The sequence below is a fragment of the Rhinoraja longicauda genome, chromosome 7 (genome assembly GCF_053455715.1).
Source record: "Rhinoraja longicauda isolate Sanriku21f chromosome 7, sRhiLon1.1, whole genome shotgun sequence".
NCBI classification, from domain to species: domain Eukaryota; kingdom Metazoa; phylum Chordata; class Chondrichthyes; order Rajiformes; family Arhynchobatidae; genus Rhinoraja; species Rhinoraja longicauda.
In genome coordinates this window covers 57,022,043-57,166,221 of record NC_135959.1, presented here as the reverse complement: position 1 = coordinate 57,166,221, position 144,179 = coordinate 57,022,043, and the positions used below count along the sequence as shown (strand labels likewise).

The 144,179-nt window shown below is 41.6% G+C and overlaps 3 protein-coding genes across 5 annotated transcripts; 1 reads left to right on the top strand and 2 right to left on the bottom strand.

Annotated features, from left to right (window-relative positions):
- The first annotated feature begins 51,873 nt into the window (after positions 1 to 51,873).
- LOC144595570 (coiled-coil domain-containing protein 90B, mitochondrial-like) lies at positions 51,874 to 77,594 on the top strand. The gene is made up of 9 exons (XM_078403129.1): positions 51,874 to 52,140; positions 55,454 to 55,570; positions 59,644 to 59,747; positions 61,011 to 61,112; positions 64,333 to 64,374; positions 64,470 to 64,541; positions 67,236 to 67,289; positions 70,143 to 70,257; positions 76,506 to 77,594. Exons 1-9 carry the CDS (start codon positions 52,029 to 52,031, stop codon positions 76,562 to 76,564), a joined length of 777 nt encoding a protein of 258 aa, XP_078259255.1. The 5' UTR covers positions 51,874 to 52,028; the 3' UTR covers positions 76,565 to 77,594.
- Positions 77,595 to 79,899: 2,305 nt separating this feature from the next.
- Positions 79,900 to 108,528, bottom strand: LOC144595569 (ankyrin repeat domain-containing protein 42-like). 2 transcript variants are annotated; one of them, XM_078403127.1, is made up of 12 exons: positions 108,473 to 108,528; positions 104,232 to 104,392; positions 102,752 to 102,859; positions 102,009 to 102,128; positions 100,711 to 100,846; positions 96,587 to 96,787; positions 96,201 to 96,326; positions 93,074 to 93,179; positions 87,634 to 87,803; positions 84,743 to 84,869; positions 83,267 to 83,408; positions 79,900 to 81,114 (listed from the first exon to the last, which is right to left on the bottom strand). In XM_078403127.1, exons 1-12 carry the CDS (start codon positions 108,498 to 108,500, stop codon positions 80,989 to 80,991), a joined length of 1,551 nt encoding a protein of 516 aa, XP_078259253.1. In that variant the 5' UTR covers positions 108,501 to 108,528; the 3' UTR covers positions 79,900 to 80,988. The 2 variants fall into 2 exon arrangements, with proteins under 2 accessions (XP_078259253.1, XP_078259254.1); XM_078403128.1 differs by lacking the exons at positions 79,900 to 81,114; positions 83,267 to 83,408; positions 84,743 to 84,869; positions 93,074 to 93,179 and having other exon boundaries at positions 87,654 to 87,803.
- A 6,771-nt stretch (positions 108,529 to 115,299) lies between these two features.
- On the bottom strand, positions 115,300 to 143,719 carry pcf11 (PCF11 cleavage and polyadenylation factor subunit). 2 transcript variants are annotated; one of them, XM_078402647.1, is made up of 17 exons: positions 143,357 to 143,719; positions 138,210 to 138,335; positions 136,269 to 136,457; positions 135,841 to 136,038; positions 131,448 to 132,592; positions 128,185 to 128,365; positions 126,149 to 126,332; positions 125,513 to 125,758; positions 123,721 to 125,393; positions 122,943 to 123,045; positions 122,095 to 122,208; positions 121,885 to 121,987; positions 119,384 to 119,567; positions 118,942 to 119,097; positions 117,690 to 117,782; positions 117,197 to 117,232; positions 115,300 to 116,220 (listed from the first exon to the last, which is right to left on the bottom strand). In XM_078402647.1, exons 1-17 carry the CDS (start codon positions 143,522 to 143,524, stop codon positions 116,011 to 116,013), a joined length of 5,109 nt encoding a protein of 1,702 aa, XP_078258773.1. In that variant the 5' UTR covers positions 143,525 to 143,719; the 3' UTR covers positions 115,300 to 116,010. The 2 variants fall into 2 exon arrangements, with proteins under 2 accessions (XP_078258773.1, XP_078258772.1); XM_078402646.1 differs by having other exon boundaries at positions 125,513 to 126,332.
- Positions 143,720 to 144,179: the final 460 nt, after the last annotated feature.

Here is a 144,179-nt window from a genome sequence, read left to right as displayed (position 1 = left end):
AAATTACTTGATACTTACCTGAGTCTTTTGCAGCCATTCTTCTCCTTTGTTGTCCTGGTTCCAGGTCTAATGAGGTGCACTTCTCAGGAGATAGTTTCACCAGAGTTGGAGACAGTCAGGAGTTTGATGGCAATTAAGTGGAGAAATGTCAGTAGCTATGAATGGAACTGCTGACATTTTCCAGTAAGTTTCAGCTCATTGACACAGCCATCTGTTACACATCATTCTTGATCAGGAGAGGGGCATAAAAAGTGCTCACCCAAAATTAAGATTACAGCCTCTTTGTTATACATTTCTCATTAAGATAAACTGAAATATTTTCAGGTAAAAATATGGCTTCTCTTGTTATCTCAGTGATTGTCTAATTGTTAAATATGTCTCCTTTGCAAAACCAAGCTTGCAGCAATTACATGGGATTTCAGTGGTCCATTGCATGACCAGTCATTGAATGAATAGAATTTGCTGTGCTCGACTCAGCTGATGCTTACTGGCAGTGCATTAATATTCTTACCTATAAATTCCTCTAATGCAGCTGCTAATTTAGCTGCAATTGCATTTTATATTGTCCTTTTCTAAACTATGCAGCATCATTTCACATAAATAATACACATTTTAATCTCAGAGACACCAAATTTCATGCCATTTTGTTAGCAAATTTCTTTTTAAGACGGAAGACGGAACGAGAGAATATTGGAGAAAAACATGCATGCTAATACTTCAATATAAATTGTTGGTTGCTTGGTAACTATTGCTATGCAAACAGGCTGCTAACTCAATATTTAAGCATCCCATTATCTAACAGACCTATTCATTTCCAGAAATCCAGTAACCATAAATGTCTGTGGCATAAAAGCAAAAACAAGCCTACCACAATAATAATGATTGGTATAATTCATTTTGGATGCACATATGTTGAATTGTTCCTTTTAGATTTAAATTAAATGGCAATTAATTAAATATCAAACTAGCTAATGTGCTGATGCTTCACTGTGCATCATGGAATATGTGATTTATTTTTTCACAAGCAATTCACCACACATCACATTAATAGTCCCAGGGCTAAGCAAATAGTGGTCAAGAAAGTGACGGAAAATCAGAAAGTCAATCACCTCAGGCATCACTTCTGCTTATTTCCTGAGCAACTGAAATGCAGAGAACAGCATCAACCAACATACATTGCTTTTTTTGACCTCACAAAAGCCTCTACTGTGGAGCACCCTTGACCTTAGAAAATCAAACTTGACCTTGGAAACTCTTCTCCATCTCAAATTTGTCACATATCTGCTTCCCAAACTATGAAAGTTCCCAGTGGAAACCTAAATGACCTTCATTCTATAGCCAAGGTCACCCATGCTAGTATTCTGATGATGCCTGTGACAGTACTCGTTCAGAGGCCATGTTCCAAGGTCTCACCAACTTGTTTGGTAAAGGACAAGAGAAAAAAGGCCTTACACTTAAAATGTACAAGTCAAAGATTCTGTACCAACCTACTGCCCTGTATACCATCATCTCCAACATTAAAGGTTCACAAGATCCTGGAAAAGTCTGATTGTTTCCCACATCTCAGCAGCCTTCTCATGAAGACAGACATCAATAATGAATTGCACCATGTCTTTCAGCATACCAATCCAGCTGTTGTCCCTCTGAGGAAAGGTGTGAAGAAGCCCAAGGCCCATCCTAAAGTACATTGTCTACCAGTCAGCAGTGACTCCTGCCCTCTATACCCATCTCTGGACAAATCCCACTTAAACATAGCACTGGAGAGAAACTAGCAATGTTGTCTCTGCAAAATCCTCCATATTTACTGGCTGGATAAGCAAACCAACAGAAGACATCAATGATCCTTAGGTTAAAAAAAAAGACACAAAGTGCTCAGTGGGACAGGCAGCATCTCCAAAGAACATGGATAAGTATGTTTCGGGTTGGGACCCTTCTTTGGGCCTAAGGAACTGCCTAAGAGAAAAAAAGAAATGGCAGAGCTCCCAACGCAATCATAATTTTAAATTAATCTGACTGGGATGAGTTCAGGTTGGACATCCCTTATAAACTCATCAGATTTTACTCTCCATAGGGCTGAGGAAGACAAAGCAATAGGCAGGATTAAAGGCCTGTCCTCTCTAGTCAGTATATCATGGCACTATGGGGTCAAACTCCATACTGAGAGCAGGTGGGATGTTCTGTAAATAACGCGCCTGAAAATAAAAAAGCATGTGTGCAGAACATTAAAGTTACATCTAGGATCATTTAAGTATTTAGTGTTTCCATGTACAGTAATTATGAACGCAAGCCTACCTCACAGAATTCATATCTCACCAATGGTTGTGTTTTGCTGAAAGTAACTGTCATTTTAGTTTCGTTTAGTTTAGTTTAGAGAAACAGCGCACAAACATGCCCTTTGGTCCACCGAGTCTGCACCAACCAACGATCCCCGTGACCTGCACTATCCTACACACACTAGGGATAGTTTTTTAATTTTTTTAAAACTAAAGCCAAATTAACCTACAAACCTGCACATCTTTAGTGTGTGGAAGGAAACTAGAACACCCGGGGAAAACCCACATTATTATGGGAAGAATGCACAAACTCCAAAGGAACAGCACCCGTAGTCAGGATAGTACCCAGGTCTCTGACGCTGTAAGGCAGCAACTCTACCACTGTGCCACCGTGCTGCCCTTCTCTGCGTTCAGACTTGTGCAATTTAGTGGTTGTAAAATGAGCTTGATGTTTCTTTCGTGCTAGTGCCATCTGCCAATTAGGGGAAAATAGCAGTTACCATTGTTTGTTTTGTATATAAAATTATAAATCATTGAATGTGTGACCTTGGAAGAGCGTTGGTGAATATGATCTGGTGTCACAGGAGAAAGAGCCCTATGGAATAGCCAACCTTGTGGTAAAGAAATGGGAAAAGCTGAGCCAAAATACTTCAGGATTTATTTAGGACCACTTTTTGCTCATTATATTCTGCTGGGATAAATTATGAATGAAAAATGAAATATATCTTTGACTGAAATTGAACGTTTCTATGCAACCAAAATACAGCAAATGCTGGAAAATTAACTGGAGACTGAAAATGCTGGTGAAATTAATACATAATAATACCCTGAAGAGAAACGATGTTCATGTTTCAGGTTGATGGAATTTCAATACCAGTGAGAAAAGCTATATTCATTATAAGTTATGAGATGAAAGGAGAATAGGGAAAGGAGGAATAAATAGATGGGTGGGAAAGAGTGAAAAGCAGATGATTTCAAATGACAAAAGGAATTGTCTTAACGGGCAAAAGGAGATGGTGATGGAACAAGAAATGAATAAAAAAATAAGTTACTGGTGATTTATCTTGGAATATCAGAATCATTATCTGAAACTGTTGAACAATGTTCAGTGTAAGGAGGAACTGCAGATGCTGGTTTAAACCGAAGATAAACACAAAAAGCTTCAAGGGTCTCGACCCGAAACGTCACCCATTCCTTCTCTCCAGAGAAGCTGTCTGTCCCACTGAGTTACTCCAGCTTTTTGTGTCTATCTTCGAACTCAATGTTAAGTTCAGTAGGTTGAAGTGGAAAGATATATTTTTTGCTTGGGTTTACTCTCAGCTTCACCAGTGCATTGGCTGTGTCGTGTTAGCTCTAATCTAATAGAATATTTCAGAATTAATTGAATGTCACGCCATCACTTCAACGGTTCAATGCTGCCATTTATCTCCCAGCAGTTCCTGAGGTTAACACACATTGTGTCAGCTGATAATGGGATTTGTATTATACAGTTCCTGATCATATTCAAGATACATTTCAAAGCTCTTTACATTCAATGAATCAGTTGTTAAAGTTTTGTTACATACACTGCATACATTTTTAGTCTCCTTAAGAAGGGAAAAGCTGGAAATTAAATCCATTAGCATCCAGTCCTATCTGTGTACCTGTCCAAATCTGTGTACCTGTCCAAATGTTTTCCTATCTGTGTACCTGTCCAAATGTTTTTAAATGCTGTTATAGTATCTGCCTCAACTGCCTCCTCTTGTAGCTAGTTCCATATATTCACCACTCTCTGAGTAGAAATGTTGCCCCTCAGGTTCGTAATAAATCTGGTCCCTCTCACCTTTAACATATGTCCTCTTGTTTTTGATTCTCTTACCCTGGGGAAAAGACTCTGTGCATTCACCCTGCCAATTCACCTCATTATTTGTGTACAAGGAGATTAAAGAAAGATTGCTTTAGCGATCATGCATAGGAAGGAACTGCATATGTAGGTTTAAACTGCAGATAGACACAAAAAGCTGGAATAACTCAGCCAGTCAGGCAGATTCTGGAGACAAGGAATAGGTGAAGTTTCGGGTCTGAAGAAGGGTCTCGACCTGAAATGTCACCTATTCCTTTTCTCCAGCGATGCTGCCTGGCCCGCTGAGTTACTCCTGCATTTTGTGTCTATCTTTGCTCTAGAAATCACTTCCAGGTAAAATTGTGATTGGTGTAACTGAAGAATTTTGCTGCATAACACAAAAAACTACCAACATATCGTGCAGAGACCACTAATGGGACATCAACTGAAGAATCTCCACTCTGGCAACAAGAGCAGTGAAATAATGCAGCTCATGGAACTGCAAACTCACAGCTCCAGCTTCGATCCCGACCTCATAATGTCTGAGTGAATTTGCAGTCTCTGTGAATATGTGAGTTTCTCTGGGTTGATTTGGTTCCCCTCAAATGCCAACCATGCTGCCCTTAGAATACAGGTGAGGGGTCGAGTGTGGGAGATGAGTAGAAGACTAGATGTGAATATAAGGAGAATAACATGGATAGGAAAGGTTTGGAATGAAATGGGCTAAATGTGAGCAAATGGGACGAGTTTAGATGGGTCGTCTTGGTTGGCAAGAACGAGTTGACTGAAGGGCCTGTTTCCGTGCTGAATGACTATGACTTTATTACATAGGTTATCAGAGGCCGGATGGGCCCGAGAGAGTGTTTCTATGCTGGATGACTGTGGCTATGACTAAAAAAAGCCCAGTCAACCCCTTGAGTCCATGCTGGTTCTCAAAGCTGGTTCTGTATCATATTTCTCTTCCTCTGCTTCCGGTTACACTGAGGGCAATCTGCATTGGCCTATTAAACCATAAAACTATGCTTCTGGGATGTGGGTGGGAAACCAGACCACAATGGAAAAACAACACAGTCACAGGAAGGACATGCAAACGCCGTGAGGCAGCACCCAAGGTCAGAATCCAGCACAGGTCACAAACTGTGCTGTCTTAAAATTTACTTACAACAAATTTTCATACAACTAAAAGAGACCACTCAGCCCATTGGCTCCCTGCAGGCTCTTAGCAAAGCACCCACCAGTCCTATTTCCCTTCCCCTTACATCCCTGTTGCCTTACAACTTATCCCTGCCTGTCAGCTCCCCTCTTTGCATCTTTTGTCACGCGTTTACAGTGGCCAATGAACCTAGCAATACACCTTTGGGATATGGGAAAAAAATCATAGGACCTAAAGGTAACCCACACAGTCAGAGGGGGAACATGGAAACTCCATACGGATTGCTCCCAAGGTCGGCTTTGCATCAGAGCACCGGAGCTGTGAGGCAGCACCACTAACTGCTTCACCAATCAGCCATGACCAGAAGGCAGCACTATGTGAGGAGAGTGAATGTGTTCTCTCAGAGGGTTGTGAATTGATGGGATGCCAAGTCACTAGTTATTATCCCACTTGAGACAGACAGAGTTTTGGATACAAAGAAAATAAAAACAATTAGCATCAGATATTAAAATGGAGTTAAACCTAATGATCATGCATGATCTTACTGAGAGGGATAACAGGTTCAAGGCCTTTATGACCTTCTCCTGTGCCTATTAAGAGTCATAAAGTTGTATAGAATGGAAGCAGGCCATTCGACCCAACTTGCACACCCTGATCAAAATGTTTACTTTGTTTGCGATTAACCTATATCCCTCTAAATCTTTCCTATCAATGTATATTGTAATTATACCTGCCTCAACAGCTTCCTCTGGCAGCTTATTCCATTTACTTATAATTATACTTCCATATAATTTCTTATGATTTTATGTTGAACATGACATGAGAGATCCAGGTAATACCAAATATTCATCTGGAATCCTCATAAAACAGATTATTATTGACTTGACACTTATGGGATATAAAACCATCATAATCATTATGTGCATACACTTAAATACATGATGATGTTCTTGAGTTTATTGTAGATTAGCTTGTCTATGATAACATTGGCAGGTCACCACCATAAAGTTTCCTTGATGAAAAGACCAATCATCACAGATTGTGGTAATGTTCAGTTCTGCTGCTGCTGCTGATGGCTCACATTGCCTCATGAACATCATGTGTGAACTGCCTGATCTATTTCCAATCCATCCCTTTAACATGATTATGGTGCTACGCAGCAAGCAAGGTGGCCATAGTGTGAGCCATCAGCAGCAGCAGAACTGAACATTACCACAACCTGTCAGCTTACCATTACAATGAAGCCAAGGAGTTCAATTCTAGCTCAGAGAAGAATGAGGAAGCGTATTCTGAAAGCAGCACCAGGGCTGACTAAAGGTGTGGTGACACAGCGACACACAACGTTATGTGGAGGTTAAGCTGCAAAGCAGCATACAACAGACAGAGCAACCCAAATGGCACAGTGTAACAAACAAGGAACTGCAGAGGTTGATTTACACAAGAGGACACAAAGTAACCCAGCGTGTCAAGCAGCATCTCTGGTGAACATGTCAGTCTGAAGAAGGGTCCCAATCAGAAACGTCACCTATCCATGTTCTCCAGGTGCTGCCTGACTTGCTGAGTTACTCCAGCACTTTGTGTTCAAGTGGCATAGTTCATGGATAAGACAATATAAGAAGCAACCAGCTATACTTGTGTACATAATTAGGAGTTTATTAAGTACATTTCATACTTGATGGTCAGGGATGATTGATAACTAGTGCACAGTTCTTGGACTCTTGAGTCACTCAGACACAGGCAACACTGTCTTCAGTTCACACTCTCCTTTCTTCCAATTAGTCTTGGAATTCACGTGAATCTTCCTTCCACATGCCTAGCTTTTATTTCTCAATCCTAAGACAAAGGCCACTCAGGAAATGTCCACACAGGATCAGTCCACAATTTAATTGCTTCAGTGGTCAAAATGTTAAATCCATTCAATTCCCCAAGTAGCCTTTTGGTTTTCTTCAAATCAGCCCTTACAGTAATTCAGCCATTGTTTGCCATTGTCTCTTTCACACACACACACATCACCTCATAGCTTGTCCTGTAAATCCAAATTGGCTCCAATCAATTCAAACAGCTCTTACAGTAATGTTCTGGGAAAACTTAATTTTTCTCTCAAATACGTATAACTCACACCACTATGGGTCAAAAAAGATTGAAAAGCTTGTTCCATCATATATTTCTCCAATCTTTCTTAACAATAAACAGCACTTGCTGACTAAATTAAAAGTTACTACATAGAAATTTTACCATCATAGTTTTCTAATGTCTCCTCCCTATGACAAAATAATAAAGATTGTTATCGGGTCTAACAGAAGCAACAACTTGTATATTCTCCCATATTAGTTAGATACCTCTATAACTCACAGTTTACAGTTATTCTCAAATGATATCAAGAAGAGATTTCTCAACACCCGAGAGTAGAAGATGCAGGGATTCACTGCTGCAGGGTTGTTGAATTTACCACTTAAAAGAATAAGGGTTTACGGCATGTGTAGAAAGGAACTGCAAATGTGGGTTTATACCGAAGATAGACACAAAGTGCTGGAGTAACTCAGCAGGTTAGGCTGCATCTCTGGAGATAAAAGATGGGTGACATTTCCAATTGGGACCCTTCTTCAGGGTTGCAGGGTTTAGGCACAAGGAAACACCTGCCTGATCCCTCCATCCTATGTCATCTTGATTTGGAAATATATCATGGTTCCTTCATCATTACTGAGTCTAAATCCTGCAACTCTCCACCAACGTAAACCTTAACTTCTTACACCACTGACACATCTTAGCTACAATCTATCCCATCAACAATATGATTGGCAGACACTCACCTAGACTACTCTGACGACATTTTCCAAACCATTGGTAACATCATTCCTGAATGTTCCCCTCCTATTCATGCACCATCTGATTTTAGTTTTAGTTTAGTTTAGATGTACCACGCAGAAGCAGGCCCTTTGGCCCACGGAGTCCACACCAATCAGCGATCTCCGTACACTAGCACTATCCTACGTACGCCCGGGACAATTTTACATTTATACCAAGCCAATTACATTTATACTATTATACATTTATACCAAGCCTGCAAACCTGTATGTCTTTGGAATGTGGGAGGAAAACAAAGCACCCGGAGAAAACCCACGCAGGTTACGGGGAGATCGTACAAATTCTGTACAGAACCCGTAGTCAGGATTGAACCTGGATTTCTGGTGCTGTAAAGCAGCAACACTACCGCTGCGCCACCGTGCCGTCCGTGATGTGGAACAATATCTTCCATCCATTATCATCACTGGGTTAATATTCTGCAATTCCTCAACTATCAGCTTTATGGACCACAATGCATCAGAGAGATGGCAGCCATGAAAGAAAGTGATTTACTATCTCGTTGTCAAGGGTAACTAGGCATGTGCAATAAATGCCTTCCTTTAAAATAAGTAAAAAATAATCTCTTTCATTAACACCAATGTTCTTCTTTTAACTGCTTTTCCCCAGTTTCACCAAGTGAATGGTAATTCTATTTAAACCCGTATAATAATTGTTCGCATGAAGCAAATTGGGATAAATGGAATTGACAGACTGATATTGTTTCAGACTGTTTCAGCCAAGTGACCAGATTTTTCCACATCCCAAGTCAGCACGTCCTGTCAACTAGATAATGAAAACATTTGTGAAAGGTACTTTTACTTTCTTTTTCTAACAGCCAGGATATTAATCACTTTGCCACATGGGCAGGTTTAAAACAAGACTGTCAAATATCAGAGGGCAAGACAATTGTTTTAACAGATCAAGTGGTGAGTGCCTGGAATGCATTGCCACAGGTGGTGGAGGAAGCAGTTACAATAATGGCATTTAGAGCTTTTAGATTGGCACATGAATATGTAGGGCATGGAGGGATATTGATCATATGCATGCAAGAGGGATTAGTTTATTTTGGCATGTTCGGTGTAGACATTATGGGCCAAAGGGCCTGTCCCTGTGCTGTAATGTTCGATGTTCTACGTAAAATAATCACAATCAAATCAGAAGTCTTGTTTCTCTTCTCCAAATGGGCAAACAAAGAACACATTAATTTGGCAAATCCAACATTGTCCCTGTAAATTTATAATCCAGGTTAACCCATTGGCAAGAATAGCTGCTCCAGCAGCTTTTAAGTATCATAAACATGAACAGACTCAATCCTTTCCTAACAGGACAACATTTTCCTGGTTCATTAATCTCACCTCTTGAATCAAGTGTTGCTAAATAAGGAAATGGAATTCTGCTGTCAAAGGGTGAATTTTTCCCAAGGCCAGACTGTAGCTTGTGAGGTGACAGGATAAAGGAAGCTTAGCTGGATTAGCACTGCTTGAGCTGGGAGTCTGAAAATGCCACTAAAATGACTGACACGTAAGAGTTTCATTTCCCAGCAATGTCATGGCTCAAATTAATAACCACAGATTATTTTAGCAAAAAGGTCAAAATGCTTTAACCCAACACAGGTCTTAATTTGTGTAACTGATACCTTTGCATAGATGCTCCAATAAAAACTATTTATGTATCGGCAGGTCAGGGTGTCAAAGGTCAGATTCAGACCATCAATCAGTTTACTGCAACCTGGAAGCATCTCATCAATCTTTGTATCTTTATTTAATTTGTTGGCGTGACATACTTGGCCGTAACTGACAGGTGACCTTTATGAAGAATTGAAATCGTCCATGGCCCTTATTCATCAAATAACTATTATTGGTGAGGGATGACAATCAAGGTTTTCACTCTTCGCCTGGTCTATTTTTTGATACTGACCTATGCTTTATAATCTTTAACATGATAATGAGTCCTTATGCCTTTATCATAGAACAATGGTCAGTAATATCATTCATAGAGTAATATCATTGATCAGCGATAGAGGCACAACATTAGCCACCTCCAGTCTTCCGGCACCTCACCCTGAACGTTCAGTTCTTGTCCTATGCCTAATTGTATGTGGCTCAGGTAATAATCCAGAAATTATTCATGTATTTAGGGTTATGCTTTTTAATTTGGATTCTGTATATTCATTCATTCAGCAAAATCTCCACGAGAGATGCCAAAGACCGGTCATGTCCATTTTAGTGTCATCTGCAAACTTATTAATCATGTCCTGTACCTTCTCACCTAAATCATTGATGTAGATTACAAACAGCAATGAGTCCAGCACTAATCCCTGAGGCACATCAGCCGTTCAGGAAAGGCTACAAGGCCGTTTCTCTCCCTCCTTTTGGGAAATCTGACCACGCTGCCATTTTCCTGCTGCCGGAGTACAAACAACGGATAGTACGGGAAGCGACAGTGACGAGGGACGTAAAGCAGTGGGCTGACCATTCAGAGGCCATGCTGCAGGATGCACTGAGCGAAGTCGACTGGAACATGTTCCAAGAAAGTTCCAGAGACGTAAATGAGTTTGCGGAAGCGGTTACAGACTTCATTGCCACAATAGCCGATACCATCATCCCCACGGTAAGGGTCAGTATCTTCCCTAACCAAAAACCCTGGGTGGACAGGTCTATTCGCGTGGCCTTGAATGCTCGCACCGCTGCTTACAACTCCGGCCTGGCATCCAGCACATGGTCGACTACAAGGGAGAGTCCTACCGACTGCGAAGGGCAGTGAAGGATGCAAAAAAGAGGTACCGGGACAAGATGGAGTCACAGATGGAGCAGCAGGACACCAGGCGCCTTTGGCAGGGGCTACGGACTATAACTAGCTACAGGTCCAGCACCCCCTCAACCGGAAGTGCCGGCTCCTCCTTAGCTGATGACCTGAACTCTTTTTACGCACGGTTTGAGACGGGTAACACCACCAGCTCGCCGTCTAAAAACAGCACCGAAGGGGCGCTGGCTAGCGAGGCTGGAGGGGGATCCACCGCCGGGGATGTGCACACATTCTCGGTGTCCGAGCATGAGGTGAGGTGGGCTCTGACGCGTGTGAACACGAGGAAAGCTGGAGGCCCAGATGGTATATCTGGGCGAGTACTAAAGTCTTGTGCTACTCAGCTTGCTCCAGTGCTCACCACAATATTCAACCTCTCCTTGGCAAAGCCCGTGGTCCCTGCATGCTTCAAAAGATCCATCATTGTACCGGTGCCAAAGAATGCCTCTCCAGCGTGTTTAAATGACTACCGACCGGTGGCCCTCACCTCGGTTGTCATGAAATGCTTTGAGAGGCTAGTCAAGAAGCACATCTGCGCCCTCCTTCCTCGCAACATGGACCCACTACAGTTCGCATACCGTCCGAACAGGTCCACGGATGATGCGGTCTCCCAGGTTCTACACACCACTCTCTCTCATCTGGACAGCCAGGGGGGCTATGTGAGGATGCTGTTCATTGACTTTAGTTCAGCATTCAACACAATAGTCCCCAGCAGACTGGTTGAGAAGCTGCTGGAACTGGGGCTTAGCACCCCTCTGTGTGCCTGGGTCCTGGACTTTCTCACTGCCAGGCCCCAAGTGGTCAGGATGGGGGAACACACATCTAGCTCCCTCACCCTGAACATAGGATCCCCCCAGGGCTGTGTCCTTAGCCCCCTACTGTACTCCCTGTACACACATGACTGTAGGGCCAGGTTCAGCTCAAACTCCATCATCAAGTTTGCTGATGACACTGTGGTGGTGGGCCGGATCTCCAACAACGATGAGAAGGCCTACCGGGAGGAGGTGGCTGATCTGGCACTCTGGTGTCAGGACAATAGCCTCCTCTTGAATGTCACTAAAACAAAGGAGCTGATTGTGGACTTCAGAAGGGCTAAACATCTAAGGACGTACACGCCACTGGAGATAAATGGGTCTATTGTGGATAGGGTGAGCAGTTTCAAATACTTGGGAGTCCGCATCGCAGAGGATCTGACGTGGGCAACGCACATTGCCGCACTGGTGGGTAAGGCTAAGCAGCGCCTTTACCACCTTAGACAACTGAGGAAATTCAGAGTGTCGCTGAGGATCCTTCATTGCTTCTACTCTGGGGCTGTAGAGAGCATCCTGTCCGGCAACATTACAGTCTGGTTTGGGAACAGCTCTGCCCAGGACAGGATGGCCCTGCAGAGAGTAGTGCGTTCAGCAGAACGCACCATGGGAACTACACTCGTTCCCCTGCAGGACCTATACATCAGGAGGTGCAGATCCAGAGCAAGCAAGATCATGAGGGACCCCTGCCACCCCAGTAACGGACTGTTCCAGATGCTACGATCAGGCAAACGCCTCCGCTGTCACGCTGTGAAAACGGAGAGGATGAGACGGAGCTTCTTCCCACAGGCCATCAGGACTGTCAACTTTGATAACCCCAGAGACTAAATTTTTGTCGACACTTTTTGTGCTATGTTTAGTAACTTATTAACTTTATTTATATGCTGTAACTGTAATTCTTTTTGTGCACAACCCGCAGGCATTGCCACTTTCATTTCACTGCACATCGAGTATGTGTATGTGACAAATAAATTTGACTTGACTTGACTTGACTTGACTCAGTCTGAAAAATGAATTTCCACCATCACTCTGCTTCCTTTCATCAAGCCAATTCTGTATCCAGCTAGCTTGCTCCTGCTTGGATCTCATGCAATCTAGCCTTCCAGAGCAGGCTACCATATAGAATCTTATCAAAGGCCTACCCATATAATTTTGTTTACAGCCCTGCCCTCATCAATTTTCTTGGTTGCTTTTTCAAAAAACTCAGTCAAACTCGTGAGGCACGATTTCCCATGCACTAAATCATGCTGACTATCCTGGATAATTCCCTGTCCTTCCAAATGTATGGATATCCTCTCCTGTTCTGATGATTCATATATCTCAGTTAGGACTCCTACAATTTCTTCTCCAGCTTCCTATAGAGTTCTTGGACATATCTGATCAGGCCCAGGAGATTTATCTACTTTTACGTGTCTTAAGGCATGCAGTACATCCTCTATTACATTCAACCCTCACATCATCTCCATTAACTTTCCCAAGTTCCCTAGTCTTGTGTAGGTTTTTGAGGGACCCTATTCTCTCTATGGTTACCCTTGTTCCCTTAATACAGGTAAAATCTCTTTGAATACACTTTAATCTTATCTGCCAGAGCTATCTGATGCCTTTTCTTTGCCCCCCCGATTTGAATTATGCTCCACAATCCCTTGTATTCCTCTAGGGATATACTTAATCTCAGTTGCATATATCTGACCATGCTCCTTCTTTTTCTGGACCATAGCCTCATTTACTCTGGCCATCCAAGAATATTTATTTTGTTAAATCTAATTTCAAATTAAGCTTTCATCTTTTCATATTAACTTTTGATGTATTTTATTACATTCATTGTTATACTGAACGATTGACAATTTGATTTCATAAATGATGTTGCCTTTGCCTTAATTAAGGAAGGATACTAATGCACTAGAAGCAGTTCAGAGATTTTCCTACAACATTGAACAGGAACAATCTAACTAATCCCACCATGGTCATATCCCTCCACTCCCGTTTATTCATTTATCTGTCTAAATGTCTCCTGAATGTTTATAGACAAAGATTTGTGCTGGAGAGATGTATATTTCATGGTAGGTATTTATCCTTTGACATTTCTAATGTTTTGTTGTGATAATGATACTTAATGCATTTCTTCCCAATAAAACCACTGTGGTCTAGACATGCATCGGAGTGTATAGACCCATATCCCTGTGTCAATTCACTGCATAAATGCATTATTTGCTTAAAAACACGAGCAAATCATCCTCCAAATTTCAGCAAAATATCCATTTCTGAATGAAACTTAAGATCAAGAAAATATTTTAATTTTGTATTTGAATACAATGGATTTTGCTCTGAAATCACCACTGAATTCAACAAGTGAGATCTAGGTTATTGTTCTGCACATTTTCAACTTTCAATGGTGCTTTGTTGTCATGTGTGCACTGTACAGTGAATTTCTTTTTGAATAGATCACACATGTGCAAGGTGCCATATTTTTGCACCAATGCCAAAAAGTCTAAAGTCTGTTCCATGCGTTCGATGTACTGGAGAGGTTCCTGATCCAGATAAACCCCAGGGCCTTCCTCTGTCATCATCAACCGGCTTGGCCCACGAATCAACATCCTTATCCTTGCCCAAACGCCTTTGTGTTGTGGAGGCGCCTCCTTCAGCCGACTTTGAAGACGCTGGAGGCAATTGCCCGGTCCTAACGCCCCACTCCTTGCGTCCGTTGTTGCTAGCAGCTCCCTCCTCCTCAGCTCACCAATCTTCGGGACCAAGCTTGGCGGCTTCTGGGTTTCCCTCCTGTGGGCCGCTGCCCACCGGGTCTTTTCCCGCAGCAGCGAGCCACGGGCTGCCGGGTCTTTCTTCGTCCAGCTCTGCTGCCGCGCGGCGGAAACTGAGAGCCTTTGTATTGCCTTTTGTGATTTCCAACTTGCACATTGACATGCACAAGGTGCAATTCATGAGAGGGAAAGGCATAGAGGTGCTGGTGAGTGTGATTTCCTGTTTCACTGTTGCATTCACCATTGAGTCCAGCGGAGATTCTGTGTGGTGCTGTAAGCACTTCACACCTGCCCCCCAACTCTATAGAAGCCTTCAAAGGCCAGTGGAGTGGTCCGTAGGCACAGTCACCTGAGATCTGGTCGCCACTCAAGGTCCGCTCCACCTCACATAATGGCTGCAAAACGGAGGCCTCCAGTTCAATTAACTGTGGAGTTGCTGAAAGTCAGCATGGCATGGGGACTGCATAAGAAGCAAACATAAGGGAGCGTTCAGTCAAGTGCAATGCAGCTTGTTATATTACGTTGACTTGAATTGAGAAAGAAATTTCAGAAATTGGAAGTCGGATTTGAAACATTTAGTACACCATTTTCTTTTGTATTTATTAATACACATACGAAGATGCAGGCAAGATGATCATTAAAATGCTTATCCCTAGCTGTTCTTCAGATAATTATTAATGGTATCTGTATGATTTATACCTATTAGTGGAATTTGCATTCAGCAGGTCTGTATCCCCTGGTAACCTTCTTATATCTTTTGAATAGAGAGCAGGCATGGGAAAAGAACATTTTTTCCATTGAATGCATGTGGCAAATGGGCAGAAATAGATGCTGGGTATCTGCTAGAAACAAATACAAAATATTTATAGACAATAGCACTGCAAACGTCAAGGTACAAGTTAACAATATTAACTAACCGACCAAGCAACCAACCAGCTTTTAACAGATGAAGATTTATTTCTCTCAACCATACTAACCATTCTGTCACATCATACAAAGTTTGCTGTTTACTCCCTACTGTAAAAATGTCATTGATTCCCCCTATGAATCTCGGCATAGGTCAAACTTCTAAAGATTGACATTCAAATACAAACCAATTTGGTTAATATAATAGAAGAACACAGAAGTATTTTGATCTCAGTGATATTTCTGTGAAGGACAGCTTGCCCTTTGCCAGACTGGGTTATTTTGATAAGTCTGCAATCAATGTAAATATGTCTTCAGGCAGTAGCCATGTGAGGGCAAATATTCCAGCAGTGACATTGTTTACCCAGGAGGATATGGCTACTATCAGGGAAAAAAAAAAATTCATACAAAATGCCCTGGATCACAGATGCACAAACCTTTCACACTGGATGGGCTCGCTGCTGCAGCCATTCCCAGAAGTGGAGCAATGTACCACAAGGCCTCAGGTGGTGTTACCCGAAGCTCTGCCCCGGATCACCCTGATGGCCTTTCAACAGCTTGTGCTGTCAGGCATTGTCAAATGTCTGCAGTGACCAGAGTTATTTAACATCAATTGAAACAGGTTGAGATCATTCAAACCTAATAAATCACAATTGTATTTAAAATCAGCCAGGGCGGGTGGGGCCTCGGCAGCGGTGAAGCCTCGCGGCGGCGATGGTGAAGCCTAGCGGGTCGATCTGCAGTCAGCGTTCAATGAGAGCGTGGGGGAACCGCCGTGGGAGGGGGAGAGGAGAAGAACAATGGACAATGGGGACGGAGGGGGGAAACAATGGACACTGAGGTGTGAGGGGGTGAGGGGGAAGTACAATGGACAATGGGGACGGAGGGGGGTAAACAATGGACACTGAGGTGTGAGGGGGTGAGGGGGAAGTACAATGGACAATGGGGGCCCGGCGTGGGAAAACAGCTGTGGGGGAGAGGGGAGAGAATAAAGGAGGAGCCTTGGGTATGCAAGCCAAGAATTTCACTGAGTTTTGTCACATGTGACAATTAAGTATTCCATTCCATCCTTCACCTGATATAAATGAATTAAAAACATTAACATTCATTTAAAATATAAGCTACCCTGCACTTAACTTGTCACTCCAAGTCAGAAACCCCATACAAAAATATCCGCCCTTCAGTTCATTTCTGTGTGACTGCTTTCACCCAAGATTCAGTGATCAGTACAATGGCAAAACGGGAGGTCAGATGTACCAGCACCTGATCTCACCATGTTCCCAGCTTCTGCACTGCACTGCACTGCTCTGGGGTCGGATGTCAGGAACGTTCTCAACTGCAAAGAGGATCTTGTCAGCAATTTCCTTCTGAACCACTAGTGATTCTCTCCAAAAGCGACTCATGAATTTCAGACCAATATTTTTTTGCATTCAGTTTTATGAAGTTTGCACCTTATGTAAATTCACATAAAACCCTGAATAAATTCCCACACTAGCGGGCTGGATTTCCCTGTGATATCCAGGCCCTTCAGCTTATTCTCTTTGATGTCCCAGTGAATAAAGGATATGTCTAATTGTGGAATAAAGGATGAGTGTCATTTTTCTAATTTAAATCGTTTTTGAAGATCTCCACTCTGAAAATCCATGATTCAAGTAAATACAAAAGTTGAACGCTTACATGTTCAGGATTCCCAGATCAAGCTTCCACTGCCTGAATCTCTCTGGTGCTATTTTGGAGATCTATTATGCACTATATGGATGAGCAATCACCATGAGCTCAACCCTGTCCAGCAGGTGGAGGAGGGGCAACACAGGAGGACTGTGAATGGGAGAAGGAAGTCAGCAAGAAGAAATGAACACAAAGACACCAGAAACTATTGATGTTGGAACCTGGAACAGGATAAGCCCAACTGCTGGAGGAACTCAGCAGCTTAACCAGCATCTTGTAGACTTTAGACAATAGAGATACAGAGCAGAAACAGGTCCTTCGGCCCACAGTCCGAGTCACCCTGTACACTAGCACTATTCTACACACTAGGGACAATTTACAATTTTTACAGAAGCCAATTAAAAACCCACTACAAACCTGCAGGTCTTTGGATTGTGGGAGGAAACCGGAGCACCCAGAGACAGGCAAAATGTACAAACCCATATAGACAGCACCTGTAGTCAGGATCAAACCCGTGTCTATGGCGCTGTAAGGCCGCAATTCTAACCGCTGCGCTATTGAGCCGCCCAAAGTCCTGCATCAGGACTAAGTTCCTTCAGTGGAAAGAAATATCAAGATCCCTTCTCTGACCAGACAATCATTGGAAAGCTTGGCAGATTTTTCTTTCAATGTAAACAATCCCGAATCCCTGTTCCTCACCATTTCCTTTCTTGACTAACTCTCTGCAGCTGTAAAACAAAAACCTGCTTCACCAATGAAAATCAATCATGAAAAAAGAATAGATTCATTCGTCAGCTCATCACCCGAGAACCTGCCTAAACTCATAAAGGATGCTCCCTTTGTGACGGCAGCCTGACTTGGGCAAGGTCAATGGCCTTCGGTGGTGGAACTGCAGATGGGCCCGGAGACTGACCTTCAGTAGCACCTTCCGCCTGAGTGCCAGATGATTGTTTCAGCTGGTTTACAGGCAAGAGAAAGGGTTCTGGCAGGCGGCTACTGATTAAATTAGAAAATCTGATTTCCTGAGAAAAATAGATTTCTGTTTCACAGAGCTGCAAGGCTCAGCAAGCCTGCTAATGTTGGAATCAGCTTGGTGGAATGTCATGCTACCCTCTAAACCTTTTTTTAACTGTTAAAATGTATTCGTAATGCAGTTATTTAATCCATTAAAATCTTAATGTTGAACATTTACTTGAAATGGCAATGCAATGGCAGCTGAGACATTGACCATTAAGCGCTGCAGTGAGGTCTGCTTCGAATGAAGCTGATTGCACTTACTCACTGAATAGATGTGTATCCCTTTATCCCTTGATTATCACTGCTTTCCCAGCCAACAATGGGTCATTACGGGCTCAACCCTTCCTTGGTCATCTGTTGCCAGCCCTGGTTTATTCTGGCCTTTTCCTACCTCCAGTTTCCCCCCTTCTATTTTCAGTCTGAAAAAGGGTTCCAATCTGAAATGTCACTTATCCTTTTTCTCCAGAGATGCTGCCTGTCCCGCTGAGTTACTCCAACATTTTGTGTCCATCTTTGGTTTAAACCAGCATCTGCAGTTCTTTCCTACACTGATAGCACTTCTATACCAGAAAGAAATTGGGCTACAAAGCATTGCATATGGTGGGTGCTGGAACTCCCATGCTTTCATATATACGTCTTGGCAGGGCAGTACAGGCACCATTTATTTAATTGAGCTTGGTCATCAGCCTTCTTCTATAAGATGATCCATCAAAGTCCTCTGTACTGGAGCTTGTGTCGATTTTTTTCTTCAACCTGCCCTGGCCAGATTTTAATGCCCAGTGTCTCAGGGTACAGATGCTGCCTCTGAACTAATCTCCAAGGTAAGCAAAGTGTCAGAATGTGAGCTTTGACCGTGATCATAGGTGATCATCTAGACTTGCTCGCAGTTCAGCCATTGCAGCTCAGTTTAAGTATGCAGGAAGGATCTGCAAATGCTGGTTTACACCAAAGATAGAGACAAAATAGAGACCGGAATAACTCAGTGGTTAGGCAGCATCTCTGACAAAAAGGAATAGGTGACGTTTCGGGTCAAAACCCTTCTTCAGATTTGTCTGAAGGGTTGACCCGAAATGTCACCTATGGCTTTTCTCCAGAGATGCAGCCTGACCCACTGAGTTACTCCAACATTTGTGTCTATGTTTGGATACTTGAGTGTCTGAAACAATAAGGGCCTAAAGATGTGGTTGTGCAGAGGAGAGGGAAGGACACTGAGATGTACTCAAAACTTAAAAGGGATAGAGGGAGGAAAGAAAGTAGGTTGTGAGACAGAGGATTGGGTGCATGCATGCTGCATTCTTTAATGTCCTGAAGTCCAAGTATCTCTAAAGCAACGCAGAAGTGTGTATGTTACTGGAGTGCTCATTGTTGAAATAATCACTGCAGCTCAATATCTCTATTGCAAATATTATGATTCATTTCAAATTCTGAAAATGTATGAGATGGAAGGATTGACTAAAAATGGAGGCATGGCATGAAACAGAAAAATACTCAGCAGGACATGTTGCTTCTGTGGAAAAAAGATGCAGTGTTAAAGTTTCACCTCAAAAACCCTTCATCGGAATTCTTTCCACAAATGATTCTAGTTCCGTTTAGTTTTTCTACTAATTACTGTTTTAATTTCCAGCATCTGGAGTTTTTATTTTAATTTCCCTATATCTGTCCTAAACAGAATGTGAATGGGACACTGTTAAAATGTATTCGTAATGCAGTTATTTAATCCATTAAAATCTTAATGTTGAACATTTACTTGAAAAATGTGCAAAATAAAATAAATGTATTTAAAGTAAAATGGAAACAAAAAGTGTTCCTTAATGACTATCCATGCTCGTTCAGCAAACTGTGCTGTAATTGGTGAAAGAAATCATGCAGAGACAGCATCAACCACGACTAAAGCAGAACTGAGAGGAAACAAGTCATCCCCAACTCCCAAGAAACTATCTTAGAATTCAATATCTGAAAAAGGTCACTCATAAAGGAGAGATTTCATTCAATCACTGATGCAGCTGGTTGTTAGAGCAGACACATCCGCTGAAAGATCCCCTAATAGGCCAGTAATGAAACATGACTGACCATTAACTTCCGTAAATTAAGTACACTCACACCTGCGACTTCTCCTGCCGCAGTGAAAAGACAAGTATCAAGGTCAGGAGTCATAAGGGATAGGAATAGAATTAGGCCATTCAGCCCATCAAGTCTACTCCGCCATTCAATCATGGCTGACCTATCTCACCCTCCTAACCACATTCTTCTGCCTTCTCCCCATAATCCCTGACACCTGACCAGTTCCAAATATTTCTCTATGCGTGATGTTGTCTGCAGTATTTCTGTCCGTCAAGAAGACCAGCATTTTTTTTGCCTTGATTTCTGACACTCAGATTTTTATGAGGACTTTCTTGCTCCAGTGCTTTCTGCAGACTCAGCTTTTTTTTATGAACAAGTGGTTGTATCCATGACTGATTTGATTGGTTGCTGGTAATAAATGCTTCAATCAAATTGGAGCTATTGACCCAAAGGAGCCTGATTCAAATCATTTCAATATACAGTACAAATTAATTCCAGATTGATACCAAAAAACAGAATGCTGGAGAAACGTAGCAGATCAAGCAGCATCTGTGGAGGGAGTGGACAGACAACTTTATGGGTTGGGACCCTTCTTCAGACTTATAGAGTAGGGAGTAAAAGCTTGGAAAGAGAGGTTGGGGGGCGGTTGGGGACAAATATGGTGGGGTACATGGCAGATGAATGGAGATAGTGACAAAGCTTGAGGTGAAAAGGAGACAAAAGAAAGGAAGAATGAAACATAAAGCCAGCAAAAGGAATATGTTTGGTTGGTGAACTTGCCCACCATGTCCCTTCTACACTAGTCCCACCTACCTGCATTTGGCCCATATCCCTCCAAAACGATCCTATCCATGTACCTGCCTATTTGTTTCTTAAACATTGCAATAATCCCAGCCTCAACTACCTATTCTGGCAGCTTGTTCCATACACCTACCACCCTTTGTGTGAAAAAGTTACCCCTCAGATTCCTATGAAATCTTGCTTCCTTCACCTTAAACCTATGTCCTCTGGTGCTTGATTCTCCTATTCTGGGCAAGTGTCTCTGTGCACCCACCCGATCTATTACTCTCACGATTTTATACTGCTTATCCTCCTGCATTCCAAGGAATAGAGTCCCAGCCTTTGACCTCTCCCTATAGCTCAGACCCTTGTGTCCTGGCACCATCCCCATAAATATTCTCTGTACCCTTTGTAACTTGATAACATCTTTTCTGTAAAATGGTGACCAGACTGAACACAATACTGTAAATGCAGCCTCACCAATGTATTATACAACTGCAACATGACCTTCCAACTTCTATACTCAACAGACACAAAAAGCTGGAGTAGCTCAGCTTCTCTGGAGAAAATGAATAGGTAACGTTTCGGATCGAGACCCTTCTTCAGTCTATATTCAATCTCTGACTGACGAAGGCCAATGTGACTTTTTGACTAACTTGTGATGCCATCTTCAAGGAATTATGTACCTGCACTCCTAGATCCTTCTGTTCTCCAACACTCCCCTGGCAACTACCATTCACCGTGTAGGTACTGCCCATGTTAGACTCTTCAAAATGCAACACCTCACATTTCTCTGTATTAAATTCCATCAACTATTCCTCAGCCCACCCGGCCAACTGATCACGATCCTGCTGCAATTTATCTTCATTCATCTTCACTATCTACAAAACCAACCTATTTTGTATCATCCCCAAATTTGCTAATCTTGCCATGTACATTCTCAACCAAATCATTGATATAGATGACAAACAGTAATGGGCCCTGCACTGACCCTGAGGTACACCCCTAGTCGCAGGCCTCCAGTCCGAGAAGCAACCTTACACCATCACCCTCTCTTTCCTTCCATGAAGCCAATTTTCCTATCCATTCAACTATCTCTCCTTGGATCCCATGCGATCTAACTTTCTACAGCAGCCTACCATGCGGAACCTTGTCAAATGCTTTATAAAGTCCATATATACAACATCTACAGCTCTGTCCTCATCAACATTTTTGGTCGCATCTACAAAAAACTCAATCAGATTTGTGAGACACAACCTCCCATGTACAAAAAGATACTAACTCGCCCTAATCAGCCTTTGACTATGCATGTATGTCCCACCCTTCAGAATACTTTCTAGTAACGTTGCAACTACAAATGTTAAGGTCATGGGTTAAGCTCATGGGTCGCTATGGGAAAATGATGGGCAGTTAAAATGGTTAGCAACCGAGAGATCCAGCAGGCCTTGGCGGACTGAGCACATGTTCAGTGAAACGATCACCTTTGGATTGGAGCTATAGGAACAGGTACTACATCTCCTGCGGTTACAGGAGATAGTACCTGGGCAGAGTCATGTTGGGTGGGAAAGGATGAGTGAACCAAAGAGTTGCAAAGAGTGGTCTCTATGGAAAGTGAAAAGGGATAGGAAGATATGACTGACGTGGGATCACGTTGGGGGTGGTGGAGATGTCAGAGAATGATGGTTAGATGCAGAGGCTGGTGGGGTAAAGGTGAGGATCAGGGGAACTCTCTCCTTGTTCTGTCTGAGGGGAGGAGGAGTGAGAGCAGAACTGCGGGAGGCGCAGGTGAGGGCACAATGCACAGCAGTAGGGGGGAAGCCATGTCACTGGTACAACCCAGATGTCCTGGAGTGGAAAGCCTCACCTTAGGAGCAGATGCGGCAGAGACAGAGAAATTGAGAGTAAGGGAAGGCATCCTTGAAAGAGGCAGGGTGGATGTAGTCAAAGCAGCTGTGGGAGTCAGTCGGCTTATTGCAAACATATTTCAATAGTCTGAACGTAATGGAGACAAAAAGAGTGAGAAAAGGGAGAGAGGTGTTAGAGATAGTCTGTGAATTTGAGGGTGGGGTGGAAGTTAGTAGTAAAGTTCATGAAAATAACGGAGGCAGCGATATATGCAGAAATGAAGACCCAACAAACTACAGGTGATGAAATCTTGAGCAAAACACAGAGTAAGAATGAGTCAGGCTGCATCTGGAGTAACTCAGCTGGAGTAACTCAATGAGTCAGGCTGCATCTGTGGAGGAAGTGGGCAGGCAATGTTTCAGGTCAGAAACCTTCTTCAGGTAGGGGTGAAGAGGGACAAGCAAGTTCTCTCCCCTTCCCTCCATTCATGTAGAACCCTCAGTCACAGGTGAAGAGAAGGGATACATTGCAACATTTAAGTAAAAGTAAATTATTGGCAAGTCAACTTTCACCACAATTCATGTTATCCCTTTGCCAGTTAATAGCATTGAAATGGGAAAGACTACAATCATTGCCCGAAGCAGGCAGACTTTATTTCCATCAAATGAACCCATCAACAAGTACTTCAGACAAGCATTTCTTAATTTGAGATCTTGTTATTCAGCTTGGATTTCTTTTTAATGAGCCTAGCCAACTGCCGTTTGCACACCCTGTGGCAGTGATATGCTCTGCCTGGAATTAGATTGCCAGAGTTACATCGCACTCTCCCAGCACAATGTCATTTCTTCATGCACAGACACCCATACGTCAAACTTATTAGCCTATCACACTAGTGAAAGAGTTCACATGAAATACTGCCACCTATCTTCTCTTCGTTAACGATTTGAATCAGGCAGCAGTGACAAATATCTATTCTGATCTCACTGAAAAAATCAAAAGTTGCAGTGAAAGGGATGGGAGATTGTGGTGAAGTGAACTAGCAGCATGGTAAAAGGTAATGCATATTTTATACTCAGGTTATGTACACAGCAGATGTATTCAAAATAATGTTGACAGATACTCACACAGCACCAAACAAAAGGAATTACAGGTCGCTGCTGAATCAGGAATAAAATACAAAAATGATTGAAACTGCTTGTTTATCATCTACTTTCGGTTCAGATTTTTCTATCTGGTTTCCAAACCCCCTCCCCCTTTCTACCCCACAACCGCCTTCCTCCCTCCCCTTTGTCCCACCTGCGCTTCCACCTATTCCCCCCACCTCTTACTCCCTCTGCTTTCACAATTCATTCCTGTCTCTCACCTTCTGCTTTTATCTCTGGCATTTGTTCCAATAATCTGCCTATCAAACCCCCCTCACCCCCTCATCTATATCCACCTATTAGCCACCATGGTTTGGCTTGCCTCTCCCTTCTTCCAGCTTTCTTGTTGGTGGAGATACAGCGTGGAAACTGGCCCTTCAGACACACCAGATCCGTGCCGACCAGCGATCGCCCCGCACACGAGCACAATCCTACACACTAGGGACGATTTACAAATTATAGAAGCCAATTAATCTACAACCCTGACCATCTTTGGAGTGTGGGAGGGAACTAGTCCACCGGAGAAAACTCATGCAGTCACAGGGGGACAACAAACTCTGTACAGGCAGCACGCTTAGTTAGGATCAACCCGCATCTCTGGTGCTGTAAGGCAGCAACTCTACTGCGGCGCCACATGCCACCATGATTCATAGTCAGGTATTTCCTGTGTAGTTACACTCACAGGTGCTTTTTTGAGAAGTCATTTAAACACCAGTCCCCATCTTCTGTCATCTAGGCTTGTGTCAATAGTTTTCTCAACAGTGCTCCCTGTGAATGCAAGACAAGAGTGGAACTACCAATTACAGATGAGCTCTATCAAGAGCTGCTCTTTAATCACAGCTTTTTGTATTTGTGAGTTAAAATAAATCATTGCCACATGGATATATAACAGTTATTTTGTTTGAAAATAAACTTATTAACAAGAGACCAAATCAATTGACACAAAACCCATCATCAAGTGAGTTGGATGAGGCATCATTTTAATCTGATGTAGTACATATTACTCGGCAAAACAAATTTCTAGGTATTTGAAGTTTGGCTCAAAAGAAACTTGATTCTAACATTTCAAGGCTGTAATACATCTCAATTATGAATACTGACAGGTACTTGAGCACCATACTCTTGGCTTCTAATGTGATTGATTCATCACAGTATAGCTGACGGAATATTACATGCGAAGATAAAGAGAAATATTGTTGCATTAAGCTTTTATTGATTTGATTTACTTCTTGCCACATTTTGTTGAAAGAAAGCATTTTAGAAAATACATTGCTGCATCTACCAGGAATGTCATAAAGCACTTCAGATGCAGTTAAAATGAAGTTGCTAAAGCAAAATAAAACAAAGTTTGACTCTTCATCTTGGAATATTATGACTAAAGCAGTGAGCAGTTTACTAGGCAATGCTTATGTCCTCTACCCAGACAACCCAGATTACCCAGACAAATAATCATACACAGAACAAATAATCATCATCCTAATTTGTAAAGACAACCCTAAATTTTAAAAAAAATCAGAGTAAGAAGAGTAAATCACAGAAAATTTTCAGAAAACCATTTTTAACATTTAATTAAATATTGTAACGAAGAGCTGCATTTACAAATGTACTTTTAATTAGTAAAGCCTCCCAAGGTGCTTCATAAAAAATGAAAGATCACATCGAATTTCTAAGAGATATAGATGGTTTCATTTATCATTGATATCATCCCTTCCATGATTAGCATAATTTGTGGTTTCAAAAACAATGGTCATATAAAATGAACCCAAGTTTTAAAAAATGATTTTGGATCCTGGGATGGTCCTTCGAGACCATCTGCAGCTCCCTCTCCTGCCAACCAGCGACCTTCTACTAGCCTGACTCAAGTGGAACATTGAACAGGGCAGCACGGGAACAGGCCCTTCGACCCACAACATCCGTGCCGAACATGATACCAAGTTAAACTGATCTCTTCTGCCCGCACATGATCCATTAGCCTCCATTCCCTGCATATCCACATGCCTATCCAAAAGCCTCTGAAATGGCACTGTCGTATCTGCCCCCACCACCATCCTTAGCAGTGTGTTCCTGGCACCTAGTGCCCTCTGTGTATAAAACACACCTCAAACATCTCCTTTAAACATTGCCCTTCTCACCTTGATGCTATGCACTCTGATCTTTGCCATTTCCACTCTGGGACAAAGGTTCCTGTTGTTTACCCTATCTGTGGCTCCCATAATTTTATATAGGTATAGAATAGAACTGTGTTTGAGAGATCTGGGGAAGATAAAAGAAAACAGGTATAAATGAAATGCACACTGCTGAGTAGTTGATAATACTTTATTTTTGTAATGGTTGGATATATAAACACCTGGTTAGTACAGGTGTCAGAGGTTATGGGGAGAAGGCAGGAGAATGGGGTTAGGGGGGAGAGATAGATCATCTATGATTGAATAGCGTAGACGATGGGCCGAATGGCCTAATTCTACTCATATTCCTTATGACCTTATGACCTTATGAGCTTGGTGCTGGGTTATATTTTGTTGTGGTAGTCAAGCAAGATAATGCAATGAACAGCTACAGAGGGGAGGTAAAATGAGAATTACAGTCTAGTGCAAAATAAGGATTGTGTCAATAAAAACCCAGTCCAGTTGACTGCTGACTGACTGCCTGACCAGAGATAGGCTCATTACATTTCATCCGTTCTTCGTGCTTCTTTTCTTTGCTCCACAGCTACTCGCTAGGACTGAACTTATGGGATTGCTAGGTCACGCACCATACAGCAGATTAAATTTGGAGGCCCAGTATTGCAAGGCTCTTCCAGATCCAGAGAGAAGCAGAGTTGTTTGAGGAAGCCAGTGTTCTTGTGTGCATGATTCACATTGGAATTAAGAACCAGACAGATAGCTACTGTTACCTTTTGGAGTCAGCATTCAGTCATAAAATAGGATTGAGCATGCTACCTGAATACTTGGTGGTAACGGAGTGTCTCAACCCGAAACGTCACCCATTCCTTCTCTCCAGAGATGCTGCCTGTCCCGCTGAGTAACTCCAGCATTTTGTGACTGTCTTCATGAGTTTGTTCCAGCCAGGGGCCAACTATGCATTCAAGGAATGGAACCCCTTACTTTTGCAAAACACCTATACATTTAAAAATGGACCCTTAAGAGAGATGTGATTGTGGACTGTTGTGAAGGCTGCATGCTTAGAGAAGCATATGGTCCCTGTCAAGGGAGAAGGAAATTGTTTGTGCCCTCCTGGAATACATGGCATCTGAGATCTCTCAACAGCAGCTGTGAAGTATCCTTTGCTCCATAGAAACTAGAGGCCAGCAACACCTTATCAGCCGCATAGAATGCAATTCTGCTCTGCTCAATAGTTGCAGTAGCATGAAATCCCACGTATGTCCAAACTTCATTCATGAAGCAGAACGTCCAAATACATTGCTCTCCACTGAGATGCTGAAAGGGAAAGTGTCCTCAAAAGACTATTAATGGATACAGATTCCTAATGAAGCCCCTTTTCTCCTCCTCCTCCTCCCCCCTCACCCAGCAGATTATCCTGCTCTACATTCCGTCTCCATTTTCTCCCATTTACACTGTACTCCTTGGAAAATGGTTACATCCATGTAACTATCCAAAAGCCTCTTAAACACTGCTATCATATCAGCCTCCACCATCACTCCTGGCAGTGCATTCCAGGCACCCACTGCCCTCTGACCTGCATGTCTCCTTTAAACTTTGTCCCTTAAAACTATTCCCTCTTGTCTTTGACAATTCAACAGTGCGGGAAAGAATATAGCTGTCTACCCTATCTATGCCTATAGATATATATATATCTATCAGGCCCCCCTCAACCTCTCGTGTTCCAGAGAAAACGATCCACGCCCGCCCACCCTCTCCTTATAGCTAAATCTCTCCAATCCAAGCAGTTTATTTCATGCTGTTGTCTTGCACTGATGTCATAGTCTGCTGACTGCATACATTCAGAGTAAGTGAGTATCATGTGCAGTTCAACGCTTATGAAATTCGGACTACAAATGTATTTGCAGTCAATGGCTCCCTGCATTGTTATGGGGAGAAGGCAGGAGAATGGGTTTAGGAGGGAGAGATAGATCACCCATGATTGAATGGCGTAGACTTGATGGGCCGAATGGCCTAATTCTGCTCCTATCACTTATGACCTTATGACCTTATGAAAGCTGCATTCCTGGTGAACCCCAGGTTCCCTGCAAAGGGAGAAATAGACTGACTGACATAATGGAACAAAATCTTGTGCCCGTACCATCTAAAAAATGCACACACATTCAGAGATTTTGCAGTCATCCATTTCCTAAACACCAAGGTATCATTTGGTTCAGAACTATATTCTCTGAATTAAAAATATTTCCCTGTGAATTATATTGAAAACAAAATATGGAAATTGAGAAAATCTTTCAAAAATGTTCTCTGGGAAAGCAATCAATCAAGTGTAAGAAAATAACTGCAGATGCTGGTACAAATCGAAGGTATTTATTCACACAATGCTGGAGTAACTCAGCAGGTCAGGCAGCATCTCAGGAGAGAAGGAATGGGTGACGTTTCGGGTCGAGACCCTTCTTCAGTCTGAAGAAGGGTCTCAACCCGAAACATCACCCATTCCTTCTCTCCTGAGATGCTGCCTGACCTGCTGAGTTACTCCAGCATTGTGTGAATAAATCCATTAATCTATCTATCAGTTCTTGCCCGGTTACAATGATCTTCAAGGCCACCTGACCATGAGCCTTGGTTCCACTGATGGCTGGATATTTTATCACTTTAAGACAGACAAGCTGATTTCAACTTTTACCTGTTGGGAGGAGATACAAATAAATTTAACTTTCATCAACTATCTCACAATGATAATAATGTCGGAAAGATCTGTGAACCCAGAGTATGTACCATTCTACAGGACCTAAAGAGTTAATGCAGTGAAAGGAAAGAGAATGCAATAAAGTAAAATAAAATAAGGAAAGTCCAATTATATTATGATTTTAATTTTGCTATGAAGGTGCAATATTGTCACTATTTGCCATTTATTTGCTATTTGCAGAACATTGAACAAACACTGATGAAGATAGTTACAATTTTCCTGTGAATATCAGTGAACGCTTGTTTCTGTAAGTCCTAACTGGAACCCTTAAAGAGTTAAAGATTCATTGAATTATTGTCAGATCTTAAATAAAGATGTCAGTCTAATTTAAAATGGTTCTCACTGGAAGTGCAGCAGCATGACATTTCTGTTCCTGCTATTCCCACACTCTGAGCATAAGGAGGTTTTCAAAGTGAGGTTGGTTGACACATTTAGTGTGGATTTTTGGAACTAATTGTGTGTCCTATTGAGAACACCCTCTGCACGGGGAAGGAGTCATGCCAGGAAATCCAGTTCTGCTGCACTATTTAATTGGCTGCAGAAGTTTAGCAGACCTGAAATTGTCAGGTTGTATAAGAAAATAACTGCAGATGCTGGTACAAATCGAAGGTATTTATTCACAAAATGCTGGAGTAACTCAGCAGGTCAGGCAGCATCTCAGGAGAGAAGGAATGGGTGAGGTTTCGGGTCGAGACCCTTGTCTCAACCCGAAACCTCACCCATTCCTTCTCTCCTGAGATGCTGCCTGACCTGCTGAGTTACTCCAGCATTTTGTGAATAAATACCTTGAAATTGTCAGGAGTAGTTTGCACTCTTGGAAATGTTTCTAAAGGCATTCCAACAGGAAGTAGAGCATCCAGGTTCTTTAATACCTCTGTGGGGGCCTTGATGTAATTAGCAAATGGTACAGCTACTTGTAGACTTTAGGCTTTAGAGATATAGCAAGGAAACAAGTCCTTCAGCCCACCGAGTCGGCCCTGACCAGCGATCACACTACTCACTAGGGACAATTCACATTTTTTTACTGAAGCCCGTCAACCTACAAACCCTATAGGTCTTTGGAGTGTGGGAGGAAGCATCTGGAGAAAACCCACATGGTCACAGGGAGAGCGTACAAACTCCATACAGACGGCACCCATCACCAGGATCAAACCCAGGTCTCTGGCTCTGCAAAGCAGCACTGAAAATGCAGCCAGATATTCCCAGGTTTTGAATTCAAATCCTGAAAAGCATTTAAGTTCAGTCATTTAAAACCAATTCATTCTATTATTTGTGTGAGAAGGAACCGCAGATGCTGGTTTAAACCGAAGATAGACACAAAAAGCTGGAGTAACTCAGCGGGAAAGGCAGCATCTCTGGAGAGAAGGAATGGGTGATGTTTCGGGCCTGAAGAAGGGTCTCGACCTGAAACGTCACTTCCTTCTCTCCAGAGATGCTGCCTGTCCTGCTGAGTTACTCCAGCTTTTTGTGTCTATCTTCATTCTATTATTTATTCTGAATGGGCTAAAATCTTCCAATATTCCTCGTGTTAATTGCATTACCTTTAAATTGTAAACAATATGATATTGTTGGAAATGTGGATGGGAATTAGTGCAAGATCTCAGAAGAAAGCAGCAAAATAACATGAACATTAATATATACTTTGCCAACTTAAATTACAGGATTAATGTTGATTTGGCGTGCAAATCAACTTGATGATGAAAATCTTTTGACACATCTCACTAATTTATCGTAACAGTTGCACGATATGCATTCTAACAAACCGTACAATCCAAGCATGTACCTCAGTAACAGAACTGCTATTGGTTGTTGATCTGAAGCATTCCATGAGTTCTTCAAAATGCTCGGATTCCTCTAATTCAGGTTTAGGTCCACTATCATTTAGCAAAGACATAGCCTAAGGCTAAAATATTTATACACTTTAAAGCTACAGTTCTGCACCACATTGCTGTTTTGATTTCTCACTTCCTTTTATTTCAATCATGGAGCCACTAGGGGTAGGTAGACAATACCGCTACTTACTGAGCTGGGGAGTCCTGAAGGACAGAGCTGCCAGACAGATAATGAGTGGTTCAACCTGACAAATAAACCATAGAATCAAGGAAATACAGATGCTGGTTTTTCACAACAGGACACAATGTGCTGGAGTAATGCAGCGGGTCAGGCAGCATCTCTGAACAACATTGATTGTGGTCTGAAGAAGGGTACCGACATGAAACATCACTTATCCACATTCACTAAAGATGTTGCCTGACCCGCTGAGTTACTCCAGCACTTTGTGCCTTTTTCTGACAAATAAACCTGTCAGTCCATGATGGGATTTTCAGAAATGATCACTGCATAACCCTATTGGAGATAGCATGCTGACCTCACATTGAGGGTGCTGTATCTTTCAAACATGTTCTATGGCACTACAATTGCACCAAGACTCAAAATTCAATGAGACACATGGTCTAAGATTTAATTTTCCAACTACAAATTATACTCCCCCTATCCCCTCTTTCCTTCATATGCTCCCAATTCCCACTCCGGTGCACTCCCCTTTCTCCCACTACTTCCTAGATGGGACTAGTGTAGCTGGGATATGTTGGCCGGTGTGGGCAAGTTGGGCCAAAGGGCCTGTTTCCACACTGTATCACTCTATGACTATATGACTATGGCAGGGCCTAGCATGCAAGCTCTAAAGACAAGACTGTAACAATAGTTCTGAAAAAGGGTTCCCGCCCGAAACATCACCCATCCCTTTATTCCAGAGATGCTGCCTGATTCACTGATCCATCTCAGCTTTCTCCCACCTTTACAGAAGCCAGTTTTCAGCCAATTCAACACACTCCACATAGAATCAAGGAACGGATGAGAACACTAGATTCAAGTAAGGGTAAGGAACCATGCAACATCACAGCTGCTGTATCAACACAGGAGCGCACTATGCCTTAAGCCAAGGAGTTCATGTGCAGCTACGACAATGGCATCCATCCAACAATGTGGAAGATTGCCCATTTAAATCCTGTTCACAAAAAGGAGGACAAATCCAATCCAGCTATTTACTGCCTATCAGTTTACTCCTATTCATCAGTAAAGTGATGGACGGTAGCATCAATAGTGCTTATTAAGCAGCACTTACTCATCAATAATCCACTCATCAATTCCGAGGTCGACTTGGCTTCAAATCTCATCACAGTTGTGGTCTGAGCTGGAGCCAAATGGCTGAATGCCACAAGTGAGGTGAAAATGATTGCCCTTGATACATCGGCAGGTTTTGGCCAGGTGTGGCATCAAGGAACCCTGGTAAAACTGAACAATGGGCGTCAAAGTGAAATAGTCCGATAGTTGTAGAAAAAAGGAACTGCAGATGCTGGCTTACACAAAAGGACACAAAGTGCTGGAGTAACTCAGCGGGTCAAGCAGCATCAAGCCTCACCTATCCATGCTCTCCAGAGATGCTGCTTGACCTGCAGAGTTACTCCATCATTTTGTGTCCTACTCCCATAGCTGTTACCTTGCACAAAGGAAGATGGTGGTGGTTGTTGGAGGACAATCCTTCCAGTCCCAGATATCACTGCAAGAGTTCCTCAGGGCCAACCATCTTTAGCTGCATCATTAATGACCTGAATGATAAATGGAGATGTTTATTGATGGTTGCACAATGTTGAATTCTATTCACAACTTCTCAACAAATGACCAATCCATTTATGCATGCATCAGCACAGAATAAAATCAGGGTCTGGACTAACAACTGCCAAGTTTAATGCCGCAGATGTGTTGTGCAATGACTACCTACACCAGAAGATTATCTAACCACCTGCCCATAGCCACCTGGTATTACCATCACTGATTCCCCCACCATCAATATAATGGGATCATTATTAACCATAAACTCAACTGCACCAACCACATTAGTTACAAGCGCAGGGCAGAAGCTGGGTAGCCTGTTGCAAGTAATTTGCAGCCCCCATATCCCATACCCTTCCTATGATATACAATGCAAAAATCTGGAATATGGAATATTTTCCACTTATCTGGATGAGAGCAATGCCAGTCTAAATCTAGAACCGCAACACCATCCAGGACAACACAGCCCGTATGATTGGCACCCATCTATCCACCTGAACATTAATTCTCCAGTGGCTACATCAGTGGCCACAGAGTGTACCCATCCACAAACTTACTGTGGTTACTCCACCTAATCCATTTTGAAAGCACATCCTAAACTCATGACTTCCACCATTAAAAAGGACAAGGGCATCAGGTACATGGCAACATGATTATGATACTTTGTTGCCACTTGTACCTATGTGCAGTGAGATTCTTTGATTTTGTATACAAGGTACACAAAAGAGTCGCCACAAAGGTGCCGACAAAGTTACAAAAAGTACAGATCCCTTCTTCATACCCCCCATGCTGGGTCTCCCTTTGTCTTCCCTTTGTCCCCCTAGGAGTGCAGGTACATAATTCCTTGAAAGCGGCATCACAGGTAGATAGGGTGATCAAAAAGGCTTTTGGCACATTGGTCTTCATCAGTCAGAGTATTATAGAAGTTAGGAAGTCATGTTGTAGTTATATAAGATGTTCGTGAGACCACATTTAGAGCATTGGGTTCAGTTCTGGGCACCATGTCATAGGAAAGATGTTGTCAATATGGAAAACGTGCAGAGAGGACTTATGAAGACTTGGGTGCCTGAGCTATAGGGAGAGGTTGAGCAGCCTAGGATGTTATTTCTTGGAGTGCAGGAGAATGAGGGTGATCTTATAGAGGTGTATAAAATCATAAGGAATAGATCAGGTAAACACCTAATGATGGATTTCTTGCCCGTAGTAGGGGAATTGAGAACCAGAGGATATAGGTTGAAGGTGAGGGAGGAAAGATTTAGTAGGAACCTGAGGGGTTACATTTTTGCACAAAGGGTGGTGGGTGTATGGAACAAGCTGCTGTAGGAGGTAGTTGAGGCAGGTGCAATCAGAACGTTTAAGAAACATTTAGACAGGATTGGACAGGTTTAAAGGAATATGGGCCAAACACAGGCAGGTGGGACTAGTGTAGATGGGGTTGGTTGGTGTGGGCAAGTTAGGCCGAAGGGCCTATTTCCACCTGTATGACTCTAAGACTATGACTCATTGTGTTTACTACCCTTTACGCAGCATTGTTTTATCATCTTCATCCTTTATCTATTCCATCCAATCTATATTTTTAACTTGAAATTTATTCTGAATTATCCACACATATCCATTACCCTATTATCAAAACAGAAACTCTCAAAGGCATTTTCTATGGGTTTTTCTTTTTTATTTTCACCTGAAAGAGCAAATAGCATTGCATCTGCTGGAAAATATGGCTATTTAGTCAGTGTAGCACTTACAGTCATAATGTCATACAGCAAGGAAACAGGCCCATCAGCCCAATTTACCCATGCCGACCAACATGTCCCATCTACATGCATTTCCTCAATACTACTCCGACTGCCCGCGTAGATTTTATTCTTAGATCTCCAGAGTGGAATGCAACCATTTGACTCAAAATGGTGAGGATATGATCAGGGCCGTCTTAACGCATGGGCCTGATGGGCACTTGCCCGGGGCCCCACGAGCATAGGGGCCCCATGCTGATCTGTGTATGTTAAGTGACTTGCAATAAATAAATACTACTTTAAAAATGTAGGTTCAATAAGTGCTTTTTTCGCAACATTCTCGGTCCCTAAGTGTTTTTTTTGCAACATTTTCCATCCCTAAGTGCTTCTCACAGCTATCTGTTTCGCAACAATTAGCTCCCTAAGTCCATCGCTAAGTGCTTTTCGGTAAGTGCTTTTCGCCGGCACGACAGGGGGGGCTGGTAGGGAAAGGGGGGTGGGGGAGAGTAACGGTGGGGGCGACGGGGAAGGTGGGAGGAGGAGAGAGTGGGGGTGAGTAGTTGTCGTAGGGGCCCCAGTACACTGCTTTGCCCGGGGCCCATAATGCTGTAAAGACGGCCCTGGATATGATCACCTAATAAACATTTATGCTGCTTGCACAGATACATGGGCCCTGTGAGAAGCCTGTGGGAATTATTGTTAAATGACTCCTAATTATGCATCCATGTAATTGCAATTGACTAATCTTGAAAATGTCCTCAGAGGCAGCCTGTAAAAGGAAAGGACAAATATATGACTTTTTATTGCTCTGTTCATTACCTCGGGCTGCCCAAATGTCTTTATAGCCAATGAAGTACTTTTGGAGGATTGTCATATTTGCATTGAAGTTTAACTCAATGTGGTGAGAACCAGCTGGCAGTATAATCATTCCTTGGTACTTTTCTCCAACATTTAATATTGTCTTCTACGAAGCAGTCATGGGGCTTTGTGGCATAATTCATGACCTACACATCCCACCGGCAAAACTCGGTATTGTCTTGAAAATCAGGGCAAAGCCAAAATGGTACCATTGCTATCATTTTCAAATTCAGTAATAATATTTCTATGCTGACAGTGCAATTGTCGCTTCTACACAAACAAACCACAGGAACATTGGCTGCGTTCCAGGTTGTAAAACTATTAACTAACATTTTGGAATTGCTGCGGTACTTTCAAGGAAGATGTACCTCGTGCAGACATTAGACCCCAACTGAGGGAGAAATAATGAATTGCCTTAAAAGAGGAGAGCATTTGTGAGGCATTCTGTAATAGTTGAGTTTAGTTTATTGTCACATGTACCAAGGTACAGTTAAAAACTTTTGTTGCATGCTAACCAGTCAGCGGAAAGACAATACATGATTACAATCAAGCCATCCACAGTGTACAGATACATGATAAAGAGAATAACATGAATAACATTTAGTGCAAGATAATGTCCAGTAGAGTCTGATGTAAGATGGTCCAAGGGTCTCCAATGAGGTGGATTGTAGCTCAGGACTGTGCTACATGTGGTAGGATGGTTCAGCTCAACATTGTGCAATATCCCACCTCACCATTGAAGAACAATTATTGGCAACCCAAAAAAACTGCTTCTGCTAGTTTTCAAGATTTGTTCATGTTCATTAGTTATAGGATCAGAAGTAGGCCATTTGGCTCATCAAGTCTACTCCGCCGTTAAATCATGGCTGATCGATCTTTCTCTCTCAACATAATTCTCCTGCCTTCTCCCTATAACCCCTGACACCCAATTTGTCATTCTTTCTCCTTCTAATGTAGAAGATCCGAAGGGCAGTACATTGGCAGAGTCACTCGAGCAGCTGGCTGATATCTCCAGCAACCCGCGTTCAATCCTCCAATGCTGTCTGCATGGAGTTTGCATGTTCTCCCTGTGACCACATGGGTTTCATCAAGTGTTCTGCTTTCCTCCTGAAAGGTGTGTGGATTAGTTGGTTACCTGGCCACTGTAAATTGCCCCAGATACATAGCTAAGGGATAGAATCTGCGAGAGGTTGATACAAATATGGGAGCCATAGGTTACAGGGGAAAAACAGTGGGAAAAAACAGGAAAAAATACAGATTACTCCATGTGTCTGCATTGACCTAATAGGTTGAAAGGTCCTTCTTACATGTCATAAGCATATATATAAATCTCATAGATTTATATCCCCAGGCATTTAACTTGCCTTTCATGTGACTTTTGAAGGTATTGGGTTGTTCTCCTCCACAATCACGCTTTACCATCAGTGCACTGACAAGAGACAAGAGACAAAAGAGAGACAAGCAATAAGTGTTTAATTGGCATATGTATCTCAATGGTAGAATTATTCCATGCAGTAGCATTACAGGCCTGTAAATGCAGCAGACACAGATAATATACATAATACAATATTTAGTTTAGTTTAGAATTGAGTGATTCAGCATGGAAACCATCTGAAGAAGGGTCTCAACGCGATTCCTTCTCTCCAGAGATGCTGCCTGGGTCCCACTAAGTTACTCCAGCATTTTGTGTCTCGCTATGGAAACAGGCCCTTTGGCCCACCGAGTCCGCACCAGCCAATGATCACCCATACACTAGTTCTATGTTATCCCAGTTCCGCATCCTCCAAACTAGGGGCAATTTGCAGAAGACAATTAACCAACAAACTTGCTCATCTTTGTAATGTGGGAGGGAACTGGAGCACCCAGAGCAAACCCATGCGGTCACTGAGAGAACATACTAACTCCATACAAACAGCACCCATCATCAGGATAGAACCCAGGTCTCTGCTGCAGTAAGGAAGCAATGCAAATACTGTGCTGCCTTTATAATGTATAATATAATATTAGATCATCTATAATATTATAAAGAATAGACAATGATCACTTTCACTTTCTATTCCCTTCTACAAAGGAACCCCAGTCACTATTCGTTTCCACCTTGTGCCACCAAGTACTTCCTAGTTTCTTTTCTGGGCTACCGCAAGGAATTTGGTGGGAAACTCAGAAAATTGCAGTAGTGTAATGATCTTAACATCTTTCTGTGGATAAATTCAGCTTTCCAGTGACCCAAACTCTTGTGTGATGGTCGTCAGTCAATGTTGAGTTATAGTCAGACAACATGGAAGCAGGCCTTTCAGCCCACCAAACCTGTACCAAGCATCAAGCACTCATTTACACTAAAAGCATAAAAACATCAGTGGGTCAGGCAGCATCTCTGGAGGACATGGATAGGTAACATTTCAGATCGGGAACCTTCTTCAGACCTGAAACATCTATGTCCTCCAGAGATGCTGCCAGAAATTCTGCCAGCACTTTGTGTCTTTAGTTCAAGATTCCAGCATCGACACTTCCTTGTGTCTACGCTCATTTAGACTAACCCTACACAAGCCCCATTTTATTCTCCCCATATTCCCATCAACTCCCCTGAGATTTTTCCACTCATCATTCACACTCAGGGCAACTTGCAGTGAACCTGTTTTATTAGGCAGCCATTGTATTATTCTTCTTGAAGCTACACCCCCTTCAACTGGCTGGCCTTCTCTGCCATGTCCTTGCTCCCACTCCCAGGATTTTGTTCTCAAGCAACAGCAGACTTAATCCTTGTGGCAAAAGTTTCTCAGAGAGCTGATACTGCACACTGAATGATCCTCATTCATTCTCAACTCAGTAGTTGCAATATTAAATGGAGGGCTATAGTTCCAACATCACCAGAGCACTGCAGACAGGCTAGAGAGTCCCTGTCAATTTGTGCAGGTGTTCATCCATTTTAATCATTTTGTGATATGAGGCTGCATTGAGCAGACTTGGTGCCATTTTAGTAGCTATCAGAGCACTTTGTATCAATAGAATCTGAAGGCCGTCACCATGGCAACCTGCCTTACAGTATATTCAGATTTCAGAGAGCTTCAAAGAAACAGAAGCACTTTGACGTGCAAACATTGTTATCCATGCTGGTCTGAAATGCTTGAAAACAATGTAGTTGTTTCGGTTGTTGGTCAAATTTAGCCCACATGTACGAGGAGTTAAAAATGAGTATTATGGATATGGAATCTTGACAATTGAAAACTGGTTGCATTAAAGTGTATTCAAATTTCTTCCACTTAATTGATGTGCAGTCTTATTATTCTCCTTTGAATGAATTCATGTTTCTGCAATTTTAAAACTCGGCTTCACTCTGTGTTGCAAGAAGTGGCTGAATACAAAGGTTACAGCAAAGACTGTAATCCCCCCCCCCCCCCCCCCCACACACAAAACACCTTGGATTCATACTCATGGAGTCACACAATGCAGAAACAGAAACAACCCCCTCGGTCCACTAAAATTCATACCGCCCAACAAACGTCCATTTATCCTAACCATTTCTCATCCTATTCTCGTTAACTCTCCCCAGATTCAACCACTCAACTACACACTGGGGGCATTTTACAGAGGCCAATTTACCTAGCATTCTGCAAAAAGGGATATGGAGGAAACCCATACAGTTACAGGGAAATATGCTGTCTTCACACAGAGAGTCTTCGAGGTCAGGATCATACACAAGGCAGCAGTTTTACTCGCCAGCCTGCAGTGTTCATGCTCGTGGTTTGTAATCTCCATGCCAAGTGTCTGAAGAAGGGTCTCGGCACGGAACATCACCTATCCATGTTCTCTAGAGATGCTGCTTGACCTGCTGAGTTACTCCAGCACTTTATGTCCAAGCTGTTCCAGTGCAGCTACATCAATGGTAGAGAACTGTCTTGTTCATGAAAACAGGGAAAATCCAGCATGGACAATTATTACCTCATTCATTTGTCCCAATTATCAATGGGGCAATGATCATAGTTCAGCATGGATTCGGTGGGCCAAAAAGCCTGTTTCCATGCTATGGACTATGCTATGATTATCAGTGCTATCAAATCTATCCTAGTCACCAGCGACCTGCTCAACAAAGGTACCTTCAGTTTTAGCCAGGCACTCCAGACACCAAGAGCCAAGCAACAAGACGAAGTTTAACTGCATCCTTTCATCAATAAATCACCCCATTCTCACAGTCCTGGGGTTCACGGTTAACCAGAAGCTGGAATGGCTACCAGAAAAGTAGGAAGGTGCTTTGAAGTCAACAATTCACCTCAAGCTTACATTATTTAATGTGTAAATATTGGGCACCATTGGGTAGGTTGCCACTTTGCTACTTAGATATTGTCACCCCCAGTGCAAATTAATGGTATTAAAAATGCACAATGTGGAACTAAACTTTGAACAGTTTTTTATAATGGCAGTGTATGTACATTGCTAAATATACCCTCAAGAAGGAAGATGAGAGTTTCCCACTTTAACTTTACTGTGAAGAAGTGGAATCTATTTCTCAAAATGATTAGTTCACTGCACCTGAGAAAGTATCAGCAACAAAACCAGAATTTGTAACACACAAAAGAAGTATGTTGAAGATTTCCATTAATTGCTAATAACGTACCATTTTGACCACATCTATCTGAAAACAGTTGAAAATGTTCAAGAGTGCTCATGCTGGTGATGTTTGAATGAGTTCATGAACCATGAGAGCTTGCTGTGTAAATGCTCGACAATCAGGTAGTTCACCAAGATTTTGGCAGAAGCCTAACAAGGTGAAACATGTTACAGTAACCCATCTTGCCCGTATACGTCCAGTAATATCAGAAGGCAACTGAAGCAGAAATCTCTTTTCATTCTTGTTCTTGAATAAACTGGTATTTTTGATGACCTTTTAAAATTTCAGCAAATTATTTAACACAAAGTGTCCATTGAACTTGCTATCTGAAACTAAAGTAAAGAGAAAGGATGATGGCAGGGAGAAAGACAGTAAAGGGTTGAGAGAAATATCTGAAAGCAATGCTTTGACAGAATGACCTTCAATGCAAGTGGAAATGCTAACACACTGGGTGTCGACAGCAGAGACAGCATACAGTTGCTTCATCTTAAAGTTAAACCTAATCTTAGAATCAATGTGGCTAAAAAGCAGGAAAGAAATATAATAAAATAAAAGTACTGATAGTGTGTTTTTGCAGAAATTCATTTAACTTTATTTTCATTACCACCTGTTCAACTTCAGTCTGACACATGAATATGTTAAGTAGACATTTCTAATTTTCAAATTCAGTTTTCATAGATTTGTGCAATCAAAAAACAGATAAACAGGTCCATCAGCCCACTGAGTCCACACCAAACATCAATCATGTTTGCAAAGTTCTCATTTTGCTACTTACAAATCATTTTCACTGCTGCCATATCATGTCATAAATGATTGTTTTATGGGTTATTTCTGAAAAATCATCAGCCGTTAACTCATAATGAATTGAACAATAAAAAGCGTGTTAAATCAAGCCGCTGACTTATCCCAGCAGTGCATGAACTCCAGATATTTAATAGAAAGCCTGGGATTTCCCATGGGATCCTAACCACCTACAGATTAGCATGATTCCTTTAATGAAAGGTACACTGATGTCCTATTTCCAGAAATGCAAATTGTTGAAAAATCAGGTCAGTTTATGCTGCTAGTGCTGATTTTATTGAAATGTGGGAGGATATGCACATTTGACTGAACTTTTGTGGGTGTTCAATTTTGTTCACTATTAGAGAGAACAATCAGCAGCAGTTAGCTACAGTTTAAAAACAAGAAAATTGCCACCAGCATATAACATGGAAATGAGAGCACAAATTATTCCTTTTCAGAACTGAATGTCTTTTTGAAGTTGAATGTTCCTTACCAGTTTATATATATATATATATATATATATATATATATATATATATATATATATATATTAACACCATTGTGCAGATGAACAGCTTTTTGAGTTTCTGCTGCTTTGTTCTTGCACTGGACTGAGTCCGTTAGAATGCAATCATGCAAATTTTAACCATCACTTTTAGTTGGTGCATATCAAGTCAAAAGATCATTAAAACATGTCAAGTGCGTTATGAGTTTTATACCCTATAAATGTACAAAAATGCACCAATAATTGCTTATGGGAATACATTGATTTACAAACTATTTACAAACTGAATATTTGTCAGATAATTAATAGGACTGCAATAGAAATATTGAGAGTTTATTAGGTTGCTGCTTTAATCATTAAGTCCAGGTTAATCACTGTTTCAGACTTCTTGGTTTTGTGAATAACATCGGCTCTTTTCCTGCGCAATTGTTTTGACAATTGGCAGTTCCATCAAACTGCTTTTTCTTAACTGCCAGGTCTAACATAAAAAGTAATCTTCCAAGTATGCAAAGCAACCATGTATTTCTCATTAACTGAAGGCTAATCTTTTCATCCGTGATGTCTCCAAATTCAAGACGCAGCCAGCTTCTCAAAGTTGGAATACAAGTTACCTGAACAATACTGTTCATTCACTTCAATCACTTGTAAAGCTAAACTGCTTGCCAAGAACAGTAATAGTCACTCAGAGTTCAGTTTGGGATAGGATGCAATAACATATCTATATGTCGGTGACCATGAATTAGCAGACTGCAATTTTAGTCAGCAGGTTATAACAATCTTCAAATGTTCTTATCTGAGCTTAAGAACATATTTTTCTACATCTGAAGATTCCTGTCATTGAATAAGATGACTGAATTGAATAAGCATGCGTGCTAATTATATTGTAGTGCCAGTAAATTTTTTAAAAAGAAAGCGAGATTCAGCCAAAGCTCACTGATTTTTTTAATATGGAGAATGGACAAGAACTGTTGTTAAACTGCAGATTCCACATGAGGTCAGCCAGCACCCCACTTAGGTGATAATGTGGTATTGCAGATGTTTACTGGATTGAAAGAGCCAGGCGTATAAGCCAAAACACTATTTGAGAATGAATCTATAGTTAATTAAAATTAATGGCGTTACACAGCACGCAGGAATCTATGTGGTCCATGTTGACTAAACTAGTCCTTAAAGCTGCCAATTATCTGAGTTCCCTTTATCTCCCCATAAAACCCTTATACTTTTCCGATACGTATATACAGTTATTATTGGATTTTCTTGAACAATCCTTTCAGTAAAGCATTTCAGATTCCATCAAATTGTAGTATGACATTTTCTCCTTATTTGACTGAAAATGAGGAAGACTTTCCATTTCCGTCACTATTACCTGAAAAGGCAAAGGGAGCCTTGGATTATTGTCATTTGGGGACAGCTTGGAGCAGCAGTAGAGTTGCTGCCTTACAGCGCCAGAGTCCCCGGTTCGATCCTGACTAAGGGTGCTGTCTGTATGGAATTTGTACATTCTCCCCATTTCCATAATCTCCCCGCATTAACGATGTCCCACATTGCTAATGCAGAGAGCATACATTCTGCAAATACCACACATGTTTTCTATATAAAAATCCTAACTCACCTTAGTGAGTTGCTCAAAGTACCTATCTAAACTGAAAAGTTTTATGATTTAAAAATTCAACTGATGAAGTATTTGGTTCTAAATTTATGCTGTGTGTGTGTGTGTGTGTGTGTGTGTGTGTGTGTGTGTGTGTGTGTGTGTGTGTGTGTGTGTGTGTGTGTGTGTGTGTGTGTGTGTGTGTGTGTGTGTGTGTGTGCCCGTATGCCTGTGTGAGCACATGTGCGTGTGTGCCCACATATGTATGTGTGTGTGCGTTTGAGTGTGTACATGTGTGTGTGCACATGTATGTATGTGCATGTGTATGTGTTGGGTGAATCATGCCAACTAACACATTGCAGAGGACATTACCACAATTGGAGCCCCTGCCTGCAGAAAGACTGCAGCTTCGGCAAGCCATGGCATTGATCCATCTGCCATACATACAAAGGTAAAGTGGTACACCTCTTCCTACAAGCCCCTATATAGTTAAAAGAATGCAAAAAACAATCACAGGGAAAGAAAGACACAAAGTGCTGGAGCATCTCAGCTGGTCAGGCAACATCGCTGGAGAACATGGATAGGTGACCTTTTGGGTTGGGTTAGATTGACAGTCTGAAGAAGGGGCCCATCCTGAAATGCCACCTATCATCATCTATCCATGTTCCTGGAATGCCACCTATCATCATCTATCCATGTTCCTGGAATGCCACCTATCATCATCTATCCATGTTCCTGGAATGCCACCTATCATCATCTATCCATGTTCCTGGAATGCCACCTATCATCATCTATCCATGTTCCTGGAATGCCACCTATCATCATCTATCCATGTTCCTGGAACATGGGCTTGTTTTCCTTGGGGCAAAGCAGGCTAAGCTGTGATCTGATAGATGTATATAAGATTAGGGGAGGCGTAATTGCCTAAATAATAGGGTCTGAACAAGTGTCCCGACCAGAAATGTTACCCATTTTTTTCCTCCTGAGATGCTGCCTGACCCGCTTGAGTTACTCCAGCACTTTGTGCCTATCTTTAGATAACAGAATTTTGTTCCCATAGCAGAAGCATCAAAACCAAGACGGCATTGGTTTTAAGGTGAAAGGTCTAATTTACTACAGTTGAGAGGCATTTAGACACACTTACATAGGGAAGCATAGAGGATACTGTCCTTATGCAGGCAAATGGGATTAGTGTCGATGGGCAAATTGATCAGCATGGCCACAATGGGCCAAAAGGTTCATTCGGTTTTGTACGATTCTATTAATCTTTCACTCTTTGAAAAGATCTGCATCCAAAATAAGTCTCAGCACCAACTGAAAGCTGTCCGCGGTAAATCTGGAAAAAGCCTGCAGTGACAATGATCACCTACGCTGGCCTGTATTTAAATGTAGTTTGACCAGGGGCATCCTGATTAATGGAAGGATCTGGAGTCTTACCAACAATGCAGCAATGTGCCCAGCATAAAATGCCCAAAAACAAACATCCTCATCCAAATGGCTGAAAGATTAAGTTTTTCTTTGTACTAATTCCTCTTGCGGCAGATGTGAATTTGGACCAGATGATCTAAAGCTTGGTCAGTCCAATACTACCAGGACCAAAGAACTGACATCACTACCCAGCGACGTCAATGGGAGACATGACTCACCATGCTTTACAATGAGCAAGATAATCAAAGTTCCCAGTAACTTGACTATAATAAAACAGCATTTAAGCATAGGCATGCTCACCATTTCAAGAGTGCCATCATTGCTTTTTAAAAGGTTCATCAATTATTTTATTGGTTGCTGTATTTTAGTTACTGAAGTCTCCAAGGACTATTGTGATTGATGCCAAAGACCTTTGTCTCTGCTTCAAGGTTTCTGCAGTGTTCCTTTGATCCAAGGCTTTGGTACATGAATCACTGCAGCACAGCAACCTGGTCCAACAGATCTCCAATCTGGTCCTTGGATAGGAGAGCTTAAGATTTTTCTGCTGAAATAAGAAGGTCATACGGTCATAAGTGATAGGAGTGGAATTAGGCCATTCGGCCCATCGAGTCTATTCTGCCATTCAATCATGGCTGATCTATCTCTCCCTCCTAAGGTTTACAATGAAGTCTGCCACCTGCTTCAGCCACAACTGGAATGTCAAATCAGAGCAAGCATCCCTTTGTCAGAGGCTACCAAAGGTTACCAAAACCACAGAAACAACAAACTGCAGATGCTCGATCAAACAAAAGGACACAAAGTGCTGGAGGAACTCAGCGTGTCAAGCAGCGTCTCTGGAGAACAAGGATAGTTCACATTTCGGGTTGGGACTCTTCCTAAGAAAGTGAGAGGAATCAAAAGAGAAGTTGTTGAGGGTGAGGACATGTTCCGCCAGGTGGAGGACAGTGTTAGTTGATTGATTGGAAATTGATTGAGTCTCTGTTTGAGGAAGAACCTGAGGACCTTGAGACCTTCCTGATGGGGGATGGAGGTGTAAAGGGACTGGGTGTCCATGATGATGATGAGACAACGGGGGCCTCGAAATTGAAAGTTGTTGAAGAGCTGGAGCATGTGGGGTGTCTCAGATGTAGGTGGGAAGTGACCCAAAACGTCACCTATCCAGAGATGCTGCCTGTCCCGAGGAGTTATTCCAGCACTTTGTGTCCTTCACCAGAAATAAATGTTTTCTAGCTCAGAATCCTTTCAGGGAGGTCATTTGGAAACAGTGAGCAGTTCATGTTGGCACCAGTTGCAATGTGATAGTCAGCACAGCCCCGGCCTCTGTGATGATGGACTGCAGTGCACAAGTACACGATGTGCTAGAGAACAGATGCGACCAGACGGAGCCACCCACAGCTATTGCACAGCCTCACTCATTGGAATAAGGCCACTTATCTTCATTAAAGAACTTGGGTGCATAACTTGTTTGCTTATTTTTATGTATTTTGCTATGTATTTATGTTCCCAATTAAGTAATAGCGAATTAGTGTGCTGTAAATAATTGTGTTCTGTTAATTTATGTTTTTAATTATATAAATGATTGAAATCCATCTCAACTGCTTTTGAACTACATTGATTATGAGAGGCACTTAAATGTAGTGAAGCAGATCTTTCACAGCACACAATGTCAATGCTGACATTGTTTCTTGGGATAGGCCGAAAGGCCTGGTTGCCACGTAACCCTCTACTCTCACCGATTACTCATGGATCAAAGACTTCAAGGTCCTGAGGGGCCTCGTGGCTTCAAAGGATAGGTGAAACCACCAGGCTGGCATGAGGGTTATCACCAACAGGTCAAATCAATAACAGCTAGGGCGGCATGGTGGCCCAGCGGTAGAGTTGCTGCCTGACTACGAATGCTGTCGATATGGAGTTGGTACCTTCTCCCCGTTACCTGTGTGGGTTTTCCCCGGGTGCTCCGGTTTCCTCCCACATTCCAAAGACGTACAGGTTTGTGGGTTAATTGGCTTTGGTAAAAATTGTAAATTGTCCCTAGTGTGTGTAGGATAGTGTTAGCGTGTGGGGATCGCTGGTCGACGCAGACTCGGTGGGCCGAAGGGCCTGTTTCTGCGCTGTATCTCTAAACCAAACTAAAGTCAGGTACCATGAGAAACTTTACGAGCTTCGTCTCTCGTCAAAGTGGAGGGCAAGGCTTTCCACAGTGCCTCAGGACTCCCAGAGGAGTTTTGCAGATGGGGCGACCACGTCATTACAATTATTGGGGCCCTGATGCCTCGCAGGGCTTTGCTGCCTGGCACCAGGTCTATCTCAGCCAGCCAGACAAGCCTGCCTTGGGTGGAATTGGGAACATGGTTAGCAAAAGCAGGAAGCTGACTCCCCTCAGCAGAAGGAAGGGTCTCGGCCCAAGGCGTCGCCCATTCCTTCTCTCCAGTGGTGTTGCCTGTCCCGCTGAGTTGCTCCAGCATTTTGTGTCTATCTCCTCAGCAGAATCCAGGCTGCTGACTACTCCCCATTTAAAATACAACAGGCTGGCTTTTAATTTTGCAGTTAATCTTTAATTGCTGAAAGACATTAATGAAATTCTGTGAATAATGAAATCCTATGAATACACCAGTATATGCTGAGTGCATACATCAATTATGTGAATTAATTCACATATACTGCTCTATTATGTGAATCCATTCACATATAGAGCAGGCAGTGCAATGTTATAATATTCTAGTATCTCACTTCTCTTTGACAGGAGTCATCCGGTGTGTAATCACTGGCAGATTACCCCAGGTTATAACACTAATTGCTCTCATACCCTCCAGAATACCCTCTCAGAGATCTTTTGCTAATTTTGGGTCATGATTAGAATAGATGTAATTAAGTGCTCTCAGACAACTGGCTGACAGCTGGATGATAGCCATTTCAAGCTCTTCTGTATGTAATTTGTTTATAATATCATCATTGTTTGAATTAATATTCTCGTGCATGCTTGGTACCTGGAAATATTCATAAAGGTCATTAATTCTCTGGAAGATTTCCAAATAAACAGTTCTGTATCATCCTCAATGTTAAATTTATTTCCAATTTTTCATGGGAGAATGTTCACTACAAACGCCATCCCCTGTACAAATGCAGTCTATGTATCTGCAACTATTTTTCTAAGTTACTTTCTGCTAACCTCTCTCATTATTATTTTAATAATTCTCAAATAATTAATATTCATCGATGCTTCTCAAACCAGTGAAATTATCTATCACCCTTTATAGGTTTAAATTCCTGTAATAAATTATCTCCCATTGAAACTAGTTCCAATAACACATTTTTCATTACTTGTTTCTCAGCACGGATACTCTGTCGGTGAATCAAATTCTTTGCTCTCTGTGATTTTAATGTTCTTTTTATGAGTCACTCAAAACTGCACACATGATCAATTAGAAACATAGATCTATACAGCAATCCTCATGCATCCCACATATTTAACTTTATTTCTGCTTAGCTCAGGATACTTCAAATCATCTAATATGTCCTGTCGTTATTTGTCTCTTTCAATTGTCTGCAGATGTCTTCACCGTATAGTGACAAGAAATAAAAACCCAAGTCACCACTGCTTTATTTTCTGTTCCTTAACACCATTTCTATTTTAATGCACCCCCAGGATTGCCTTATATTATGACATAGTGACAGAATATTTTTGCTGATAGCGCTCTTTGCCCCTTTCTTTCTTTACTGAAACAGTTCACAAATGTTCATTTCACAATCTTATGCAAACCTAAATGAGTTATCACTCCTCCATTATAACTACTGCCACATGATATTGCTCCATAGCTCTATTAAACTTTAGACTTTAGAGATGCAGCGTGGAAACAGGCCCTTCAGTCCACCGAGTCCTCGCCAATCAGCGATCACCCCGTACAGTAGCACTATCCTACACACACTAGGGACAATTTACAATTTACAGAAGCCAATTAACCTACAAACCTTTACATCATTGGAGTGTAGGAGGAAACCGTAGCACCCGGAGAAAACACACGCGGTCACAGGGAACATGTACAAACTCTGTATAAGACAGCACCCGTAGTCAGGATCTAACCCGGGTCTTTGGCACTGTAAAGCAGACACTCTACCCCTGCACCACTGTGCCACCCATACATGGTTCAAACTCTCTAATTTTATATTCATTAGTTCCTGCATTTGCACACACATTGTTTTACGTACAGTTTTGAAATAAAATCCTTATTCTTGATTCAGGTTTATTCATTTTTGTTCTCGAACATTTGCCCACTTCTACAATGTTAGTTTAATCTTACACTACCAAGTTGCATCTTTCTTTTTGCTTTCATTCTTTTCCTCACAAGTTTTTCCAGCTAAACCATCTGCTATAATTTGAAGAGCATTCGGATCAGCTGCTTGCCCAGTCAAACCAGAATTTTTCCATATTTTGTCATGAGAGTCTAATTTTCCCTCAGTGTTTTGGGATATGTTGGCCAGTAGCCATTTCTTCAATGTAAATGTTCCTTTCTGCAGATGTCAGTGGGGCAAGGGTATGATCCCCATCCTGGTCACTCACCCTGAACACTGAGGAGGAATTTCTTTAGTCAGAGGGTGATGAATCTGTGGGATTCATTGCCACAGAAGGCTGTGGAGGCCAAGTCAATGGATGTTTTTAAGGCAGAGATAGATATATTCTTGATCAGTATTGTTGTCAAGGGTTATAGGAAGAAGGCAGGAGAATGGGGTTAGGAGGGAGAGATAGATCAGCTATGATTGAATGGCGGAGTAGACTTGATGGGCTAAATGGCCTAATTCTGCTCCTATCACTTATGCCATTATGACCTTATGATTATATCATCTGGTGAGTTGATAGTAGATCCTCCTCTGGAATCAGCACGCTAAGAGTCGCCATCCGTCGGCACCATCTTGGGTGCCATCTTTGGTAATTGCCATCTTGGGTAATTGTCCACATGACCTTTTGGGCTGATGGGTCTGCTCTTAAGCTGTACTTTTCTATGTTCTATTTTCTCTTATTTTACAAATATTCTCTCAGCACCCAGTAGATCAAATCCACCCTCCGTCATCACTCTTTATTTACATAGGTGTAGAGAGACTGAAAAAGAGATGCACGGAAAATCAGCCTAAATTCACTATGATAATTTGCTCATCTGGCCCTTTCGCACAGTTGATCCCAGTCATCATTAAACAAGTGTTCTCCGTCAGAGCATTCAACACCGGGATAGCATGGTTGAAACTGCCCCTTTCTAACAAGGTTCAATAATATTGTTGGCAAATAAAACTTGCGCACAACAAGCCCAACAATGAATAAATATATGTAGGAAAAAACGGCAGGAAAGAAGGGTCTCGATCCGAAACATCACCCATTCCTTCTCTCCAGAGATGCTGCCTGTCCCGCTTACTCCAGCATTTTGTGTCTAGCAAGGAATAAATATATGTGTGGGAAGGAACTGCAGATGCTGGTTTGAACCGAAAATAGTCACAAAAGGCTGGGATAATTCAGCGGTTCAGGCAGCATCTCTGGATAAAAGTAATAGGTGTCAAGATTGGGTCTGAAGACGTCACCTATTTCTTTTCTCCAGAGATGCTGCCTGACCTGCTGAGCTACTCCAGCTTTTTGTGTCTATCTAAGGAATAACTGAAAGGAGGCATGAACTGCTTGTGATAGTTTTCAAGAGTTGAGTCAAGAGTGTTTATTTTCATACGTTCTGAAACGGAACAATGAGAAATTCTTCCTCACAGCAACACAAGAGATATGGCAACATTGTACTCCGTCAACACCATAAAAACACCAAAAAGGTTCAGTGTATATATTATTGTATAGTATATATATTGTAACAACTATTGTTGTTTGTTAGTTTTATATGTACATAAAAAACAATAGGAGTGCAATAATAATAATTAATAATAATATTAATAATAATATTAATAATATTAATAATAATAATAATAATAATAATAATAATAATAATAATAATAATAATAATAATAATAATAATAATAATAATAATAATAATAATAATAATAATAATAATAATAATAATAATAATGTCTATTATAGTTCAGAGCTTATTTGAGGTTGTAGTGTTTAATAGCCTGATGGCTGTAGGGAAGAAGCTGTTCCTGAACCTGGACGTTACAGTTTTCAGGCTCCTGTACCTTCTTCCCGATGGCAGGGATGAAATGAGTGCGTGGCCAGGATGGTGTGGGTCTCTGATGATGCTGGCTGCCTTTTTGAGGCAGCGACTCTGGTAAATCCCTTCGATGGTGGGGATGTCAGAGCCGGTGATGGACTGGGCAGTGTTCACAACTTTTTGCAGTCTTTTCCGCTCCTGGGCTTTCGAGTTGCCAAACCAGGCCGTGATGTGACCCGTCAATATGCTCTCTACAGTACACCTGTAGAAGTTCAAGAAAATCCTCTCTGACATACCAAATCTCTGTAATATTCTCAGGAAGTAGAGGTATTGATGTGCTTTATTTATAATTGCATCAGTGTGCTGGGTCCAGGAGAGATCTTCGGAAATATGCACGCCCAGGAATTTGAGGTTTTTGACTCTCTCCACCATATAAACAGGATTGTGGGTCCTCATCCTTCCTCGTCCAAAATCCACAATCAGTTCATTGGTTTTACTGATATTAAGAGACAGGTTGTTGTGATCAATTGGTTGATCTCACTTCTATATTCTGACTCATCACCATCTGTAATTCGTCCAAAAACAGTGGTGTTGTCGGCGAACTTGAAGATGCAGTTCGCACTGTGTCCTACTGAATATATATATATATATATATATGTATAACTAACAAACAATAATAGTTCAAAGACGAAAACAATGCCTCCAAGTCTATGTAGTTCAGAGCTTATGTGGAGGTTGTAGTGTTTAGTAGTCCGATGGTTGTTGGGTAGAAGCTGTTCCTGAAACTGGACGTTAGTTTTCATACTCATACTTTCTTCCCAATGACAGGGGTGAAATGAGAATGTGGCTAGGGTGGTGTGGGTCTCTGACGATGCTGGCTACCTTTTTGAGGCAGCGAATCTTGTAGACCCCTTCGATAGTGGGATCCATCAGTGCCTATGATGGAGTGTTCACCACTTTTTGCAATCTTCTTCATTGCTGGGTGTTCGAGTAGCTGAACCAGGCCATGATGCAACCAGTCAATATGCTCTCTACTAAACACCTGTAGAAGTTCAAGAGAGTATTCATTAACATCGAGCAGGAACAGGGTACTGATTGAGAATGATCAGCCATGATCACATTGAATAGTGGTGCTGGCTCGAAGGGCCGAATGGCCTACTCCTGCACGTATTGTCTATTGTCTATTGTAACATACTGAATCTCCACAATCTTTTGAGGAAGTTGAGGTGTTGATGGGTTTTCTTTCTGATTGCATCAATAAAGAAAATAACCTAAAGCAATGCCTGTGATGAACATAACACCAAAATAAAGTAATCTCATCTGCCTGCAATGACCCATATGAAATAACATCCCTATATAACTAAAAAAGAGTTGAGGTGAGGAACCAAAAGGATTTAAGACACGGAGGAAGGCCTGGATAGAGTGGATGTGGAGAGGATGTTTCCATTAGTGGGAGTGTCTAGGACCAGAGGTCATAGCCTCAGAATTAAAGGACGTTCCTTTAGGAAGGAGATGAGGAGGGATTTCTTTAGTCAGAGGGTGGTGAATCTGTGGAGTTCATTACAACTGAAGGCTGCAGAGGCCAAGTCAATTGATATTATTAAGGCAGAGATAGATAGATTCTTTATTAGTACGGGTGTCAGAGGTTATGGGGAGAAGACAGGAGAATGGGGTTAGGAGGGAGAGATAGATCAACCATGATTGAATAGTGGAGTAGACTGGATGGACCGAATGGCCTAGTTCTGCTCCTACCACTTATGAACTTACAAGAAATGCACTATTCTTGTGCACAGTTCTTCTACTCAGGCTGGGCTGCAGTTAAAACTCCAGTCCACCGGGCGATGCTAGTCTGAGTCCTGGGATTTCCTAAATGAGCTCGCAAGGTGGAAATGACATCAGGGTGACTTGGTGGAAGTTTTGCTAAATCAAGATTTCATCGTTTACTCTGATTGCAAAGTACCAGCCTCAGTCGACTGGCTCTCGTCGTCGTTGCTCACCGAAAACAAACAGTAAAGATTGAGCTTGGAGAGAGAGAACATGAAGCGAATACAACGTTGTAAAACGTTGTTACAAACTTACAACTTCCGAGCTCTGAATGTGCTTCATGCATTGCCATTGCCTGAGAATCCAAGGTCGCAGTTAAAACGCGGTGAGTGTAAATGAAGACAATGTTGAGTGATTGAGGGCAACCTAATGGGTGTTTCCCTCCCACTTTCAAGTGTGTTGGAAATTTACAATCTACAATACAAAAGCTGGCGCCGGCAAATGGAACCGCCTGAAACTGAATGAATGTGGGACATTTGCTCAGCGAATAATAAATACGCACAACAGCAGAAAAAAAACCCAAGGAGGAGACAAGTGCTTAAATATTTTCTTTGTCCACGACCCTCTTGTTCAGCAACTGCAGCAAGATGCTGATGGATAGAGACCAGCTCCTGCGTTTCCACATGTCAGTAGGACTCTTGCACTCTGGAAAACCAGGGCCAGGGTTTCAGCTGAACTATCTCTCGACTGCCAGAGCTCCTGGGTCTTTCTGCAACAGATCAAGGAAGCAAAAGTCTGGTTAGGCAGCATCTGTAGAGGGAAGTGGATGGACCAGGTTTTCCTTCAGGATCTGCTTCAGACTGTTCCTCCCTATGTTGGTAGAAAGGAACTGCTGGTGCTGGTTTACACCGAAGATAGTCACAAAGTGCTGGAGTAACACAGCTGGTCATGCAGCATCTCTGGAGAAAAGGGATGGGTGACCTTTTGGGTCGGGACCCTTCTTCAAACTCTAAAGACTCAGAGTCTGAAGAAGGGTCCCAACTCAAAACGTCACCCATCCCTTTTCTCCGGAGATGCTGCCTGACCCACGGAGTTATTACGGCACTTTGTGTTTATCACCTCTATATATTGGGATTGTTATTGACTGAGCGGAGAGCGATGCGTTCGGAGGGGTGAGATTGGAGTGGGTAAGCGGAGTGGAGGTCGAGGCGGTCAATGTCACGGTGGCAATTGGTGATGAAAAGGTCATGAGAGGTTAGAAGGTCGGCCAGGCATGTTCAGGAGGGGTGTTGGAGAATGGGGTCGTTACTGGGAGGAGTGAGGATTCCTTGCCAGAGATATAGGCTCATGGAGATGGAGGCACCAGAAGAAGAGCTCATCATCAAGGCGAACTCGGAACTCGTTGAGGTGGGGGCGCAGGAGTACAAAGGTGAAGCCCTCTGCCGAAGGCAGGCCTTTCGACTTTGGAGAGAGTGAGGTCAGTGGATATGGTGAAAGTACGACATATTGGGGCTGGGGTCGGATACAGTGTCTGAAGAGGGCAGATGGAGAGAGGTACCATGGATACATAGACACATAGACAATGGGTGCAGGAGTAGGCCATTCGGCCCTTCGAGCCAGCACCACCATTCAATGTGATCATCTACAATCAGTACCCCGTTCCTGCCTTCCCCCCATATCCTTTGATTCCGCTAGCCCTAAGAGCTCCATCTAACTCTCTTTTTAATACATCCAGTGAATCGACCTCCACTGCCTTCTGAGGCAGAGAATTTCACAGATTCACAACTCTGTGTGAAAAAAAATGTCCTCATCTCAGTTCTAAATTGCCTACCCCTTATTGTTAAACTGTGGCCCCTGGTTCTGGACTCCCCCAACATTGGGAACATGTTTCTTGCATCTAGCCTGTCCAATTTCTTAGGTGGGAGAGGGCTATGTTGGGGTAGTGTAGGTATGGGGGGTAAAGGAAGTAGCATAGTTGGCATTCGAGGAAGGGCAGTGGGACCTAGCGGTGTTGGTGTTAATGGATTTGGCCAGGGGAGCAGTAGGACTCAGCAGAGTCAACGGTTCAGACTTGTGGGTGGGTGGGGGAGCCTTAGGATTCGGTGAAGTCATGACCCTGACCTGCGGACGACTGGGGCAATAGTAAAGACCAGCACAGTCAGTCTGAAAAAGGGTCCCAACCCAAAACATCATCTGTCCATTCCCTCCACGGATGCTGCCTGACCCGCAAAGCTCCTCCAGCACTGTTTTGCTCAAGATTGCAGCATCTGCAGTTTTTTACGTCTCCTCTTTCCACAGGTGCTGCCCACCTTTTGAGTCCTTCCAGCATTTCCAACTTTTATTTTGTATTTCCAGCATCTGCAGTGTTTTGATTTTCACTCCTACATCCAGTGCACCAGTGACCAAAACCACTGCAACTCTTCCACTCCTCCAGATCTAACCATTCTCGGTATTACATTACCAGTATTATTTCCAAATGCAATCACAAACAAATGGAAAGAACTCTTCTCCTCACACACCCCATATTGCACAGTGTGCTATATTGCCTCTTATCATGGTTCTCTTCGAAAAGTCCAATCATGCATTAGTAATTATGTTAGAATGTGATAAACCTGTGCAGTGATTACAAAAAGAAATTCCTGATAAATGTACGTTAACTCGCAATGAAGTCAGAAAAGGGTTACTCAATTAACACATCTGGGTCTCCAAATAAGTTAATTCCTGGAAAACCACTTGAAGTAAATGGAATTTCTATTTTTTCCCCCCATTTTGAATAAATAAATATTTTACAAGGTGAATAACGCTTTGTGGGCCAGGATGGCTTAATTCAAGGCTTTGATCTAAGACCAGATCTTTTGTTAATTCACTGGGGAAAAGTATACAATGGCTGAAGATGTAGAATATGGACCTATGGGAGCACTAACTGAACAGGCCCTTTGACCCACCGTTTCTATGCCACCCATCATGTAACCATTGATACTAATTATTTTTACCAACACTAGGTCTATAGGCTGATAAATATACTGTCAGTAGCAAATTCTCTAATGTCATTCAGCTCTTTATGATATCTTTGGTAGGTCCATCATTTTGAAAGCACGTAACAGTAAAGGAGTAGGTTCCCATTATTAACTTGGAGTCAATGTGTGGTGAGAAGAGTCAATGTGGCTCCATCTATTTATATAACTGTTATAATGTTTCTTTACTTTAGAATTAGAGATTCAGCGTGGAAACAGGGCCTTCGGCCCACAGAGTCCACACCGACCAGCGATTTTCCCCCTTACACCAGCACTACCCTACACACTCGGAACAACATACAACTTAAGGAAGCCAATTAACCTACAAACTTGTACATCTTTGGAATATGGGAGGAAACCAGAGCACCCAGAGAAAACCCACGTGGTCACAGGGAGAATGTACAAACTCTGTACAGACAGCACCCGTAGTCAAGATTGAAACCAGGCCTCTGGCACTGTAAGGCAGCAACTCTACCGCTACGCCACTGTGCTGCCCCTTAGCCGAGTGAATTGTTATATGATATTGGGAGTACCTTATGCAATGAATGTCTTGTGTAGACTTTTTACTTGAGCAACAAAAAGGAAAATTCTGGTTTATGGATTGGATATATCCTATCTTATGTCTTGTCTGGGACATTTGACAAATGCTGTCAGCAGAAGCTGATTGATTTTGTCTGTTTGCAGATTTTTTCGCTGCTACTTCATCATATGCTTATGGCACAAGGGTTGAATTATTGTCCCAAGAACAGAGGAGGATGTGTTTTGATACCCACGCTTTAGTCCTGGAGCTGCAGAATAACGGTGAGAAGAAACCCTTGTCATTTTCAATTTTTTGAGTTTCATTTTAACTTGCAATGATTTTTTTGTTAAAGATTCAATCATTTAACTTTATTCAGTGGGATTGACGATTGTATTTTAATATGCTTGGATTTTTTTAACAATTGTTCTGCCTTCCAGTTTAAAATTTGGTGATTTATTTTACTTCCTGTGCAAACACCTTGAAGGAAAAACAGCACCAATACTCTCACGTATATATTCCCCTCAATCATTTCTAATGTTCTAATCCCTCTGAAACGATTCCATTCAACTTTATTCCCATAAAAAGTGAAGCTACTCAGTTGAAAACCCTTGCTTCTCCCTGACTAAAATTATTTTTCCATATGTAACTGGAAAATTCCAAAACGTGTACAGTTCTGGTCATCGCACTTAAGGATGCGGTAGCAATAGAGAAGGACCAGGTGAGATTCACCAGGATGTTGCTTGGAATGGAGGGCTGTGGTGAGGTGGTGTGATTGGATAAGCTTGATTTACTCTCAGTGGAGTGTAAAAGGCTGAGGTAAAAAATTATGAGAGGCATAAATGGGAAAAATGCTCAGAATCATCTTCCTGGGACAAAAAGAGGGGGAACATTTAAATGAGATAGAGCAATACAGTGCGGAAACAGGCCCTTCAACCCAACGTGCCCACACTGACCAACATGTTCCATTAACACTAATCCAACCTGCCTGCGTTTGGCCCATAGATCTGAGCGTAAGTTTTCCACACAGAGGATGGCGAATATCTGGAATGAGGTGCCAGAGGGAAATAGTGGAGGCAGGTACAATCACAATGTTTAAAAGGCATTTGGCTATGTACTTGGATAGGAATGGTCCAGAGGGATAGCCTTTGCACAGATATACAGGTTCAATTCAGTTTCTTCTACCAATAAATGGTGTATTTGGGGATCTCTCCAATGACCTGACTGAGAATCTGGAGGCTTCTGCTTCCATGGTGCCCAATTCTACAGCGATCTGCAAAACGTCAGATACTGGTGTGCGAGTTACAAATCATGCACTGCTGACACATTTTTGTTCAATAAAAACTTTGCAAAGTTTCATTTTCTTTCCATTTATTAACCCCCCACCAAGAGGAACGATAGGAGTACAGACATCTAGTTTTTAGATCTTGCAAGTTTGGTGAGCTGTGATTGACCCAATCATTCTGCCGAACCAGCTCTACCTTGTGAAGTGATTTGACCCCTCCTTGGCACCTGTCACCTACAGATACATCATTAGGTGAGACTTTGTCAACTCTGCTGGATGATTCTATTTTTTTTTTAAAGACTTTTTAAAAAATGCTCCATTTGAAAGAGAGTGAAGGAGTTGGCAATGGTCCTGGTTTATTATTGTCACGTGTACTGAGGCACAGTGAAATGCTTTTAATTGCATGCTATCCAGTCAAATCATACTATACACGAGTACACTCAAGCCATACACAAGTACAACAGGTAGTGCAAAGAAAAAAAACTACCCAGAGTGCAGAATATAGTATCATTGCATTAGATTGTAACAGTTACAAAGTAAAAGTGCAAAGTCAGCAATGGGGTAGGATGGAAGATTGGAACTACACCCGACCTTATGAGAGAACTGTTCAGTAATCTGATAGCAGAGGGGAAGAAGCTGGTCCTGAATCTAGTGGATGTGCTTTCAGGCTTTTGTGTCTTTTGCCCAACGGGAGAGGGAAGAAGAGGGAATGACCGGTGGAATTGGTCTTTAATTGTGTTAGCTGCTTTCCAATGTAGCATGAAGTGTAGATGGAGTTGATGGGAGGGGGTGGTCTGATTTGCATGATGGACTGGGCTACACCCAGAACTCTGCACATTTTTGTGTTCCTGTTGTCAGATGAGTGGCCAAACCAAGTTGTGATGCATCCTGATAGGATGCTTTCTACGGTGCATCTGTACAAGTTTGTAGGTGTCGTTGGAGATAAGCAAAAGTTCCTTATTCTTCTGAGAGAGGCATTAGTGTCATTTCTTGGTGGTAGGTTCAATGTGGTTGGTACAGGATAAATTGTTGGTGATATTTACAACTAGGAACTTGAAGTTGTACTGCACTCATCCACCTGGACAAAGGAAATACATATGTGAGAATGCTCTTTATTGACTACAGCTCGGCATTCAAAACTATTATTCCCTTAAAACTCGTCCCCAAGCTCCTTGATCTTAGACTGGAGACCTCCATTGGCGGATGGATATTCGATTTCCTGACGGGCAGGCCCCAGGTGGTGAGAATTGGCAGCCACACCTCTTCCTCACTGATCCTCAACACAGGCACACCACATGGCTGTGTGCTCAGTCCTCTCTTGTACACCCTGTTCACGCACGACTGTACTGCTAAGCACAGCTCAAACAGCATCCTAAAGTTTGCTGACGACACGACCATCTTGGGCCTCATCACAGACAACAATGAGACGGCCTACAGAGAGGAGGTAAAGGCACTAAACAGCTGGTGCCAGGAAAATAACCTCTCTCTCAATGTCAGCAAAACTAAAGAGATGATGGTGGACTACAGGAGACAGCGGGGGAGTGGACACCTCCCCATCCACATCGGTGATGCTGAGGTTGAAAGGGTCAGCAGCGTTAAGTTCCTCAGTGTGCACATCACTGAGGACCTTTCCTGGACACTGCACACGGACACAATAACCAAGAGTCTTTGTCCTGAGAAGACTGAGGAAGTTTGGCATGAACGCCAGTATCCTCACAAACTTCTACAGATGCACCATTGAGAGCCTGCTGACGGGCTGCATTACAGTCTGGTACGGGAACTGTTCTGCCCACAGCCACAAATCACTACAGAGAGTGGTGAAGACGGCACAGCACATCACTGGCAACTGTCTCCCGGCCATTCAGGACATTTTCTACCGACGTTGCCTGCGGAAGGCACGCAGCATCATCAAGGACCACAGCCACCCAGCACGTAGGCTGTTCTTGTTACCGTCAGGCAGACGATACAGGAGTATGGCTGCGTGTACCACCAGACTTAAGAACAGTTTTTACCATCAGGCCATCAGGCTTCTGAACTCATACACACATTTCAAATCATATATGTTGATTATTTTTAATATTGTCTTTTTACCTATTTTTAATATTGTCTTTTTACCTTACTAATGTCATTTTTTAAATCTTATTTATCCTTGGAATATTACTGCTGAGGTGACCCGTTGTCTTGTCAAATACATTTCATTGTACCGTTGACCCTGTGCCAACCTACATATGACAAATAAAATTTATTATTATTATTATTGGGGTGTATCAGGTGGTGAATCTGTGGAATTCCTTGCTGCAGATGGCTATGGAGGCTAAGTCATTGGGTATTTTTATAGCAGAGATTGATAGGTTCTTGATTAATAAGGGTGTCAAAGGTTATAAGGAGAAGGCAGGAGAATGGAGTTGAGAGGGGATACTAGATCAGCCATAATCAAATGGCAGAGCAGACCCATATTCTCCTGCCTTCGCCCCATAAGCCATGACACCCTTCAGTAATCTGACAATCTCTATCTTAAAAATATCCATTAACTGGCTCTATCATTGGTCCTGGTCCCTCATTCAATACATAAAAGCAGATTATGAGTCATTATTGCATTGCAGTTATGTTAGTTCGGCTGTGGCATTTCCCGCGTGACCCCACAATGGGTTTTACAATGGCTGTAACATGCCTTGGAATATTCTTTCTATATTAAAGATGCTGTATAAGTGCCAATCACTAGTTTTATATAACTGTTCATTTTACAGCTTTCTTTTGGATGAGAATTTGTGTTTGGGGGCCAGAGAGAGAGGAACTAGCCAGATTATTTCTAACATTCAACAGGTCAGGCAACATCATTGAAAGTGACACTGCGTTAATGTTTCAGGTTGGAGACCCTTCGCCAGGCTAGGACGAGGAGAAAATGTGTTCATTCAGTTTCTCTTTCCGGAGATACTCCCTGACCTGCTGAGAGCTTCCTGCATTTTCTGTTTCTTTTTCAGAATTCCAGCATCTGCAATTTTTTTTTTGATTGTGTGTTGGAATTAATCTAACTGGATTTTTAAAACAAAAATTCTCTTTTTAATTGATCAGGTTTTCCAAAAGAGCAAGCAGAGGCTATTGTAACATTAATGGCAAATTTAACTAGTGCAAATATGGAATCCGCACACAAGGAATTGGTAACAAAAGCACAACAGGTAAGTGCAGCTCTTGTGAGATGATGTTCTCAAAACTAACTTATAAAGATATACTGTTGTAATGTTCAAATGGATTCTAAACAATTTAAAAATTACTCAATGCAATACGTGGAAACATTCTGAACAAAGTGTTCCTTAGTGTCCAAGGAAGGTAGTTAACTGAATTTGCAGAAAAAGTAATACAAAACAAATCAAATAAATGTCCTTTTCCCTGTATACCATTGACAGTAAAGAGACCAATTCCATGACAAGAGCCTTAAGAGCTCAGGGAATTTGATACTATATCACAGTCTGAAATTATCTTTACAAAATGTGTTTTACATTCTGGACCTTTTACAGCTCTTTGTCTAATCTTTTCCTTCATTCACCATCTACCGAGTCTAATTTAGATTTATTTTTTTAAGTGTCTTTTGTTTTTTTGTTGATGTTCTGGGTTCCCTGTCCCCTGATTTTGAAGATTTTTGATTTATTCTGCTGTTTTACCTTACTGGAGTTTTGCTTTACACCTGGTTAATGATCCTGGGTGTAGTAGATTTACTGCATGATTCAGCACTTCCATCCCAGCCTCATTTCAAGTACACAGCTATTTTTAATACACAATAGTAGTTCAATGTTGAGGAAACTCTTTATCATTCTCCTTAAAAGCATAAAGAAATGTAAGCATAATTACTTTGGCATCTGAGTTTTTGCTATGTCATCTAAAAATTTGGACCACTTTTTACACCGAAACCAGTCTTTTCATGGAGAATAGTTTTTTTTTCATATAGTTGGTACAGTTGTAAATATTAAATGCAAAGTTAAATCATGATGTGGATTTTTTATATTCTAAGGACCTAACTCTGTTAAAGCTCAGCACAATCAGGTGAATTGGCCCCTTGGGTGAGTGTTAGAATCTGCAAAGGGTTGTTGAAATTAATGTAAAATTAGTGTAAATGGATGGTTGGTAGAGTCGGTGTGGAAAAGGTGGGAGTGTGAGAGTCCTTTGCTCCCTTTAAACACATTGGGTTCACTGAAATGTTCCTGCGAATTAATGGGGGCAAGATTGGGGCATCGGCGAGTGGAAATTGCCAACATTATTTGGTGAGTCAAATGCCGGGCCATGGGGATCTCCCGATGGTTGGATACATCAAATGTTGATGGAGAAGTGAGATTCTTTAACATTGCTGGGGTCGACAGATATTGACAACAGAATGTAAAACTTACCAGCACTTCCGTTTCTGTCTGCAGGAATGAATGTATGTTTGGAATATTTCTTTCTTTCAGGAAATAACGCTGCAGCAAATCATGGCTCATTTAGACTCGATAAGAAAGGATATGGTTATTTTGGAAAAAAGTGAATTTTCAAGCCTGAGGATGGAAAATGAGGTACAACTTCAAACAACGCTGTAACACTCGTTTAGTTTAGTATATTGTCACGTGTACAGTGAAAAGCTTTTGTTGCATGCTATCCAGTCAGCAGAAAGACAATACATGATTACAATTGAGCCATTTACAGTGTATAGATACATGATAAGGGAATAACGTTTAGTGCAAGGTAAAGGCAGCAAAGTCCGATCAAGGATAGTCTGGGGGTCACCAAAGGTAGATAGTAGTTCAGCACGCTCTCTGGTTGGGGGAGGATGATTCAGTTGTCTGATAACAGCTGGGAAGAAATTGTCCCTGAATTTGGTGGTCATTTTCACACTTCTATACCTTTTGCTTGATGGGAGAGGGGAGAAAAGGGAGTGGCCAAGGTGCGACTCGTCCTTGGTTATGCTGCTGGCCTTGCTGAGGCAGCGTGAGGTATAAATGGCGTCATTAGAAGGGAGGTTGGTTTGTGAGATGGTCTGGGCTGGTCCACAATTTGCTGCAATTTCTTGCGGTCTTGGATGGAACTGTTCCCAAACCAAGCTGTGATGCATCCAGTATTGAATGAATTAAATCCAGAATTTGGAAAGGCTTTGCATCACACTCCACCAGCCACTGTCACCATTAGCTCTTTATAGATAATCACTACCCCCATATTCAATTGGTGGTCGGGTTTAAAAAAAGAACATCACAGCGACAGGACAAAAGGTTGGAAGAAAATTGAAAAAACGAGATCATGCTGGTCTTCACTCTACCTGGCCATAAAAACTCTGTTAAGTGCTCAGAGCCTGCACTTGCCAATGGAGTTGGCCCCTTTCAGTGTTTCAAGGGATGTTTGGATGTGATTCTCCTTTGTGCTTGCACAATTTTTAAGCGGAGAAAGTTAGTTAATTGTCCCGTAGGTTCTCTGCACTTGGTTTGGCTCTTATCTGTAAGAGGACAGTTCTGTGTTTGTATGTAGGAGTATTTTGGAACCATTGGGGTAGTAATTCACCTTAGGACATTATTCTCAGCCACCTACCTGGTAGAAGCTATAGCTTAGTGGTGATGGCTGCCCAAACCCCTCCTCGTTTTGCCACTTATTTTACATAAAGCTGATGAGTTGAAGCTTCACTCCAGTCACTTTGCAGAGTTGAGAAAGCACTGCATTGTTACAGCTAGAGCTAGATAGGATGCTTTCATTTCAATGTAAAAGATCTAATGACATTACGAGAAAGAGGGTGCGGATTCTTCCCAATTACCTGAACAATATTTATTCTCGATATTCACTGCTAAAACTGATTATCTGGTTGTTTTCATATTGCTGTCTGTCGATCATTAAGGTGACAAATTGTGTTTCTATTTTGCAACAACGACCATATTTCAGATGTAATTCATTAGCTGTGAAGCACTTTGAAGATCCTGCAGTCACAAAAAGCTGTCCGCCAATGCAATTTTATTCTTAATTGAAACCAGACCTGCACCACAGCAAGTGCCAATTACTGCGCAAAAAAATGCTAAAGAAGAATCTTGATATACTTGCCTAAACCTTCCAAACATTTCTAATATGGTTAGCTGGAGTTTCATAAATACTGCTTGTTTCTTCCATTGGTTAAAGACTTGACATTTGCTTGTCACTAGGGGCTTTTAAATCAACGGCAGCAGGAAACATTCTAACAATATAGTTCACAGAGCAGTGTTAACCAGACCTTAGTGCCGGCACACTGGGACCAGAGCCATTTCTAAATTGCTGGTGCACCTCCATTTTGTTGACCTTCATTTAAAAAGCAAATATAATTGATTGTCTTTTTTGCTTACTTTTCTTAATATCAATGTTGTTTTTAATTAACAATGGGTTTCGTTTGCTACTATTTTCCCCCCAATTGCTTCCAAAGGTCCGTGATCGTTGCACAAGCTTGAGCTGACAGAGAGCCATTGGGATGGCCGTTTGGTGGGGCTTTTAGATTCCACCGTCTGCAACCTCATGGCTGTTTTGGCCCAGTTAGGCTGTTATCAGGAAGGATACGTGTGAGGATAATAGTGGTGACGCTCGGCAGTGCCTTGAGAGCTGTTTGGCAGCAACTCTTCAGCTTGACCATGGCATTAACACAAGCAACGACTGCAGTGCAAGCGTTGGGATCTACACAGTCTGACACAAAGTCTTTGCAATTTACCAGATTATGACTTGAGACACAAGCATCTATAGATGCTGGAACTTGGAGCAAAACACAAAGTGCTGGAAGAACACAGCGGGTCAGGCAGCGTGTGGGGGGGGGGGGGGGGGGGAGGGGGGATGGACAGGTGATATTTTGGGTTGGGTCCCTTCATGGTTTGTGTAGCATTATGTCAGCAAGATTATGGCTTGATTGTATTCATGTACAGTATTTGATTTAATTGGGTAGCTCACAAACAAAAGCTTTAATGGTACCTCAGTACACGTGACAATTATAAACCAATACCAATGCAAACTTCTTTCGGTAACTCCAATTAGTACCCCATGTTGCTGTTAGGCCAAGCTCAAGACAATGATGAGGATTCCCATTGCAATGTTGAACAAGTAAATGAATCATATACTCAAGAGTCAAGAATATTTTTACTGGGTTAAGCCAGCATTTTAATGGCAAAACATTGCTGATTGATTTCTGCGGTGAATATGCCACTTTGCTCTTGAATTCTGGACTCGAGTACAAACCTTCGGCAATTCTTCATCACTTTACGTTGTGAATTCTACTCACAGATTCTCCATTATGAGATCCAGTACAGATCCTCGAGCCCATCCATTTGAATCGAGCTTTTCTAATGGACTGGAAGAGGTGTTTCTTTTAATTAAAGGTCCTTGTTATAATGTTTTACATCATGTTTTAAGTGTGTTTTTTCAGATTCTTGTTACTCCAGAAACGTTTAATATTTTGAATGTAGGACAATCAGAAGGATTGAAAGAACATAGTAACTGCAGATTGAAAGCTTCAAAGAGGGCATGGATATCTCAGTAGTTTCACATGGGAGGTCTTGTCCAGCCCACTCACGTGACCTGATTACATTGTATGAAACTCGGGCATTGTGCTGGACTTTATCAAATTTCACCAGACTGCATTCATCCAACCCTAGCTTTGTGCTGGAACTGCCCAAGTGTTTAATGATTGACAATCCCACTCAACAAAATAAATGCCATTATTTAAATAAAATATGTATTTTGATTACCCTCACAAAGTGTTACAGTGCTGAAATATTGGAACTCTTTTTTTTCTCACCCCTTTAGAAAATAAAAATTGAATTGGAACATGTGAAACAACAGCTTACAGTAAGTTACTATCTGACTTAATTGAATTATTGCACATGTAAACCATGTGTTCCTGATTTCCTTTGCTAGTGTTCATTTCAATGTTGGTTTTGTAGGATGAAGTTACGAAAATCAGAAATGATACAAAACTGGACATGAACTTGGAGAAAAGCAGAATCATGGACTCGGTAATATAGCGTTAATAGCAGCTGTTTTATGTTTATTCACTCTCATTGCTTTTTTAAAAAAATGTTCCTTTTAATTTAACTGATCAATTTCCCATGTTGTCTGTCTGCAAAGTGGTGGACTGAACTTCAGAAGAGTTGAGAGGTGGGGCAATAACTGGACAAAAGGAAACGGGTCTAATCCTACACAAGACTACCCATGGAATCCAGCATCTGAGCACAGTTGGGGAAAGTCATAAGTTTGGAACTTCATGCTTGCGTTCAGTTGCAGAGGAAATATTCAGCAGCCTCAATGAGTAGCCATCTTTTTAACAGCAATGTTGGGTCAAAACAAATGTTCAATATTGAGGGAAGGATCAGATGAACAATCTTTCATCAGAACAAGGTAAACGTAGAAATGAAGCATGTTTCAAGTAGTTGAAGGATGAAGAGAACAGTGAAAATGTGTGTGTAGGATGGGGACAAAAAGACTGGATTATGCAAGTCGTGCTGGCTGAAATGGTGGTGAAAGTTTGTTAATCACAGCCAATCCCTCAAGGAGATGTAAGGGCATGCAAGGAAACAGCAATATCAAAACAGGAGAAGGCCATTCAGCCCTCTGATCCTGGGTTACTATTGAATATCTCATCGCAGATTTCCTGTTTCTATACCATATTCCTCATTCTCTCAGAAATTATATTTTTGTGTCCCGAAATCTATCTATCTCCTTAAATATAACCCCACTGTTTGTAGAAAATACAAAGGTAACAATTCAGCCCATTGCATCCAAACAGGGCCATCCCATCAGACCCACTCATCTTTCTATCTCCCGGCATTTTGTTTTAGAGATACAGAGGGGAAACGGGTCCCACGGCCCACCAAGTCCATGCCGGCCAGCAATCACCCCATACACGAGCATTATCCTACACACACCAGGGACAATTTACAGAAGCCAATTAACCTACAAACCTGGATGGCTTTGGAGTGTGGGAGGAAACCGGAAGAGAAATGTGTCAGATGAGGTAGTTTGGAAAAGAGCAGGATAGTAGCAGTTTGCAGTTTAATTAATTTAACCTCTAATTAATTTATTGCTGAGTGTTAGACCACGACACAGGGAGAATGTACAAACTCTGTACAGACAGCGCCTGTAGTCAGGATCGAACCCGGGTCTCTGGCGCTGTAAGGCAGCAACTCTACCACTGTGCAACTGTGCCAATCTGTACTCTCTCACATGCCCATTAACTCCATTTGATTATTTTGCCACTTAACTACACTACACATTTACAGCAGTCAATTAACCTTCCAGCACGTGTGGGAAGTGAAAAGAAAGCAGAGCACGCAGCAAAACCCCACACAGTCACAGGGAAGACGTGCAAACTTCACACAAACAGCACTCAGGTCAACATGTGAAACCAAATGTCAGGAACTGTATGACAGCACCATTAATGATGCACCACCAGGCCTGGCTGCTGTTAATTTGCCATCCCATTCCCACTCTAATCTTTATCTTTCGTCTTTTGCGTTGTTCCAACAAAGCCCAAAGTAAGCACGGCTAGCAGAATCTCATTCCCCGACGGAACACAATACAGCCCTCAAGACTCCAAACTCAGTTCACCAAGTTGAATTATCCAACCATTCCAGTTTGTATTAGAACTGGTCAATCCTGATGAAAGGTTGTCAACCTGTGAATTCTGTTGCATCCTCTCCAAAGATGCTGCCATCTTTTATTTCAGATTCGTACCAAATGCATTTTTTGTACATAACCTCACAGCTGCAGCAATATTTCCCCTCTCTGTTCACGTTCATCTCCTTCTGCCTGCATCGCCTCTAAATAATGGGCTGCGATTGACAATCCCTCCCACGGCAAGCACCACCACCACAACTCACGTAATCTCACTCTGTTTCCACCCTACCACAGGCATTCAGTTTCTTCTCTGCAAACCTACCCCATCTCCGCAATATAAACATGCTCCTCAATTCCTTTATCTTCCAAATATTTATCTATCACCACCTTAAATATATCTAATAGGCTGACCCCTACAGCCTACAAAGCCTTGCTTTGCCTTGTTATGCCTCCTTATCCAAACCTCTCCCACTAGTGAAAGCATCTACCCCATCCAGCCCCCTTATGTAATAAAAAGGAACTGCAGATGCTGGTTTATACCAAAGATAGACACATAGTGCTGGAGTAACTCAGCGGGTCAGGCAGCATCCTTGAAGAACATGAGTAGGTGACGTTTCGGATTTGAAGCCTTCTTCAGCCCCCGTTATGTGTTTGAATAAAGTCGCCCCTCGTTCTTCTGAACTCCAAGGAATACAGACTCAACTGTCTAGTCTCTCTTAATAGGGCAACCCTCTCACCCCAGGGATTAGGGACACAAGGAACTGCAGATTTTGAAATCGTGAGCAAAACACAAAGTGCTGGAGGAACTCAGCAGGTCAGGCAGCATCTGAGGAGGGAATGGACACTTGACATTTCGGGTCAAGACCCTTCTTCCGTGTGAAGAGCGTTGCTAATTCACAAAGTGACCTTGCAAATATATATTTTAAAGTATGCAGTAATCTGCCAGTGGAAATATATAATAAAGTTTTAAACAAATATTTAAATATGCGATTATTTAAAAGAATGATTTTAATAAATACAAAGTCAATGAACCTTTTCATATTATGTGAGAAAGTGAAAATATCTCATATATATCATTATTATTTTTTAATTAGTTTAGAGAACAAGAGAAGCAGCTAATGACATCTAAAAATGAATTTACTGAACTGGTAAGTACTTTTAAGATTATTAATATGCATGGAATGTGTTACTTTAGTGATTATGAAATGAGAACATCTCTCATAACTTTATCATTTGGTGTAAATATGCCCGCACCTCCTGTGACATCATACACTGCACATTTCAGTTTGTTAATTAACAGAAGAGGTTGCAGCAAGGTAAAGCAGGTAGAGAACATGCCAACATGATAAACCCAATAAAGTATGTAGGAAGGAACCGCAGATGCTGGTTTAAACTGGGTAGCCACAAAATGCTGGAGTAACTCAGCGATACAGGCAGCATCTCTAGAGAGAAGGAATGGGTGACGTTTCGGGTTGAGACTTCACCCAATTAAGTCTGTTTAGTTTAGTTTAGAGATACAGTACGGAAACAGGCCCTTCGGCCCAACCAACTAACCCCGCGCATTAACACTACCCTCTACACACTAGGGACATTTTTTTACATTTGCGCCAATTAACCTACAAACCTGTACGTCTTTGGAGTGTGGAAGGAAACCGAAGATCTCGGAGAAAACCCACGCGGTCACGGTGAGAACGTGCAAACTCCCGTACAGACAAGCACCTGTAGTCAAAAGAACCCACGTCTTTGGCACTGTAAGGCAGTAGTTCCACCGCTATGCCAGCGTGCTGCTACTGTTGAACGACTTTGACATTTTTTCCCACTCCCCATTTTATTCCGCACATGGTCGTCTGTGGAGCTTTGAAGTAGGTCTTTGTTCAGGGCGTGAGTCATTTTATTTTTTGGTGGTAAAATTGCTCTCTCGTGCAACCTTTGCCAATTAAAATAGTAATGAGTCTCAGTTGTTAAAACAACTTACATTAGAGTAATGTAATAATTTGGCCTAGGTATTTCATTGGAATCATTGCTGTTGAATCTTCGTGTTTAATTTTCCCATATATTATAACCTAATTTGAGTAAATTTGAAGCAAACTTTCTCAAGGATGGATCAACTCGCATGCGTTTCCAAGTGTAATTGTTGAACATTTTCCCAAATATAATGCAAAAAATGCAGGCTTTCAATTCATCTGCTTTTGTACCTCATGGAATTGCTGACTGCATTTGAGAGAAATCTCCACAAGCACCACAGTAACACCTCTAATTAATTTATTGCTGAGTGAAAGACCTTGCAATGTTCAATCGAGCGTTTTAGTAGCTGCTTTATGAGCCGTTGTACATTCACCCCAGACAATAAGTTTGCAATCGTGTAGATTTATATTTTTGCTTTGCAATTTCCTGAGTAATATTACATAATGGGTCTCCACATTTGTCAAAGTTAAAGAGAGTTTAAAAACCAGAAGTGTCGTTTTTCTCTCATCAAAAAATATTGAAGTAATGCTGATGATGACACAGCCAGGTTATGGTTTATTTATGTTTTGGCCTTGAACTGTAGCCAAAAGTAGGTTAAGAATGAAAGGTTTTTTTGAATCACGAGAGGCATGCACAAGGTAATTCCTTGATTATTGCAAAGAGCCTCTGTAATAGTACCTAAGGCATTACTTTGGTATCTCACTAAACTTGGTTCTTTCTTTAATGGTTCAATGGTACTTATTGTCACATGTATCTAAATGGCTCAATGGTATTTTATTGTCACATACTGTACCTAGGTACAGTAAAAATTGTTTTTTGAATACAATTGAGTAAAATCACTATACATGAGCGCATTCACACCAAGTACAAGGCTGTAAGAATAGTAGATTGTACTGAGGCTGTTCACAAGAGTCACCACATTTATTTTGATCTATTCATCTCATGGCTTAAATCACAGCTGGTCTTCCGCAGAAACTCAATGCACAAATGTTCACTTTCTATTTGTGAGCAAAATCTTGCCTATTTGCAATGGGGAAAAGTAATATCCATGCCCCATGGGGCTTTGGAGAGCCTTCTCTGCAGGTGCAAGTAGAACAATGAAGAGTGGAGTGCACATCCTTCTAATAAACCTAACACATGCATCCTTCTAATAAACCTAACACACTCTGGGGGAAAAGGTGGAGGCGATGGTTTGGGAGGGGGGTACGTGGGAGCGGTCGGGGGGGTTTCAGTGCAAGGGGACAGGAAGGAGGAGGCGTGGGGTGAGGAAGGAACAGCGACCCAGAGAAAGTGCTGTGCATTGGGTGAAGAAGGAATCGCTGGTGCCGTTGCGAGTCGGGAGTGGGGTCTGAAGCCAGGGCTCTAAACAGCCATGGAGACAGTGGGAGCTGAGGAGAGGTCGGCAGGTCATTCCATTCACATTGAGCTTATGTTTTATATTTGTGTTTTTTATGTTTCTGGCACTCCATGGTGCTTTAGAGACATGGGAAGGGTATCATTAGCGGTCCAGAGGTGCATTGTCGTTTCATTATCACGTGATCTCTGTTGGTCTGGAGAAACAAATAATCCAGGAAGGCTCTGGAACCAAAGGTGCCAGAAAATCGGTATAGTCATTGTTGTAATATATGAAATGATGTGATCCATTTGGTCACATAGCCTCTGCTAATGATAATGTAGATAATGACCAGATAGGTAGGAAAATAACTGCAGATGCTGGTACAAATCGAAGGTATCACAAATACTGGAGGAACTCAGTGGGTCAGGCAGCATCTCTGGAGAGAAGGAATGGGTTACTGATGTGAACATCAGTCTGAAGAAGGGTCTCGACCCAAAACGTCACCCATTCCTTCTCTCCAGAGATGCTGCCTGACCTGCTGAGTTACTCCAGCATTTTGTGATACCTAATGACCGAATAATGTTTTTTACTGATAGTTGCTTACTGTCACCCACTGTGTCTCAAGGAGCATGCGGAAGTATATCTCCTTTGAATCCATAGTATTGCTGATTTCAGGTTGATCTGTGGTGCTTTTTTGCAGAATTCGGACACGGACCGTGCCATAACTGAGACAAACAAAAAAATTGACACAGATGTGGCGTCACTTAAAACCATGTTGGAATCTCTTAAACTGGAAACAATGAGGTATCTCGCAGGTAGGATCATGAAAATGGTTGAATGTGTGAACTTAAGATACTTCCTGGTCTCTTGTGTTTCATGTCTGAGGATGAGAGAGGCATAAGTTAAGGTACAATCTACAATTACATATGACACAATGATGTGCGTGATGTAATTCAACCATTCTGGCAAAGAGTCAAATTGGGTATGGCCATTCATACTATGTGTGGCATTTTTGAGAATTGTCCTTTGGCGGAGTTATAACTTCTGTGTGATCTTCATTTTTAACCAAATTAATTGGTAACAGTCCACTGCAAATGATTATTTTTACATATTTATTGCTGGCAGCACATGCAGACGGGTCGATAAGCAACACCAGAGTGAGAAAGCATAAATACTGGACTGCACAGTTTCGAAAGCACAAACTTTACCTCCCACTGTTCCTTAATTTCTCATATATATATTGCAACTAAATTAATTATGTTTAAAGTGATGTAGCACACCAAAACTGCTTTACTTTTGAGGGAGTCATCTCAATTTTTTAACAACATAATATCAGTTCCAATATAAACCAATATATGTTCAACTGAAGTGCAATGAACCAGTTTACACTTGTGTAAAATAATTAATTGTGAGTTCTCGATGTCCAATTGTAATTTTATTTCTTCCAAATAAGTTGGTGTTTAAGGTGTGGAGGCCAATTCACTGGATGTTTCCAAGAGAGAGTTAGATTTAGCTCTTAGGGCTAACGGAATCAAGGGATAGGGGGAAAAAGCAGGAACAAGGTACTGATTTTAGATGATCAGCCATGATCATATTGAATGGCGGTGCTGGCTCGAAGGGCCGAATGGCCTCCTCCTGCACCTATTTTTCTATGTTTCTGTGTGTTGGTTGATCCGTTTGATTGATTGATCTGTGTTCCGGACTGAATTGAGGAACTTCTGATTCTAAATAAAATTAATTGCAGAAGGCAAACCCAGGCTTTAGGGCTGCAATTGTTTCTAAATAAATGTCAGATAAGAAGAATTGACCAAGATCAGGGCTCAAATTTTCTGATAACTCAGTTAATACTCAGCATTAATGCTCAATATTGAAAGTTGAGGCTATACAAGGTAGCACTCTAGTCTTCTATCTCTTCCTGAATGGAAGGGGTGGGTGCAAGACAGGACTGAAAGAAGATAGATTAATGACTGCAAAATCAGAGCAGAAAATACCTAAGTCTATGCGGTAGAAAGTATGTAGAAAGAATATGTTTGTCCTTCAACAGAGGCCATTTATCATTCGTACCGTATTTGGCCAGTGCAGAATTTGCTCCTGAACCACTGTCATTGAGACAACTCATTTTTTTAATAAACAACATTAAACCCATCCATATTATCATACATTGTAATTATTCCAAAATATGCATCGCTTCTGAGTAAAGGTGGTGCAGGTTGATTTTCAGTAATACATTTTGTCTCCTCCACTGAAAAATCTCCTCAAGGTATGTCTACTTTGAAGAAGTTCCCCTCCTCTCTCCTTCTCTCCAGAGATACTGCCTGTCCCGCTGAGTTACTCCAGCTTTTTGTTTCTATCTTCAATAATACCTATGTCCATTCGCCTTGTTTTCTAGATTTCTTCAACACAGAAAGTTGTATTTCCATTGAATAATTTATATATTTCTTAAAGGTCACTACTGGCACCAATGTGGCCCTTTCCCACTTCTAGACTATGCAGATTTAAGCCACTAGAATATTTTATCAGGGTATTTTTGTTCACTTTTCTGCTAGGAATGCATTATTTAATCATCTCCAGTTCCTTGGATATAGTGAAAATGAATTTACTACAAAGACCTGGTAATCTTTGGCCTTTATCTGCAATAATGTCTCCTTCATTCATTCCATCACTGGTTACCATTTTCAAATGTCATCTTAAGTATTTATTGCAAGACATTTTTTTATAAATCTTGCTTGCCATTTACATGGCAACATATCACTGAAATAAATCATTTTTATAATCTGTTCGTGACTTTCTGCAGTGATTAACATTGCAATGAAACATTTTTGTATGGCAATAATAACTCCATTGTGTTTTTGATTATGATTAATATTAGTGCTAGATTTTATGTAGTGGTTTAAAGTTGTTGAGTTAAATAATTGTGATAGGCAAATAATGCAACATCGCGTCACTTAGTCATTTAACACTACAACATAATTCTCAATACCTTCAGCTCAAGATTGCCTATTTGTCCTTATTGTCCCGCTTGATGCTAAAATTGGAGCGCAAGTTCCAAGTGAACCATAGGCTTCCAAAGGATGGAATTATGAGCTTTAATCTTCCTCTGGTTTCCTGGTTGTGCTCAACAGTTCCTGATCAACCAGAACAGTCTAGCTATTGAGAAGATGCTGTAGGTCATTAAATGTATGAGGGTCCCAGGTCTGATCAGGATCTGAGGACATTGTGAGAAGCTAGAGAAGAAATTAGACAATAAACAATAGGTGCAGGAGTAGGCCATTCGGAGATTGCAGGTATCCAGGGTGAGATGTATGAATCAATATTAAACTCAGGTGGGCTGACAGAAGACTGGAGGGTGGCTAATGTTGTGCCTCTATTTTTAAGAAGGGCGGCAAAGAAAAAACCTGGGAACTATAGACCAGTGAGCCTAATATCTGTCTTACAAAAGTTACAGGAGAGAATTCTGAGGCATACATGCATTTGGAAAGACAGCAGTTGATTAGGGATAGTCAGCATGGTTTTGTGGGCAATTGTATCTCACAAATTTGTTTGAGGTTTTTTTGAAGAAGTTGCCAAGAAGTGTGATAAGGGCAAGGTTGTAGACATGGTCAATGTGAACTTTAGCCAGCCTCTGATTAGGTTATGCACGTTAGGCGACTGGAAGGTTGGATCGCATGGGATGCAGGGAGAGTTAATGTATGGTATCGAAGATGATAAAGATGGTTATCAAGCATTACATCAGGGTCCTGATGAGCTTGGCAAAGAATGGCTCATAGAGATTAATTCAGATAAGTGTGTGTTGGATTTTGGGAAGTCAAACTAGGCCAGAACCTTCACAGTGAATGGTAGGGCCCTGCGGAGTGTTGCAGAACAGCACGATGTAGCAATACTAATACACCTATATACTAAAACTCATATGTTTGTTTGTTTGTTCCTGAACTACAGCCAAAACGGTACACGATAGTGCAACAATTTTAGGCCCACCTTACTCACGGTCGTCCCTTTGGTGCTAATGGAAGAAGTTTCATTGAAATCGATGTTATATTTTTTAAGTTATTGACATTTTAAAGTTTAAATCTATCTCCGAGGGGGGAGGGGGTGGAGGGAGGGAGGTGGAGGGAGGGAGGGGAGGAGGGAGGATAAGGGGGGTTGAGGAGGATGGAGTGGAGGGGCGGGGGAGTGGGGAGGGAAGGGAGGGGAGGAATGGGGAGGGGGGAGAGGGAAGGGGGGGAGGAATTATGAATTAATTGTTATTATACCTGCCTCAATTACTTTCCATGGCAGCTCTTTCCATATCTCCATCCACTCTGTAAGTTGCCCCTCAGGTTCCTATTAAGTTTTCCCCTCTCACCTTAAACCTATGCCCTCTGGTTCTTGATTCCCTTACCTAACTATTCCCCTGATGATTCCAATGCAGGAGAGGTTTGGGCCCAACTGGTCCACTTGGTCTAGTAATTCCCTAAACATGGCACTGCAGGTAGATAGGGTAATAAAGAAAGCTTTTGGCAAGCTCGCCTTCACCGGTCAGGGAATTGAGTACAGAGGTCGGGGCGTCATGTTAAAGTTGTTCAAGACATTGGTGAGGCTGTACTTTGAGTACTTTGTTTGGTTTTGGAAACCCTGCTAGAGGGAAGATACCATTAAGCTGGAAAGATTTTGCAAGGATGTTGCCAGTACTCTAGAGCCTGAGCTAAAGGGGGAGGTTGGGCAGCCTAGGACTTTATTCCTTGGAGCACAAGAGTGATCTTATAGAAATGTATAAAATCATCAGGGGAATAGATAGGTAAGGGAATCAAGAAACAGAGGGCATAGGTTTAAGGTGAGAGGGGAAAACTTAATAGGAACCTGAGGGGCAACTCACAGAGTGGATGGAGATATGGAAAGAGCTGCCATGGAAAGTAATTGAGGCAGGTATAATAACAACATTTAAAATACATTTAGACAGGTACATTGAAAGGAAATATTTAGTGGGATATGGGCCAACACAATCAAATGTGACTAACTTATATGTGGCATCTTGGTCGACATGGATGAGTTGGACTGAAGGGCCTATTTCTGTGCTGTATGACTATGACACGATATTGATGGTCAACTACTGACCATTGGGTAACCTTAGTTTCACGATGAAGGCATCATACGTTGAATTAGTTCTTAAGATTAGCCCCACTCCAAATTAGGTTTGTTGGAAGTGAAATGCAAGGTTGCATCAAGAATGGTTGATGAAGTGTTAGGTGATGGTGTATTCTTGTTCAACACCAGTCTTTACTGAGAACTTTCTGACTATTATCATAGTTGGTATGCTCTGGTGGAGCAAGAGCATGATCGAAACAAGTTTCTGTGGGCAGCCATATTTGAGGGTGTTCCGCAGTCTCTGCTCATTGATGAAGTCAATGACAGTGAAGTCACATAAATCCATGTATCACTGCTGATGCTGCTCCCTGCATTTTTCTTGGAGTTGCCACAAGGTGGCGATCATGCACACTGGATGGATAGAATCCACACTGATGTGGGGAGTATAATTTCCACTCCAAGTATTGGAGGAGGACTTTTGTGACCACCTCCTCCGTGACAGAAACAGGGAAATTCCACTGTAGTTGCCACAGTCATATTGTTTTCTTTCTGGAAGATGGTCACAATTAGGCCATTTATAAGAACTTTTAGTTTAGTTTAGAGATACAGAGTCAAACAGCCCCTTCGGCCCTCTGCGCTGACTAGCAATCCCCACACACGAACACCATTATTACATACACTGGAGACAATTTACAAATTTACCAAAGCCAATTAACCTACAAATGTGTACAGTTAGGAGGGGAGCCTTCAGGGGGGTTCTGTGTTGAGGTGATGACACTGTGAATTTGTGACTTAAATTCTTGAGCACCGTTTAGGAATTCAGTATGGATACAATATACTTCTGGCGACTTGTTATTTTTGAGTCGAGCTTTGGTCTTATGAACATTGTTAAGGAGATCGGCCTAAATATCCTGTTGTGCAATGGAGCTCTGGGAACTCGCTGTTATGACTGAGTTGCAGTTGAGATCTTTGAAGGGTTCCTTCTAGTGGGCAGGCTTTTGGAGCTGGATAGATGGAGATAAAACTATAGATTAGGTGGTGGATGACCATTGTCGCCAGTCACAGTTGTGTGAATATCTGTGTGGTCCAACATGTGGATAATGAGATAATTCAGCAGTTGCCCTCTGACAAAGTATGTTTTTGTTATAATCAGGCTTTGTTATAATACCTGCTCCAAGCATTATGTAGGGCAAAACTCCATTACAGTTAGTCCTTGCTATGTTGTAAGAAAGAACTGCAGATGCTGGTTTAAACCGAAGATAGACACAAAATGCTGGATTAACTCAGCGGGACAGGCAACATCTCTGGATAGAAGGAATGGGTGAAGTTTCGGATCGAGACTTTCTTCAGACATAAGAAGGGTCTCGACCCGAAATGTCACCCATTCCTTCTATCCAGAGATGCTCCTTGTCCCGCTAAGTTACTCCAGCATTTTGTGTCTAGTCCTTGCTATGTCTTCCTCGCCAATCACACAGGGTTATATTGCTTCCCATCCTGCTTCAGAAGTTGTCCTGGATGATCAATTTTTCCCCCTTTGGGAAGCAGACCCGGATTATTTGTTGGAATGGAAATCTTCCTTGTTTTTTTCTGCACTTTCAAGGCTTGGCGTGTGTGCTGAGCTGACTGCAGCGTGCTGGAGTGAGCCAAAGAGTTATAAGGCATTCACTGATCCTACAGAGTGAGTCGCTGAGGTGCCAGACTAGTTTGTTCTTGAAGACCGTGTTCCTCTTCAGCATTGCCCCTCCAGAAGGTGCAGCCATTGCCGCTGCCTTCAAACTGCACTGGATCTTTCCAGCTTCTTATTTTGAGCACTGGTATCTGTGGGTGCCAAGACATGCAAGCTCGATATGCTTTAAGTGAATTTGTTCATCGATGCTTTTGTCCCATCCAGTTATGTCCCTTTAAGTACACGATTGATTAATCCATCAATCGGAAAGAATAGGACTTGTAATTTAAAGAAAAAGACAGATTTACTGAATTGTTCTCACCTTTTTTTTTCCAGCATCTGTCTTCACCTGCCTAGCAATAGCCTTGGGATTTTATCGCCTGTGGCAAAAATAGAAAATTGAAAGCTGACCTTCACCAATGACCAAGAAAAGATTCTTGAAATGGATCCCTGCAAAATCATCCTGAGAAATTCCAAGATTTTTCCTGGAGGTGCCCAATATAATTGTTCTGCAGCAGTGGTTTGGGGAAATATTCATGGTGCATTGTTATTTTGGTCACAGAAAATTGCAGAACAGTAGTGATGGAATACAGATCTCTCTCACAGTTGGTTGTAAAGGGCCTGGGTGAAACTACTGCATATTCTTAACACGTTGCCTGGGCCAAGTGGGCTCACAGTAGAGAACTACATTATGTAGCAGCTGCTTCACGTACTATAAATGTACTATAAATGTATTGAGCAGACAGGGTGCTGCATTTTAAGCGTGGTTACCAAAGTCTTTGTCTGCTGTGTAAGATAAAATAGAGATATAGTCGTTTGGTATTTTGTTTTCCGTGTTGCAAAATAGAATGAACCCTGAGGCCTGTATGCAGCAAACAGTTGCCAGGTAACCATGGCAACGACTACAATATGGGCAGAGACAAACAGCCTGTTATCATGCTATTATTGGTTTATTAAATGGATTCCTTTTACTCTTGAGAAATGGCAGCAATTAAAGTGTATTCTTTAGAGATTCAGCAAAAATGAGCAGTTTGATATAAAATCACTTTCTGAACAAGTAATTTGTTGTGAAGAAACTGTCACGGTAAATAAAATCTTCTGGAATAATTATTACAGTCATATCTCTGCTTGACAGCAAAGATGAATGCTACTCTTGACCATGTTGTTTTAAGTATTTAATAAGTCGGGAAACCAGCAATTGAGGAAATAATTAAATGGAGACTTGAAGGCAGCAACGTTAGACTTGTACCTGCCTTGATTAATGTGCATACTGTGCATTGAATGTAGCATCTTGTGCTTTTTACATGACCTTTAAGTGATATTCCTCAACAATGTTTAACTACTTGGAGCATGTTGACATCCTTGATTAAAAATTGCCCAAATTATATTCATTAGGTTATTTTTGAAAAGCCGAGCATGTGAAGATTGTGCTTTCTCTCTTCTATTACATTACAATTTGGAGAAAATGTAAATGCTTGTTTTTCATTTTTTTCATTTCAACTTGCCTTTTTGAAATTTATTTGTGAAAATTTAAGCACCATAATGTGCTTGAATTTGCTTGTAAATTATTTCATTTCACCAAGGATTAATGCAGAAATGAGCAACTTCAGTCAAATTGTCCTTGGGCGGCACAGTGGCACAGCGGTAGAGTTGCTCCCTTACAGTGCCAGAGCGCCAGATTCGTTCCCGACTATGGGTGCTGTCTGTATGGAGTTTGTACGTTCATCCCGTGACCGAGTAAGTTTTTTGTTTTTCAAAAGGGTATTGAAGCCAATCCTGTTCCTAAAATGCTTCTGAAAACTTCAAGTAAATTACTCCAATATTTGCATTGAAGACAGAAAAGGAATTTTCATTCAAATATCCTGGTGCGCAGATATTTACTGAAGCAACTTTTTTTCCCCCATTGATCCAAATGTTATTATGGATAAACAGGAGGACATTTATGTGATTTAACTTTTTCAGTGAGAAGTAGGTTCAACCTCTCAGCATGTAAACACTCAATGGCTATCAATTCATTGGCATTATCTCACTGGAAATTGGTTGTAAACCAGGGACTCATGGCCCTCTCTTCCTTTCTATAAGATGTCATAAGACAGGATGATTTTGCAGGGATCCATTTTAAGAATATCTGGTCATTGGTGAAGGTCAGCTTTCATTTTCTATTTTTGCCACAAGCAATAAGATGTCATAGATCACAAGATATCCCAAGCACATAATCAGGGTTTCAATTTTCTACCTTGAGTAATGTTAGTTTCCTGGCACAATACATTGGCTATATTATCCATTCCTCCATTCCTAGATTATAGTGCATTCGTGCTGCAGTCACGTTTTAAATCATATGGTGGTGCGCAGTGGTAGAGTTGCTGCTTTTCAGCGCCAATGACCCGGGTTCGATCCTGACTACAAGTGCTGTCTGTGTGATGTTTGTATGTTCTCCCTGTGATGGCGTGAGTTTTCTCCGGGTGCTCTAGTTTGCTCCCACATTCCAAAGTCGCACAGGCCTGTTGGCTAATTGGCTTTTGTAAATTGACCCTAGTGTGTGTAGGATAGGTTACGGGTGATCGTTGCTCAGCACGGGCTCGGTGGGCCGAAGGGCCTGTTTCCCACACTGTATATTGCTAAACTAATTTCTAGAAATGTAGGTTTGTATTTAATTCTGATAGGCTCAACCTGCTGCTAATCTACACTCTTTTCCCATGCAGACACCCCGCCCTCCCCTCAACAAATGCCTTTGAAAGACCTTATTTTTAAACTCATGCGCCATTTTTCCATTCAATTAACTGGTAACATTATACTTGCAGTGCAGAGATGGGATTTTCAGCAAACGGTTACTCTCCCATTACTGTTGTGTTGCAGTTTCACTATCTGACCAGAGTGGCTCTATGTCTGAAGGTTTACCAGCTGGGGTTTGTTTTTGCAGAGTAGCAATGTCATAATTTGAGTGTCTCAGTTTATTTCGTGGCGAACTTAGTTTCTTTGTCTTGGTTAATTATATGTACTCAGTGTGCAACAGTTTTCAGGCTTGTTGTAGGCCAGGGTTCCACTACATCAACCCATGGGTTACAACTGACCTGCCCTAGAGCCTCTAAGGTGGTGAACAAGGCTCCACCGAGAGGAGGTTTACCTGTCACCTGTGTGACAGCCTGAATTGTGTGAGCTTGTTAAATATCACCAGACCCGCCCACATTTGGTGGTCTCCTAACTATAATCCAATAATGTTAACTTGCTGGATGATGGTGAAATCTCGCCCCAGAACACCAGCATTGTGTTGGCAGGCGGGAGAACAGCCTGGGCAAGTCCCTGGGGCTGCTGTGAGACTGCATGTGGAAGTAGCATTGATCATCACTGTGGACCAGCCTGGCGTTCTCCACCCTCAGTGCTGTCAGCTATCGGTTAAGAGTCATAGAGTGATACAGTGTGGAAACAGGCCCTTCAGCCCAACTTGCCCACACCGGCCAACATGTCCCAGCTACACTAGTCCCACCTGCATACCATTGGCCCATATCCCTCCAAACCTGTCCTATCCATGTACCTGTTTAACCATTTCTTAAAAGTTGGGATAATCCCTCCCTCAACGACCTCTGGCAGTTTGTTCCATACTCCCACCACCCTTTGTGTGAAAGTAGATTATTTTCAACAATTCTTAGTACCATTACCTTGTTTGTCTAACCTGGTATGCTGCATCATCCCAGCCCTAAGCCTGAGGCTCAGCTGCTGTGGTGCCAGCCAAAGTAATCCCTCCTGGGTAATCCCTCCTGCTCTGAGCTGTCTGCAGGAGGCACCTGTGTGTCTGGTTTCAAAGACCTTCACGTTGCGTTGCGTCACCTTCCTCGATCTGCTGTCCTTTCCAAGATTTGTTCTTTCAGCCCTGCCTCACTTCTCCATCTCTTCTTCGTTCATTTTTACCCTTCTGTTCTTCCCCTATCCACTGTTTACTACCTCCTCTTGGCAATAGAATCTCCACATGAGAACCAATCAGAAACAATTAATCCAAGCAGAATGTTTTAAAGATGCATTTAGTAGAGCAGTGAAATTTTGAAAAATGTCACCATTAGATATGACTGCTTAATTTGTAAAAGTATGAATGCAATTACTTTGCAAAATTATATTTCTGCATATACAATTTGTAAAAAATCTGTAATGTACCATCTAAATTGAACCGCAACTAGTGTTTACAATCACAATGCGTAATGAATAACTGCTGACCCTATTACATCCTCACTATGATTACACTGCATTGTATATTTAATTACATTTCAAACTCAAGCATAAGCAGACCAAGAAACCACTGTAAAATATGTAGGAAGGATCTGCAGATGCTGGTTTACACTGAAGATAGACACAAAATGCTGGAGTAACTTCGCAGGACAGGCAGCATCTCTGGAGAGAAGGAATGGTTAACGTTTTGGGTCGAGACCCTCCTTCAGACTTCAATGTCACCCATTGCTTCTATCCAGGGATGCTGCCTGTCCCGCTGAGTTATGCCAGCATTTTGTGTCTATCGCCACTGTTAGATAGAGCTCTAGGGGCTAGCGGAATCAAGGGATGTGGGGAGAAGGCAGGCACGGGTTACTGATTGTGGATGATCAGCCATGATCACAATGAATGGCGGTGCTGGCTCGCAGGGCCAAATGGCCTCCTCCTGCACCTATTTTCTATGTTTCTACGTAAAATCACGATTTAAAAAAAATCATCTTTAAAAAAAAAAGTGAAAATAGACGAACAATTTAAATGAAGCCCAACCTATTATGGAATTGATCATGAACTTGAAGTATCCAGTGGAAAAGGATGGGGGGGGGGGGGGGGGGATGAGTGGCTGTTAAAGAGGTCTGTGACTGAAACCGGTCCTGTCAGGGGTACGTCGTACAAAGACACCACCGCTACTGAACCTCTGTTTATTCCTTACTGTTTTTCTCCCCTTCAACGTATCTTCAACATTTTCTTCCTGCAGAAGTAAAGGGAAATAAATTAATCTAGACATTGCACAAAACATTTCAGATAATCGTACAAGACTAAAGACAAATTGTTCATTGGCAGATAGAAGAACCTGACACTGTTATCAAGCGGAGTCTCTCAATACATAAGGGACACTTAATCATAGAGTGGCTAGAGCAGAGAGAGGAGGCCATTCACACCACTGTGTCCAAGCTGACTGTCCACCAGACAGCATATTGGTCATTTAGAAAAGAATCACTGCAAAATTCAGATTTCAACTCAAAACAACTCAGCAAAGTCTTTCCTATCAAATTTTGAGACTGTTTCTGTTAAGGGTAGCTGTCCAACCAAAACATTGACAGCTATACTTGCAATGTAATAGTTATCAAACGACAAGTAGGCCACATCTTGTCAGCAAAGTAGATTGCAAGGGTTCAGTGCAAATATATTCAAAGAGACATGGTGTGTGGCTTGCAACTGTAGGCACTCATGAATGTCAAGCAGCACAGAGAGAGGAATGAAGCAAAATATGAAGAAAGTCCCATTGCCAGGCACCTGGAGTTCAATACAGCCAAAGGCCTGGAGAAACATGTACAGTGCAGGAGCGAAATTAAACAGGAAGTCAGCAAAACAAAGAGAAGGCATGAAGACATAAAATCATGGAATTCCTAAAGATAGCAATATAAAGAGCAGGAGGAGTTCCCCTCAACTCTCCCCAACTCTTTAACTTGTCCCAGAGCCGTGGAACCGCGATGGCGGCAGCGGGGACTGGAGGCAGAAGCTACCGGTGAAGTTTCACCGGAGAGCGGATTGCCACTGACCCAGAGCCGGGTCAAGGCGAGAGATCGCAGCACCCCCTCGCAAACAACAAACTCAAAGAAACTTCCCTCCTCACCGCCGCTCACCCCGAGACTTCTGAACAACAACTTCAACACTTACGTTTGTCCTTATTTCGCTGCTTTAGAGGGTCGGGGCTGGGGAAGAGAGTGGAGGAGCGGCGCAGATTTCGCTGGCGCTGGGAGAGAGGGGGGAGAGAGTTGGGGTAGAGGGAGCAGCGGGGAGGGGGAGGGTGTCAGAGGTGTTCTGCGCCGCTCCTCCACTCTCTTCCCTGGCCCTGTCTCCCTCTAACGCAGCAAAATAAGAACAAACACAGGTGTTGTGGTTGTTGTTCAGAAGCCCCGCATCCCCGGGGTGATTGGCGGTGGCGAGGAGGGAAGTTTCCTTGAGTTTGTTGTTTGCGAGGGGGCGCTACGATCTCTCGCCTTGTCCCGGCTCTGGGTCGATGGTGATCCGCTCTCCCGTGAACCTTCGCCGGCAGCTTCTGCCTCCAGTCCCCGCCGCCGCCGCCATCTCGGTTCCACGGCTCCGGGATGTTAAAGAGTCGGGGAGAGTTGAGGGGAACTCGCCGCATAAAGCAAAAAAACCTACAAAATCATCGTAGTTTTTACTAATTAACCATATATACGCCAAATTAACAGTTTTGAAAACTCTATTTTCTTACCTATATGGAGAAAAACTGAAAAAAACAGATGAAACAAAGATTTGTTTACATGAAGCAGAGGAGCTAGTGACAATTCTTTGCCCCCATGACCAATGACATGCACATGCTCAATCGGAATATCAAACTCGCTTATTCCGGGCTCCCTCACAGACTTGGGTTCAATCCTGACCCTCCGTGCTGTCCATGGGGAATTTGTACATTCTATCTAGGGCTGCATTGGTTTCCTCTGGATGTTTCAGTTCCTTCCCAAAGACATGCCGGTTGGCCACAGTAAATTACCGTGAACGTAGGTGAGTGGCAGAATCTGGGTGGTGGGGTTCATGGGGAATATAAAATAGGATGATTTACCAGTGATCCAAGCTCTTGAGTTTTGACCACTCGTCTAAGGATACCATGTTCTTCTTAATCACTCTATCCAGGCCCTTATCATTTGACACGGCTTACTTAAATCTCTCCTTGGCCATCCTCTGTTCCAGAGAATGCCACCTCTGTTTAAGCATTCTTTCCTTGTAGCTGAAATATTTCAGACTAGCAAATCCTCAGATCACTGTGCTTTCTCCATCCATTGCTTTTGAAAAGGTTTTAACTGCACCATACAGTACTTTGCCAAAATTCAAAATCCAAGTATCTTCAACCAAAACAAGCTAAACAACCCACTTACCACAGAACTGCCACATGTCCTCAACTTCTCCAAACATTGATTCAAGTGACCTATTTCAGCTCGGCAGTCATCTAGTTGACATTCCAACTTCTCTCGCCGTAGACGCTCATAATCCAGTTGAGCCCGCAGCTCCTGCAGAATTCTGTACAAAGGCAAATCCCATTTCACGTCATGGACTTTCAAAGTGCTTTCTCACATTCAACGCTGTGGGAACCCCGAGAGTGAGCTCCGGCACATTCTTTATTGTCACGTGTGCACTGCACAGTAAAATCCTTTTTGCATAGATCACACATGCATGAATCACATTTACAAAAAGTCCACACACTCGATGTACTGGATGTTCTTAAACTTGTAGGGAGAACAGCCAAACAACAGAAGAGTCCTCATCCAGCAACTGCATTGTGGACTCCAAGCAGGGGTTGCTGTACAATTACGGGCAGAAGGCCTGTCTGATTTTCCTTAGCCAAGAGATGTTGCCATTACAGACAATATCATCTAACACCACACAGAGTGTCTGCCTCATAGAGGAAAACAAAAACCCAATGGGAAGTATGAATGAATGAAATCCAAAACCCCAATTACAATTGGTCATGGATCAATTTAACTGCCAATCCTGAAAAATCATTATGAACCTTGCCATAATAAAAAGTTTAGATTGCAATCATCCTTTGTAATTCCAGGAGCAGCATTCTTCTAATTTGAACTTAAAAGTCGGAATATAGAGCTTTTGAAAGTAAAGGAATCTCTACTTCTGATGACAATGCAGATCTCTCTGACGATAACGTGGTTCCAGGCCTCTTCACACACCTGTGCTTTGCAGCACTGCCAATTGACACGATGTGGGCCCAGGTTACACTAAAGTGCTTTCTGCACTTTAATGACGGAATGATCTGTTTCTTAACCAGAAAACATGCTGATCTGGAGAATTAGCTCTTCCCCAAACTCCATAAGTAAGGTTGCACCATACCTCAGCAGCTCCCTACAGTCCCACTTTAAGCACTTACCCCACACAAATGTATTTAAAGTTTAACTTAATTTGAAGAAGAAAGGGACTGTTTTGATAAATTGCTGTATTTTGGTTTAAAAGTAGTCTGGTAAATTACAAATGTCCACTTGTCACCAAAAGCAGTATCTGAAAATTTGTTCCTAAGGTGACAGTAAAAAACAATTTTCTCCAGAGATTAACTCCGTGACCCGCTCAGTTACTGCAGCATCTTGTGTCAACACTAAATACATTAAAAATACAGGTGATCATTCTTATCGGGGAAAAAAATTAAATTATCTTTTGCTCAGGATTTATTTCTGGTTTGATAGTGATGAAAGGAAACTTCACCTTCAATTTTCAAAATATTTATTTTAATAGGCAGCTCAGGAGCAGCACAGACACAATTTTCTGATACTGATGCCGGGTGAGATTTACTGCTGACAGTGACACTTCTAATATTACATTAATACCAACAAGGAGCTGACAAGTACCTTTCTGCTTCTTTCTTTTCCTTCTGTTGGAGCTGATCTTCCTCCAGAATACCTCCAAGTTGCCTGTAGTTGCTTTTGCCAATTTCTAATAACCGCTCAAATTTTTCAATCTTCTTATAGGCCCTCACTGTGTTAACACAAGATGTTGACTATTAGAAAAAAGAATTATTTTCCAGACTCTATTGCCATATGAATAAAAAATGGGATAATGCTAGGATTGGATCTTAAAATGCCAGTGTTTTAAGAAAAATATTGAAATCTAGGAAAAATAAACCTATCCTTATGTTTAGTTTAGATACAGCATGGAGACAGGTCGTTTGGCCCACCGAATCCGCGCCAACCATCGATCAACCTTCAACACACTAGTTCTATGTTATCCCACTTTCACATCCACTCCTTACACACTCGGGGCAATTTACAGAGGCCAATTAATCTATAAACCCACACGTCTTTGGGATGTGGGAGGAAACGGGAGCACTTGGTGGAAAGACGTGCAAACTCCACACAGACAGCACCTGAGTTCAGGATCGGACCCGGGTCTGTGGCACTGTATGGTCTACCAGCTGCGACACTGTGTGTATGCATGTGTTAGCGCTTCATATGTAATACAGTGCCCTCCATAATGTTTGGGACAAAGATCTATCATTTATCTATTTGCTTCTGTACTCCACAATTTGAGATTTGTAAATAGAAAAAAATCACATGTGGTTAAAGTGCACATTGTCAGATATTAATAAAAGCCATTTTAATATTTTCGTTTCACCATGTAAAAATTACAGCTGTGTTTATATATAGTCCCCCCATTTTAGGGCACCATAATGTTTGGGACACATGGTTTCACAGGTGTTTGTAATTGCTCAGGTGTATTTAAATGCCTTCTTAATGCAGGTATAAGAGAGTGTTAAAGTTCTACCCGCACTTTCAGACAACAAAAAACAACTTAGTCACCTTAAGAATGAAACAATACCTTTTTATTCACGCATGCGGTGTGGGAGAGCAGCCCGCGTATGTATGGGTACATACTCGCTGTCCCTCATGGTCCCACACAAAGGTCAGATGCAAAAGCCGTACCTATATACCCATAGGGAGGTTACATTCCATGCCTATTCCATCATCAGCATGATTAAAGTAACAGTTCTGTTTGTGCCTGGAATCAACTTGCTTTTTCTCTGCAGTTTTAATTGGTAATTGGGCATCTTATCTTGTTTCAAAATATTCCTTGCATGAGCTGCTTCCTTGCTCGTATATCCTTAACCCTTTCAGTTCTAAAACTCTTTCAAGAGCTTTCAGCACCCAGTCTTTCCTCCAGTTTTTCCATCACCTTTGGAAACTTGTATTGCTGTTTATCAACATGAGGACCAAAGTTGTGCCAATGAAAGTCAAAGAAGCCATTATGAGACTGAGAAACAAGAATAAAACTGTTAGAGACATCAGCCAAACCTTAGGCTTACCAAAATCAACTGTTTGGAATATCATTAAGAAGAAAGCACTGGTGAGCTTACTAATCACAAAGGGACTGGCAGGCCAAGGAAGACCTCCACAGCTGATGACAGAAGAATTCTCTCTATAGTAAAGAAAAATCCCCAAACACCTGTCCGACAGATCAAAAACTTGAGCAGACTTCAGGTGTCAGGTGTGGATTTGGCAAAGACCACTGTCCACAGAAAACTTCATAAACAGAAATACAGAGGCTACACTGCAAGATGCAAACCACTGGTCAGCCGCAAAAATAGGAAGGCCAGGTTACAGTTTGCCAAGAAGTTCTTAAAAGAGCAACCACAGTTCTGGAAAAAGGTCTTATTGGCAGATGAGACGAAGATTAACATATCAGAGTGATGGCAAGAGCAAAGTATGGAGGAGAGAAGGAACTCCCCAAGATCCAAAGCATACCACCTCATCTGTGAAACACGGTGGTGGGGGTGTTATGGCCTGGGCATCTATAGCTGCTGAAGGTACTGGCTCACTTAACTTCATTGATGATACAACTGCTGATGGTAGTAGCGTAATGAATTCTGAAGTGTATAGACACATCCTATCTGCTCAAGTTCAAACAAATTCATTGACTGGCGGTTCATTCTACAGCAAGGCAATGATCCCAAACATACTGCTAAAGCAACAAAGGAGTTTTTCAAAGCCTAAAAATGGTCAATTCTTGAGTTGCCAAGTCAATCACCCAGTCTGAACCCAATTGAGCATGCCTTTTATATGCTGAAGAGAAAACTGAAGGGGACTAGCCCCCAAAACAAGCATTAGCTAAAGATGGCTGCAATACAGGCTTGGCAGAGCATCACCAGAGAAGACACCCAGCAACTGGTGATGTCCATGAATCGCAGACTTCAAGCAGTCATTGCATGCAAAGGATATGCAACAAAATACTAAATATGACTACTTTCATTGTCATGACATTGCTGTGTCCCAAACATTATAGTGCCCTGAAATTGGGGGACTGTGTATAAACACTGCTGTAATTTCTACATGGTGAAACCAAAATGTATAAATATGGCCTTTATTAAAATCTGACAATGTGCACTTTAACCACATGTGATTTTTTTCTATTACAAATCTCAAATTATGGAGTACAGAGGCAAATAAATAAATGATGGGTCTTTGTCCCAAACATTATGGAGGGCACTGTATATCAAAGGTTGCATCGAGCTTCCAATAGTTGACTCCAATAGTTAACAGAACCAGATTTTGTGGGCAGAGTTCAAAGTAAATACATTAATGTAGCACATTCTCAGTGCATTCTCCCAAGGATTAATCTACTCTTATAAACTTGATATTCACTATTTGGATTTATCACTGCAGGAATGAAATGACACAGTAAGAGATCAATTAGTGCCATTGCATATTTAGTGATGCTGGTTACTCCTTTACAGAGATCAACTTACTTCTAGCTTCTCTTTTTTGTGCAGGGCTTTGGTAAATGCTGTCCTGATTATCTGTACTCCTTTCAATACCATGTTGGTCGAAGAATCTGGGACTGTCCTTATTCATCTCTTCATCTGAGACATCATCTAGGCCTCCTCCAAGGAGTTTCACGGCAGCCAACTGGGAAAATCTACAATGTATAAATGAAGCAGTTAGTATGCAATGGATTAATTCTGAAATGAGAGGACAGACATTTGCAGTAAATCTGCAGTGATTTGCAGTAAATATGATTACAACATAAAGATGTTATTTTGCATGCACTTTTAGGGCAAGGATCAAGAACAAATTTAAGGTTGATAGAAACAGAACAACTGTTTGCACTTGCAAATATTGTGGGATTTCTTTTCATTTAGATTTGGGATATTCTCGTTTTAACTACATAGCAATGTCATGAATGTTTCACCACACATGTACCGTAACTAAAGTGGTTTACTGAGTGCTTTTAAATGGATTTTATATCAGAGAGAAATTCAAACATAGCTCAGTTTTCACCAGAAGACATACTTGTAGTAAGGTGCTTTATATAAAAAAAATAGAAATCCTATTGGCAACACACCCCAGGACGAGCATCAAGAGACAAGCAACCATCTGGAGCCCAGTGCAAAATAGTAAGCCTGATTATCTTGTCTGCTCTGAGCACCTGCCATTGCCTTAGGTTGGAAAAATCCAGCCGAAAATGGCTTTCTTCAGGGGGAAGCAAAGATACTAGAGGAACAAGATGGACCATTCCGTTGAAATCGCCTATACTGGTGTAGTATGTAAAGGAGCCATTTTAGTAGGCAAAACCCGTCGTCCGTTATGCCTCTCGCAGTGTAATCATTGTTTTGGGGGAACAGTATGTATAATGATACCATTAAAATGCAGAATATATCTCATCTATCAATTCACAGATTTTTGTCATTTTTCTTTTAAAATGTTTCTGCAAGTTTCTGCCTACTAAAATGGCGCCATGACATACTGCGGTTTTTAGGGTTGAGTGATCTATCTTGTTCCTCTAGTATCTTTGGGGGGAAGGGAGGAGCTATTCCCCTGGAAACCATGCGCAGTGCCCTATTCCACTCGGCCAAACATATATTAAATAAATCTGGAGTCCAGAGCATAATTATGCCAAGCATTCTCCAGAAGAACACCAAAACCACTGGCCAGCACAATCACTGCTGGGTGGCACAGGACAGCACAGTGGCGCAGCTAGTAGAGCTGCTGCTTCACAGTGCCTGAATATCTGGTTCACTGCAGACATCAAGTGCGTGCCTGTGTGAAGTTCACATGTTTTCCCTGTGGCTGTGTGGTTTCCCCAACGTCCCAAAGATGTGTCGCTTGGATGGCAAATTAGAAACATAGAAAATAGGTGCAGGAGAAGGCGCCAACTCCGCCATTCAATGTGATCATGGCTGATCATCCAAAATCAGTACCCCGTTCCTGCTTTCTCCCCATACCCCTTTATTCCATTAACCCTAAGAGCTATATCTAACTCTCTCTTGAATACATCCAGTGAATTGGCCTGCACTACCTTCTGTGGCAAAGAATTCCACAGATTCACAACTCTCTGGGTGAAAAAGTTCTTCTTCATTGCCTGCAACATGTAAGATGAGTGGAAGAATAAAATAAGAATAAAAAAGGGATTCATGTAATTCTGTGTTTGATGGCCACCACAGACACGATGGGCCAAAGGGGTCATTTGCATACTGCATGTCTCTATGTCTCGATGATTCTTTGACGACTGGCCTGACCAGTATTGATTGTCTTGACTGAACACGTATTGGGTTACAGTGGAAGGCTATAAGCATACACATTTCCATATTTAGTGGAATGTTGCTCCATTAAAATGGCCTTGTGTGGTGAAGCATCACAAATGGCCAAGTGTTTTATCATCATATGTCCAGAAAGGGAACAATGAAATTCTTACTTGCAGCAGCACAACAGATATGGAAACATATCCTTAAGATTTCCCAAACCTTCTACTATTTCTATGAATCACACAACGTTTTGCAGGAATCTTGTGGAATAACCATGGATTTTCAGAGCTACAATAAAACTAGTAATGTAAAGAGTCTATTTGCAGAGATGGTACATACATTTCCAATAACATATATCTTATTGCTTTTCTAGATTTTACTGGGCAGTATCAAGTCATTCAAAGCCAGCTACTCTGCACAACTGATGGTTTGCACTGAGCAAGTGTTTTTCCATTAATCTTCAAAAACACAAGTGAGAAACAGAAATGTTGACAGGTGCTTCAGTTCAATAGTGCTTCGCCTGTGACATGATAGCTATGTTCCCAAGAAACAAGGCTTTATAAAAAATTACGTTATAAAAACAATTGTGTCAATGGGGAAAAGGGGGTTAGGAGCCAGAGAGTTTCAGACTCACAATAACAATGAAATTTTTCCCCAAAGGGCCTGTTTCCATGCTATATTTCTAAACTAAACATAAGGATTTTCAAAAATAAAGGTATTTTCATTAGCTATAAGATTGTTTTTGTTACTGTAAACTCAAATGCTAAAAGCTCTATGTTGCATTGTTTTATAGAATATGGTTGCACAAGTCTCAGTAAAAGCGATTGTTTGTCAATTTCAACGTCCACCCGTTGTGAAACAGGCTATGTTCTTACAAAGAAAATAAAGTCTGATAACTGCAGAAAGTTTACATGGAATCATTTTTTCCCTAGATGGGCATTTTCTTTATCCAAGACTGCGTGTTTTTTTCCAAAGTAACTTTTAAATGGTTCTCTAATTCCGGATCAAAATTGTGATAGAATCAATTCACCCCGCATAATACAAATATTGTTCCCTAATTCATTACTGATGTTATATCCAAATCAGGTTATGGAATCACGCTCTGCAGCAGAATCTCCTGTACCAATAATTTCATACACCATTTGTATGCTTCTCACTTACATTCTAACAATGTAGCAGATCATGCTTCCATTTCAGCTGTTAGCAGCTTCCAATATACCACATTCCTTTTATTATTTTGAACATAATAAAAATGTACAACGCACTAATAAATAATACTTAACCTACCAAAACTATAAAATTATCAGATTTTTTTCCTTCACTTATCTACACATAATCAAGTAATTATTGTCATCATAAGAGATCCTAAGCTGCCATTTATCCCTGTATGGGGGTTTAAAAAATGTACAAAATAAAGGCAGTGTTAGGAATCACTCAGCAGGTCAGGCAGCATATGTGAAAAGAGAAAGATTTGGGGTCAAAGATCTTTCATTAGAAATCAACAGTTACTATGTTAACCTAAAATTACTCGTTATATGCCTTGTCAATTCACTTGCCTGTCTAAATGCCTTTCAAATATAGTGATATTATCTGATTCCACCACCTCCTCCACCAGTATGCTCCGGATATCAATCCGTTCTGTGTAAAGAACGTTCTCCTTAGATTCCTTTTAAACCTCATTCCTCACACCTCATACCAAAGCTCTCTTACTTTTAAAAATCCTATCATGGGAAAAGCATTCCAACCATTTTCCTTAACCATTTCTCTCAAAATCTTGTACTGTATACTTCTATCAGGACACCCTTCATCATCCTCCATTCCGGAAAAATAAGCCCAGCCTATCCAATCTCTGCTCATAACTAAAAGTTTTCCAATCCAAGCAACATCTTGCTGAATCTCTTCTGCAGTCTCTCCCGGGCAACCATATCCTTCCTTCCTGTTGTGTGGTGGCAAGAACTGCATGCAATATTCGAAATGTGGCCTAACCAAAGTTTTATACAGCTGCCACATGACTTACCAACATTTATGCTCCAAACCGACAAATGCAAGTAAGCCATAAGCCATCTTTACCACCCTATCTAGGTGTGTTGCCACTTTCAGGGAGCTATAGACTTGCACCTTAAGGCTCCTTTGTCTTAGAGTCCCTTCAGCCCAATTTGCCCACACCGGCCAACATGTCCCAGCCTCACAAGTCCCACCTGCCAGCATTTGTTCCATACCACACCACCCCCTCCCCCCCCCCCCCCCCCCCCCCCCCCCCCCCCCCCCCACAGCATGGTCGGATAGATCTCATCAGACCCTGGGGACTTGATCTTCTTTAAGCGTTCTAAGACATCTAACATCTTCAGCTTAATATTGAAATATTCTAGACTACCAGCATACCACTCCCTGAAATCTCTGTTCTTCTCCTTAGTGAATACAGATCAGAAATATTCATTTAGGACCTCACCACATCCCCTGACTCATATATAAATTACCTCTTTGGTGACCAGGAGCTCACATTCTTTCCCTAGCTACCCTCTTACTCTAATACTTACAGAATGCCTTGGGATTCCCTCAATACCGCACGTGTCCCATTTTGGCTTACCTCGCCCAGTAACTTCTTTTGTACCTCACGCTCAATGCTCCTACAGTAAAACTTCCTAGGTGCATAAACAACTCACTTGTGCTTCTTTTAATATGGTACATGATACTTGCTCCTCACAATGTGATCTCCCCTAATTAAAAAGCAGGGGGCTGGGGTTCAAAATAAATGCACTACATTTATGTTCAACGCACAAGAGTTAGTCTGAAGATAAACAAAAAAAGCTGGAGTAACTCAGCGAGACAGGCTGCATCTCTGGAGAGAAGGAATGGGTGGCGTTTCGGGTCGAGACCCTGAGCTTTCTGTAACTTCAATTCTCTACTCCACTCTACTTTACCTCCATGTCCTCCACTGTCTACAATGTTCGAGTGAGGGAACAGCACCTCATCATTAGATTAGGCGCGTTGCGCCTAAGTATTAAAGCAAAGACTCTTCACACCCCTGCAACAGTCTGTTCGAACTCCTTCCATTGGGCAGACGATACAAGGCCTTCTACGCCCGCACCTCCAGACTCAGGAACAGCTTCATCCCCAGGGCCATAGCTGCTATGAACCGGTCCTGCTGAGCCAGATGGTCACAACGCATAGTGATCCGGCACAGATCAACTTGCACTTTATCCTGTCTAAAACTGTTACAATTGTTTCGTTGGATTGCTGTTGTCTAAATTAATTAAACTATTGCATCGTATGGGAGGCGCATTCCCAATCTTGTTGTACCCCATGGTACAATGACAATAAAGATATATTGTATTGTATTGTATTGTATTGTATTGTATTCAAACTTCACACCAAGATCAATAATTTCAGTGAGGATTCTGCTATGGCCATTTACATCTGCTCTCACCCAATTTTTATTTCCTTACTTCTATTGCCATCCATCTTCACTTGCACCATCATCTTAGCTTTCATTTAATCTCTTTGGCATTCTACCTATTTGTTCTTTCTTCCCTTCTCCGCTTTCTCTGCATCTTAAACCACATCTGAGGTTAGATTAAAATACATTAATCCAAAGTATTAACACTGTTTCCTCCAAGAAGGCAGATTGACCAGCTGAGTGCTTCAGGGTTTTTGACCGCACTACCTCTTAGCCACGTCCATCGGTGTCTCTCCAGCATCATTTTTGATGTGGTGGTCTCCTCCCATTTCTATAAGCCATTGCAGGCAGCCAAGGTGTCCTTGCCCAGCAGCTAAGAATTGCAAATGCAAGTGTCAGTCACAAACAATTCAATCTTGCCAGAAAGGTAAAATACAACAAACTTTTCAATTTGAGCAGGATTATTTGTTGTGTTATTTTCGTTCCAGCAGGTCTCTTATTTTTTACATTACGACAATTCAAATAAACAATAAAGGAACTCAAAGTTCACCATCTGCACATGAGAACTTAAGGCCAAGTATTTGAAGGAAATCAGAGAGGATGATTTATTTTAAAAGGCAGGGTCATATTTGGTGCCTGTATTTTACCACAGTTGTTTTCTTAGGTAGCTGAGAAGCCTCTCAACATCCTAGCTCTAATACTACAATAATAACATGGTACCATCAGTAACTAGTAATTACCCTACTTACTGAACAGCCCACAGTGGTCCTAACATTCATGCAGCAGAGGCCTTGTCAACACTCACCCATGTACAGCCTAGCAGAACAGGCATATTTTTGCTTTACGATCCCCTCCACCACATCCTACATCCACCTCTATCATCCAACTTGCTTTTCTAACCAACCATCCCCATATGACTAACATGGCTGACCCCACGCACTCTCAACACACATTCTCAGCAATTCCAAAGTCAACAAGCTGCCTTTGAACACCAATAGTTGATGGATGTTAAAAAGGTCTGACTTTAAAATGGATTAACTAAATCTACAACAACGTCCAAGCACGCAGGCGAATCCATTAGGATTCGCGTCTAGGAATTAAAATTCCTCCTTTGTACATCTTGTAAATGAACTGGTTTAAAACTGGCTTAGTATGAATAGTCATAGGTTACATGACTGCACCAATGGAAGGACCATAGAGGCTTTTTCGAGTTTCTATTACTTACCTGATGGGAGAGTTGGTCTTACACCATCTTTACACACACTTCCCAAAGTAGTACAGGAACAAGAAAAGGCCAATTGGACCCACAACTCTATCCTGCTATATAGTCAGATAAAGCTGATCTGTATCCTAACTCCACATTCCTCAATATTCCCATATAATCAAAATCTAAAATATTCTTGTGCATTTCAACTGACCCAACACATTCAGCCATTTGTGTGACAAATTGTCTGGAATTTAATTCCTCATGAGAGACACAGGAGACTCCAGATGCTGGAATCTGTAGAAAAGAGCCTAAGGTCTCAGGAGAAGTGTGCAGAGATACATTAGCTGTAATCAACCAAAATTCCCCTGAGGATTGAAAAATTACAAATGTTGTGTCACTATTCAACAAAACCACGAAACGATATGTCAGTTAGCCTCACACCAGTAAAATATTTCATCATTTTCTCCAAATAAAGAGATAAGCATGAGACATTTAGAAAATCACAAGACAATCAGGCAGGGTCATCATGGTTTGATGAATGGGAAATTTTGTTTGGAAATATTTTAAAGAGCTCTTTGAAGATGTAACAAAGAGGGCAATTCAGTAGATGTAACAAAGAGGGCAATTCAGTAGATTAGAGGAGATCACATTGTGAGTAGTAATATTGATAAAATACAACTTAAAAGGTTTGTGACCAGCAATTAAAATGCACCAGTAAAATGGTATGAAACACTTAATAGCAGCATTATCAGACACAATTTAACATTAAAAAGATGGTCAACATAAGAAGATACATTGCAGATGGAGGACTTTTAAGAATCATCTTAAATAATATAGAAAAACATAAGAGTGGGAACATCAGATCTTAGGCTGCAGAAGACACGGAACCATTAGTTGATCGTTAAAATTTAGGAACATACATTAAGAGCATATGTAGCTTTGGAGGTCTATTGGGTTAGAGGATTTACAGATAGGGGCGCAAACTATCTCACTCCCAAAAAAGGGACAAGGTGACGTCACCGTCCCACGCCCCACGTGCACCCGCTCCACCAATGGCGGCCGCCCAGGCCGGGAGGTGGGTTGCTGAGCAACCTCCGTTAGGCGGCTCCCGGGCCTCCGGGCCTACACTGTCCGGGCCTACACTGTCCGGGCCTACAGCGTCCGGGCCTACAGTGCCTCCCGGGCCTAATACAGGACAAGAGCAGTCCCATACGGGACAAACCAATTTAGCCCAAAATACGGGACGTCCCGGCTAATATGGAACCGTTGCCAACCCTAGGTACAGAGAGCGATGTGCGAACCAACAGAGGGATTTAAAAACAAGTGTTAGTGTTTTAAAGATCAATTAATAACACATGAAAAAGGAGTAGGCCTCTTATCCCCTTGTGCATACCCACTAATAAGACCAAGGCTGCTCTTTTACCTCAGCTCCACTATGCTGCATTAGATGCATATCACCTGATGCAATAGTATAAATAAAATGCATGTTTATAGAGTAATATTTTGCTGATGATCTTCCTATTTCTCCCAACATAATTTCTGCCTCATCAACGTCCCCAAAGACAAACCACAGAGGTCGGACAAGCACACAGATCGTACATGGCCTGCAGCAGAACTGAGCAGTGGTGGAGGACACCAATATCATCGCAAGGCCAGGCCGACTGCAACTCCGACCCAGTGCCTCCACCAGGACAATGGGCCTGCATAGCCATGATAAAACTTGGTGTTTTAAGAACTTAGTAACTTGAAAGATCCAGGACAGTGTCGGAAATGTTGCAACTCTTGTATACTGCCTCAGTGCAATCTGTTATCTTACACTCTTGTACTTGGATAGGACAGTGCTTATGTACAGTAAGATTTTGAATTGCCTGGGGAAATTGTCTAGGTACATGTGACAAAAAAGTGCCATTGAACCTCAAAAAGCACACATTCTGTCCGAATGAGTGAGAGAAAGCTTCCACCTCAGCCTCCTTCAGATTATTTCAGTGACAATTTTGTTCAACTGTCAGCAGTTTTGCAACTAACTAGACAGTCTCAATCAATTTAATGTCTTGGTTGGCTGAAACATTTACCTATCAGCACTTAAAAGGTGCAGAATTAAAGGCCTGTATAATGGTCCAAGTTGAGTACCAATCGATCACATGATTTGCTGTGGCCAAGTTCTGCTGTGAAGAGGATGGAGCTGACCTTTATGCATGGGCGTGGAGCCTTTATCGTCTCGTTCATTGAGGTTAATCACTCCAGATTCCACTAGTTGTTGCAGAGTCTTGAGATCTCCTTTGAAAGCACTTACATGAGCTGGAAATGCAAGATCTACAAACGACAGGAAAGAGAAAAAGATCATTGCCTGCAAGAAAGCTTTCAAACATTTCAGAAAATTAGAGGGTCCCCACTTAATGATAATTGTGTGTAATGATTCCCTCAAAACAAAAGTGGATCTCGCTACTCCTGCACGCCCCGCCGTGTGATCCACCCGTCCCCGCACTCACGCGCTCTGTCCCCGTGCCCACACCACCCATCCACGGTGTTTAACATATGCCGAATGTTTTTGCTGATCATTTCATTTTACGTACTTTCTTGATCGTCTGGGTGATCCCGTTCATGCTCCACGGCTTCTATGTACTGCACGATGTTGTCCTTGTAGAACCTCTTTGCAAGATCATTTGGAGTTTCGCCTTGGTCATTCCTTGCTGTCAATATGTGTGTCACACTGACTCCTTGACAGACAAGAAACTTAAAGCAGTGCAGGTGGCCTTCTATTGCTGCAAGATGAGCTACAGTTAAAAAGGCAAGGAAAGACTCATTGTAATTATGTTACCATACTGGTTTTACAATAACTCAACTAAGTTATTGTACAAATATTTTTACAGAATATTAAAGTGTGCAATGTTCCATAAAGTTGCAGTACTCTGTACGGGATCTTGACATTGCGGGTGTTTTTGTAAAGGCAAAAAACCTTCACCTGGGCTGGTGTTTGCAGTCAATCTTCCTTGAAAGAGGAGGTAGGTCACTTGGAGATTCTATGTGTCCTATATGATGAAATTTAGATTCTAAATTCTTTTCTCTTGGTGCTACAGATGCCCTTGGTCTGTCTCCAATAATAAATGGCATCTATTGATTCAGAAAGGCCCATGCGATGAGGCATTTTCTCAAACAAGATGACTGACCACCAGGAATATGTACTGATCCAGATATCACTTAGAACGCAATGGTGATTTGATGCTGTTTTAAACTATCAGGATCAACATACTCTGTATATTCTGCAAGTAGTTAACGATCCCGACAAAGGTTGCTGGTGCTTCCTGCTTCTGAATGGGTATTTTAGCTTAAAAGATAGTGTTGAAGTTTAAAATGGCAGAGATCTGTCAAGAATCAATGAAGCACTTGTTTGTTCACCCGGCTATATTTGGACCAACCCAATACATCAAAGCATAGCCACTCGTTGACAAGAGCTCCTACGATCAATGTTACAATGATGAAAGCCAAGCTGCCACATGAACTATGGTTAAGCACCCCACTGGCATGCTACAAAACTGACTTGCTTAACTGCCAGACTACTAATGAAAAATTCCCTACAGCATGTACAGATTAATGGAGGTCCGCCAAAAACTCTCCAACCTCACCATTACAGGCAAGCATACCATACACCTTCCTTACTACTCTATCTACTTATGTTGTCACCTTCAGAGAGCTTTCTCCCTCTCACTGCCCAGGCACATGAACCGACAAGGAAACGAGGGATCAGGATTGTCTGCAGGCAGATGCGTTTAGTTTAGATTGGCATCATGGTTGGTGCAGACATGGTGGGCCACAAGGCCTGTTCCTGTGCTGTTCTGCTCTGTGTTCCAAGGAGGAAACCTATGTCTGCAAAGGTGAAGTAAGAAATGCAACAACACAATGAGTGGAAGCCTCTTCAGAACAGCAAGCTCAAGAGCAAACCTCCTCATTTTTGACCCTACCTACATCCAGATCTGAATTTAAATGTGGGCAAGTACTAGTCCCAGTAGTCACAAGCCCACAATGCTCTTATGGTGAATCCTCAACTTCTGACCAAAGAGGTGATATTTCTCCAAACCAACGCAAAGGGAAAGCTGTAGGAGGGAACTGCAGATGCTGGTTTAAACCGAATATGGACACAAAATGCTGCAGTAACTCAGTGAGACAGGCAGCATCTCTGGAGAGAAGGAATAGATGACGTTTCGGGTCTGAAGAAGGGTCTTGACCTGAAACATCACCCATTCCTTCTCTCCAGAGATGCTGCCTGTCCCGCAGAGTTACTCCAGCATTTTGTATCTATCAAAGGGTAGGCTAACGCACTTCAAATGACTCTCGTTCATTGCCCTCTCATAAAGCCAAGCATGCTTTGTCTTAAACGTTCTGCAAAAATATCATAAAAATAACCTAATGTACTTTAGCTCATAAGTGCATCTATGAAGGGTGATTGGCACCTCCTCACTTTCCTGTTGATGAATGGACCTCACTATCAGCTACTCCAATACAAGTCACGTACAAAAAATGTGGATGTACAGTAACCCCTAAACTATATTTCCCTTGTCAAGGCATGTCCAGCAACACAGTTCCACCTTCTGTAGTGAATTTGACTCTCAGAGAGAGGACACTGCAAAAATCCTACAAACAAATTTTGGTCTGGATTTAGCACACCAGAAATGTGGAGGCACAAATGGAAATATGGACGCAAATTCTAGTAGTTATCACTGACATTGGGGCCAGCTCCAGATATCAAGTTAATGCCAGATCCGTTGATGTTCTAGTAATTCCACCCATATTTTGTGGATGAGTCCTGCAACGACATAAGCCAGCAAGACATTTCACCAGTTTAGGAAGGAACTGCAGATGCTCATTTAAACCGAAGATAGACATAAAAAGCTGGAGTAACTCAGCGGGAAAGGCAGCATCTCTGGAGAGAAGGAATGGGCGATGTTCCAGGTCGAGACCCTTCTTCAGACATTTCACCAGTCCTGATGCAGGGTTTCCACCCAAAACATCGACCATTCGTTTTCTCAACTGCTGCTGCTCGACCCACTGAGTTGTTCCAGCAGATTATTTGTTGCTGAAGGCTTTTACTACTTGATATTTAGAATTATCCCTGATTTCAAACATTCGGATAAGCAGATGAACAAAATGGATGCAACCTAAGTAGAACTAGGTCTGCCTTGCGATGCAAACAAACTTGTTCCATGACTGGAGATATCTTTCTCCATTATAGTGGAATACGTTCATTCCCACAATGAATATTCTGTACAGCTTATGCCAACATAACATCTGAACTACACCTAGCAGCTGGAAGGTAGCCGGCAGAAGTGCTCTCATTGATTCAGAGTAATCTTCACGATGAGAATTTGATCATAAACTAATGAACCATTAAAGACAGTTATCAACACATGTAGGTTGGGGAAATACATCATATCTCCAGGTGCAGGCTGCGACTCAGTTGATAGCTGTTGGATTCTTGAAGTCAGATGAGCAAATGCTATTCTAGAGCAATTCTAATCACAAAATACAGGATAATTTTTAAAGTGGAGATTGACAGATTTTTGATTAGTAAGGGTGTGAAAGGTTATAGGGAGAAAGCAGAAGAGGGTTGAGAGGGAAAGATAGATCAGCCATGATTGATTGACGGAGTAGACTCAATGGGCCAGAAGGCCTAATTCTGCTCCTATGGCTTGTGAACATAATATTTTAGTGCAGCACTTAGAGCGTGGTGTGTTGTTTGGGGCTGTCATCCTTTGGATGATATATATAAACTCACCACTCTTTCAGATGGAGGTAAAAAGATCACACAGAACTGTTAAGAAGAAGGTTTGGCAAGTTTTAGCAACATCGCAATAACTGATTCTTTTATCATCATATTATGATGGGAATTTGCTGGAAGTCATACAGCACAGAAACAGGCCCTTCGGGCCAGGTTGCCCATGCCAACCAAGGTGCACCGTCGAAACTTGTCCCACTTGCCCATGTTTGGCCCATATCCCTCTAAACCTTTCCTACCTGTCCAAATGCCTTTAAAATTTATTAGTATCTGCCTCAACTATCTACTCCGGCAGCTCATTCCATATACCCCCACCCTCTTTGTGAAAAGTTACCCCTCAGATTCCTATTAAATCTCTCACGTTAAACCTATGTCCCCTGATTCTCCTAATCTTGGTAAAAGACTGTGCATTTACCCCTCATAATCTTCTACACCTCTATAAAATCACCTCTCATCCTCCTACGCTCCAAGGAACACAGTCCTCGCCTGCGCAACCTCTTCCTATAGCTCGGGATAATTGGCTGCTTTGTTTTCTACATTGCAATGTTGATACACTTCCAAAAACAAAAAAAAGTAATTAATTGGCAGTAAAGTGTTTTGGGAGATATTGAAAGGAACATAAATGCAACAACATAAATGCAAGTCTTTATTTTACTCTAATAAATTCCAGCCAATGTCAGATACACACATGTGTGTGTGTCCTAATATGTCAGAATAATCTGATTGAACAAGTATATCCAAGCAAGAATGGGTGTATTAAAAAATGGAATTTGCGGTATAGTGTATTAGAACATATTACAAAAGACTGGTAAATATGGCTGCAGGCTCAAGCCTTTTAACAAATTGTTATTTAATTGGTACTTCTGGGAATTGAGTATTTCGTACCAGTGAAAACCTTCTACCTTAGAGATTACAGCAATTGTATACCTGGTAAATTGCCATCCTGATCCACTTCATTCACATCTGCACCCCACCTGACAAGAAGCTGCAAGCAACCCAGCCTTCCATGAAAGGCAGCATAGTGAACTGCCCTCCAGTTGTTTTCATCAGCTGGATTTGTATCCTAAGGATAAACAACAGAAAATAAAAGGTGATTTACAGCTGCCAAATCAGTAAACGCTGAACAGGAGTTGTGTATGCATGCATTTCCCAAGTCCTTGATAAAGTAAAATTAGATAAGCATTGTCACTTTGCTCAGTATTCAAATTGTCCAATAGTGTTAATGTCCCAGCTAAGTCAATTTACTTGAGCATAATAAAAGCAAATATTTTTAAGACTACTTTTTATTATAATCTAAACATTTCATCGTTGAATTTATTTTATATATGGCCCCACATTTGTTGTGCTAATGTCAATTTACTTGAGCGTAATAAATGCAAATATTTTTAGACTACTTTTTATTGTAATCCATATATTTCCACGTTTAATTTATTTTATACATGGCCCCACATTTGTTGTGCATCCTTAATTGCAATTGGACTGAGTGGCTTGTTGTACTATTCGGTGGCAATTAAGAGCCAATAACATGAGTGGGTTTAGAGTCACATTTAACTATCATTAGGTGACAGTCTGAAAAAGAATAGTGAACAAGATGGATTTTTTATGATAATCTATTCCAGTTTCCGGGTCACAGCCCCAGATTAACCATATAAGAAAATAACTGCAGATGCTGGTACAAATCGATTTATTCACAAAATGCTGGAGTAATCAGCAGGTCAGGCAGCATCTCGGGAGAGAAGGAATGGGTGACGTTTCGGGTCGAGACCCTTCTTCAGACTGATGTCAGGGGGGCGGGACAAAGGAAGGATATAGGTGGAGACAGGAAGATAGAGGGAGATCTGGGAAGGAGGAGGGGAAGGGAGGGACAGAGGAACTATCTAAAGTTGGAGAAGTCGATGTTCATACCACTGGGCTGCAAGCTGCCCAGGCGAAATATGAGGTGCTGTTCCTCCAATTTCCGGTGGGCCTCACTATGGCACTGGAGGAGGCCCATGACAGAAAGGTCAGACTGGGAATGGGAGGGGGAGTTGAAGTGCTCGGCCACCGGGAGATGAGTTTGGTTAATGCGGACCGAGCGCAGGTGTTCAGCGAAGCGATCGCCGAGCCTGCGCTTGGTTTCGCCGATGTAAATAAGTTGACATCTAGAGCAGCGGATGCAATTAACCATCCTCTTCTGAAGAAATTAAATTAACAGTTGATATAAATCGATCCAAACAGGTAACTACCACACCACTGTGAAGAATCCTCTGAAGAGTGTATGAATGTCCATGTGAAGCAGCCAGGTGCAATGGAGTACAACCTCTATCATCCTTCGCTGTTAGGTTTGCACCATTCATTACCAAGGCCTGAGGAGAAAACACACATATTGTGCTTAGGCTACTTTTATGATAACACCTGAAATCACTTCAAAACTTCACAACATGACCATAATGCTGAGAAGCATTTCTTCTGGGAATGAGGCTAACTGAAGTAGATAATGAAAATAGTTACAAGTAAAAATTTTGAAAAACGCTGCATCTAGAATAATGAACCATAATCCAAACTTCAAAAGAAGTATTCACTACCCAATGGCATGGATTTTTGCACTGGTTGCAATTAATGGTGATTTGATGTAGTGATAAATTAGTATATGAGCTGCAATTACCTAGCCTTACATCCTGTGGTCAAGGACTGAGGGATACAAGAGGAATATTAAATCAAGTTTGGCTGTGACTATTTGCTCTTCCACGATGCTGCTTACAGATAATGTTAAGATTATTATGGTCAACAGAAACATGACCTTCATCCCCTCAATCTGGTGCATTTTTATATAAATCATTTGAGGAATTATGCAGCATTCAGTCACCTGTCTCTCCTCTCCTATACTAGGGCTCATTAAAAAAATGTGTGCCCCAAACACCAAGATGAAATATTTTCATTATTAAAAATATTTCAGTTCAGAAGAATTTAAACAATTGAGATACTCTACCTGCATACAGGCATCGTGACCCCTTATGGCTGCAATGTGCGCAGCTGTCCAGCCTCTGGGAGTTACATCAGTTGTGTCAGCACCATGCCATAGCAACCAGTGTAGGCACTGTAACATTATCAAGTGAATCATAAATATTCTCAATTTGATTAGGTTTGTATTTTTACAAATGTTAAGACAAAAAGGCTGATTTACAAATATCTGAATGATTATTATAATTAAATATATTTAATCATGAATAGATAGGATTTAATCATAAATAGAATGAATGAATGAATGAATGAATGAATGAATGAATACTTAATTGTCACAAATCACAGTGACAATGTGACCCAAGGTATGCAAATAGCCGCCACATAAGGGCGTCGACAGAGTTACAAAGTGTACACAGTATCCGCGCCAGGTCCCCTTTTGTTCTCCCCCTCCCCCTCACAGCGCCCCCCCACGCCGGGTCCTCCTTTGTTCTTTCCCCTACCTCACGGCGGTCCCCTCACGAATAGATAGGCTGATCGAATAGAGAATAATAAACATTATTGCAGAGCTATTCATCTCATATCAAATTTCAAAGCTATCCCTTTCCCAGTCATTTTCAGTTTCCTGGTGAATGCAAGTTAGTAGATGTGGCACTATTATCTCCACTTCAACAATAATTTAACAGAAATTTGAAAACAAAATAGAAGACACCTGGTAAATGGGAATGAGTTAGTATGAGTTTATCTGCTGTTAAATATAATAAGAAACATTTTCTGTTGATGTAATACAACTAGAAAGGCTGGAAGTACTCAGAAGATTTGGCAGGATCTGTGAAGAAGCATTTGTGAAGAGAGAGAAACAGTTAACGTTTATCGCTACCATGATCTGAAATAAGTTTTAAGATGCATAAAAAGGATAAAGAAAAAAAGGACAGAAGGCAGCTAAGATTAAAAAATAAAAGGTGTGTTAATGGCAGATACAAGAGGGTGGAATGGAACTATAAATCATGTCTGCGGCTATCTTTATTTTCCTTTTTCGCACTAAATATTGCAGTCACAATCTCTAGATCTTTCTTTAGTCTTTATGATTCTCACATTTTCTCTAAAAGTTTTGCTTTAGTGTTTGTTTCTGACCACAAGACCCACAGGCTTTTAGAGAGTCCCTTTCACAAAGGGGCAAGCTCAGGAAACTGGCCCTGCTAAATTTAGGAGACAAGGAATGCAGCAGTTGGAAAAAAAAAAGGAAAACTTGCAGTTCCCCAATTGTTTGTCGAGCCTGGGAAGCACTCCTACTAAACAAGGCCCACAGTCATTGATGGCAATGCAATCATTCCCTGAATCCAGCAGTTCCCATCTCAATTTAGCTGCCAGGTTATCCAAACCCAGGAAACCTAGCCCATAACCATTATGTACAGGACAAAATGTTGATATGCTCTGTGGGGTGGTATCTCAATTAATACACTCTACATTTTGTTAATACAAGTAAACAATGACAAATCGTTTTTCACCTCTAAGCTATCGGAGTGTGCTGCCCATTGCAATGGTGTAAATTTGTGAATGGGATCCACTTCATTAATGCTGGCTCCACTTTTCACCATTAACTCGAGTTCCGTCACATCGCCAGCTTTCACTGTATCGTGAATACTGACTAAACACTTCTTCCTGGCAGCTGTTAAACAAGAACATTTGGAAAAAAAAATGCACTAGCATTTGAGAATAACAGCATAATTTCAATGACAGCAGGTTTCATAAAACATAGATAGAACAGGAGCGGCACGGTGGCGCAGCGGTAGAGCTACTGCCTTACAGTGCCAGAGACCCGGGTTCGATCCTGACCACGGGTGCTGTCTGTACCGAGTTTGTACTTTCTCCCCGTAACCTGCGTGGATTGACCTGCGTGGGTTTTCTCTGAGATCTTCGGTTTCGTCCCACACTCCAAAGACGTACAGGTATGTAGGTTAATTGGCTTGGTGTAAATGTAAAAATTGTCCCCCAGTGTGTGTAGGATAGTGTTAATGTGTGGGGATCGCTGGTCGGTGTGGACTCGGTGGGCCGAAGGGCCTGTTTCCACACTGTATCTCTAAACAAAACTAAACAGTACAGCACAAGAACAGGCCCTTTGGCCCACAATGTCTGTGCTGAACATGCTGCCAAGACCATCACCTATCTACCTGCACATAAACCATATCCCTCCATTCTCTGTATATCCACACTTGCTCGATTAAACTCCAACTGCTATTTTTCTATCCATTTCTGTAGCTGATCTATAGTCTGAAGAAGGGTCTCGACCATTTCTTCTCTCCTGAGATGCTGCCTGACCTGCTGAGTTACTCCAGCATTTTGTGAATAAATACCTTCGATTTGTACCAGCATCTGCAGTTATTTTCTTACACTATATATCCCACTGTATACCTTGTCAGCCTTCCTCACAATCCATGACCCCAGCAACCTTGGCGTCATCTGCAAATATACTAACCAACCTGTCTACATTTTCATCCAAGTCATTTATATATATCACAAAAAGCAGAGGTCCCAGCACAGATCCCTGCAAAACTGCCTTTGGTCACAGACATTCAGCTTGAATATCGGCCTTCCCTCAAAACCCTCTTTCATCTATCAGTAATCTAGTTCTGAATCTATACCACCAAGACACTGTTAATCCCATGCATCTTAATCTTCTGGATCAGCCCATCATGGAGGAATTTATCAAACACCTTACTAAAATCCATGAAGACAACATCCACCTTTGGCACCTCCTCAAGAACTCGATTAAGTCAGTAAGGCATGACCTGCCATGTAGTGCTCTGCTGACTGTCTCGAACTAACCCAGTCTCTTCCAAATGCAAGTAAAACCTATCCCAAAGAATTGACAGCTTCCCTAACACTGACATGAGTTTCACTCGCCTATAATTCCCTGGATTCTCTTTACTTCCTTTCTTAAATAAAGGAACAACATTAGCTACTCTCCAGTCCTCCAGGACCTTCCTATGCCTAGAGAATTTTACTTTAGACTTTGGGGATACAACATACAAACAGGACGTTCTGCCCACCGGGTCCATGCCGACCAGCGATCACCAGCACTATCCTACACACTAGGGACAATTTACCTACAAATTAACCTACAAACCTGGACATCTTTGGAGTGTTGGAAGAAACCGGAGCACCTGAAAACCCACACGGTCACAGGGAGAAATAAAAAATCTGTACAGACAGCACCCGTAATCAGGATCGAACCCGGATCTCTGACGCTGCATTTCAGCAACTCTACCACTGCGCCATTGTGCTGCCCTAAAGATGCAAAGATCTTCATCAAGGCTCCGTAATCTCCTCTCTCAATAACGTGGGATAAATCCCATCAGATCCTGGTGATCTTAAAAACCTTCAATGCTCTTCAAGAGCCCCAACACCTCCTCCTTCTTAATCTCAAACTGCCCTTGCATATTAGTTTTATCCACACTGATCTCACTGTCATCCATGTCCTTCTCTTTGGTGAAAATAGATGCAAAGAAATAGGTTTCCTAGCACTTCCCATACATTGGAAATAATGACTTCCTCTCACATAATTAAAACATTTCATTAAGGATGGACAAGCACCAGAAACAGGGGAGGCCATTTAAGGGAAGGCCATTTAAAACTGAGGTGAGAAGGAACTTTTTCACCCAGAGAGTGTGAATTTGTGGAATTCTCTGCCACAGAGGGCAGTGGAAGCCAAATCACTGGATGGATTTAAGAGAGAGTTAGATAGGGCTCTAGGGGCTAGTGGAATCTAGGGATATGGGGAGAAGGCAGGCACGGGAGATTGTGGACGATCAACCATGATCACAATGAATGGCGGTGCTGGCTCAAAGTGCTGAATGGCCTCCTCGTGCACCTATTTTCTATGTTTCTATGTTTCTAAACACTTATGTAGAGGAGGTGCAATCCCTGGCCCTTGACTGCCCAAAATGGAGGAGCATCCCAGGAAGCACTGAAAATCTCCAATTCCTGGGAACAGCAACAAAATCTATTATTAATGACAAAGGGAGTGCACAGTGACAGAGCTTGTAATGCCACTGCCACAAAGTGCCAGAGACCTGGGTTCAATCCTGACCTTGGGTGCTGTCTATATGGAGTTTGCACTTTCTCATTAACAGTTTTTGGGTTTGCACTGGGTACTCCGGTTTCCCCCCACATCCCAAAAACGTGTAGGTTGGTAGGTTAATTGACCGCTGTAAATTGTCCTTGTGTGTAGATGACTGGTAGAATCTATGGGGGGAAATGTTAACAAGGTGGAGAGAATAAAGTTGGATTAGATTAGTGTAGGATTAGAGTAAATGGACACTCAATGGTCAGCGTGGACTTGATGGGTCAAATGGCCTATTTCATGCTGCCTCTCTCTATATCTGTCTCATTTCCAAAATTATCCACCTGGTCTATCAAGCAACCAAGCCCTATCAGCAGCAGAGACTGCTGGTCCCACATTGTGCTCAATAAGCATCTTAATTTCCACAGATCGAGGCACTGCTTTAGAGAGAGCAAAAAAGGAGTTCCCATGGTTACCTAAGCTTTATTCAAACGAAAAAAGCATTTCCTTCTTTATCCCATGTAAATTATTCAGCATTTTAAACACTACACCTATTTCTCCCACTATCATGCCCTTCCGTCTCTCCCTCCCCACTGTCCCTTTCCACCTATGGCTTCACACTTCACCCCTCTTCTCTCCTTATCTGACACCCTTTTGTCTCATTTTCATCTCCAGCCTGTCATTTACTCAACCCATTTCTCAATCAAACCACTTCCTCCTGTTTCCATCTATCACTTCTCAGGCTTTGCCCCTTCCCCACCTCTTTTCCGGCTTTCTCCATTCCATCCTTATTATACAGTCAATACAAAGAATGGTCTTGTCCTGAAACATTGCCTGTCCAGTCTCTCCACAGATGATGTCTGACCCAATAAGCTACTCTCGCACTTTGCGTTTTGATGAATATCCCCTTCTGCATCCCTTCGTGGTTACAATCTCCATACAAGTTAAGTTCAATGGTACAAAATCTTTCCAGGACCCTCTAACTATGAGGCAATGTGTTTCTTTATTTTTCTATTTGAATTCCCTCTTCATAAAATAATAAGTTTGTGCCATTAAACCTTAGTTGGAGCAAGACACCCAAGTGCGCAACGAGCGTGCATCATTAAACTCAATTTGACATCATGTCTTAAAGGGAGGAATTTAAAAAAGTAACAAAAGCTTGACCAAGGACGCGTGATTTAAGGGGCAGCAAATAATGAGATTTTTAAGTGGTTTCAGAACCATTTCAAAGGTTTTTCTTTGTTTGGTATTAAGGAAGTAATTTTTGTAGAAAAATGTTTATTTCGCCAATACTCAGCGTTACAGATCGTAAACCCAAGTTCCTTTCAGTCTGCAACACGAGAGAACTTGCATCGCGCTGTCTGAACGTCTCGCCGTGCACCGCAAGCGGTGCCTGTCCCTGTCCCTGTCCCTGTCCCTGTGCCTGTGCCTGTGCCTGTCCCTGTCCCTGTCCCTGTGCCTGTCCCTGTCCCTGTGCCTGTCCCTGTGCCTGTGCCTGTGCCTGTCCCTGTGCCTGTCCCTGTGCCTGTGCCTGTCCCTGTGCCTGTGCCTGTGCCTGTCCCTGTCCCTGTCCCTGTACCTGTGCCTGTCCCTGTCCCTGTCCCTGTGCCTGTGCCTGTGCCTGTCCATGTCCCTGTCCCTGTCTATGTCTATGTCCCTGTCCATGTCCCCCGATGGTCCCGTTACCTGGAGCGCTGGCAGAATCTGCCGGCATAGCTGCACCGGGCGGCGATTGCACAACACTCCAATAGCAACCAGGATAAACATCCGGGGTGAGTTAGAAATGGACAAGTGCTTTAATTTCCGGAGGAAGCTCCCTTCGATGCAGAGATGGACAGAAAGGGGCGCGGACATGAAGAGAGAAACAGTACGTGCAGGGAAAGAAAACAAGGGTTCGAAGTCTGCAACCGAGCTGGACAGAAAGTGAACAGGGGAACAACTAGGCGAAAGACAGTAAGGCGACAGCAAATGGAAAGGGAGAGAGAATATGGCTTTAAGGACAACAGTTCAGACAGAAAAAGGGAGGGGGGGGGAGAGAGAGAGAGAGAGAATGGAACTTGCGAGGCATCAGAAAGAGAAAGAAAGTGAGACCAGGAAGTCAGAGGGAAAGGAAATGAAGAGTATTTGTCTGTCTGAAACAATGAGACTGGGAGAAAGGAAAATATGTAAGGTTCAGAGAGCATGAAGTCTTTGAGTGAAGGAATAAAAATCAACTATCGTTGATTAGTAAGGGCGTCAGGGGTTATGGGGAGAAGGCAGGGGAGATAGATCAGCCATGGTTGAATGGCGGAGTAGACTTGGTGGGCCGAATGGCCTCATTCTGTTCCTATTAGTTATGATCTTAAAAAGAAAAAGTGAGGGAGACAAGAAAGAATTGGTCACAATCATAATCAGAAGCACAAGAACAGGACCTTTGGCCCACCGGATCTTTGCTGGCCGTCAAATAGCCATCTTCACTAATCCCTTTTCCAGTCCTTGGTCTGTGGCCTTCTATGGCATGGTGATTCAAATTATGGTTCAGATACCTATTAAATATTGTGGGAGTACCTGCCTCCACTAACTCATTGGGAAATGTGCTTCAGATTCCCACAACACCAAGGAACAAATTGTTGACTTCAGGAAGGGAAAGTCAAGAGACCACGGGCCTATTGAGTAATGAGGAAGGGTTAGTTAGCAGTCTTGTTGTGCGAGGCCCCTTGGGCAAGAGTGATCATAATATGGTAGAGTTCTTCATTAGGATGGAGAGTGACAAAGTCAATACAGAAACAAGTGTTCTGAACTTAAAGAAAGGTAACTTTGAGGGTATGAGGCGTGAATTGTTCAAGATAGACTGGCGATTGATGCTGAAAGGGTTGACGGTGGACATGCAATGGAAGGCATTTAAAGGTCGCATGGATGAACTACAACAAGTGTTCATCCCAGTTTGGCAAAAGAACAAACCAGGAAAGGTAGTGCATCCGTGGCTAACAAGGGAAATCAAGGATAGTATTAAAACAAAAGATGAAGCATACAGATTAGCCAGAAAAAGTAGCATACCAGAGGACTGGGAGAAATTCGGAGTCCAGCAGAGGAGGACAAAGGGCTTAATTAGGAAAGGGAAAATAGATTATGAGGGAAAACTGGCAAGGAACATAAAAACTGACTGCAAAAGCTTTTATAGATATGTCAACAGAAAAAGATTAGTTAAGACAAATGTAGGTCCCTTGCAGTCGGAAAAAGGTGAATTGATCATGGGGAACAAGGAGATGGCAGACCAATTGAACAAATACTTTGGTTCTGTCTTCACTAAGGAAGACATAAACCGTCTGCCGAAAATAGGGGGGACCGGGGGTCTAATGAGATGGAGGAACTGAGGGAAATCCAGGTTAGTCGGGAAGTGGTGTTAGGTAAATTAAATGGATTAAAGGCAGATAAATCCCCAGGGCCAGATAGGCTGCATCCCAGAGTGCTTAAGGAAGTAGCCTCAGAAATAGTGGATGCATTAGTGATAATTTTTCAAAACTCTTTAGATTCTGGAGTAGTTCCTGAGGACTGGAGGGTAGCTAATGTAACCCCACTTTTTAAAAAGGGAGGGAGAGAGAAAACGGGGAATTATAGACCAGTTAGCCTAACATCGGTAGTGGGGAAAATGCTAGTCAGTTATTAAAGATGTGATAGCATCACATTTGGAAAGTGGTGAAATCATCGGACAAAGTCAGCATGGATTTACCAAAGGCAAATCATGTCTGACGAATCTTATAGAATTTTTCGAGGATGTAACTAGTAGAGTGGATAAGGGAGAACCAGTCGATGTGTTATATCTGGACTTTCAGAAGGCCTTCGACAAGGTCCCACATAGGAGATTGGTGTACAAACTTAAAGCACACGGTATTGAGGGTTCAGTGTTGAGGTGGATAGAAAATTGATTGGCGGACAGGAAGCAAAGAGTAGGAATAAACGGGTCCTTTTAGGAATGGCAGGCAGTGACTAGTGGGGTACCGCAAGGCTCAGTGCTGGGACCCGTTATTTACAGTGTATATTAATGATTTGGACGAGGGAATTGAATGCAACATTTCTAAGTTTGCGGATGACACGAAGCTGGGTGGCAGTGTTAGCTGCGAGGAGGATGCAGTGACTTGGATAGATTAGGCGAGTGGGCAAATGCATGGCAGATGCAATATAATGTGGATAAATGTGAGGTTATCCACTTTGGTGGCAAGAACAGGAAAGTAGAGTATTACCTGAATGGTGACCGATTGGGAGAAGGGGAGATGCAACGTGACCTGGGTGTCATGGTGCACCAGTCATTGAAAGCAAGCATGCAGGTGCAGCAGGCAGTGAAGAAAGCGAATGGTATGTTGGAATTCATAGCAAGAGGATTTGAGTTTAGGAGCAGGGAGGTTCTGCTGCAGTTGTACAGGGCCTTGGTGAGACCGCACCTGGAGTATTGTGTGCAGTTTTGGTCTCCTAACCTGAGGAAAGACGTTCTTGCCTTAGAGGGAGTACAGAGAAGGTTCACCAGATTGATCCCTGGGATGGCGGGACTTTCATATGAGGAAAGACTGGATAGACTGGGCTTGTACTCGCTGGAATTTAGAAGACTGAGGGGGGATCTTATAGAAGCATATAAAATTCTTAAGGGGTTGGAGAGGCTAGATGCGGGAAGATTGTTCCCGATGTTGGGGGAGTCCAGAACCTGGGGTCACAGCTTAAGGATAAGGGGGAAGTCTTTTAGGACCGAGATGAGAAACCATTTCTTCACACAGAGAGTGGTGAGTCTGTGGAATTCTCTGCCACAGAAGGTAGTTGAGGCCAGTTCATTGGCTATATTTAAGAGGGAGTTAGATGTGGCCCTTTTTGCTAAAGGGATCAGGGGGCATGGAGAGAAGGCAGGTACAGGTTACTGAGCTGGATGATCAGCCATGATCATATTGAATGGCGGTGCAGGCTCGAAGAGCCGAATGGCCTACTTCTGCACCTATTTTCTATGTTTCTATGGGCCAGTTTAGTCAGTGGTGGAGTTAGTAGCTTCAAATTCCTGGGGCATTAACATCTAGGATGACCTGTCCTGGGGCCCAGCACATGGATGTAAACATGAAGAAGTCACACCAGCACCTTTTTTTAGATTCCATCTATCTCTGAATACACTAACAGACCTCTACAAATGTACTATAGAAAGTATTATGTCAGCCCTGGTTTGGCAATTCCAATGTATAGGAACCCAAGAGGCTGCAGAGAATGGTGCACTCAACCCAGTCTATCGCAGCACAACACTTTCCTCCATCGAAAAAAATCCACACGAGCCACTGTCTCAAGAAGGCAGCATCTATCAAGGATCCCCATCCTCTTCTCACTTTTGTGAGAAGCCTTGCCCTCTTCTCACTTTTGTCATCAGGAAGGAGTTGCAGAAGCCTGAAGTCCCATAATGAAACCATCTACTTTACCACAGCCATCAGGTTCTTGAACCAACATGCACATCTTTAAACCTACCTCAACAATGGAACACTTGCACTACAATAGATTTTTTTCTAATTATGTTTTTGCACTGTCTTGTTTATTCTCAATCTTTCTTTTAGAAGTATGTAATTTATGTATAATTTGTTTTTGTGTTTGAGTCTGTGTCTGGTGCTGCAGCAGGCATGATTTTTCTTTGTACTTGTACATCACTGTACTTGTGTATGACAATAATCTTAACTTGCCTTGACTGGAACCAAGAGTAAAAAAATCCTCTTCAGATATTCTCAAGAAATCTTCTCCAGTAAACCTATGCTTTCTGGTTTTAGATACCTCTGCTGTGGGGAAAATGTTTCTTGCTGTCCACTTTATCTATACCTCTAACAATCTTGTATACCAATACGAGGTCCCCCTAGGTGCTGAAGTAACTCAGTGGGTCAGGCGGCGCCTCTGGAAAACATGGATTAGCAGCGTTTCAAGTAGGGATCCTTCTTCAGACATGAAACTTAAAGCAGTTTCCATGGTAGTAATATCAGTTTTCATTAATGACTGGATACAATATGTATCCCATTTGTTTAATTATGGGCAGTTTCAGGGTGATTATTCAATGAAATAATTGTGATACGATAGATTACTACAGGAAACAGACGTTCATTTGGAGGAATCCGTTTACGTCTTCTCTGGAATTTAACCTTTACTAAACCTGCAACTGCCTGTATTTATATAGCTAAGTGTGACTCTTGAGATATTGTAGATTTGATAAGTCTTGGAACAAAAGGTAGCCTTTGTGATGAATGCCTGCCATGTTACAATACTTTTTTAAATGGCACTTCATGACTCCATAAGTCCACTTGTCCCTTGCCACCCAAACCACCCCCTGCCCAGGTACTTTCCCCTGCAACCATAGGAGATGCAACACCTGTTCCTTTACCTCCCCCCTCGACTCCAAGGACCCAAATTCTTTCCAGGTGAGGCAGAGGTTCACCTGCACCTCCTCCAACCTCATCTATTGTATCCGCTGCTCCAGATGTCAACTTCTCTACATCAGCGAGACCCAGCGATCGTTTCGCTCACCACCTCCGCTCAGTCCACCTTAACCAACCTGATCCCTCGGTGGCTCAGCACTTCAACTCCCCCTCCCATTCCCAATCTGACCTGGGCCTCCTCCATTGTCATTGTCCATTGCCCGAGCCAAATTGGAGGAACAGCATTTCATATTTCGCTTGGGCACCCCAGCGGTATGAATATTGACCTCTAACTTCAGAGTTCCTCTTTCCCTCTCTATCCCCTCCCCAGTTCTCCCTCTAATCTTCCTGTCTCCTACTAAATCCTATCTTTGTCCCACCCCTCACCTGACATCAGTCTAAAGGGTCTCAACCCAAAACGTCACCCATTCCTTCACTCCAGATGCTGCCTGGCCCGCTGAGTAACTCCAGCATTTTTTGTCTACCGTCGATTTATACCAGCATCTGCAGTTTTTTCCTATACAATGTTTTCTATGGTCACTTTGAAAGGGAGAACAATGTACTTTCACAAACCCCCACTGCCCCCAAGATCTTAGCCTTCTTGAGGGTGAACTCTAAAAGCATCTGTGCCTGATGGTGTATCTGGCCAAGTTCGTGCAAACCAAATGTCATGGTTATTTTCAACCTCTCACTGCAACTGTCCAAGGTCTCCACTACTTTTCAAACATCCATGCCAGTGCCCAAGAGCAAGGTGACATGGCTCAAAGACTACTGACCATTGTGTTGAGGTGCTTCAAGAGGATGGTTGACACATCAACTCCAGCCTTTGAAAGGATCGAGACCCATTCCAATTCACATATCATCACAATAATCATCTCCTCTCCACTGGACTACAGACAGGAACACAGGTCAGGCTGTTTGTCGTCCAGAGCTTGTCATTCAATACCATCAACGTCTCTAAGCTTATCATTAAACTCAGGGAACTGGGTGTCTGCTCATTCCTACAATTGGATCCACAACTTCCTTGTTGGCAGATCTCAATGTACGAATTGGCAACACTTTCTCCTCATTGACCATTAGCACAGGAGCACCTCGAGGCTATATGCTGTTTCTCCACTCTATACTTCAGACTACATGTATTAGAAACTACATCTTAAACTATACTTGCACAAGTACAGTAAATTAACCAGAATGGTACCAAGGGAGAGAAAAAATGTTAATGCATCTTGTATATACAAGATTAAAAGCTGAGATTTTTTTGATGTCAGGCATCTGAGTAAACAAACTTTTAGTAGAATCTAGAAACTTTTAGAAGAATCTAGGGCACGGGAGTTTACATCATTTATAAGACGGTAAATATTTTACTCAAAGGCTGATAGAAGTATGGGATACCCACAAACATTGAACTCACTTTGATTTAAATTATAGATTAATCACCATTAAAATATTTCAGAAATAAAGATTAGAGTCAGAGATCTTATTGAAACATAAGATAATTAGGGGATTGGACACATGAGGCAGGAAACATGTTCCCAATGTTGGGGGAGTCCAGAACAAGGGGCCAGTTTAAGAATAAGGGGTAGGCCATTTAGAACGGAGATGAGGAAGAACTTTTTCAGTCAGAGTGGTGAAGGTGTGGAATTCTCTGCCTCAGAAGGCAGTGGAGGCCAGTTCGTTGGATGCTTTCAAGAGAGAGCTGGATAGAGCTCTTAAGGATAGCGGAGTGAGGGGGTATGGGGAGAAGGCAGGAACGGGGTACTGATTGAGAGTGATCAGCCATGATCGCATTGAATGGCGGTGCTGGCTCGAAGGGCTGAATGGCCTACTCCTGCACCTATTGTCTATTGATCACATGTTTGAGAGCCATTAAAGCCTTCTCCTGCTTCCATGCCACGTGAATTTAACTTTCTGAAAGAATGCTAATTTAAAACATTTGCATTTAGTGAGTACCACAATTAAATTGTAGTGTGGGCAAATGTTATACATGTGACCAATTAGAGAAGTAGTATATATGGTTTCCAAATTGATCAATAGATCATCAAACTTACTATTTTCCAATTGGGTATTTTGTTCATATTGATTTACAGAAATAAAAACAGAAATATTGTGTGCAGGTGGTTTATTTAGTTTAGTACATACAAGATTAACTCTAATGGTTTAACACTGCATTGTTCATTTCCAGGTGCATAGAATTTTAAGATTGATTAATTTATCAAAAACAATTGGTAATGCAGCCCACAAGAAAAAACAAAATAACTTACATCGGGTAAATATCAATAGTTTTATTTCTATTTTCTCAATAGTTCAGATCCTGCAAATTTAACAGATTTCCTAAACAAACCAATGTATTCATTTTCATTGCACCATAAATATTTAAAACTTAACTTAAACACTGCCTCAACTGTACACAAAACATTTCAAAAATATTTTATTTTTTTTAGAATTTACATTCTTACAAAAAAGCAACATTTTCATTCCACAAGTGCATTCACACATCTGCAGCACTCACACAGTAATGCACACCTGAACTGCACATGCAGTTGAACATACAAATACCAAAATGTATTCAATATTTAACTTCAACTGAGATCCCCGTCTCAAATAAAATATAAAACAAATAGGGGGTTCAAATTTGACGTTCCTTGAAGGTAGAATGTACTATTGCTGCTTTGCATGTTTCCCAATGATTTAAAACATAACAAGAGGTAGTGTCACTTCAGTGTTGTAAAATAGTCACCCTCATATGAAAGGATACATCAAATCCAACCAATTTTCTTCCTTTGCTAAAGTCTGTTAAGTGAAAAGAAAAATCACTTCATAAAAGACTTAGACCGTATCCATTTTCACAGTTGCAGTATCTTTTTCAGTTTTAATGTCCGTTAACACACTGCTGGAATCACTCTCAGTACTTTTACAGCTGTTGGCAAGATCAGAAGCCTTGCCACAAACATCCAATTGTTCCTGTTTAATAACTGAATGTAATGGATTTTCCAAAGGAGCATCACTTGGAGATGGAGTTGAATCTGTAAATGAAGCCTGGGAAAAAAAGGGAAAAATGCAGTGAATTGAATTCATTTTATTAGCCAAGTATGTATACATACAAAGAATTTGCCTTCGTGCTTTGCTTGCAAGTAACAACACGATATACAGTAAACAATTAAGAATAAAACATTATAATTTAAACATGTGAAGAATGAAATAAAATACCAGAGCAAAAGAAGGCTACAGACTTTTCGTTGTTGAGTAGAGCTACTGCTCATGGAAAAAAGCTGTTTTTATGTCTGGCTGTGGCGGCTTTGAAAGTCCGGAGTCGCCTTCCAGAGGGAAGTGCTTCAAAGAGTTTGTGGCCAGGGTGAGAGGGGTCAGAGATGATCTTACCCGCTCGCTTCCTGGCCCTTGCAGTGTACAGTTCATCGATTGGGGGGGGGGGGGGGGCGGAAGGTAGCAGCCAACAACCTTCTCGACTGATCAAACGATGCACTGCAGCCTCCAGATGTCATGCTTGGTGGCTGAGCCAATCCAGACCATGATGGGGAGGTGAGGACAGACTATGATGGCAGTATAAAACTGGACCACCATTGCCTGTGGCAGATTGTGTTTCCTCAGTTGCCGCAGGAAGTACATCCTTTATTGGGCCTTTTTGACTGTGGAGTCGATGGTTGCCTCCCATTTAAGGTCCCTGGAGATGATGGTTCCAGGGAACTTAAATGACTCCACAGATGTGACTGTGGTGTTGTTGATGGTGAGTGCGGGGAGGGGGAGCTCTCCTAAAGTCTACAATCAATTCCACTGTCTTAAGAGCATTGAGCTCCAGGTTGTTGTGATGGCAGCAGGACAGTAAAGCAATGCTAAAATTTACTGCAGCTGAATTTAGTATTAAAAATTAAAATATAATTTTAAATTAACATACAACAGCCCAAGAGGAATTTAAAAAATAGCACATCCTATCAGTAAGGCACTACGGTTACCCTGGACTTGAATATTTCAGCATGAAAGAAAACTTCATACTCACATTTTTATAATCTTCATAACATGCTGGATGATATGTCTAAAAAGAAAGATAAATATTAGATCATATTTCAAATAATAATGTTAGACATGAGACTGCAAACACTGGAATTTTGATTTTTTTTAACTGCTCGAGTAACTTAATAATGTGACATGGATATAAAATTCCACATAATCTGTAAAAATAAATCTGGCTTCTGCAGGCATCATAGACATTAATATTCAAAATTATATTTTATAAATGGGTTGGAATAATTCTGCCACTGATAGCGTAAAGGTTCCACCAAATAGTCATTAACAAATCAATTCTAGTGTTCATTTGCATATTGCATGTTTGTTTTATCCTAAACTTTTAAAAGATTACCTTGCAGGAAAAGTACGCATCATATCACATACAAATCATTTTACATTGCGAGTTACATGCACAAAAGTCATTCATTATCTTTTAAAACAGTTGCTGATATAACATTATCTGTCCATTTATCTTTCCAGCTTACTGTATTATCCACACGAAGTGCATTTTTCAGATGCCACTCTTCTTCATCTTCATCCCAATACTGCTCAAAAGCCTCTTGACAAATTTCACAGACCTACCAAATTTAAAAAAAATCATTAACACCAAGATGACACGAAACGATGCAAGTCATGAAAGCGCAACTCCAATGACCAAATACAGCGGACCGAAGTCGTTCTGTTGCAAGTTTTCTCACTTGAAATGGTCTATATTAGAACTACAATTGGGCACCCTCCCATTGAAAGGATGAACAATTGTCAAATTGTCCAGCTTCTTAATTGATCTATCTCCTGCTGTAAACTTGGATATCCTTCCTCACTGCCCACTATACCAAATATTTTGGTGCCATCTGCAAATTTGGCTTGCACTATTATGGTCTGGTTTACCTGGCATAATAGATATTTTAACGTGTATTTTTTGTTGTGTAGTTGGATATAAAGTGCATGTAAAGCTGCAGCTTTAATTAAAAGAATTTAATTATTCTGGTGCATATAAAAATTAACACTTGTCTTAGTCTCTCGTCACAGGCTATCAAAGGAGACAGGCTTCCAAAACACCATGCTTTCAACAAGGCAGTAAAGCAAGACAGGCAAAGAAAATAAATACAATCCATTATTCCAAAGTGCACCTATTCTTTGGTTTCATTATAAAATATTTGGCAGACAACTTATATTATACTTGACCTCAAGCACGTCCAGATATATAGCGATACAGCACACTTATGTACCGTTAAATGGGTCAGCTTTAATTTGAAGTAATACGAGTAGTTTCTGATAATCATCAGAACTGTATATACATTTCCAGAATAAAGACACACTACTGAAGGATGCAAAATTGCTGATAGTCAATTGGCGGAATCCTTTTGAAAAGACAGAGGCAAATTAATTTTACCTGGCTTGCTTCAGCTAAGTTAAATATTTCAGCAAGTTTCTGAATAACCAAAATGTCAACTTAACTGACGCCATTTTAGGGCAGCACATTTGACTGACAACTATAAATTTATGCAGTTCTTCAAGTCAAGCAACAGATCCAAAAACTGCAGAAATCAATGGGCATTGTAGTCATCATTTTTAAGCTCACTTTTCTTTTGCATTTTAATTCAGTTACTGTTATCAGGGATGCCTATGACCCCAACTGAAAACATTTGCAAATATAGCATGTCATTCATACAAATTCAAGTGATCAAAAATTTGATAGTCATGTTTTAATCTTATGTATTTCAGTACCAACCCTACCTCATGCACTCCTGCAGGTCCAGCAGGTACACTTTGAAATTCCTTTTCCTTTGCAGCTTCTTGCGTTCTTTGCACAACCTCTTCATGGACCTTCTCAAAGAATTGACTTTTAGCACGTTCTTCCAGGTCAGCAATTTCTTCATATTCTATCCAGTCCTGCAGGTGCGCCAGAAAAGTTTCAAATAACGACAACCAATCTCAAAGCCCCCATTTCTCGTTACAAGACAGGCAATGAACCTGCCCCCATTACCTCCTGGAATTTCCAAGCAATTCTCATCATAATGTTTATATTTTGTGCAGCTTATCTACCATCAAATTTATATCTATTTTTATAACCTCTTTGCTCTATGTCCAGGTATCCCCATTACCACAATACACGAGCAAAACTACTAATACAAAAATCTTGAATGCTGTAAACATTTTGTTAATTTAAGGAACATACCGTTAAACTGTAGTACCACTTTCTGTAAGTTATTTTCTTAGTTATGTCCTTTTCCATTCTGTTCATTCGGTAATGCCAGTCCAAATGGTCTGCATAAACATCAGTTTGCGATGCTGTGAATCGCATTCCACAAGAATAGCACTGAATGCCTGTGTACAGGCGATTGATAACACCATCATATCTCCTATTTTAGGAAGAAAATTAAGAGTGATATAATAAACATCTTCTAAATGGAGTTAAAAAAATATTTCACCAATATTGATAGACACAAAACACTATATTATTTTATATGCTGTATACCATGTTAAACTCTTCACTATACCCACAAACGTTTTGCAATTCCAATATTGTTTAAACTTGGCTCACAGATTTAAAGCATTTTTTTTAAAAGAACGTGGACCTTTCTTTAAAATTCACTAATGGCTTCTATCTCAAATGGGCAAATTAGGCAGCTACTTTCTATCCCAATACTTTTAACTCTCACAGCTAGAATTCAGGATGCTCCTACTAAAGTAGATCCCGAAGTAATCCACAGGATTCTGGTCTTAGAGTTGCGTTAGTTAAATTATATTCAGCTAATTCAATTTAACAAACAAACACTTTTGTACAAGAAGATTGTAAATGTGTGCATGTGCTATACACGTAAAAAGACCAGAATGTTTTTAAACATTGTGTTTGTTAATGCCCTCCTGAATCAAGGGAGCAAAGTCCTATATATTACTGTTTCCAAAGGCTGCCAAAACAAAAGCTAGGACGTTTACCCCGACTGCTCAGTAACATCCACTACAAAACCACTCAATTTATCTCCTTAACCGTTTAATTACAAGAGGTGCATTAGATTTGCTACCTTGTTGAAGTAAAGGAAACAATAACTACCTCGCAAACCGTTAAAAATACTTTGCATGTTGGTTAATGAAATCTTTGTTTATTCAAATTAGTGATTAATTAGCAATTTATTACTTTAGCTCAAAATGTCAACAAAATGTTTGAGGGTGGTGTAGGAAGAGAGAAAATTACTGCAATTATACCCAAATCCTTCCATCAGACCCCTTAGAATAATCAAGTTCCTCTAGGAACCTAGTTCCAACCATCTACAGCTGCTTCGTCAAATACCTTCCTCTGTCAGAAGGCCAGAGGAATGTTCGTTGATTACAAATGTCAATTAATTTTTTGAAAGTCTAATTGCAATCTTGATTTTAACAGTACCTTGGCCAAATTCATATTAATTTTAATTCATTTTCTCCCTCATCGTCTTCAACTGTAGGAAGTCTGCGGATTACCTCCGTGCAACATATCTGAGTAGATTCAGTCAATAATGTACCATATTTTCATTTATTTGCTACTTATTGATTTGGGAAAATATCTGAAAGGATTCCTTAAGGCAAAACTTGATTTACAACAGCGCAGCTTAAATCAGAAGTATAAAAATACTGTTTGTTATCCTTTCAAGTTTAGTTTAGTTACTTTAGTTTATTGTCACGTGTACTGAGGTACAGTGAAAAGCTTTTTGTTGTGTGCTAACCAGTCAGCAGAAAGACAATACATGATTACAATCAATTCAAAGTCCGATCAAGAATAGTCTGAGGGGCATCAGAGGTAGATAGTAGTTCAGCACTGCTCTCTGGTTGTAGTAGGATGATCCAGTTGTCTGATTACAGCTGGGAAGAAATTGTCCCTGAATCCAGTGATGTTCTGTTGCTATTTAATATCATGGTTGACCTCGTAGCTCAATAAAACCACATAGGCTCCATGTACTTTTAATTCATTTGGTTAATTAAACTTGAATTTAATGTCAACAGTTGAAATTAAATCATGTACTGTTTTGTGGAAGAGTCCAAACTGTGATCACTTAATTTCACAACTGAAAAAAGGTCAGCCTCCAGTCATAGACGTTCTGTTCATTTTTTTGGTTCGCCATGTGTTGGGTTTCTCAATTAGGGCCTTCCCAAATTCAGGGAATAACAATCTTGTTTGGCCAGATTTCTCCAAATGATTCAACACCTGGGAGACCAGAAATCATTTCAGTGAATCCCATGCTGTCATACATTAAAATACCCTCCCATAACTTCACATGACTGCAGCCAAGCTCGAGATTTCCCTATATTCCATTGGCCTTTTTATATCCTATAAAGTGTCATTGTTTCTTTGGATGTCCACTGCTTCTGATTTTACTTCTCGGGTGGCAGTGATGTAGCTAGTTGAGCTGGTATCTCACTGTGCTAGAGATCTGGATTTTGTCCTTACCTCAGGTGCAAGTCTGCATGGAGTATTCAATCAAACATTATTTTGGTTATCTTAGAATTCCTTATTTCCTTTTCAAAACGCCCAGTGACCAAATGAGTGAGAACAAAAAATAATGTTCATTTACAGGAATCAATGATAACTATGATGGTGAAACTGGTCTGCATTTTGATTAGGTTTCTGCTGATCAACAGAAACTGGATTGAGCAAAAATTAAGAAAGTTGAAATCATAGTCGGTAATTAAGTAGAAATTGCTTACTGCTTTAGTTCCTCAATCTTAAAGTTGGTAAGATCTGGAATGTTTTCCTCATTTTCTTCTTCCTCATCATCTTCAACTGTAGTGGAAGCCTGGGATTCATCTTCTGGAAACACATCAGACTCCAAATTCATCCAAAAGCCCACAACACCATTCCTTTATAACTCACGTTATTTCAGATTTGAAGGTGAAAATAATTTTATAATAACTCACGTGTTGGGGTGGAATCCACAGTTGACTTCAGAATTCCTGTTGAAATCAGCTTTGAAAACAGCTCATTCACATCCAGCTGCCCCAAATGATTATCCAAAGGTGCAAAGGATGATCCTACGATTTAATAATACAATTATATATTGAAATAAATTATGACTCTAACAGTATAGCCTCAAATATATAAGTGCTGTTATGTTGATCTAATGGTGATAAAGTCCAAAAAGTTGCTATTAACCTGCATGAATATTATACCAAAGGTTGCTGGCCATTTCAAATACAAGTTAATTGCAGTTTCACAGAAAACAGATCAGTGTAATGCAACTTAAAATGCAAGTTTTTTCCCCATCAAACTAGATATCAATTTAACTTCCAGACGACTTAGATCTCAAGACATTCTTTTGCAGAACATTAGCTCTTCTATTGTAAGATTCAGACACCTACGTCTCTATCCCTTAACCAGAATGGTTACTTCTTTGAATGGAGGTCAAACAGGTTCCTTCCTCTATGCCTCAACATATCGATAGAACAGGGTATATGAAAGTGCATCCCCCAGTCTGAAGGTCTTTAACCCAAAACATCATTCCATTCTCTCACCGCCCTCCCCCAAATGCTGCCTGACCTGCAGAGTTCCTCCAGAACGTAAGATTCAAGCACTACAATCTGTTACCTCAACGCAAATTCAAAGTTGCAGATAACATAACTTTTTCCTCATGCACTTGAATTATTGTGTTAAGAGATTAAGGTTGGTTGCTTGCAAAGCAAGATACAAGACTTGGCAGAAACTTGATATCATTAAACAGAAAGGAAAAATGAAAAAGCAGTTAAATGTATTGGCAGAAATGTTTTACCTTGCTGAATCTGTGTAACAGGAACAGAAGATTGAGATGGCAGATACTGTTGCCCTTGACCAAAAGAAATGTGATTGCGGGGAAAACCAGCCAGGGCATTAACCTACAAAATAAAGGAATGCAAGAGATGAAAACAAGCAGATTGTACAAATGTACACGGCATCATAAAATGCCGAACATGAAGTTAAAAACAAACTGCTAGAGTACCTAGCTGGTCACTGCAGGGAAATGTACACACATTGCAGCTCTCTTCGGGGTCATGACCTTTCTTCAGGCAGATTCAGGTAGAATGGTCACTACTCAAAATGTGTCCATTTCAGTCCACAGCTACTGCCTAATGTGCTGAGTTCCAACAGTTTGTGTTTTGCATAAGGTTCCAGCATCTGCAGTCTCTCTTAACAAAGTTTCTCTTCTGCTTCAATATTTGAGCCTCATCTCCTAACCTGATGGGGCTCAAATGCCAGGATAAATATTTAATTCAGCATTCTGCTTCAACTCTGCAGAACCTTTACTTAAATTTGACCAGATTGCATTTATGGATCGGTATGTGGCAATAATAAATCTAAACCATTTATGTCAAGCTCCACCATTATCACCTGATGTCCATAATAAATGCTGCATAAAGTGCAGTCGCCTCAAATCTATACCAGCTCAAACCTAACCTTATAGTTATATGCGATTGTTGTGGGGACCTTCTGAGCTCCAAGACCAGTATTACACTTACAAATCCATATCCAAACCACTGGAGATTAAAAAATAGTAATTTGAAGGTACTTACAGTCTGTAGTTGACGAGACAGGTGTTCAGGTGATGATGAAAGGTTACTGTTATAAAATGTTCCACACGCCGGATCATATTGGTCGTTATTATGTGGTCCTGCCAATCGAGACATTGGTGTCTGGCCATCAAAGCAAGGACCAGCTGTTGGCACATAGGTTGGATTGGCCAAAGTTGAGGCTCCAGGTACAGCAGATTCATTAAATTGAGATCCTTGAGGCATATTAAATCTGGGTCCAGGTTGACCATCAAATCCTCTTGACTGATATTGCGAGCTTTGAGGATGATTATTAAATAAATGACCAGTGACACTGCATCTGGGATCAGGATGCCCTGGAGCCCCACCAAATTGTGGCCCACGGGAACTTTCAAAATATGCACCTGGCTGGGCACCAATAATGTCAAAACGGGTTCCTGCAGGACCATCAAAACGAATAGCAGATTGGCCTGGATGACTGCCTGCTCCATCGAAGTGTGCACCAGGCTGTCCCATTTGTGGGGCATCAAAGCGCACACCACACTGTGCTGCACGACCACCAGGACCATCAAAATGTGCACCAAGTTGTCGTGGACCATCAAAGCGGGTAACAGGCTGCCCTAGACGTGATCCTGGACAATCAATGCGCATATTGGGTTGCCCAGACAGTGGACCATCAAAACGCAAATGGGGATGTCCTACAAGACCATCAGGTTTATCAAAACGGATGCAGGACTGCCGTGGATGTGGGACGTCGAAAGGCATGCCAGGTTGCCCAGGATGTGGATCAAAGCGAGGGTGTCCTAGATGAGCTCCAGGATTGTCCAATTGTGCACCTGGCTGTCCTGAGGGCTGCCCAAAACGCGAGCTTGGCTGGCCTGGGTGACCACCAGGACTGTCAAAGGGCCCAGGATGCGAACCATCAATGCGGGTAGCAGGCTGTGGACCCTCGAAGTGCACTCCAGGCTGTGGACCACCAGCAGTGTCAAACCGTGCCCCAGGCTGCCCGAGATGGGGACCATTAAAACGCACTCCAGGCTGACCGAGGTGTGGGCCATCAAAGCGTGGGCCAAGATGCCCAAGGCGAGGTCCATCAAAACGTAGTCCAGACTGTACCAGGCGAGGGCCATCGAAATGTGGCCCAAGTTGCCTTGAGTGCAAATTCTCAAAACGCAGCCCAGAACATGGGCCATCTGGACCTTCAAATCGCACACAGGGCTGTCCTACACGCAGGTTGCCTGGAGAATCAAAGCATGCAGCAGGGTGCCCTCTGTGTGGACCATCAAAACATGCTCCAGACTGCCCAAGACTTTCAAAGTGTTTACTTGGTTGACCTGGAATACCTTCAATCCAATGACCAGACTGCTCAGGGCCATCATTAATAGGCTGGACAAGTGGCTCAGGGAGATCCGGCAATCTCACCCTAGATCCAGTAATATGCAAATCACAGCTTGGAGATCCATCCTGACCAAGAACCCATGCCCTTTCTGGTTCAATGGTTTCATCAGTTCTTATTTTATCCACATTCTTTACCGATCCAGATTTTCCTGGCAGTGATCTGTCACTTAATCTCTGTGAAACGTCACCGGATCTCAGACGTGAACTTTCAACTAGGCCAGCACCCCTCTGCGGTGCATCATAAGCCGATCTTTCTTCTGAACGACGGTCACGCTGTCTTGGCTCTTCTCTTTTTGCGTCTGGTAAAAACAAATATTGAATTATTTTGAATCCAATTAAAAACAGTAAATCACAGTAAATTGGGACAAGGCAACAAAGAAATATAACCATGAATTATCAATTACTCTTCTGAATTTACCTGATCTCTCTCTTGGACCAAATTCTTTGAGATCTTTTTCAGATTGACGTGCCCCTTGCCGCTGATCTTTATGTTCACTTCTTGTCAGCTCTGGTTGTCTCATTCCATGATTAGAATCTGTTTTGTATCGATCTTCAGGAATTGGTGAACTTCTTTTAGTTGCCAATGCTTCGTCTATGTGTTTTTTGCTATCACGCGTGTTACTTTGGTTTCGCTCATCTACTATAGGACTCGTATGCTGATGTGCTGGGGACACACGATCACAATGTTTGTCATGCAACTGTCTATTATCACCAACAGGAGAATGTCTCGCAGTTTTATCACAAGATTTTCTTCTTTCTGAATGCCTTCCTTCACTGTGATGCCCACTCTCACCTGCCTCTCTTTTTTCTCCAAGTTTCCTTTCCTGAAAAGAACCTCTCGCGTCATGCCTGCTACCGCTCAGATTTGGGGATTTGTTTCCATGATCACCTTCTCTTATACCAAGATAGCCAGATATATCCTTCTTATGACTCTCTCTTGCTTTCCAGCGAAGTTCTGTATCAAACGATTGTTCCGATTGAACCCTGGTTCTTTTTAATTTAGACATATGCTCAAGGTAGCTCAGTTCTGCTTCAGATAAAGATGTGCCTTTACCTTGGGTTCTAGTTGGAGAATCTCCCTTTAGTTCAGTTTTGAAACTCCTGGGAGAAACGTGGGGTGCTTGCCAATCACCAGACCTATTCTTTTCCTCTTGGTATTGGAACAATTGATTGATTTGATGAGCAACAACCAAAAACTCATCGTAACTTATTTCTGCAGCCGCTAGTCGTTGATTTGCCTAAAACCGATAACAAACTCGATTAGATGAAAAAAATGAACAGTATTTAACATTTAAAACATTTAATCATAGGAAGGAAAATAGCGGTTGAACCTGTACCAAGCCATCACAATGTAAATGAATACATGCAATATCAGATTAATTAAAAATCAAGGCCACCGATCAAATAAATAAATTCAAAAACCCAATCTCAAATTTAAGAGACTTTTTTCTAGCCTCTTCAACCCATTGAAGTTGTTCAACCATTCAGGAAGAGAAGAGTTGAAAGTGACCACTATGGTTGTATACTCTTAGTAAAAGGCACAAGTACAAAAGGGATTAGAGATTCATTGTTGCTATTGAAAATTCAAACTTTTGAGCCAGTCCTATTCAATTAAAGTTTGATCTGTATTTTACCCTTCCTTAATAAAAATCTAGTTAGAAATTGTGAATCTGCTCCCCTTTGTGGGGAAGCAGCTTCTGAATTTGCACTAGCTTTATTTGCAAGCTTCCTGATAACATTCCGAACAGCCAAAGTTTTGAATGTGCTTCTCGTTCAGCCATCCAAATCATTTACAGATCCCCAGGTCTCAATCCATGATGGGGAAAAGCCCAGGGTGACTGTAATATTTGCATACTATATTAACAGGCATTAGCAAAAAGGAATGCAAAAGATCGACATTGGAAATTGTCTTGCTCCCTTCAGTGTAGCAGCATTTCAACTCAAAGAACCTGCTGTTGAAAGTGAAATTATTGTGAATCTGCTCCCCAGGAGCCACATGCCCCACCAGTCTTAGGTACATCTGTACCCAAGGTTAGTGTGGCATAAATGGAGAGTGAATCTACAGAAGGCAATGGAGTCCCTGGCCACATACTCAGAAGTGTGTGGATCACCTGGAAGAGGTATTCAGACATCTTTAACATGTCACTGCTTGATTCTGAGTGAGATCCCTACCTGTTTCCAAAAGATCACTACATTACCAGTACCAAAGAAAAGTAAGAAAGTGTGCGTACAGTGGCTCTGACATCCATCATCATGAAGTGCTTTGAGAGATTGATAATGGTTCAAAATCTGCCGTGGCAAACACATTGATTCCCAAGTGGAAATGGTTGAGCACTTCACGTTCCCTAGCATTAATATTACTAACAATCTGTTGTGGTAAACATATTGATGCGACAGACAAAAAGTCACAGCAAAGGCACAACTTCCTGAGGTGATTCGATATGTCTCCAATGACTCCTACGATGTTTTACAGATACACTATAAAAACAGTCGGGTTGCATCACAGCTTCATTTGAGAACTCTGCTCAAGACCTCAAAAAATTGCAGTTGTAGTTAAAGATGCAGCCCAGTCCATCGCACAGACAAGACACCCCTCCATCGGGTAAACAGTCAGAACCTATTTGCCAGAATGGAACTGGCAAATACTAGAGAGCATAGTTTCAATGTGAGAAGAGCAATGTTTAAAGGAGATGTGTGGGCCAATTTTTCATGTTCGGCACAAATATTGTGAGCAAAAAGGTTGTATTATGCAATGTTCAATAATTCCCTTGCCTTTGTCTCAAATAACCTGAAGACAGCTATACCAGGGAAAGGAAGTGCTGGGATAGGATGACATCACAGGATAAACTTTGATACTCATTTTTCATTTTGTGATCCTAACCATTCTTCACAGTCAACCCTTTAACCTTTTCCTGCAGATCCTCTTTTTACTTCAGGGTCAGAGCAGAAAAATGCCAAATTGTCTCCCATCCCCACCCCTCCAAATGCTTAATAAGCATGGAAAAAAAGTATCATTGCTGGATGAAGGAAAACACAAAGTAAACCCAATACGCGAGGTAAACCAATTTAACGCAATATATTTCTACCTACTTTTTTCAACAAATCTCTCTTGCTAGCATTCGTCAATTCTTTGGGGATTTGCAAGTTTGCATCAACACTCATTCTTTGCTGTCGTGGTGTTCGAGGAGACACAATTCCTTTATTTCCAGGATGGGCTTCCTTCTGGTTTGTATATTTCATATGTGCTGGAGTATCCTGTTTTTGCTTCAAGCTAAAATGCAAGCATTTTAATATTACTATTAGTCTTCATTACCAACCACATTATCTTGCATAACTTATTGGCTCTAATGAGAACCCAATCACTGCCCCTCAAGGTTTTTGAACCCCCTTTCCCTTGTGCACATTTCATAAAAAGGACACAGGTTAAGTTTTGGATACCCAGCTGTGTACCTATTTCCTTGTCTGTTTGCATCAGATTGTCTAGTATTTTGTACAACCTGGCTATATATGTAGAATTTTGGCTTATTGTGTAAAATAAAAGCAAATCCCAAATCCTGTATCACCACTAAGTAATAGAAACATAGAAAATAGGTGCAGGAGTCAGCCATTCGGCCCTTCGAGCCAGCACCTCCATTCAATATGATCACGGCAGATCATCCAAAATCAGTACCCCGTTCCTGCTTAGCCCTAAGAGCTAAATCTAACTCTCTCTTGAAAACATCTAATGAATTGGCCTCCACTGCCTTCTGTGGCAGAGAATTCCACAGATTCACAACTCCCTGGGTGAAAGGGTTTTTCCTCATCTCAGTCCGAAATGGCATTCTTAAACTGTAACCCCTGGTTCTGGAACATCGGGAACATTTTTTCTGCAGCTAGCCTGTCCAATCCCTTAAGAATTTTACATGTTTCTATAAGACCCCCTCTAATCCTTCTAAATTCCAGTGAATACGCTCAGTCAACCCATTCTTTCATCATATGTCAGTCCCACCATCCCGGGAATTAACCAGGTGAACTTCAGCTGCACTCCCTCAATAGCAAGAATGTCCTTCCTCAAATTAGGAAACCAAAACTGCACACAATACTCCAGGTGCAGTCTCACCAGGGCTCTGTACAACTGCAGAAGGACCTCCTTGCTCCTAAACTCAAATCCTCTCGCAATGAAGGCCAACATGCCATCAGCTTTCTTCACTGTACCTGCATGCTTACTTTCAGTGACTGCTGCACAAGGACACCCAGGTCTTGTTGCACCTCCCCTTTTCCTAATCTGACAGCATTCAGATAATAATCTGCCACCTTGTTCTAGCCACCAAAGAGGATAATCTCACATTTATCCATATCATATTTATCTAAATCATTAATATTGTAAATAACTGGGGTCCCAACACTGAGCCTTGCGGCACCCCACCAGTCACTGCCTGCCATTCTGAAAAGGACCCGTTAATTCCTACTCTGCTTCCTGTCTGCCAACCAGTTCTCTATCCATGTCAATACCCTACCTCCAATACCGTGTGCAGGAGATGCAACACCTGTCCCTCCCCCCCCCCGACAGTTTCCGGTGAGACAGATGTTCATTTGCACCTCCTTCAACCTCATCTATTGTATCCGCTGTTCCATGTGTCAACTTCATATCATATCATATATATACAGCCGGAAACAGGCCTTTTCGGCCCACCAAGTCCATGCCGCCCAGCGATCCCCGTAACATTAACACTATCCTACACCCACTAGGGACAATTTTTACATTTACCCAGCCAATTAACCTACATACCTGTACGTCTTTGGAGTGTGGGAGGAAACCGAAGATCTCGGAGAAAACCCACGCAGGTCACGGGGAGAACGTACAAACTCCTTACAGTGCAGCACCCGTAGTCAGGATCGAACTTGAGTCTCCGGTGCTGCATTTGCTGTAAAGCAGCAACTCTACCGCTGCGCTACCGTGCCGTACATCAGCGAGACCAAGCGCAGACTCGGCGATCGTATCACTTAACACCTTCGCTCAGTCCGCTTTAACCTACCTGATCTCCCGGTTGCTCAGCACTTTAATTCCCCCTCACATTCCCAATCTGACCTTCCTGTCCTGGGCCTCCTCCATTGTCAGAGTGAGGCCCAGTGCAAATTGGAGGTACAGCACCTCATTCTTCACTTGGGTAGCTTACACCCCAGCAGTATGAACATTGACTTCTCTAACTTCAAACAGCCCTTGCTTTCCCTCTCTCCATTTCTCCCACCACTTAGTCTCCGACTACATTTTATCTCTGTCCCGCCCACTCCCCTGACATCAGTCTGTAGACCTGTCATTCCTTCTCTCCAGAGATGCTGCCCGTCCCACTGAGTTATTCCAGCATTTTGTGTCTACCTTCCACGCTCTACACTTTGGCACTACAAAAATGAAAATTGATGGGAATTACATGAGGTACGTACTTCTCTTCCACCATTGTAAATAAATTATCAAATCGTGTGACGATGCACCAATTCTAAGCTAATAATGCCCAACTTCACAAGGACAGGAGGAACAAAATACAAACGTGACATTTATGATTTGAATAGCCAAGTGGCAGTCAAATATTAAGAATGTGCATACCTCAAAATAAAGCCTTAAAATGTCTCAAAATGTGCAAAACTTCCATTTGGGCAGGAGGGGTAAAAGGAATCCAGTGTACATGATATTTAAGTACACTATGCATATTGAGGAGCAGATCAATAAATAACACATATACATATTATACATATTATATATGTATATATATATATATATATACATACACACAAACGCAGGTCCACAACTGACTTTCCAACAACTGGTGGTTCGGCACCAGTTTTAATCCAGGAGCACGCTTGAAATCCCCCTGAAAATGGCAGGCCTAGGCAGGTCGATCCTGACCTCGGCGAGTCCTCCGCGTCGATTGGCTGGCCAAATCTGCCCCGTGCAGCTAGGGGTCTAGAACACCAGTGCTGCCAGATGGAACGAATTTGCCCACTCCAGCTGGAGTTCTGGACCTTCAGCCTGGCCAGAAAAGGCAGATCCGTCCCCATAGCCGACTTCCATTGCTGTGGGTCAAATTTACTCCCTTGCCCCCTCCGGCTGGAGCTCTGGCCCAGCCGATCTGTTCCCAAAGCAGACTTGTGAGGCCAACTTTTTGGGCCAATAACGGCTGCCAGTAATAACCATGCCACTACCATTGGACTCCCACTTGGAGGTCGTGGTCTGTTGGTCCAGTGAAACGGATAATCCAGAAAGGCTCTGGAACTGGTGCCGATCGGTGGACATGCGTGTATATATATCAGTGTTGTTGTTTGGAACAAAGTATACTAAAATTAACCTTGTGATTTGGTTCTGAGCATTCCCAGCTTACCTTTTAGCTTCCTCCCAGCCAGACTTCCATCTTTTGGCAGATGGAGGGTCATGCCAGTTTTCCAAATTCTCTTTTGGCTCAGGGGAGTTTCTGGGAGAACTTCTGTTTTCAAGACGTGCCGCTTGTGATTCCTGACTTCTGTCATCTCGCACCCTCTTGGGCTTCCTTGAATCTCGTGCTTCTGGTTTGATGTTTGGTTTCTTTCTAAGATCTCGAGGTTCCCAGTTAATATTTTGTTTATACTCATCAGATAAGGGTCTTTTGGCTGACTTTTCTTTGGAAAGCGGTGAAACACTTATACGTCTCCTTTTGGGTGACAGTCTGCTTCGTTGTCTTGAACGTGCTATAGGTGACCGAGATTTTGGTGATCGTGATCTTGGGGACTGTGATCTTGATGATCTAGGATGGGATCTGAAATTAAATCCTCCAGATTTAACATCTCTTTCAATCTCTTTGCTGTCCTTTTCATTTCCCAGTATGCCACTGCTTGTTCTGTTTCTTGTAACTGAAGGCTTACGTTCAGTTCCTTTACTCTGATCTTCATCTACCTTTTTTTCTGTATTTGCTCTCCTTTCTTTTAATTCTACTTTGCTATCAGCCTTATCTTGAGAAGACTTTCGCAACCTTGGATCTCTCTTTGCAACTTCAACTTTTACTTTCTCCGTGTCCACTTTTTTAGCATTTTTAACAGACGACTTATTTTTCACTGGTGAAACAACTTTAGATTTTCCCTCTGACACTTTAGACTCCTTTCGGACCAATCTGTCACAGGCCTTATCTTTGTCTGCTTTTGATACTGCTGTCTTCTCAAAGAATCCCTTAGCTGGGCTAATTTTCTTGCTTCCAGTTTTGTCCAGTTTCATTGTTTGCAATGTCCCTTCCTTCTTAGCAGAATCTTTTGTCTGTTGACTGAACCTATTTATGCGAGGATCTCTATTTGATGCTTTGGTATCACTGGCATGTGCTGCCTGAAATTTTTCTGGCTGAGTGGATTCATGTTGCAAGGGTCTGACTGCAGCTGGAGTTGGCTTTCCTGCCCCTGATGAGAGCATGGGAGAAACTTTTGTAATTGGCACATGTTGTTTGGAATGTCCAAGAGTTACCATCGAATCAGGAATGGGATGCTGGGAAGCAAGGGAAGCAATCTGAAATAAAAATATGTACAATTACAAAAGTAATTGGATTAAGAGACTTTCAACTCAATTCTGGAATGGCATTAACTTTTAAATTTCTCAAACACATTTAAGTATCCAGCACCCAATTAGAAAGGTTACTTTCAACTTCTGAAATAGGAAGTAATTCAGTAAATTATAATTGGAAAAACAAGTCAATACCTTAGAGAAAATATGGGATATTTTGGGCCTAATTTTTTCAGAATGTCATTTGATTTAAAATTTCAGCGAGTCTTCCCTAACCACTGTAGCATAGGTTTGAGCATTGATTCCAAAAATCTGTTCTTTCTCTCAATGTTTCACTGTCAGCAAGGCATCACACCCAGATTCATAAAAATGTGCACTGGGACAATAGGGATTTCAGTCAGAAAATGCCTTTCTGCATCTGCATACAGCTTTCTGCAATAGGAAGCCATTGCCCAAATCTATCAGTTATATAATGAAGCATATAGAGAACAAAGAGGACATTTGACAAACCAGTTTTACCACTGCAACATCTGGCATATATTGAAAGGTCACTATTTCAGATAATAACTTTCCCTCCCCACAGATGATCCTGAATTACTTATTTAAGTTTGTTAGTTGCATTAGGGTCAGAGAATATAACGTGGAAATCGGCCCATTGAGTCCACGTACCATCGTACCAATTTTAACACAAATCCTTCTCCCAGTCCAATTTATTCTCCCCACATTCACGCCAAATACACCAAAAAATGTACGAGGGGGAGCCACCAACATCCATGTTTTGGGGATCGGAGGAAACCTCAGAGGAAAACCACCAGGCGGCCAGAGAAGCAAACCTCATACAGACAGTATTGGAGGTCAAGATCAAATCCAGGTAGCTCTGACTGCATTCTGTTGGGCACTTTCACTTTTAAATTGCTCCAACAACACTTCCCAAGTAATATATCCTTCAACTTTATAGTTTTAATGTTGAAATTTTGAATGTATAGATCTGTGACCAAGTGTTGTGCCTCAGGGTTCAGTGCTGGGCCATTACTGTTTTGTCATCTACATAAATGATTTAAATGAGAACTTGGTTAGCAAGTTTACAGATGACACAAAAGTGGGTGGTGTTGTTGATAGTGGATGGTCGCCAAAAATTGGCTCAGGATCTTGATCAGTTGGGCAGGTGGGCTGAGAAATGGTTGATGGAATTTAATAGAGAAATGTTAGGTGCTACATTCTGGAATATCTAACGTGGGCAGGGCCTGCACAGTGAACTGTATGGCTCTGTGGAATGTTGTAGAGCAGAGGGATCTAGTACAGGTGCAGTTGATTGAAAGTGGCATCACAGGTAGACCGGGTGGAAGGGAAATTAACGTGGATGTTACCAGAACTCAAGGGCCTGAGCTATAGGGAGAGGTTGAGCAGGCTAGGACTCTAATCCTCGGAGCGCAGGAGGATTAGGGGTGTTCAAAATGACGAGTAGTAATCGGTTCGACGCAAAGTGGAGGAATCAAGAACCAGAGGACATCGGTTCAAGTAAGGGGAAAAAGATTTAATAGAAGTGTAAGGGGTACCCTTTTCATACAAAGGGTGGTGGGTGTATGGAATGAGCTGCTGGAGAAACTAGTTGAGGTAGGTACTATCGCAACATTTAGACAGGTACATGGATGGATAGGACAGGTTTAGAGGGATATGGGCCAATGCAGGCAGGTGGGACTAGTGTAGATGGGACATGTTTGCCGGTGTCGGCAAGTTGGGTCAAAGGGCCTGTTTCCACGCTGTAACTATCAAAGCTTTGGGAATAAGGTACTTTAACCTGATGTTTTTGAGTTATCACCTTTACAGGTCTCAATGAAAGAGAAGCACAAGATTTGCAGATCTGGGCAGATTCTCAGTTATTTATCAAGATACTTCGAGGATTCCCTCGTGTTTCATAAGAAATTTAACCATTTATTTTTGCTGTCAGATGTAAATCTTTTATAATGTTAGATTGAAAAATACTCTTTGCTGTATTGAAGATATTTGCAAAAAGCAATGTATTACCCAGAATTTTATTGGCATTTTCAACTGAGGAAAGCATCAACCTTCAAATCTATAAACAAATTAGTTTCTGGGAAATTGGGAGTATTAAATGCCGTCATGCAACTTTCTTATTAACCTTTTGCTCTTATTTTATTGAGTTCTTGACAATTTCTGTAAAATCTACCTTTAGCGGAGCAAAAACAATCATTCCTTTATGACCCCTTTTAGTCGGAATTATCAACCAATTTTTTGGGGGGGAATTTGCCCAACATCCCTACACAGGAGTGAGGATGCGAGTGAATGAGGGCAAGTGAAAATCATTCCTCTGGCCAAACCAGATTCATAATCTTATTTTCATCAGTCTCCTTGCTTGTTAACCAGGTTTTTCCCCAATGCATCTGAGATGCAAACCAATTCATGATATAAATTTGTTATTTTTAATTTAATTTATTAAATTTATAATTTTTACCTAACAAATCAGAAAATGGATCTTAGTTGATGTGCAAGATCAGTAAACACGGTACATGGCATTACTCACATTGAGCAAGTGCTCTATCAGAACAATTAGCTAAAATTGCACTGTTACTTTATAACATTTATATGGACTTGCTTATATCTGACTTCTAAGTGCTGCTGATGCATCCATGTTAGGGGTCGTTAGAATATTCCTTGAAACAATGGCCTGATTCCTTTAACATCTTTTTTGCATATCTTTCATTCATTGTTCTTTATCTCTTTCCTTTCCCGACTAGTCTGATGGGTCTTGACCCAAAATGTCAGCAATTCCTTCTCTCCAGAGATGCTGCCTGTCCCGCAGACTTACTCCAGCTTTTTCTGTCTATTCCCCAAGGACAGCTGATCGAATAAATGCAAGATGAGAAATTTTGATTTTTCTGACATAATCAGTCATTGCATTTGGAAAATTGTAATGCTGAATTTGGCAATGCACACTCCCAGTTAAAAAGAATGAGACAGAAGTGCTGAATTCTTTTCTGAATGTTTTTTAAATGGTTGTGAAGACTGTCATCCGTCTCACAGGTTTATGGCTCTGTGACAAATGTAAGTGTTAACAAACAAACAAAATGCATTTCTGCTAAAGAAAATCAAGCTTTAAGATTCTGGTCCCCAGAATACTTTTATTATCAAAATTAAAATTCCATAGTTTGGGAAAATTAATCTCCACCTTACTTCAGCCCTTTCAGCTATTCAAAACTGAAATGTAATATTTAGCGATTAGTATGTAAACTTACCAGCTGTGCTTTTGTCTGTTCTAATTCCAGCTCCAACTTCTTCTGCTGTAACTCAAGTAACTGCTTTTGTTTTGCTAACAGTTGTTGTCTTATAAACTGCTCTTGCTCCTGTGTTACGTTTTTCTGTGACTCAGTAATGTTTTGTTTGGCTGAGTTAACAGGAGCAACTGTGGAACTTGAGGTGCTGGGTTCTTCAAGCTACGAGCAAGGAAAAAGTCAAGTTACGGCCAGGATATTCTACAATTCTCCAAGGAAACTGGTATAAGAAGAAATGCTGACAAAAATAAGAGAAACACCACAACATTTTGCAAATTTTCTTTATTTACTCTCATGGTTTAATATTGCCAAGCTTGTTAATCCAACTCAGATGAGAAACATATGCTGTTATTCTTTCCTTATGATAGAGGTGAGATTCCTTTAACACTTACCGATCTATTTAAAAACTTGGGATTTACATGAATACTTGAACTGTTCACATTTGGTGGTAAAGGCTTAATAGGCCATGCAGGATCTAGTTTGTTGACTTTGACGTCTAAGGCATAAAGTTTCGTCAGTTGAAACATATCATCCCATGTAGAGCGCAATTTAAACAAACTTTTTCTAGTGCTCTCATCCACCTAAGAACAAAACAATTATCCAACTTTATGAGTGTTATGCCTTTATACATTCTTATAAACATACCAAACAGAATAAATCACAAGATTATCTGTTGCAGAAATTGCAATGAGATTTGTTTTGGCACCTTTCTAAAGGAGGCTAATTCTGGGACACTTATGCACTCCTTCACTTAGCTAATATGTTGTCAGTTGAATGATCCAATTAAACTATTTTGAAAGCATGCTGTTTTGGGTGAGTCAAAACAATTAACTATTTCATTAACTCTTCTCTCTCCCCCCCCCCCCCCCCCCCCCCCGTATAGCTAAGTAACTAATTGCAGGGATAGTCACCCTTATTGATTTTGACTCGTTACCATGCAAAAACAATGAACAAAATACATTAAAAAAATTGCAAACTACAAGCTTTCCTTTAGTCATGTAAAGAATGCTTTGGGAACAACATTGCACAGTACAAAACAATTTGAAACGTATTTTATTTGTATAGCCATCCATGTCTAGTATCAAACATTCAAAAACAGAATTTCAAAATGTGATTTTGCTGACACGAGCACTGAATCTGATGTTAATGAAATGGAAGCAAATTTGTCAATTGGATTTATCAGCTCCTCGCTGGAAAAGCAGTCTGGTGAAAGAAGAGCATCTGCCAATATAACCCACACCAACCCATTGGCCTACTTCTGGAACCAAGAATAAATTTAGTTGAGACATGAAATAAAAACCATTAGTTCCTAGTCATATGCACATGAAAATATTCATCATGAAAAGGGAAAGCTCATTCAGATCATAACTTGCTCGTGGGAAATGGTAAATTCGCTATGTTTCTGTACCAGCAGATTGGGTTTCAAAGTGGACTGCCACCTACCAGGGTGTATGAATATGGACAGTGGCCCTAAAATAGGAAGTGTCTGGTTGCATTGTCTGAGAATAAAATTCTTGTGCCTTGAAGAATGAAAAATAACTGCAAATCAGAGTGCATTCATAAATCATAACAACAGTACAAAAGTCACATTATTTTGTAATGAATTATAAAAACACAAATTAATGGCAGATTGCTGCAGTATGGAAGAGCAAGCCAGAGTTAACATATACAAAAAACTAGAATAATTAACGGGTCAGGCAGCATCTCTGGAAAAAAGGAATCAGTGACATTTTGGGTTGAGACCCTTCTTCAGAGCTAACAAATATCCTCTCTTTAGAAAAACAAACATTAGTAAAGAAAATCCAAAGGAACTTGTGGTGCTCGGCCAGTCTTCATTCATGCTGCTGCCTTGTATTAATGGGCCACTCCAAAAAATGGGGAACGATAACTCCAAAAATCAAACTCAGTTTAATGGCAATAAGCTTATTACATTGCTATGAAAATAACTTTGGAATTTATTAAGTTGAATGTCAAAGGTTTTAAATGAATAAGGAAGAAGCGTTTCGTATCAGCTTGGTAATAATGTTTGTTCATTTGTGGTTTTGTGTGCAGCAAAAAAAAATCAGATGGGCTTGCCTATCTCTATGAAGATTCTTTCATATAATCTTTTTTTAAATAATGGAAAATCCCCTTTCCCTGCCTTCCAACACTGCCATTTTAAGTGCAGATCAATGCTGAAGAGTACCAATGTAAATCTGGATATGGGATTAACATGTTAATGCATTCCAACTTCATAAGCATACATACCTTTCATCAGCAAGTCCAATGACATTTAGTTACCAAAACAGAAGCAAATATATACACATACATTCTAAAGACAAAATTATAGGTACCTTTTCAAAAACACTAGAAAATGTAACACCTAAGTTTTGAGCAAAGAGTGTGATATAGCTTCCTCCAACATTCTTCACAATGGAATCCATGAGGTACATTACTGGAAGCTTCTCTGAAACTGGGGCCTGCAGCAATAGGAAAACTCAAAATATTAGGAAAAAACAGAAAATTTAATAGAATAAAGCAATTTTTAAAAAGAATTTCAATGACATACAAACTCGGGAGGATTTGCACTTAAGTGAAAACTGTTCCAGAATGCTGTACTTCAGGATTTGGTTGTTGCCAAATACTCAAAGGAATCTTTCAATCTCGGAACAGTTTAATGACGCCCATATTCATGAGTACATAAGCCTTTTACTGCTTGTTTCCACGTACTTTGCTTCAAAGCAGATCTTCAAAGTTGCAATCATCAGCAACTTACTGGTTGGGACATGGAATAAGTTGCCAGCCATTCTTCAGTTGAGATACTGCAGTAAATGCAGTCCCAACGTTAACTGTCAGTATCACTCCAGAAAGGCCAAAAGCAAAAAATAAAAATCCACCTCTGAACTTATGAAAATAGAAAGTCAGACATTTAACATAATTTGCCAGTTTGTAATTGCTTGCAACGTCAGCCATTTTACATTACTAAACATGTAAAATTGTTCCCAGATTTAATATCCTTAAAGAAATAATAGAAGTGAAGAAGAAAAAAGCAACCAGTGCAATGTGATTCTTTTAATGGTACATATTATTAACCGCGTGGCAATGAAAACGATTCTTTTTAATGCACTCGTTACTGATTCAAAACTTCTCTCAATCTTCCAAAGTTTTGTAATTCTGTTTTGGATAAGTGATTGACATCCATCTTATTCTTTTAGCATTTAATGTCTGTTCTTAAGGCACTGACAACTTTCATGGTCAGAACACGCATCCCCGAGTGCCGCGTACTTGGATCATCAATGGTATTCCAAATTTTGCTACTAACACCAATTTACCCATCTCTTTCTTGTGTGCCAATCGTAGCCCACCTAACTTCAAGCCTGGTATAATGGGAAAGAACAAATTTGGATCTTCACTCATCTTTAGATTTTTGTCATGTCAATGTTGAGACCAAATGTGCATGCAAACCTTACAGCTCACTCAGAAGCCAAGTGAGCCAAGCCAACACCTTATTTCTTTCCATTATGTTTAAGATAATTCTATTTAAAGATGGAAATTTATCAAAACATTGAATATGTATACCTGCATTGCACAGAAAACTGATATATTCTGAATGATACTCTACAGATGAAAAACCCAATGCCTCACATCACAAGCAAATGTGCAATTCTAACCAGTTGTCCTACTCTCCCCACCAAAAAAATCAAACCAATCACACACGCAACTTTTTCCAGAAAAAAAAGACATCCGAGCATGCTAGAATACTCTGATGGCACTGTGGATTGAATATTAATCATTATGTATGATTTACTAATGGAATGCTTCCCGAATCAAACTTTCATTTGGCGAATATCAGGTGAAATGTGGATTTTTAGCTGACATCCGTTCAACTCACATAGGTCACTAACGTGATATTGGTATGGGGTGACAGATTTATGGAGATTGAAAATCCAAAGCAAGTTTCACTTTCGTTTTCTTGCAATTTTTGCAATGTTGCTTAAAAAAATAAGCCCCATGATGATCCAGACTAGCCTATATGAATTCCAAGAAAATTAAATAATTTTCAAATGCAGTTAAAATCTTCATCTACATCTTAAAATTCCTCATATCAAGATGTACTACTACATAAAAGGATCTGAATTCACAATTTGAAATTTCTTTAGGTTTACATATGTGGCTGCACATTGCACAAGATTTGAACGTGTGCTCCTTAATGTTCTGATAATACTGGATGTAAAATACAAGCAAAGGAGCAATTTGTACATTTTAGTCAACGATTTGCTAACCACCATAAATAATTAAACTGGCTACAACTAAGCCTCAGTGCAGTTTTCTATATATTGTGTATTTATTTACAAAGCATGCTTAAACCACCTACACAGGTCCACTGTCACTGCACCAACATGACTTCAGGAATCAGACTCCAAGTTCAATATTAATTTTGAAAAATGTTTTGAGGATATGCTGTTTTTAAATTGTATCAACAATTGGTGATTAACAATATTGGCCAGGTAAAAGAGAGCCTTTAAAACAAGGCAAATAATTTAAAAGTTACCACCAATGTTTCCCACCTAAATTTTATTATCTAAGTTTAATCAAACAGAAACCTGTATCCAAATGAAACAAGTCTGGGCTCTAAATAGCAGGCCTCCAACGTCAATTCCTTACATAATTTCAAAATATAAATTTCCCATTACTACCTTCATTAACATTTGAAAATGACCTGCTTCAGTTCACCTAATGCCTCAACTTTAATGAAAATCATTTCCCTCTATACAATGAAATGACACAAATGATTGAAATTGAACAAGCACTAATTTATTAGCGCACCATTTGATTTAGTGTTGATTTTATCAAGCTCCAAAACCACAGGTATGTATGTTGTAAATCATGATACACGCTAATTGTATCTATCCATCCAACAGAAACTGTGAAGTGTTATTTTTAAGCATTTGTGCTTTGTTCTTCCAACTATCCGATTTTACGGCCGAAATTATTCAAGTATATGGAAAACCAGACTATTTTGCTTCCTCAATTAACAGTTGAGGGGAAAAGAAACCTAATATCTGGAACAAGCGCAGGGAACAGGAACGCATGAAGGAAAAATGCATTGGGAACAAAGCTGCTGATAAATGACTAGCATCTTAATAATATGCTTAATGTTGTGTTGAATGTCAACACTAGTCAACTAGCTACATACACAATGCAAATTTAATTAAATTTAGGATAATGGCGAATAAGCAAAAATGTACTATGCTGAAGACGGAAATGATAATCTGAACCAGTAATTCAAGCTATTCCAAACTGGCTGAATCTTGGGGCAGGCAGGGTCCTAAGCCAATACGTTAAGTGTATTATATCACTGAACAATCAGGTCATTTCGAAATCCAAACCAGTGATGGGAATTAGGTCATATGTGCCATGGGCATTGTGTTAAAAATGAAAAACTGATGTAAACTCTGGATCATCAGCACCTCCCAATAAGCTGAGTATATCCACAACAGCATGAGCAGCAGACAGTACTGAATTTTGCCCAGTAACATGCTTGAAAACCGAGATCATAAAACTGAATGTTTGAGTCACAGCATCATTGCAAAGCTCAACAGCTGTAAGCAGCATTGTGCATTTGCTTCTGTAAATGTGCACATATTTCATTATGGCACAATCAGAAGGAATGAGAGGGGGGGGGGCTTAACTCACGCTTTAAATGATGGTCAAAGCTGGGTACTTGAATAAGACAATTGAAGTGGAAATTTCACCCTTCAAATCATCATGGCGTCTTACGATACAATACAGCATATTCCAAATTTATAGTTCTTAGTTACAGCTTTGCACCAGCTATAATTATAAGTGACAGGAAATATCAGCAGTAGGTAAAATAAAGTCTACACTCACTTTTAAGTAATCCCCAATTACTGTGAAACTAAGTGAGATTGAAATGGACAACAGCAATTAGAGTGCTCTGGTTGCTATGCTGTAAATTAACCAAGGAAATGTAGACTATGGTAGAATTTTATGATCAAAACGATGGACCCAGATTAGCCAAATCATTTTTTTTTTTTGTTTGAAGACAAACGTCAAATTACTTACAGAACTTATCTCACGTTTAAGTTAAAAATTTGTAGTGGTCTCTCAATTTAAAATCCATATTTACATTGTATTGATTTTAAAAGGCCATCCACCCCTATGTACAGCATTAACATAACATTCAGTTTTGTGATTAGTGTGCTCCTCAACAGAATACCAATGACCGAAACACTGTAATAAAAACCTTGTAAGTCTGAAAGAAATAAGACAAAAGAACGTATTTCATTTTCTTTATTAACAATTTTTCAAAACCATTAAAACAGGTCACCGCCATTAAAAACATGAAATAATATCCTTTATTTTTGTAAAAAGGGAAGCAAATTCTGTCTGGCCCAGTTACAGAGAACTCCCCCTCCCACCCGACACTTGTTTTTGTTCAATCTCACTACGTCATAAAACATTAACGCGAACTGAAAGGCAGGAAAAGCTTAACTAAATCTAACGACGATTAAGACAGTAATTTAAAGAGGCGGCAAAATGCAACCTCTGCTGTGATAATAAAATGTAGACTACACAATGGACTAACACTGGAAACATTTAACTTAAACATGCCGGACCTTAACAGATCTACGAAGTAATTGCACACTCAGCGGCCCCGGGTACAGAGGCCGCTCCCCCGCACATTCCTGTCCCTCCCCTCCTGCTCCTCCCCCGCCCCGGAGCCGCTGCGACAAGCCAATCACCCGAACTGAGGTCGGACGGTCTCCGGCTCCAGGAAACACACCGAGCCGTACTCAAACACTGCCTGGGGTGAGGGATTGGGGGTTGAAGAGGGGGGAGGGAGACTGGAGGGAGGGGGGGAAGGGAGACTGAGGGAGGGGGGGAAGGGAGACTGAGGGAGGGGGGGGAAGGGAGACTGAGGGAGGGGGGGAAAGGGAGACTGAGGGAGGGGGGAAGGGAGACTGAGGGAGGGGGAAGGGAGGCTGAGGGAGGGGGAAGGGAGGCTGAGGGAGGGGGAAGGGAGACTGAAGGAGGTTAGGGAGGGGAAAGGGAGGTTGGGGAGTGGGAAGGGAGTCGGGGAGGGGGAAAGACTGGAGGGGGAAGGGAGGAAGGGGAACATGGGGGACCCGTTTACTACAGTTGACTTAACTCGCCGGAGGAATTAAAAATATTTCCAGAATCTTATCTGTAAAACAAAATGGATGGAAATCCGCCCGACGCCAGCGGTGGGAGGGTGTGTCGGCGGCTCCGCGTCGGGCGGGGAAGGCTGCGGACAGACGAGGGAGAGCAGGCTGGCGGGCGGGCTTGGTGCGCCAGTCGGCCCGTCCCCTCCGCCCGCCCATCGCCAGCCCGCCGCCGCCGCCATCTTGACCAGCATTATCTCAGCCGGTCCTCTCTCAAATAAAAAAAAACACTCCCAATAATTTTTTTCTTCGAAAAAATAAAATAAAAACAAAAAAAAACTGATTTTAAAAACCTTGGATATTTGCGCTTCGATTAACTTGACGATTTCCGGCGAATACTTCAGGTTCTCTTCGGCCAGGATGGTCAGATTGTTGATGTGAGGCTTGCTGTTGAAAGTCAGGTCTTCCAAAGACGACTGGTACTCTTTACACGCGTCCGCCTTCGCCGTGTCTTCCGCCATCGCTGCGTTTTAAATTAAAATTCTTTCCGTTCACTGATAGCTCTTAAATATCGAAACAAAAAGTTTCCCCCCCTTAATAAAAAGGACGTGTTCACTCTCTAAGCCTACGCATGGTTGGGAAATGCTTCCTAAAACCAGGCCACAACGACACTGAACTAAACTGCCCACCGCCGCTCGGCACCTCCACTCCCTCGCCGCTGCTTGCACAAAATGGCGGCGGCGCTCCGTTAACCTATTCATCGGCGTCACAATGGGCGGCGGTGACGGTCAGAACCCATTGGTTGCCATCGTGACGGGCGTGAAGCCGCGGCCTTTCATTCGCTAACTCGCGCAGGCATTGTGACGGCCCGCAAAGTACGACATTTGATTGGTCGCCTCCGCGGCACGGCGATCGCACGGTGATTGGCTGGCTGTCTGCGATGGGTGCAGGATGACGTCAGTGTCACGTGGATTCCCGGCCCGCGGCCGGATGTGCGGAACAAGGTGCGGGAGTGGGGGTAAAGCACACGGGGTTGCGGGAGTGGAGATAAACACACCCGAGGTTGCAGGTGTGCGAGTTAAACCACGGTTGCGGGAGTGTAGTTAAAACACACAGTTGCGGGAGTGTAGTTAAAACACACAGTTGAGGGAATAGAGTTAAAACAAGCAGCTTTCA

Bases quoted from the DNA above. Each gene is read 5' to 3' on its own strand.
- LOC144595570 (XM_078403129.1), top strand. From the start codon at position 52,029: ATGAAGCGAATACAACGTTGTAAAACGTTGTTACAAACTTACAACTTC. The intron at 52,141-55,453 runs GTGAGTGTAAAT...GTCTGTTTGCAG, and splicing joins AAGGTCGCAGTTAAAACGCG to ATTTTTTCGCTGCTACTTCA. The intron at 61,113-64,332 runs GTACAACTTCAA...TCACCCCTTTAG, and splicing joins GCCTGAGGATGGAAAATGAG to AAAATAAAAATTGAATTGGA.
- LOC144595569 (XM_078403127.1), bottom strand. From the start codon at position 108,500: ATGCCGGCAGATTCTGCCAGCGCTCCAG. The intron at 96,788-100,710 runs GTATACAATTGC...TTTTAACTGTAG, and splicing joins TCAGGATGGCAATTTACCAG to CTCATCTTGCAGCAATAGAA. The intron at 84,870-87,633 runs GTAAGTTGATCT...GTGTTAACACAG, and splicing joins ACAAAAAAGAGAAGCTAGAA to TGAGGGCCTATAAGAAGATT.
- pcf11 (XM_078402646.1), bottom strand. From the start codon at position 143,524: ATGGCGGAAGACACGGCGAAGGCGGACGCGTGTAAAGAGTACCAGTCG. The intron at 138,336-143,356 runs GTTTTTAAAATC...CTATTGCTGCAG, and splicing joins TCGAAGCGCAAATATCCAAG to GCCCCAGTTTCAGAGAAGCT. The intron at 122,209-122,942 runs GTAAAACATTTC...ATTAAATCGTAG, and splicing joins TGTTACACAGATTCAGCAAG to GATCATCCTTTGCACCTTTG.